The sequence below is a fragment of the Pteronotus mesoamericanus genome, unplaced genomic scaffold (genome assembly GCF_021234165.1).
Source record: "Pteronotus mesoamericanus isolate MK-2021 breed Mesoamerican mustached bat unplaced genomic scaffold, CSHL_Meso_final contig_171, whole genome shotgun sequence".
Classification (NCBI taxonomy): Eukaryota; Metazoa; Chordata; class Mammalia; order Chiroptera; family Mormoopidae; genus Pteronotus; species Pteronotus mesoamericanus.
Genome location: NW_026555070.1, coordinates 770,395 through 888,931, shown reverse-complemented (window position 1 = coordinate 888,931; position 118,537 = coordinate 770,395). Strand labels below are relative to the sequence as shown.

General features: G+C 45.5%; 2 protein-coding genes, 2 non-coding genes and 1 pseudogene across 5 annotated transcripts; 1 reads left to right on the top strand and 4 right to left on the bottom strand.

Annotated features, from left to right (window-relative positions):
- The first annotated feature begins 16,246 nt into the window (after positions 1 to 16,246).
- On the top strand, positions 16,247 to 16,605 carry LOC129064966 (60S ribosomal protein L36a-like; annotated as a pseudogene).
- An 8,609-nt stretch (positions 16,606 to 25,214) lies between these two features.
- On the bottom strand, positions 25,215 to 71,543 carry MAML1 (mastermind like transcriptional coactivator 1). Its single transcript, XM_054566272.1, has 5 exons — positions 71,179 to 71,543; positions 34,549 to 35,940; positions 31,964 to 32,203; positions 30,293 to 30,389; positions 25,215 to 28,594 (listed from the first exon to the last, which is right to left on the bottom strand). The coding sequence occupies exons 1-5, from the start codon at positions 71,491 to 71,493 to the stop codon at positions 27,627 to 27,629; spliced, it is 3,012 nt and encodes a 1,003-aa protein (XP_054422247.1). The 5' UTR covers positions 71,494 to 71,543; the 3' UTR covers positions 25,215 to 27,626.
- Positions 71,544 to 74,456: 2,913 nt separating this feature from the next.
- Positions 74,457 to 108,285, bottom strand: CANX (calnexin). Of its 2 annotated transcripts, none has more exons than XM_054566270.1 (15): positions 108,104 to 108,285; positions 91,419 to 91,595; positions 91,055 to 91,128; positions 90,544 to 90,602; positions 89,940 to 90,081; positions 88,876 to 88,957; positions 87,538 to 87,730; positions 85,446 to 85,635; positions 82,733 to 82,846; positions 82,282 to 82,438; positions 80,633 to 80,848; positions 79,854 to 79,973; positions 78,850 to 78,976; positions 78,589 to 78,668; positions 74,457 to 76,532 (listed from the first exon to the last, which is right to left on the bottom strand). In XM_054566270.1, exons 2-15 carry the CDS (start codon positions 91,590 to 91,592, stop codon positions 76,479 to 76,481), a joined length of 1,782 nt encoding a protein of 593 aa, XP_054422245.1. In that variant the 5' UTR covers positions 91,593 to 91,595; positions 108,104 to 108,285; the 3' UTR covers positions 74,457 to 76,478. The 2 variants fall into 2 exon arrangements, with proteins under 2 accessions (XP_054422245.1, XP_054422246.1); XM_054566271.1 differs by having other exon boundaries at positions 108,158 to 108,285.
- On the bottom strand, positions 84,094 to 84,223 carry LOC129065016 (small nucleolar RNA SNORA17). The gene has a single exon (XR_008528551.1). It is a non-coding gene; the product is annotated as a small nucleolar RNA SNORA17 (small nucleolar RNA).
- On the bottom strand, positions 103,898 to 104,001 carry LOC129065015 (U6 spliceosomal RNA). Its single transcript, XR_008528550.1, has one exon. It is a non-coding gene; the product is annotated as a U6 spliceosomal RNA (small nuclear RNA).
- Positions 108,286 to 118,537: the final 10,252 nt, after the last annotated feature.

The following is a 118,537-nucleotide window of genomic DNA, read 5'->3' as shown; positions in this document are numbered from 1 at the left end:
TAATTTGCATTTCTCTGATGATGAGTATGCTGAGCATCTTTTCACATGCCTGTGGGCCATCTGTATGTTCTATTTGAAAAGTGTCTATTCAGGTCCTTTGCCCATTTTTTAATTGGATTTTTTGTTTTGTTGGTATTGAGGGTTTTTTAAAAGATTTTATTTATGTATTTATTTTTAGAGAGAGGGGAAGGGAGGGAGAAAGAGAGGGAGAGAAACATCAATGTGTGAGAGAAACATTGATTGGTTGCCTCTTGCACACCCCTAACTGGGGACCTGGCCTGCAACCCAGGCATGAGCCCTGACTGGGAATCGAACCAGTGACCTCCTGGTTCTCAGGCTGGCGCTCAATCCACTGAACTACACCAGCCGGATCTGGTACTGAGTTTTATATGTTCTCTATAGATTTTGGATATTAACCCTTTCTCAGATATATCATTGGCAAATATGTTCTTTCATTCAGGGGGTTGTCTTTTTATTTTGTCGACAGTTTCCTTTGCTGTGAAAAACTTTTTAGTTTGATGTAGTCCCATTTGTTTATATTTTCTCTTAGGATTTTTATGGTTTTGAGTCTAACATTTAAGTCTTTAGTCCATTTTGAGTTTATTCTCATGTATGATGTGAAAAGGTGGTCTAGTTTCATTTTTTGAATGAATCTGTCCAATTTTTCCAATATTATTTACTAAGTGGAATATCTTTACCCCATTGTATGTTTTTTGCCTCCTTTGTCAAATGTCCATCAACCATAAGGTCCAGGTCTGTCCTTGGGCTCTCTGTTTCGTTCCATTGGTTTATATGTTTGCTTGTATGCCAGTGTCACGCTCTTTTGACTCCTCTGGCCTTACAGTATAGCCTCATATCAAATGATGTGATTCCTCCAATTTTGTTCTTCTTTCTCAACATTGCTCTGGCTATTCGGGGTATTTTGTGGTTCCATGTAAATTTTTGGAAGATTTGTTTTAGTTCTGTGAAATACACCACTGATATCTTGATAGGAATTGCGTTCAATCTCTAGATTACTTTGGGTAATATGGATATTGTAATGGTGTTAAATCCTATCCATGAATACGGTATATACTTCCACTTATTTGTATCTTTCTCAGTTTCTTTCTTCAGCGTCTTATAATTTTCTGAGTACAGGTCTTTAACATCCTTGGTTAAATCTGTTCCTAGATATTATATTTTTTCAAAGCAATTGTGAATGGGGTTGTCTTCTTAGTTTCCTTTCCTAATAGTTCACTATCAGTGTATAAAAATGCAGCTGATTTCTGGATATTTATTATGTATCCTGATACTTTACTGAATTCATTTATAAGTTCTAGCAGTTTTTTTATGGAATTTTAGGGTTTTCTATAAACAGTTTCATGTCATCTGCAAATAATAAAGTTTTACTTTTTTAAAATTTATTTTAGAGAAAGAGAGGAGTAGGGAGGGGGGAGAGAGGAGAGAGAGAGATCAGTTTGTTGTTCCGCCCATCTGTGCATTCATTAATTGATTCTTGTGTGTGCCCTGACCGAGGATCAAACCCACAACCTTGGCACATCAGCATGAGGCTCTGACTCCCAGAGCTACCTGGCCAGGGCTAACATTTTTATTTCTTCCTTTTCGATTTGGGTGCCTTTTATTTCTTCTCCTTGTCTGATTGCTGTGGCTAGGACTCCCAGTACTATGTGCAATAAGAGAGATGAAAGCAGACATTCGTTGCGTTGTTCCTGATCTTAAGGGAACACTTGTAGTTTTTGTCTGTTGCATATGATGTTGGCTGTGGGTTTGTCATATATGGCTTGTATTAGATTGAGGTCTGTTTCCTCTATTCCCACTTTTCTGAGAGTTTTTATCATAAATTGAATACTGGATTGTGTCAGTTGATTATGTCATCGATCTTTTGTACTTTTTTAGACTCTATTTCATTAATTTCTGCTCTGGTCTTTATTACTTTCTTTCTCCACTCACTTTAAGCTTTGTTTGTTGTTCTTCTTCTAGTTCCTTTAAGTGTAGAGTTAGATTATTTATTTGAGAATTTTCTTGTTTCTTGAGGTAAGCATGCAATGCTATCTATGAATTTCCTTCTTAATGACTGCCTTCTCTGTGTCCCATAGATTTTGGGTTGTTATGTTTTCATTTTCATTTGTTCCAAGATATCTTTTGATTTCTTCCTTGATCTCATTGTTTACCCATTCATTGTTTAGTAACATGTTAGTTAGCCTCCATGACTCTCTGTGTTTTTCAGGGGTTTTTTTCTTGGTATTGATTTCTAATTTTATACATTATGGTCAGAAAAGATGGTGGACATGGTTTCAACCTCCTTAAATTTATTGAGACTTGATTTTGTGTCCTAACATGCGGTCTATCCTAGAAAATGTTCCATGTGCACTTGAAAAGAATGCATATTCTGCTGCTTTGGGGTGAAATGCTCTGCAGATATCAGTTAGATCCATTTGATGTAGTCTTTCATTTAAGATCTCTGTCTCCTTGCTAATTTTGTCTGGAAGGGCTATCCTTGATGTCAGTGGGTTTAAAATCCCCAACTATGGCTATGTTACTGTCAGTCTCTCCTTTCTGTCCGTCAAGATTTGCTTTACATATTTAGGTGCTCCTATTTTAGGTGTGTAAGTGTTATATAAGGGTTATATCCTCTTGTTGGATATTACTTTGTTATTATGTAGCATCCTTCTTTGTCTCTTACTAGAGCCTATGGTTTAAAGTCTGTTTTTTCAGATATAAGTATTGGTACCCCAGCTTTATTTTCCTGTCCATTTGCATGAAATATCTTTTTCCATCCCTTTACTTTTAGTCTGTGCGTAGCGCATCCTGAGGTGGGTCTCTCATAGCCAGCATACATATGGGTCTTGTTTTCTTCTCTGTTCAGCTATCCCATGTATTTTGTTTGGAGAAGTTAGGCCATTTACATTTAAAGTGATTATTGATAGATACATATTTTTTGCCATTTTATTCTTTTAACTATGTTCCTCTTTTTTTCCTTTCTCTTCTTAAACTAGGCCCTTTGTCATTTCTTTTAATACTGATTTGGTGGTAACAGACTCCTTTAGCTTTTTCTTGTTTGGGAAGCTCTTTATTTCTCCTTAAATTTTGAATGACATCCTAGCTGGGTAAAGTAGTCTTAGTTGTAGGTCTTTGCTTTTTCATCATTTGGAATATTTCATGCCAGTCCCTTCTGGCATGGAATGTTTCTGTTGGAAAAAATCAGCTGACAGTCTTATAGGAGCTTCTTTGTAGGTAACTAACAGCCTTTCTCTTGTGGCTTTTAAGATTTTCTCTTTGTCTTTAATCTTTGCCACTTTAGTTATAATGTGTCTTGATGTGGGCTTCTTTGGGTCCATCTTGCCTGGGACTCTACGCTTTCTGGACTGGTTGTCTTTTTCCTTCACCAGGTCAGGGAAGTTTTCAGTCATTATTTCTTCAAATAGGTTCTCAATCCCTTGCTCTCTCTCTTCTCCTGGTACCCCTATGATGTGGATGTTGTTATGCTTCATGTTGTCCCAAATATTCCTTAAACTATCTTCATTGTAAAAAATTCTTTCTTCTGCTCCAATTGGGTGTTTTTTTCCTACCTTGTCTTCCAAATCACTGATTTAATTCTATGCTTCATCTAACCTACTGTTCATTCCTTCCCATGTATTATTTATTTCAGATACTGCATTATTCGTTTCTGAGTGGTTGTTTTTTATGGTTTCTACATTCATTTTCATGCTGTTGAACATTCTTACAGCCATTACTTTGAACCCTATACCTGATAAATTGTTTGCCTCCATTTCATTTAGCTCTTTTTCTGGAGATTTCTTCAGTTCTTTCATTTAGGGCCCATTTATTTGTCTCCCCAATTGTGGCTGCCTTTTTTGTGTTTGTTTCTATGTATTAGGTAGATCTGCTATGGTTTCCAGTCTTTGTGGGGTGGACTCATGTATTAGGTGTTCTGTGAGGTCCAGGGGCGCAGTCTCCTTGGTCACCTCAGCTGGTTTTCCAGGAATGTCCCTTGTGTGGGTTCTGTGGGCCCTCCTGTTGCAATTGAGTCTTTATTGCTATTGACCTGTTTCTACCTGGGATTGAGTCAATACCCTCAGGCTGGTTGACTGTGAGGCACAGCCCCAGCCATGGTGTGCGAGCTGCTGGGCAGGCACTGACCGCATGAAGCAGAATTTGCTTCAGCAGCGTTTGGTTCCTGCTAAGATCTCCCTTTGGCTATGCCACTTGTGATGCTTACCGGGCCTTGGTGTGATGTCTCAAGTTGCCTACTGGGTGTGTTCGTCTGGGGCATCCTGAGAGGGACTCTGGTGCAAGCCAATGTAAGATGCTGCCTGTGACTGGCCCTTGGCAACCTGTTGGAGCTACAAGTGATCCACAGTTTGTGGCTGCCTCTGCTTGGCCTGGGTGTGCACAGAAAGGACCAAACTGCACACCAAGGCTGGCTTTTGACAGCATTGGACCCGGGGACAGGTCAGCAAAAGTCACAAAGCACTCCAACTTGAGCCTCTGCCTGCTTCCACCTACAAGCTGCCTGTTAGACTCAGTCACTCACTAAATGAGCCTCTGGCTGTACTCAGGTTGCATGAGGTAGGTTCTCAGTGAGTCACCAGGTAGGGACGAGTGGTTTTCGCCAGGTTTACAGCTTCAAACTTGGTGTCAGTGCAGGGTCTGAGGCCACTCCACAAACATCGTCAGGTGCACCAAGTCTGGCTGATACCCGCTGGGCGTTCACACACCTTTGTGTTGGGGGTGTGTCTCAGGGAGTCATCAGGGGAAGGCCAGCAGACTTTATCAGATGCAAACAGACCAAGGTCTGGCCTATGAAGGGAGGGCTCTGCTCCAGTCAGGTGTGCGAGGGGAAAAGATGATCCCTGTTCTAGAGCCACGCAGCTCAGTCTGCCCCAGATTCTGCCAGGAGGAGCTGCAGCTGAGCAGGTCATGGCTCCCAGGAGTCAGGAGTGGAGCCAGTGGGTCTCCTGCGAGTCGGAGGAGGGGGGTGCGTGTCAGACTTTGGGGAAGGTGGGGGCTGGGGCTCCTGCCCCAGAGATACACTGCTCAGTCTGTCCTGATTCTGCCCCGACTACCGCAGGGCAGAACCACGAGGGCGGGTCTGCCTGAAGCCTGGAGGGGGGGTCTCGTGGTCCTCCCATATGGGGAAGCACCAGTCAGGTTCACAGGGAGATGGGGAAATGGCCCTGGCCCCAGAGCCACACACCCCAGTCACAGGCAGCCCCTGAGTCTCCCCGGACCCCCATACCCTGGCCTATGCAGTGGACTCCTTAGCAAGGTGTGAGGTCCCCAGTGTGGGTGGACAGGGAGCCCAGAGGGCCTAGCTATTGCCCTATCTCAGGCTGATGCCACGCAGAGGGGAGCACTCCACCCAAGACGGTTGGTGTCTATCCTGGCCAGGTGGTGCGGTTGGTTGGAGTGTTGTCCCGTAACCAAAAGGTTGTGGGTTTGATTCCTGGTCAGGGCACATAACTAGATGACAGGTTTGATCTCTGGTACAGGTGCATAGAGGAGGTAGCCGATCGATGTTTCTTTCTCACATTGATATTTCTCTCTCTTCCTTCCTCTCTCCCCTCATCTCTCTCTAAAAGCAATGACAAAATGTCCTCGGGTGAGGATAAAAAAAAAAAGGGCCCTGGCTGGTGTGGCTCAGTGGATTGAGCACTGGCCTGCAAACCAAAGGGTTACCAGTTCAATTCCCAGTCAGGGCACAGGCCTGGGTTGCGGGCCAGGCCCTCAATAGGGGGCGTGCGAGTGTGAGGGACTCTGTCCCTCAGAGTCCCCGATTTGCTGTGAATGAAATAACAAGTCATTCCAGACACCAATTGTCTGTCAAGGAAAGGGGTGGCGATTCCCTCTAGGGGTGAAGGGATGGAGGTGGAGCCCCAGCCCTTCTCTGAAGTGGCTTTTGCTGAGAATGATATGCCCAGGAGTATACAGCGTGCATGCAGAGCTCATCTACCAATGCCTACAGGCTATATTTACAGAAAACAGAGATCATAGATAACAATTGAAGGAGCACAGAGATTTGCCTCAGGTCAGAGTCTGTAAGACATGCTGACATCAGATGGTCGTTAAAGTGTGGCTCCTGAATTAGGGAATTCACTCTTTCTGTTTGGAGCTTAAACATCTGGTTTTTCCTTATAAGGGCAGTACAAAGCAGAAAAAGGTTCGGTGGATACAATGCATTTTTTTAGGCCAGATTTCCCATGGGAACCCTCGGAGTTAGCATCGGATCACGCCTGCCTCCAGCATTCCCAGTTTTCTGGTCGAGACTCACAGGCCCTTTCTCAAGGCCTGGCTCACGCGGGGCTACAATTCCCGATACCACACAAAGTGGTCCCCAACACGTGAGAGGCAACCACACGTTGATGTTTCTTTCCTCTTCTCCCTCCCTTCTCCTCTCTCTAAAAATTAAATAAATAAAATATTTTTTAAAAAAGAGAGAAAGGTGACCTGTGCAGTACGGAACAATGACTCAGCACTTGGGTCCTGGCGGCTGTCCTTTCAGGCCTTTCCCGAGAGCCTCACACCACAGACTGTCCTCAGACAGCTCTAGTGCCATCTGCCCTCCCTCCCCCAGAGCCCTGGATGATTGGCTGCAAGTGAGATTTTTGTGCATTGGCCCTTTAAGAGGGCACCTGTGTCTCTAGCAGACTACTCTCTCTCCCCTGGGGACAGAGACCCCACTACTCTTCACAGCCAGGTGTTAAGTAGGCACCTCTTCCTGGCTAAGGTGCTCTGGGTCAGAAGCCTGGATTGGGGTTAGGCCCCATGCCTTTCATGGGGAACCCCCCACAGCTGACTCATCCCTCCAGAACCTCAGCCACAGTTCATGGCAACGGGGCCAGCCCTTTTTGCATCTCTGCCTTTCCTGCCAGTCTCAATACGGCTTCTTCAGTAAATCCTTGGTTATAACACTCCTCTTCAGCTAGTCAGTGGCTTCCTCCTACTCCACTGCCATCTTCTCTGTCCATATAAATCTTAGAATCGGTTTGTTTATGTCCACAAAATAATTTGCAGGGATTTTTTTTTTTTTAACTGGAATTGCATTGAATTTATAGATCAAGTCAAGAAGAACTTACACCTTGATGATAATGGATACTTCCTATCCATGAACATGGAATGTCTCTCTGCTTATTTAGTTCTTGGATTTCTTTTATTAGATTTTAAGTATAGCTTTTTAGCAAGTTTTGAAACCGTTAATTGTGAGTACCCCAAGTTTGTTTTTCATGTTCAAGATTGTTTGGATTATTCTGAACTTCTTGAATCTCCATATAAATTTTAAGATCATCTTATTAATTTCTACAAAGAACCAGCTAGGATTTTGATAGGGATTGTGTTAGATTGTGTATTAATTTGGGGAGCATTGCTATCTCAACAATATTAAATATTCTGATCCAAGCACCTGAGGTGCCTTTCCACTTATCAGCTCATCTTTCATTTATGTCATAACAATGGTTTTTAGTTTTCAGAGTATAAGTTTTGCATTTTTTGTTATGTTTATTCTTAAACATTTTATACTTTTTGATACTATTGTAAATGGAAGGTTTTTCTCAATTTTATTCTCAGATGTATATAAAAATACAACACATTTTTTGTGAGCTGATTTTGCATCCTTCAAATGTACTGAACTTGTTTATCAGTTCTATTCATTTTTAACAGATTTCTTAGTATCTTCTATATAGATCATATCATCTGCAAATAGAGGTAGTTTTACTTTTTCCTTTGTATTCTTTTCATTTTTTGTCTAATCGCCCTAGCTAGAGCCTTCCGAAGTGGCAAAAGCCCTTGTCTTATTCCTGATCCTAGGGACATGGCATTCAGCTCTTCACCATTAAGCACGTTGTTAGTTCAGGTTTTCTAGATGACTTATATCAGGTTGAGAAAGGTCCCTTCTCATCCTAGTTGATTAACTGTTTTTATCATGAAAGGGTGTTGGATTTTTAAAATGCTTTTTGCACATCTATTGATATGATCATATGCTTTTCCTTTTATTCTACTATAATGGTGTATTACATCATGGATCTTTTCTTTTTAATATATTTATTGTTTTTATTTTTAAAAGATTTTTATTTATTTATTTTTAGAGAAAGGGAAAGGGTGGGAGAAAGAGGGGGAGAAACATCATTGTGAGAGAGAAACAGCAATTGCTTGCCTCCTGCATGTGTCCTGATTGGGATCAAACCCGAAACCCGGGTATGTGCCCTGAAAAGAATCAAATTGGTGGCAACATTTTGCTTTGCGGAATGACGCCTGACCAACTGAGCCGCACTGGTCAGGGCTGCTTGTTGACTTTGGAGAGAAAGGAAGAGGGAGAGAGAGAAAAAGAGACAGAAACATCGCTATGAGATAAACATCAATTGGTTGCCTCCCATGCACATCCTGACTGGGGATCAAACTTGCAGCCCAAGTATGTTCCCTGACCGGGAATCAAACCTCCCACCTTTCTTTTTTCTTTTTATTGTATTTATTTCCATTACCATTTATCTCCCTTATACCCTCCTCCCCACCACGATCACCACCATGTTGTCCATGTCCGTGAGTCCTTTCTCCTTTTTGCTTGATCCCTCCACCTCGTAATCGCCCCATAGGTGTCCTCCTGCTCTCCATCTAGGAGTCTGTCTATTTTGTTTGTTAGTTCAGTGTGTTCATTAGATTCCACATTTAAGTGAAATCACATGGTATTTGTCTTTCTCTGACTGGCTTGTTTTACTTAACATAATGTTCTCCAGGTCCATCCACACTGTTGCAAAGGATAAAATTTTCTCCCTTTTTACAGCTGAGTAGTGTCCCATTGTGTAAATGTCCCATAGTTGTTTTATCCACTCATCCACTGGTAGACACTTGGGCTGCTTCCGTACCTTGGCAAATGTAAATAATGTTGCAGTGAACTTAGGGGTGCTTATGTTCTTTCGAATTAGTGTTTTGGGTTCCTTTGGATATATTCCCAGAAGTGGGGTCGCTGGGTCAAAAGGCAGTTCCATTTTTAATTTTTTGAGGTATCTCCACACTGCTTCCCACGGTGGCTGCACCAGCCGGCCTTCCCATCAGCAGTGCACGAGGGCTCCCCTTTCTCCTCATCCTCGCACTTGGTGTTTGTCGATTTATTAGTGACAGCCATCCTGGCAGGTGTGAGGTGGTCTCTCATTGTGGTTTTAATTTGCATCTCTCTGATGATCAGTGATGTTGAGCATCTTTTCATATGTTTATTGGCAATTTGTATGTCCTCTTTGGAGAAGAGTCTATTCAGGTCCTTTGCCCATTTTTTAATTGGATTGTTTATTTTTTTAGTGTTGAATTCTATAAGTTCTCTATAAATTTTGGATATTAACCCCTTATCAGATGTATTTAGCGAATATGTTCTTCAAATCCTTGGATTGTCTACTTATTTTGTTGATGATTTCCTTTGCTGTGCAAAAACTTTTTGGTTTAATGTAGTCCCATTTGCTTATTTTTGCTTTGGTTTCCCTTGCCTGAGGGGGCACATCAGATAAAATATTGCTACAAGCAATGTCCGAGATTTTACTGCCTATGTTTTCTTCTAGGATTTTTATGGTTTAGGGTCTAACATTTAAGCCTTTAATCCATTTTGAATTTATTCTTGTGTGTGATGTAAGAAGGTGATCTAGTTTCATTTTTCTGCACGTATCTGTCCAATTTTCTAAGCACCATTTATTGAATACACTTCTTTAGCCCATTGTATATGTTTGCTTCCTCTCTCGGATATTAATTGACTATAAAGGTGTGGGTTTATTTCTGGGCTCTTTTATCTGTTCCATTGATCTATGTGTCTGTTATTATACCAGTACCATGTTATTTATTACTATGGCCTTATGGTATTGTTTGATATTAAGTAGTGTATTTCCGCCAACGTTGTTCTTCTTTCTCAGGATTGCTGTTGCTATGTGGGCCTTTTGTGATTCCATATAAATTTTTGAAATATTTGTTCTAGTTCTGTGAAATACATCATTTGAATCTTGATGGGAATTGCATTGAATGTATAGAGTGCTTTGATCAGCATGGACATTTTAATGATGTTCATTCTTCCTATCCATGAACATGGTATGTGCTTCCACTTACTTGTATCTTCTCCATACTTCTTCAGATTCTTTCTTCAGTGTCTTATTTTTCTGAGTACAGGTCTTTTACATCCTTGGTTAGATTTATTCCTAGATTTTGTGTGTGTGTGTGTGTGGCAATTGTGAATGGGATTCTTTTCTTAATTTCCCTTTCTGATAGTTCATTATTGGCATATAAAAATGCAACTGATTTCTGGATATTAATTTTGTATCTTGCTACTTTGCTGAATTAATATATTAGTTCTAGCAGTTTCTTGGTGGAATCTGTAGGGTTCTCTATGTACAGTATTATGTCATCTGCAAATAATGAGTTTTACTTCTTCCTTTCCAATTTGGATGCCTTTTATTTCTTCTTCTTCTCTGTTTGCTCTGGCTAGGACTTCCAGGACTATGTTGAATAAGAGAGATGAAAGCAGACATCCCTGTCTTTTTCCTAATCTTAAGGAGAATGCTTGTTGTTTTGCCCGTTAAGTATGATGTTGATAGTGGGTTTTTCGTATATGACCTTTATTATGTTTAGGTATGCTCCCTCTATTCCCACTTTGCGAGAGTTTTAATCATGGATGCTGGATTTTATCAAATGCTTTTTTTGCATCTATTAATATGATCATGTGGTTTTTATCCTTCATTTTGTTTATGTGGTGAATCACATTTATTGATTTGCAAATGTTGCCCCAACCTTGCATTCCTGGAGTAAAACCCACTTAATCATGGTGTATGATCTTTTAAATGTATTGCTGTATTTGGTTTGCCAATATGTTGTTGAGGATTTTAGCATCCCCAGCTTTTTTTTTTTTTTTTTTTTTTTTTTTTTGGTATGCAGGACAACACTCCAACCAATTGAGCCACGCTGGCCAGGGCATATCAATAGATTTTTTAATGTTAAACCAACCTTGCATTCATACTGTAATTCCCACTTGGTCATGGTGCATAATCCTTTTTAATGTTGCTGGATTTGGTTTTTTAGTAAATATTGAGGATTATTAATATTTTCCTTTAAATCTTTAAAATAAGCTTTTTATCACCACCATTAAAATAAAGTCGATATCTGCTTTTCATAAATAGAAAACAAGACAACATAATCAAATTCTGGCTAGATTTTCTTTTCTTGTTTTATTTTTAAATTTACTTTTATTTTTATTTTTAAATTTACTTTTAGAGAGAGGAGAAGGGAGGGAGAAAGAGAGAGAGAGAAACATCAATGTGTGAGAGATACAATGAGCAGTTGCCTCTCACATGCCCCCAACTGGGGACCTGGCCTACAACCCAGGCCTGTGCCCTGACTGGGAATTGAACTGGCAACCTTTTGTTTCCCAGGCTGGCGCTCAGTCCACGAAGGCACACCAGCCGGGCTGGCTAGATTTTCTTACTTGTCCTGGGCTTAAAGCCTATATGCTTTATCACCTCATCATTATTAAAAACAGAATAGATGGGACAATTTTTGCATCAATAAAGAATAATGGCTGTACTTTATTGAGACATCAAATATATGTCTACTTAAACTTTCCTGAATTTGTAATGATAGTTATGAACCTCACTGTATACCTTTGAAGGTTGCTAAAGGACTAACTCATCCTTTTGACAATTGAAAAATAAAGCTAAAGAAATCAGTATTTGTTTTGTATTCTTTTATGAGGTGATCAGTCATGTGTGGGCACCAGAGGAGACATAGGAGAAGCTCAGGGAAACAAAGTTTATTGTACTGACAGGTCCTGGAGACACAGGGCCACACGGGAAAGCACCAGGGCGGTCAGGCGGCAGAGGACAGGGTAAGAGGGAAAGTCCGGGCCGGAGGCCTCTAGTGGAGTTTCCGCAGGAGGTGCAAGGCAGGGCAGGGTCCCAGCTCAGGGTCGGCTGATTTAATAATTCCGGGGGGCTCTAACTATAGGGGTGATCTCTAGCTCCTGGCGCTTGCTGTGAGGTGATCACATCAGAGGGATCCTGCCTTCTCCCGTGTGCACGGCAGGTGGGGGCCATCTGGTGCTGGATTGGTTCGTCTGTGGAATTAAAGGCCCACGCTCAGCTCAACTTGCTGTCTCTCAGAATGGGCCAGCCCTAGGAGGGAAGGTCTGCGCTCAGCCAGAAAGGGCTTTTAAGATGTGAAAACATCATAATAAACAAATTTAAAATATATACATACATATGCACACAAGTGTATTTAAAATATATATACATACAATACAGCATTTATCCAGCTTTGCTTGTTCACACTGTATTGGAGGGTAATTAAATAGTAGATGTCGGGAAATTTTTTTCTTTATAGATGAATTCTAGATAATTTATGAACTAGGGATGAGCCTGTGGTGCATCATAGATCTAAATGATTAGCAGCTCCTAACACCCATAGTGGCCCGCTGAAGGGAAACTTTATGAGGCAGGGGACAGACTTTTAGCACCCGAACTCCTCATCAAACTGAGTTTTTCTGATTGTGGAACAGCCACGTGCTATGCTGCCTCGAGTGTTACGTCGTCTCCAGGGGCAGCTGAAGTGCCTCCCTCCCCCTCGGAGGTCTTGTGGATGGAACTTCCTGTGTGCTGGAAGCAAGTGGGACAGAAGGCACAAGAAAGCCCAGACAGTTCCAGAGTGTGGGTCCATCGGGGTCACTTGAAGACATCACCAACAAGGAAGTTCTTGGGCTCAGTGGTGCTGTGCTGTTGAGTCAGGTTACGCTTCCTCCTGGGCACCCCCCAGAGATCCTGCTTTGCAGAGAGAGTAGCTGAGGCTCAGAGGTAGAAAGTTTGTGCCCAAGGTCACAGGGCCTGGAAGCCAGGGCCGAGGGACTGCCACTCCCTGGCTACTCCCAAGAGCTGGGGCTAAGTCTGTTGCATTCAGATCCGAATGTCCTCAGTGCTGAGTGCGTCCCTGGCGCCCTGAGAATGAGTCAAGAACCAGTGAATGCCATAGCTCAGGGTCTTAACTGTGACAATATATCTTTTCTTGGCTAACCGCTAAGCTGTACTGGGTGACAACAGTAGACACGGATGCCCACCATAGGGACTTGCTTCTGTTGACCTGCTCCTGCTCCTTTTCCTTCTGCTTCTCCTCCTTCTGCTCCTCCTCTGTCGCTATTGGCTCCTGCTCCCCCTGCTCCTGCTCCTCCTCCTGCTCCCCCTCCTGCTCTTGCTCCTGCTCCCCCTCCTGCTCCCCCCCCTGCTCCTCCTCCTGCTCCCCCTCCTGCTCCTCCCCCTGCTGCTCCCTCTGCTCCTGCTCCCCCTCCTGTTCTTGCTCCTGCTCCCCCTCCTGCTCCTGCTCCTGCTCCTCCCCCTGCTCCTCCCCCTGCTCCCTGTCCTGCTCCCCCTCCTGCTCCCTCTCCTGCTCCTCCCCCTGTTCCTGCTCCTGCTCCTGCTCCCCCTCCTCCTCCTGCTCCCCCTCCTGCTTCTCCTCCTGCTCCTGCTCCTCCTGCTATAGAATATGTTATTTGAGCAGGTAACACAGGCTTAAAAATATGTGCAGCCATGGACTATGTTCTTTATGATTCTATCTGAAAAGAGGGTTAAAGCAGTTTGTTTTCACATGGGATGGGCACCATTACAAATTTAGTGTTGCCCCAGGACTCCTTGTTCCACCCTGTCAAATATAGTCTGGAGGAAACTCGACTGTCTGGACAGCCCCCAGCAGCACAATGGTCCGCTGCCCTGACGATGTCACGTGCACTAACATGATGAGCAGGAAGTGCCAAGCTCATCAGAGGACTTGGTAACACACACACCTCCACAGGGTCAGGGGCTTGTTCCCCTAGTGAGGCCACTGGTCAGTGGCATGTTAGACATCCCCTCAGAAGTAAATGCAGTTGACCCTCGAACAACTCAGTGGTTAAGGGGGCCAACCTGCTACACAATTTTAAAAAATCCATGTATAACTTTTGATTCCCCCCAAATGTAACTACTAATAATAGCCTACTGTTTAGCAGAAGCCTGACTGATAATATAATCAGTTGATTTACACATATTTTGTCACAGGTATTATATACTATATTCTTACAATAAAGTAATTTAGAGAAAAGAAGATGTCATTAAGAAAATCTTAAGACTACCTGTCAAGATGGAGGCAGAGGTAAATGCAGCGCTCAGGGCATCTGACAAACACATCGCACTTACAGCTGAATTGAGGAACCACCTTCGCTCAGGATCCCTGGAATCTTGCTTAACAGAGGTCCTACACCACATCAGAACTGGTAGATGGGGAGGAGATGGGGAGGAGATGTGGAACAGGCTGGTTCCACACCCACGCGTGGCAGTTAAAATTTGGAAGGGATGTCTCTGGTACAGAGGTCCCAAACCCCATCAGAACCCCCAGTCCAGGGTTCTAGTGGTGGGAAGAGAAGTCCTCACAACTTCTGGCTGTGAAGACCAGCAGGGATTGTGGCGGAGAGATGGGTGTTTGCTGGAGTCTCAGGTGCTCCTCTTAAAGGGCTCGAGCATGGCCTTTCTCAGACTCACTTGCTCAGAGCTCCGGCACTAAGGCAGCAGCTCGAAAGGTGCTAGGGATGCAAGGGGAGGAGCTGAATTGTCTGGTTCCAGGGTAAGGGACGGACAAGCGGCTTCCTGCCATACAAGATGCTGGCAGAGGCCATGGTTCCTTTGCGGAGCCCTCCTCCCGCAGAGCCGGCAGGCGGACACCACCTCTGGGTCTCCACCAACCTGGCTACCGTTGTTCCCCCCAACTCAGGGCCACCGAAATTTCCACTGCCTTTTCCATGCAAATGGCCTCTCTTGGCTTATGCTTCAGACTTTCCTAAAATCTCTCAAACAAGCAGCTTCTGGCCCCTGTGTCCCCCATACCACTTGGTACTTGGCCTCAGGCCCAGCACCGGCAGCAGCCGGCCTTGGTTCGCAGCTTGGCCTCTCCTGGGCATCTTTAAGCCCAGCACAGGCAGTAGCCGTCTGCAGACTGCTCTGTAGCTCATGCTAGATGGCCCCAGGCAGGGCACAGGTGGTGACTGACCTTGCACCTCCAGGGAGGTCCCAGAGCCAGCGCACCCAGCAGACAGCTTCGGACCGTGCAGGATTACGGCCCGGACACCTCCATGAGCGACGCTCTCAGGGAGCGGGCTCAGCAGGCACCAATGACGCCTGACGCAGGTCCTGCTCCATGGGGTGGGCCCTGCCCGGCAGCTCCTCTGCCGCAGTCACAACCGGCCCTCGCAGCCGATTGGCCTCGGGGTCCATCCGTCCTCGTGATGCGTCAACAGCAACTAAGGCTGTGATACAACAGCAACTAAGGCTGTGATACAACAGCCCACACAGAGGGTGCACCTGGAGCGCCTACCTCCGGGGACGGGGGGGCTGTGCCACTGGGCCCTACAGGAGACCTACCACAAAAGACCACTCTATCAAGTCCGGGAGGAGCAGAAGTTCTACCTAATACATAGACACAAACACAGGGAGGCTGCCAAAATGAGGAGACAGAGAAACATGGCCCAAATGAAAGAACAGAAGTAATCTTCAGAAAAAGAACTAAATGAAACGGAAACAAGCAAACTACCATATACAGCGTTCAAAACAGTGGTTATAAGGATGCTCAAGAAACACAGCAGAGAGTTTTACAGCATTAAAAAGGACATGGAAACCATAGAAAAGGAACAGTCAGAAATGAGGGATACACTAGCTGAAGGGAAGAATAAATTACAGTGAATCAACAGTACAGTAGATGAAGCGAAGAATCAAATCAGTGATATGGAATATAAGGAAGCAGAAAACACCCAATCAGAACAGCAAAGATAAAAAAGAATCCAGGTCCTAGCCAGGCAGCCCAGTTGGTCTGAGCATTGCCCCAATACACCAAGGTTGCAGGTTTGATCCCTGGTCAGAACACATACAAGGGTCAACCAGTGAATGCATAAATAAGTGGAACAACAAATTGATGTTCTCTCTCTCTCTTCCCCTCTTCCTCTCTCTCTCTCAAATCAATTTTAAAAAAATAATCCCCCAAAATGAGGATCTATAGGAGCCTCTGGGACCACTTCAAGCACACCAACGTCTGCATCATAGAGGTGCCTGAAGGAGAAGAGACACAGAGCATAAAATTGAAAACCTATTTGGAAAAAAAACAATGACAGAAAACTTCCATAACCTGGTGAAGGAAATAGACACACAAGTCCAGGAAAGGCAGAGCCTTTAACAAGATGAACCCAAAGAGACCCATTTCAAGACACATCATAATTAAAATGCAAAAGATTGAAGACAAAGAAAGAATCTTAAGGTGCTGTCGCAAATATGGTGAACGTCCCTAAAACCCACCGAACTTTTTGTAAGAAGTGTGGTCAGCATCCACCCAACAAAGAAACACAGTACAGGAAGGGCAAGGATTCTCTGTGCAGGGAAAGCAGCGTTACGACAGGAAGCAGAGTGGCTATGGAGGGCAGACTAAGCCAATTCTCTGCACAAAGGCTATAACTACAATACAAAGAGGATAGTGCTGAGGCTTGAATGTGCTGAGCCCAACCACAGATCTGAGCGAATGCTGGCTATTAAGAGACGTGAGCCTTTTGAACTCGGAGGAGGTAGGAAGAGAAAGACCCAAGTGATCTAGTTCTAAGTTTCTTTTTTTTTTTTTTTAATTATGTGACAATAAAATCTTGAGGATACGTTTGCTTAAAAAAGAAAAAGAAAAAAAAAAAGAATCTTAAAGGCACCAAAAGAAAAGAAATTTCCTGCAAGGGAGTTCCTATAAGACTGTCAACTGATTTCTCAAAAGAAACTTTGCAGGCCAGAAGGGATTGGCAAGAAATATTCAAAGTGATGAAAAGCAGGGACCTACAATCTAGATTACTCTACCCAGCAAGGCTGTCACTTAGAATTGAAGGACAGATAAAGAGCTTTCCAGATAAGAAAAAGGCTAAAGGAGTTCATCACCACCAAACCAGTATCACAAGAAATGTTAACGGTGTTCTTTAATAAGAAGAAAAAAATCAAAATATGAATAATAAATGGCAATCTATCAACAATTGCTTTAAATGAAAATGAATTAGATGTTCCAATGAAAAAACATACAGTGACTGAATGGATAACAAAACAAGACCCTCACGTATACTGTCTACAAGAGACTCCAGATTGAAAGGCCCACAGGTTGAAAGTAAAAAGATGGAAAAGATATGTCATGAAAATGGAAACAAAACAAAACAAAACAAAAAAACCTCGGGTACCAATATTTGCAGCAGACAACATAGACTTTAAAACAAAGGCTCTAACAGGAGACAAAGAAGGACCCAGCAACTCCACTTCGGAGTGTTTGTCCAAAGAAAGCCAAAACACTAAGTTGAGAAGACATATACAACTATATGTTCATTGCAGCGTTATTTACAATAGCCAAGATATGGAAGCAACCTAAGTGTCCATCCGTAGATGAGCAGATAAAAAAGAAGTGATGCATATATACAATGAAATATGATCCAGCCATAAAAAGAATGAAATCTTGCCCTCTGTAACAATGTGGATGGACCTAAACAGTTTTGTGCTGAGTGAAATAAGTCAGACAGAGAAAGAAAAACCCCAGATGATTTTGCTTATATGTGGAATTTAGAAAACAAAATAGACAAAAAAGCAGAACAGAGTCAGACTCATAGCTGCCCGGAGCCTTTTGAGAATTTCCAGGTGGGAGCGTGGCTGGGGGGACGGGTGAGGGAGGCGAAGGGACTCGGAAGGGCCGGCCGGGGGCTGCAGTGCGGCCCGGGGAGCCTGCGCTGTCAGAGGGTCCCGCGTTCATAAAGCGGTCGCTCTGTAGGTTGTACACATGTCTAATCACAGGGTTGTACACCTGAAACTAATGTAATACTTTATAGTTGACTGTATGTCAACTATAGTTTAAAAATAAAAATAAAATAAATCACAAGGAGGATAAAATACAGTTACAGTATTTATTGAAAAAAAAATGCATATAAGTGGACCCCCATGCAGTTCAAACCTGTGTTGCTCAAGGGTCAACTGTTCTGGTCATTGCAGTTTATACCTCCTACCACATCGAAATGAACACAAGGCTTGGTGGGCCTCTCTGGGTTTGGGATGCAGATTATTCCACACTTGAGGACCCTGCTATGACCAATTTATTAGATGTCACAGAAGACCACCAGCTGTGAGGGTGGCCCTGAGAAAGGGCTAGACTACAGGACAAGCCACCCTCCTGCTTGGTCCACAAGGTACAGCCGATACCGTGGTGCAGGAAGTATCTGTGCTGGAGACAGAGATGGAGGTGCTCCTGGTAAACCCCTACATGCACCCCATTGGGCCCCGGAGCAGGACTCTGCCTCGTCAGCAGAGAGTGTCTGTCACTCCAAAACAAAGCGAAGCTCGGCAACGGTCCACAGTCACGGGAACACCAAGTGGCAACGTGCTGGTTCTGTGGGACAAGTCACAGCAGCAGCCCCTCACATCTGGGAAGGGACGCTCAGCATCTACTGAGTGGGGTTCAGGGCACAAATCAGCACACGTGTCCCCCACTGCTCATTTGGCCACTGGCCAGAACCAGGCTGAGGAAGGGCTCTCTCTGACCGCAAGTTGGTGACTTCAGAACCCTTGTAGTGGCTTTCGATGCCCTGGATCTCTTAATTTTACTATAAGAACTTTATCCATGTTTTATCTCATGTCTTGTTTAGAAAGTTCTTTTCTACTCTGAGGTCATGAAGATGTTCTCCTCCATTATCTTATAAAAGCTTGATAACATCACACTTTGCATGTCTTTAATCCTCTTGGATTTGATTTGCTTAATGGTGTCAGGCTAGCGTTGCATTTTTTCCCCCAAAAAATTTTTTAAACATAATTTCAGACTTAAAACTTGCACGAAGAATCAGTCACCGTGCAGAAATCCCATTTAACACAACCCTCCTCCTTCCTGTCAGTCCACTGCCTTCCTTGCTCACTCAGCCCTTAGAACATCAGATTCCTGCTCAGCATCAGGCTGCCCTAAGGACAAGGCCTCAGGGCTGTGGACGCTGGAACAGAGTTTGGTCAAGCTAAAGATAACATCTTCAATTATGTTTCAGCCCCAGGCCCACGAAAGCGGGACAGCCCTACCCACCAGCCCGGGTGACGCCGCGGCGGACGTCAGGGCCCGACCCAGGATCGGCCGCCCCGCCCCGCCCCGCCCCAGCCGCGCAGTGGTGCGCAGGGCCCGCTCCCTCAGTCACCGCGACTCAGGATACTTCCCCCGCAGAGCTGGTCCCCTGCGGGCCGGCCGTGGGGAGCCGGGTCTCCGAGCTCTCACTCACCCGGGACTCCGGGCTGGGCGCCATTTCCTTAACACATCCGTACATTGTTGGCTGGGAACACTGGTTTGCATTTGAGTGGGCTCTGATTTGCAAAAGCAGACAGACCCCTAGTCCAGTAACAAATACAAAGAGATGCGCTATACACGTCACTCAGGTTCCTATCATTTTAGTATATTTGATTTATCCGTCTCTTCTCTCTCTCTCCGCGCACACCCACATTTCAACACGTCATTTTTCGGAGGCATTTGAGAGTAGACTTCCATGTGTAAGAACGTTTTCATATAGCTACAGCAAAATTAGCAAAATCAGGAAATCAGCATGAAGACAATACTATTACCTAATCATATACCTTATTCAGCCGCTGCCAATTGCCCCGATACCATCTTTATGGCGGAAAAAACCCCGGTTTGCGCACTGTGCTCCGTTGTCCAGCACTCAGCTCCCTCCAGTCTGCCCGGTGCACGAGCTCACACACCTGTCCTGGACTGGGCGTGCATGGCCGGTTACGCTGCTGGGGGCCATCGTTTGGCTCTATCAAGAACGAGGCTCCGGCAGACTGCGGTTTGTCTCCGCCGTGGGCGGCGTTGTCCGCAGGAAGGGTGCTGGGAGGAGCGGTTGCGATGGCTCCCACTTGGCCCATGGCGGGTTGTGCCCTGATCAATTCGGATTAACTGTTGGGCCAGGGAAATGGCCAGGAGGGCTGTGGACCCGGGGTCCCCCTGTGATCTGGGCCTGGGTCAGGCCCCCATTGACGGTGAGTCACTCTTACTCCTGTAACCTGACTGGGGAGCTGTGACAACAGGCACCCCTAGATACCAGTGCCAACTCAGGCCTTGTCTCCAAGCGCCCTGAAGCAGCAGAGGACGGCCTGAGGTCCCTGGGGGAGGGGCGGGAGAGCTTTCCTGCTACTTGCAGGCCTCCCCGCCTCGCAGGGCCCTCCTTGCCTTCGGCCCAGGGGTTCTGAGTCTGACAACAGCCTGCTGTCTGCAAAGGGGGCACTGTTTTGTGACTTTGCCTTGGGCAGCTTCCAGTGGCCATCGCCAAGGCCCCGTGCACAGCTGGTCCCTTCTGGTTGGGAGGAGAGGCCGGCCCCCTGCCGGCTGTGCACCCCCGCCCTGCCTGCCCGCTCCAGCTCGCTGTGGGCCTGGCCCTGTGGGCTGGCCTGCATTGCACAGCCAGGCCACGGCCCTTCCCCTGCAGGACTGGCTCCCCAGCGGCGGCTCTGGGTCGGGGATCAGCACAGTGGTTACACTGCCTGGAAGTAAACAAGGGCAGGTGGACCGGGCAAAGGGGAGCTGAACTGAGATGTGGTTGCACAGAGGCCTCAGGCAATCCCAGGGACCTCTGGAGAGGCCCCACGTCTCTTGCAGCCCCATACTGACCAGTCTCCAGATGTGGGCTGTCCCTGGGCACGGCAGCTGCCTTTCGCTGAAGGCCGGCCCCAGGAAGCCTCCGCTGTGAGCCAGCACAGCCGGCATTCTTGGCGTTTGGGGGAAGGAGCCCCTGGGCCTGCAGGGGCAGCTGGGCTCACGCTGCGTCTGTGACGGGACGGGGGCCCCGACAGCCCCGTTCTCCTGCACTAGTCGTCCTAGAGCGCCAGGAGCGGCACCGCGCGGGGCAGCGCAGGGCGGCGAACACAGGGCCAACGGGGCGGGGCCGGACAGCTTCGAAGGGGCGGAGGGGCGAGAGGGAGCTGCAGCTTAAGAAAAGCATCCTTTACTATGAGAACAAGTATCAAAAAAGAAGAAATGGCATAGGGGATGAGACTAATAATTTTGTTTGAAAAACTGAATCATTTTTTTCCTACATATCAGTATGAAAGGGTTGACAGGTTACCATGGCTGGTGTGGCTCAGTGGATTGAGCACCGGCCTGTTGTGACCTGAAAGGTCGCCGGTTTGATTCCCAGTCAGGGCACACGCCCGGGTTGTGGGCCAGGTCCCCCGTTGAGGGCGTGGGAGAGGCAAGCAATCGATGTCTCTCACATCTCTCACTCATATCTCACATCTCTCATCTCTCTCACATCAATGTTTCTCTCCCTCTCTTTCTCCCTTCCTCTCTCTCTCTAAAAAATAAATAAAATCTTTCTAAAAAAGAAAAGAAAGCGTTCTCAGGTCGAGAAATGAGGTTTTGTCCAACAACAAGAGACATGTTTTCCATGAACGCCTTGGTCGAGAACCAAATTGTTTGAGGTGGGAGACGTTCAAGAACCACGGTGTGACCGCTGGGGGCTGGGGCTCCCTGCGCCTCCAGCTCTGAGGGAGACATGATGGGAGGTGGCACGGTGGTTTCTGCAGCTCTTGACTTCGATGGCGACTGTGCGTGGCAGGGCTCTGCCATGCTAGTAGGAAAAGAAGCTGAGCACTTAGGGATGCAAAGAACAAGCCTAGACCCTAAGCACTGGTGGTGAGGGTCGGCTGTGTCCGCCGCGAGGAGGCCGCGCACATGGTGCGGCAAGAGCCCTCCTGCCTCGCCAGGAACACAGGCCCGCCTTCCTCCTGCAGCCTGGGGCAGCTCTGCGCTCCAGGTCCAGCAACAGATAGAGCCTGCTGCAGGGACTCCACGCGCGCCCTAACAGCTCCGTGTCCTCGCACAGCTGTCCCTGCTTCTCACCACGCTTCCGGGAGCACGTGCTCAGGGCAGCCCCCGGTGGGGCGGTCTGCAGCCTCGGCCACATTGGACTGAACGGAGAAACCAGCCCCTCAGGCCCCCAGGGCAGCTGCGTATTTACTATCTTGTGTTTTTGTAGCAGGCAGGTCACCCCTCAGAGACTGCATCCCAGGACATGAGGGGGTTGATCTGTGAGTGCTGTCCTTGCCACACAGGTTTCCACAGGAGGGGAGGGTCTGAGGCTGTTTTTCCAAAACTTCAAGAAGAGGCCTGCGTGCACCGACGAGTCTGCGGCCCACGTAATTGCAGCCACTTGGAGAGCAAATTATCTTTGAACTGTTAGCACGGCCAATCTGCAAAGCAGCAGGTGCATTGCCAGCTTGAAGACCAAAGGGGAGAGAGCCAGCCAGGCAGATGCACTCCACATGCTGTTTCCAACACTGCCCGCCCTCCGAGGTGCTGGCCGCAGCGCCTGCAGCTTCTGGCCGAGTTCAGCCACGAGCTGCCACGTTCACAGGCGGCCACCGCATTGCGTGTTTCCATGGCTCTACAGCCACTTTGCCACTTCCAGGTGCTCACCAGAGGACTGGCCTTCAGGCTGCCCCCCCATTTGTCAATTACAGTTGACATTCAATACTATTTTATATTACTTTCTGGTGTGCAGCTCGGTGTTCAGGCTGCCCTGTTGACAACGCTGCCAACGACACAGACAGGGACTTGGGCGGCTCCCAGGGCAGTGCCGCCCGCCCGGGAGGAGCGGGGCGGGGCGGGCCCGCTCCCCTGCTCTGGGCGGCAGTACGACGCCCCACGCCTGTAACACTGGCATCAGCAGCTGTTAACTTTGCTGTCTGAGCATCCCTTCCTCCTGCTAACAAGTAGGCCGCCCTTCCGTGGGGGAACTCGCGTCATCCACGTGGCTGGTTGACAGCTCTGCCCTCAGAGCTCCAGGTGGCTCCTTTCCAGTGAAATGTCTCCTTTAAGGCGCCTGCCCTGGCGACCGAACTGAACGTTGATCGGGCCTCCTCTCACCCTCGCTGCCCTCGCGCTGTCTTCTTGCTCTGCTTTGCTTTCTCCCAAGACTCACTGCTCTGAAGTCGCCTTGCTGACCCACTTGTGAGGGTCCTTCCCAAGAGACATGAACCCCAGGTAGAAGGCCCCCGCCTGGAGGCCACCACCTGGGCACAGCGGCCGCTCCATAAACGTGTGCCCAGTAAACTATGCCTGGCAGCACCCCCTCCCTCGCCCCCAACGCTTGGCTGGTGATCTGCGACAGACACAGGATGGTGGCAGAGCTTCGAGGTTGGGAACTGCTTGGCTTTTGCCACTCTGAGGCCAGCCGGCTCTGTGCCTCTTCATTATGGGAGTTGCGTGGTAACTTTACGAGCGAGTGGGCACAGGGTGTTGGGGGAGGTTTTATTAGCCAGGTTTCTTTTCTATTGGCTTGCAATACAAGAAGCCCAACAAAACCATCATTCCAAGTTTCTACGTTCCAAACCTTTACAAAACGCTTAAAATACGTGCGTGTATCTCATCAAGCGAAGTACCCGGCCAAGCCCCATGGCCACCGAGGCTGTCCCGCTTTCCGCAGTCAGTGTTGCTCTGACACTGCCAGGCCCGCCCCCGCCTCGCAGCTAGATGGCAAGCAAGAGTGGCTTCTCAGAACTGCGACTGCTGGGGTGGACAGGCGGCATGAACGTCTTACGGAACGTGATACCTTTTGCACAATTTCTTCCCACAGAGAGCTGTATTGCAGCCTGCCTCACCACACCACAGCCAGCAACGGGACGTCCTCCCCGCTAACCCGGCCAGCGAGTGATCTCACTTTTGTTCCAATTTGTACTTGTTCGCACTGGTGAGGGTGACCATCCCTGAGACACAGTATTACAATCAGGCCAATTAAAAATCACACAAAGGCCCCGGCGGGCATGGCTCAGTGGACTGGGCGCCGGCCTGCGAATCCAAAGCTCGTCGGTTCGGTTCCGGGTCAGGGCACAGGCCTGGGCCACAGACCAGGTCCCCAGTTGGGGGCGCGCGACGCACAACCACACAATGATGTCTCTCTTCCTCTCATTCTCCCTCTTTTCCCCTCTCTAAAAATAAATAAAATCTTTAAAAACAAAATAAAAATCATACCATGGCCTCTAAGTTTTCAAGTGAAAGGAAGCCTCTCATTTGAAATCAAAAGCCAAAAACACTTACACCAAGTGAGGAAGGCCTGTCGAAGCTGAGGCAGGCTGAGCTCCGGGCCTCTCAGGCCGGCCGGGCTGTGTGCTGAGAGCGGGGGGCTGTCGGGAAGTTTAAAGTGCTGCTCCAGTGGCCACAGAGCAAGGTGAAACCCTCACTGTTGATACGGAGAAAGTTTGTCATCTTCAGATAATCTTTACTTACTGATTTTACAGAAAGGAGAGGAAAGCGAGTGAAAGGGAGACAGAGAAATGTGGATTTGTTGTCGCATACATCTCTGCATTCATCGGCTGACCGTGCGTGCCCTGGCCTGGAGGGAACCCGCAAGCTTGGCCCATCCGGACGGTGCTCCAGCCCGCGGAGCACCCCGGCCAGGGCAGCGTTCGCGCTCTGCATGGAAGCGCAAACCAGCCACAACACTCCCCTGAGCCAAAGCCGAATCCAGAGAAGGCCCTGGCTCTTCGATTCTGTGAAGACTGAGTAAGGACGCTGGAGAGGTGGAAGCAGCAGGGTTGCAGGACTCCAGTTTTGAAAAAAGTTCTACTCTGAGTAAGTTGCTGTCACACAGCATCTCGTGCTACAGAGAAATTCATGAGGAAGAGGCACTCGATGCAGCAGAGGTCACTGTTGTCTTATTTTAAGGACTTGCCACCCTGATCCCTCAGTACCGAGACAAAACCTCCCCAAGCAAAAAAGATGCTGAAGCTGAGTTTGCATTTTTTAGCAACCTAGTGTTTAAATTTTTTTCTTTTGCAATAAACCTTTTTAAAATTAAGGTATGTACATAGTTTTAGACATAATGTGGCTGCACACTAAGACCATAGTGTAAACTTTTGTAAGTTTGTGAATATGGCTTTTATATGCGCGCGGAGACCCAGTGTGACTCTCTGCACACCTGCGGTATCTAGAAGGTGTGACTGTGAAACATTTGACTTCTCTGGTCCAACTTCCCCCACTGGAGGCCTGGGGACATGGACAAGCCCCAGGGAGGGAGCCCGAGGGCCCTGAGTGGTGTCAGCTCTGATTTCCTGTCACCCCCAGTGCCGCATCTCAGAAGAAAACCCATGACCAAGCCAAGCAGCTGCAGCCCACCCCCCGCCCTGCAGCGCGGCCTGGGAAGTCAGTCCACGGCAGTTTCTGTGCTAGCAAAATACTTTTATTTCATAATGATAAAACAGGGAAGTCAGGGGTTCTTTTTGGTGTATACCAGAGTTAAGGGAAGTAGAAGAATAAGGGGATTAATAGGATTTTTATGTACTTTGATGACAATAAAAAGTTAACAATACCAACTGTTTGCCATAAAACTTATCATAGCTCCACCAAACATATATAAAGGATCATAGTTTTAAAATCTATAAAAGTAAAAAATATACAGTCAGGAGCTCTAACGCTTACTCCATCTTTAATATAAAATTGTAAACATTTATTTACACAAAGCAAATGTGTGTAACAAAAGTCCCAGCACCCTTTTGAGTCATGGCTCCCGGCAGATGGGGGTCGCGCTGAAGTGGCGTTCCTTCCTCTGACCACCCCATCACCCGGGTCATACATAAAGCCACGGGCAGCTCCCTGGGGGGACCCCAAGCATCACATTTTATTGCTCTGACACGACAGCAGGCGAAAAGCCCGTCTGTCTGTCTAGGTGGCCCAGGACTAAGGGGGACTAAGGCGGGGGCAGCCTCCCCAAGAGGGAGGCAGGGTGCCCTGGGGACAGAGGTGAGCAACCGCCAGAGAGAGACCAGAGAGGGACAAGGGCCCGTCACTAGCGGTCAGCCCGCCTTTTTTGGTAGAAACCTGCTGAAGTCACCCTCCTCCCCTCCACACTGGGGAGCTCGCTCAAGAGGGCGGTGGCTTCACTGGCTCCAGGATTCACTCCCTTCCTCGAGAGCTAAACCCAGCATCCGGACAGGCAGGGAAGGAGGGCTGGGGGAATGGCTCTGAGAGAAGAGGGGCGAGGGCTGGGCCCTCACCAAGGCACTGTAGGTGCAGAGCGTCACCGACGCGTGTCCAGCCCCCCGTCCCTGCGCCCAAGCCACTCCGGCTGCCCGTGGGGCCCGTCTCCTCGGCTCAGCCCTTTCCACAGGACACTCCTTGAGTAGACCATGGTGGTCTCTCTTGAGACCACGCGCATCGGGGACCCTTTTCTTCCCACTGAGTGGGCAAGGGGCTCGCGCTGTGCTCGCCGTCCCGCTTCCTTCACACGGAGCGCTCGTGCCATCTTCCTCCTCCACAGACGGCCCCCAGGTAATACTTACGTTCTGTGGACTCTCAGCTTAGTTAAGTCCATTAATTCATAGACCTTAAAAAGAGAAATCCACCTGGATCTTTAAAAAGGATGTATTAGTGTTATAAAGCAATTCTCTTTAAAAAGTGCAAGTCATTTGACGTGGGAGTGGCAAGAGTAAAAACAAAGCCGAACCCTCCGTCTGGCCGGGCGTGCTACGGGCACGCCCTGCCAAACAGGGCGCCGGCTCCTCCTCCCTACGATGCGAGGTCTCCCTAGGGAGTTGTAATGAGTCATTCTTTCCCCCGCCCACTTAGTAAATCATTGCCCCAAAGAGGTTTTCCAGTCGGGCTGCAGAGTAAAAAAGGGGAGGCAGAAAAAAGGTCATCGGAAAAGACGGGGCGAAGGAAAGACCTTTGTGCACACCTGGCCGGTGCGCCCCTTCGAGCCCATCACACCCGCACTGTCAGCACAGCTCACTGCAGAGGGCGGGGACTCACAGCCAAAGGGGACCCAGGAACCCCAAATGCTCCATTTCCGCATTTAGCCTGGGGGCGGCCTGGGGCCTGCTACCTGCGCCTGGGCGGAGGGGCTCCTCCGCCAGCATCCTCGCAAGTGCCCGCCGGGAAGGACAGCATCCTGGAGGGAAGGCTGCTGGCCAGACCACGCCTGTCACCAGCTCTGCCGCCTTCATGGCACCCTGTGCCTTTCCCACTGCGCAGCCGCCACCAGCTGCACTGACGGAAAGGCTTTTCCAGTGACCTCCCTTTCTCCTGAAAGCTGACAGAGCCCAAATACAAAAGGCCCTTCAAGGAAGCCCTAGGTTCCCAATGCCACTTAATCAACTTAAACCACCACCTATCCTGCTTTAAAACCTTTTTAAAACTTAATCTTTTCTACACTACAGATTGCAAATAGTTCTGCTATATAAAGTTCCAACAAGAACCGCTCCCTGAAGTGGGGCATGTGGAGAAATCCTGGGTTAAGCCAACACGATGGCACAGGCGCTCACCAGCCGGACACTGTGGGGCTGCACTGTTTCACCTGTTGGCTTTTGGTCATTTGGACAGAAAACCACTTGTGAAACCCTGCCCGCTGTCCCCACAGCACGCGATGATGCCGGCAGATGGTCTGGGGCCAGCCTAACAGACCACACCGCTGGGCTGGAGCAGAGGCTCCGCAGGCCCCAGCCAGGTGGGACCTCAGCCCCGGGCTCTGCTCTGCCCACCCAGGACCTGGGCCGTGGGCTTTTGGTCCAAACAGTTTCTCATTGTTGAATATGAGAACAAAAATACAGGATGTAGGAACACTGAAAACACCACAAATCCTGCCATTATTGAGGCCCCAAAAGGTCATCCAAATCGTTCATCCACTCCTCCGAAGTCCTGTTCTTCAGCAAGGAGTCGATCAGGTCGGCGTCCCCAGCCATGCTGGCCAGCCCGCTGCTGCCTGGCTGCCCGCTGTAGGCAAAGGGCAGCTCCGGGCCTGAGGTCCGCACAGGGTAGGCTTGCGCGCAGTGCAGCCCTGCCCGGCCGCCCATGGGCGGGGCGGGGCTCTGGCTGAAGGCCCCCAGCTCAGGCCCGCCAGGGCTCAGGCCCGGCAAGCCCTGCTGCGGGGCTCCCTGGGGAGGTGCCGGGGCGGTGGCGCCGGTCCTCTGCTGCGCACTCACAGGAGGCAACATGGGCCCCACCGAGGCCGCCGAGCTCACGGGGGCCATGGGCCTGCTGGGCGCTGCCTGGGGGAACCGCGGGCCGGACATCTTCAGGTGGGCCTGCTGCACGTGGAAACTGGGGGCTGCAGTGAAGGGGCTGACGGCCGTGCCCCCTGGGGCCTGGCCACTCAGGTTGGGCATTCCCTGATGTTGCCAGGAGGGATTCTGGCCTCCCATGGCCGCTGGCACCCTCGGGACCTGTGGCTTAGTTAAACCAGAGTTCAGGGTCCCCTTATTGTGCTGTTGGGAGAGGCCAGAGTTCCCCAGAGAGTTCTGCCCATAGGCTGCTGAGACCGCGGGGTTCTGGCCCATGCCGGTCTGCCGAGGAGTGTGGGCGTGCCCGTTGGTGGCCTGTGATGGGGGCGGGGCGGCCATCTGGGCGATGCTGGAGGCCATGCCGTAGAGGCTGCCCTGGGAGCCTGGGAACTGGACCACAGCGCGGTCCTGCTGGCCTGAGTTGGAGGAGAGAGAGGACACGGAAGCGTGTCCCGGGCCCATCGGCATCAGAGTCCCGGCCGGAGGGAACCCTCGGGGACAGCTGGAGCTGGACGGGCCCAGGCTGCTCATGCCTGGCACTGCAGCGGAAGACCCTGGAAGACAGAGAAGATCCTGTCAATCAAGCTGGCACTTCTTGGCCACCACTCTGGAGACGCCTCCCAGAGCCGAGGCACAGCCGCCACCCTATGGGCACTGATGGCCGAATCGGAGCACTAGGCACCTCGCAGTCGGTGGGGCCCCAGACAAGGTGCTCCTGGGGCCCAGGGCAACCTGTCAGAGGAGAGGAAGACAGAGGCGGGGGCTGGGCAAAGCCCGCAGAGGGGCAACCAGTGGCCTTCACTGGTCCCCTTCCAAGGCACACCTACCTCTGCCTGTGCAGACCTGACGCTGGCGCTGGGCTCCACGGAGCCCACCCAGGGCTGTCTGCGGGGGTGCAGACGCCACATGCCACGGCAGGGCGGCAGCCAGGCCGGGCAGCAGGCTCGGGGGACAGGGAACGGAGGCACGAGGCCTGGGAGGCTTCAGAAAAATGGGGACAAACCCATCAGGATTAGAAGGGTAGAGGCCAAGCTGTTTAACAGTTTGGAGCAGCAGGATTCTGGATAGAGAAGAGTGTGTACAGAGTTATGAAAGGTGGTCCATGTGGGGGACTCGTGGCTGGGTGTGGGGAAAGCACTAGCTGGTCAGAGACAACACTGAAGAGCTGCCCCAGCCCGACCAGAAGGGCTGCCGCCCTCAGAGGGACCAGCCTGCGGCAGCCGTCACCACCGCTCAGTGCCGCCCTCGGAGGGGACTGCCCCGACTGCAACCCGTGGGAATCTGCGAGCGCCTGCTCTGTGGCGGGTGCTGTGCTGGGAAAACAGGGAGGCATCGGACCAGAGGCCCTGTGCCCAGGGAGCTGGCGCTCTGGGGCTCTGCCTCGAGCGGCGGCTGCAGGGTGGCAGCGCGGCGGAGCGAGTGTCTGCGGCAGCAGAGCCGCTGCCCAGGGCCGGCCTCAGCTGTGCGCTTTGTTTCTCCTCTCGCTCTCCCCACTGGCACTCACCTAACCACTGGGGTGAGGAAAAGAAACAGCCAATTCCCCTCCCACCGAGAGCCCACGGCAACATCAGAGGGGACGAGAGCAGGAGAGACAGCTGAGGCCCAGGCTTCGGAGACGCCCGCTGACTTCGGCCCCTCGGTCCTGGTCAGCACGCACACAGAACTCCCCCAAGGCCTCTTCCAGGGTGCACAGCTGTGGTCAGTTCCTCTGGGACACTTTACAGTGAGAGTCACTGACCAAGGAAAGGACAGGTTCTGAAGACGCTCCAGGAAGAGCCGACCACACTTTTCTGCACCCGTCAACTGGCACCTCTCTGTATTTCTGGAGCAGAAGCCCAAGCAATGGCCGCCAGATTCCTTCGCATGTCTGACACGTGACAGTTGAGACCCCTGAGTGCCTCCCGCCCTTTCTTGGCCAACTGTCCATGGCTGGTGCTGCCACCTGTGACAGCAAAGTGAGCAGACAGGAAGAAAAACAAAGAAGCAAAGGCCACTCGAAGGCAGGAAGTCTCTCCTTATCTGGAAACTGGGAGAGGTCATTTTGTTGAAGCAAAGAACCTTCTTAACAGTTACAGAAGCCATTTCCTGCTCATAGGATGGTGCAGCCAGAGACCCAGCCGACGCATGCAGCCAAAGCGGTCTGCCGCCACAGGCCTCTTGGGCGGGCCGAAGCATACAGCGGAGTGCCGCCGCCCGCACAGCACCCGCCGGCCCCCGCCCCCGCCCCCGCCCCCGCTGCGGGCGTCCCTCACCTGTGAACTGGCCGACTTGCTGTGGGAAGGTGCTCTGAGTCGGGTCTTGGTACTGGGGTGGTGGGCGGGTCAGATGGCGCTGAAACTGCTGCTTCTCCTTAAAATGCCAATAGAGCAAACACAGACCCACATAAGACAAACAAACAGAGCTGAAAGAAAACTGTCCAAGCTTGTTACTCATAGATGGGCTCCTGTGGACATAATGCTCACAATCTCTTTTTGGGGATTTTTAACAAAACATTATGAAGCAGAAGTATGAGCCAGAGTTAAGGAGCAATATTAAAAAAAGAAAAGTGGTGCATTGGTTTTTAAAAAATGGAGGGCAGCCCTGGCTGGTGGGGCTCAGTGGAGTGAGCGCCGGCCTGCGAACCAAAAGGTCGCCAGTTCGATTCCCAGTCAGGGCACATGCCTAGGTTGTGGGCCAGGTCCCCGGTAGGGGGCATGCAAGATGCAGCAGCCACACATTGATGTTTCTCTCCCTTGTGTTCTCCCTCCCTTCCCGTAAAAAAAAAAAAGAAAACGGGAGGGCAGATCAGGAAGGTGCAAATTAAAGCCACAACGATGTGCCGCTTCACACAGGACAGCTTGAATAAAGACAACAGGCGTGGCGAAGGCATGGAGAAACCAGCACCTCCATACACTTCTGTGGGCACGTAAAATGGCGCGGCTGTTTTGTAAAACAGCCTGTTTTTCATAAGGTTAAATGTAGGAGTTACCATATGATCCAGCAATTCCACCCGTAAAGAATTAAACACTCAGAAAATTAAAAACCTATGTCCACAAAAAGTTCAGGAAACAACCCAACTGTCTATCAACAGGTAAATGGAGAATTAAAATGTGACAGTCACACAACAGAATATTACTCAGCCATAAAAAGGAGGAAAGTACTGATACGCGCCACAACACGGCCGAACCTTGAATCTACTTACATGAAACGTTCACAAAAAGTAGGCAGGTGGATGCCTAGGCTTGGGAAGATGAGGGGAGTAACTTTTAATGGGTACAGGGCTCCTTTTTAGGTGTCACTTTAAATGGGGGAAACAATTCAAATGTCATGTATAAAGCTGTCATTTAAAAAAAGGCAGAACTGAAGCAGTAACATGGGTTTTAAAGTCACCATCAACCTGAACTGCTGGATGGCTAGTTCTCCTTTATGTCTTCAGGATGTGATTTAAAATCCTGCGAAGCCTTGTAACCTTGGTACCTGCACACCATACTTGGTGAGCGAGTGGGCGAACCGCAGCACTTAGGGGGGCTTGCTGGCCCTGTCCCTGCAAACCACAGTGCCTCAGGCAGGTCTCGGTGTCCCCGCCTCACACTCTGCCTGTCACGGACTCTGCACTTACAACCAAGCTGGGTCCCAAGTGAAATCGATGGACTGGGGAGCTTGGACATGGAAAAATGTCTCTAACACGTAGGGTTTCAGCCACAGACTGTCATCATTAGGCCTCATTAATCCTCATTAAGTGACATAAAGCTGCTTCTGACACGGGTCACCACTGTGAGAAACACCACTCCCAGAAAAGGGTTGAAAAGGGCAGAGCACTCTACTACCCACAAACATGGAATGAGTGCACAGTCACCTCGGGCCCAGGGGAGCACGTGGCCCTGCGGTGACCTGGAGGCACAGGGCGGGGGCCGGGGTGGCCATTCTCCCACCTTTCTCTTTACCTGCTCTGCCAGAAGGTGCTGCTGCCTTTGCAAGAACTGCTGTTGCTGCAAGTGCTTTTGCTGCTGCTCCCTCTGTTTCTGCTGATCCAAAAGCAACTGATGCTGCTTCATGACAGCTGCCTGCTGCTGGCTGCCGAGATAGGGGGCGCCGCTGGGAGTGCTGGCCACAGACGCGGTGGGCGGCTGGGTCCCCACGCTGGAGGCCTGGGCTGGCACAGGGACGTTGGAAGGGTTCTGTTCCTGGTAATACAGACAAGGGGGTCTGGAGTCAGGTGGGACAGGGAGAAGTCTGTAAGCCCTGACCAGAGCAGGTGAGCTCCACCCAGGGAGATCCGGGCTCCCTGCCCAGGCCGCCAAGTACAGCCGACCTCCAGGGCGGCACCGGACACCAACAGAGTGAGCACTCGCACATCCAGGTGCAGCGACAAACAGTTACAAGCAGCAGGCTGGCTTTGCTTCCTTCGATTTGCCAGTGGCAAAGGTGTGGTTTTACACTTAGGTTGACACATTTGCACCCAACAGCTTCTGGAGGCAACTGCAGCTTTTATGCCCTTGCTCCCTGGAATGCTTGAGTACGGAGAGCCCCAAGGAGCGCTCGGAGGGGCTCCGGGTGATGGAGACACACTACGTTCCGAGTGTGCAAGCCTTGAGTTCTTGGTGGCGGGGCTGTTCTTGAACCTCCTGAAATTGCTGTTTGCCCACTTGTGTACGGCAGTTTCCTGGGAGAGACTGCTTGCCTTTTGTCAGATCCTCATGCTCATATTTTCTATTAATACGTGCACCAAAGTGAGAGTCATGTCAAGGGTTACCACAATGTTACCGCAATATCATTACTTACATTTGAAAGAGGAAAATTTAACTCAAAGCAGGAAAAAGGCAAAAAGCAATTATCACTTAAACAAGTTCAACTTCTTAAGCTCCTCTGCGGTCCTTATTCATTTGTGTATTTAATCTTTACAGGAGTCTAATCGTAGAGCAGATTCTGATGTACCCCCTCACCCCATTTAGCAGCAGCTCATGGGCTACAGAGTGCTCTGTGAGGTGCAAAGTGCTCCTAAAATGGCAGTCGTCACTGGCCACTCTTAAGATGGTTTTTCGTGGCTGTGCAGCAGTTTAATGGTTGGCATAAGCGAAAGTTTCAACATTTACACATGCAGGCTTGCTCCTGTTGCAAGATGCTTAAAGTGCTTCCAGTTTGGGGGCATTAGATATAACCATGCAATGAGTATCCTACATATAACTTTCTCTTTTGGGGGCATTATTTCTTGCAGGGGTATAATGTGTCAATGCTTAAGAATATTTTTATGGCTTAGGAAAAACACATAATGCCAAAATTATGTTAAAAAAGCACTGTGCCCATTTATACACCTTTGCCACTACATGACTGTGTCAACTTCTTCATGCTATCACCAGCTACAAATACACGCAGGTACGCACAAAGGTATTCACCAAAGACTACTTAGAGTAGCAAAGACCAGGAGACAAGTTCCAATGGATCCAAAAAAAAAAAAAAAAAAAAGTACAGGACACATGGTGGAAGGAGCAAAGCAAGCACGCTGCGCACTCTCTCTGAGGAGGCCTGAGGTGTTCTGTTACCTCCTCAGGCCCAGCCATCGGGGGTCTCCCAGGGAGGAGGTATCTTAGACGCAGGGGAGCAGAGCAGCTATGTAAATCATGGCCACCTGCAGAGCCATGATTCTGCTAGGCTTGTGCATCACAACTAAAGAACCATGGGACTTAGATGTGTTGGAAGCAGCACTCACCTAGAAGGTTATAAGCTTACCAAAACTTAAGGTTTTGCCCTGGCTGGTGTGGCTCAGGGGACTGAGTGCCAAACTGTGAAGCAAAGGGTCGGCAGTTCGATTCCCAGTCAGGGCACATGCCTGGGTTGCAGGCCAGGTCTCTGTTAGGGGGCGTGCGAGAGGCAACCATACATTTATGTTTCTCTCTCTTTCTCCCTCCTTTCCCCTCTCTCTAAAAATAAATAAATAAAGTCTTTAAACAAATAAAACTTAAGGTATGTTTTTTAATGATTTTTGGGAGGAAGGAGGAGGGAGAGGGAGAGAGACACATTGATTTGTTGTTCCATGTACTTGTGCATTCATTGGTTGATTCTTATATGTACCCTGACAGAACATGGAACCCGCAACCTAGGGCCATTGAAACGATGCTATAACCAACTGAGCTCCCTGGCCAGGGCCTAAAACTTAAGGTATTTTGAACATAGAGATCTGAAAGGTGGTAAAAAAAAAAACAAAAACAAAAAAGGCAAAACTCTTAGGAAGCACAGTAAGTCTGATCTTTACCTACAAAATCCAGCCACAAATTACTTAAGTTGTGTGGCATGAACGAGATGTGAGACTAAGTGCAGGTGATTCCTCAAAAGCGTGTAAAAAAAAACCAAAGGAATTTTACCCTATTTTTGTTTAAGACTCAACCCAGGTTTGCTTGATCAATTTTCACTCCCAAGGAATCAAAGAACCACCACAGCTGCTCCCTCCCTCCCTCCCTCCCTTTGTTTCCCAGCCACGTGGGACCTGGTAACCAGAGGGGTGCAGAGTAAGAACACAAAGCCACAGGCTCACCTGGTTAGGAACCAGAGAAGGGAAGGGCATATTTCCTGGCTTTGGTTTCATCAGAAACAAGGAGTTCTGCTCGTTGCCCAGATGAGGCAGCTGCTGGGGGAGATATGTCATCAGGGCCGTCTTGCTCTGGCCCGCCCCAGGGCCACCTTGCCCACAGTCAGCTTTGTAATGAGAAAGGGGCTTGGTATTGCCATAGTCCAGCACAGACCCTTGGCTAGTCACGGTGCTCTGGCTCAAGTTACTTGGCGGCTGGTGACTCAGCAGGTTTACATGGCTGGGCTGGAGGTAGGGGCCTCCGGGATGAGGGGTGCTCTTATTCACACTGGGCATCATGAGTAGTTTGGAGTTGGTGAAGTCTTGTTTGTAGCCAGGGGGGCTGGCAGGCTTCTCCATGGCATAAGGAACATTCAAGGGGCTGTGGGAGGGGCCTGTCTGTTGCCAGGCGGACACCTGGCCTGGAGCCGGTGCTTGAGCAGCCTGCTGAGAATTCTGGAGCATCTGGTCGCGCTTCTGCTTGGCGGCGATCTGCTGGAGCTGGTGGGCGGAGGACAGCTTTGAGGCCCCTCCCGGGCCCTGGCTGGGCAGCGCCACGCTGGAGATGGCCCTCTGTGCATTCTGGGCCTGCGCTGACGCCGGCATCAGGCTGGGACTGGGGTTGTCTGCCCCGGGCTGACCAGAAGTGTGGAACAGAGGCTGAGAGCCCCCTAGGCTTGGGGAATCTGTGCTCACAGGCCCAGATGAAGGCCCCATAAAGGACCTCACTTGGGGAGAGCCTAACTGTTCTTGTTCAAAGGCTGCTGGAGAGAATTCTGTCTTAATATTAATGTCCTGGGCCAAGGGAGGCTGTGTGGCAGAGCCAGAAGACTCTGGGTCCTTCTTCTCTTCGAAGTCCTCAGTGAACAGGTCTTTCATGTCCTCATCGGGCACTGACCTGTTCAGCTCCTCAATGAGCTCCTTCCACTCCTGCTCGTTAAGGTTGAGGTCAGGCATGAGGTTGCTTTGGGACATGGAGCCTCCGGCCCCTGCGATCATGCACGGCAGGTCATCGACGGGCTCCTGCTTCAGCTCTTTACTCAGGCTCAGAGGGAACGACTCGCCGGGGTTGCCGCTTCCATTGAGGTGGAGGCTTGAGTCCGCCAGACACTTCTTGCTCACGGAGTCCAGCCCCAGGGGGTGCTTCCCGCTGGCTTGCAGGGCCTCTGCGCCAGGCTCGTCGGGCTGACTGAGGGGGGAGGCTGGAGGCAGACCGTTGGAAGAGACACCTACTCCCATGGGGGCCTCCCGGCGGGTCTTCTTGTGCCCAGAAAAGAGGTCTCCATAGCCATTCTGCTGGTCACCATTCTGAGGGGAGGCAGTGTTATCGAGACTCCTCTTCACCGTGTCATGGAGATGCTGAAAAACATGGAGAAGAGTGACTCGTGTGCTCAGTCCACTCTGGGAACAGCCCCATGTCCCCTCCCGGGTGGCCCCTCTCCACCTCAGGGCCTGTGACCTTGCCCGAGTCAGGACCACGGGCTCAGCTGCGGGAAAGCGATCCAGTCACAGCTGACGGGTCAGTCCCGGACTTCAGCGGGACGCAAGCCTGTGCTGTCGGTCAGTGTAAGGGTGTGCCCGAGAGGGGAGCCGAGGAGGAGGAGGCAGAGGGTACGGGCACGCTCTGAGGGCGTATGTGAGTCCTGGATCAAGCTGCGCCTGAGGTCAGCCCTGGCCCTCCGGCCTGGCCTTTTTACCCCTTCGTGTCCCCGCAAGCTTAGCTGGGCGGCTGCTGCTCTCAGCTGAGGGGCCCTGGCAGTGGTCGCCAGCACCAGGCCCCATCCTGTTGCCCCACCCCTTCTCTCCTGCTTTTGTCCCACTCTCTTCCTGCCAACTGTGAACATCCTGTCACCTGCGCACAGTCACCAACCTTTACAAGCCCCCTCCTTATCCAGACCATCGGACCACACAGTCAGATCTGTCTGTCTGCACTGATATTCTTGTTTCCTCTTGTCCTCAGCTAGGTTTGTTCAGCTGCCCTTATGGGAAGAGACTGCTCTGTGCCAGGGACAAGCGCTGGGGACTCCGAAGGCAAATAGGGCCGTCTCCTCTCCTCATGGGCTCCCAGGCTTCCAGGGTATGCACCACACAGGGACATGGCTACAGAGTAAGGCGAGTGGCTGACTTATGCAAGCAGTAGAGCAGCAAGCACCCTGAGCGTGCAAGGGCAGGGATTTCAGGAAGTGGGAGAGGAGGGGGGCAGGCACTGTCTGCCTACTGCTTCCCCAGCCCCATTTCTGGCCGTCAGGACAGGGCTCCTCCACTAACAGAGGTGCCGACGCTCAGCTTCTGACGCTGGCTGCTCGTTTCCTACGTTTACTCTTGTTATGAGGCTGGCAGTTGACAGACGTGAGCAGAGAAGGATGACAGCCAGGTGCAGAAGGTCACCTCACCAGGGCAGAAAACCCCGGTGCCCTGCAGCAGGCAAAGCCGGGAAACCCAGGACCCGGCTCCGAGGGCGGCCTTTTCCCCTGGCCCGTCTCTGCTCACGCTAGTGGTCAGGCACCCGCAGTGGAGGGACCGCGGCCGCGTGAGTGGCCCTGGCCCGACGCGCCCTCAGGCATTAACCCCTAGGGGTAACACCTAGGCCTCGGCTGCGTTCCAGCTCCTGGCAGAAGCCGGACAAAGTGAGGCCCTGGTGGCCTCAGGGCCAGGGGCACTGACTAAGGACCCCCTGCCCTGGCACCGACCCATCAGTGGAGACCACGACCCTGAAAGGACACACCTGGACAGCTGATGACTATTCTATTGAAATCGTCCCCTGGGACCTCCCCTCAAACCCCCACCCACTCTTAAAAGCCCTTAGGATGGAGGAGAACCCAGTATGTCTTTAAATCAATATCCGGGGACCTAAATTAGCTCAGAAAAACTTGGGAATGTTTGATTAATGGAACTGTAGGGTAGAGGTATAAGCGAAACACCAATCCTAGGACCCAGCTCAAGAACACTCTGCTTTTTGTGTCGGTTCCTCTGCTCTCTGCTTCCTGCTGCCACCTAGGGGTGAGAAGGGGAAAGAAACCACACTCCTAAAATGGACCCTTCCTATAAAAGACAGTAAATTCACACCCACTTCACCTGTCTGAAGGAAATCAAAATGAGTTGCAAGTTTTTCTTACATTTTTATTCTTTCTATTATAGTCTTGTTGGAAAATCATTTGTTCCTCAGTGTCAGGTCTGGGCTGTCTGTAAACCTGACCAGTGGTCCATTTTCCTATGGAGGAAGATGGACACCTAAAAGGTCAAGGGACTTACGAGTTGGCCAACTGTCCCCAACTAGAAACAGAACCCTTCTTGGCCCTAACATTTATAAAAGCTACCACGCTCTCTTTCAATATCCACATGCAAACAGATGCAGACAAGTTCCAAAGCAACAACTTATTTTTGCAGTAACCATTGTTTAGCCAAAGGAAAACAGCAAACTGGAATGACCGGGGTGGGCGTGGGGACTGCGAGACGTGGTGGTCGTGGCAGACGTTTAAACCCTGGGCATTGGCAGGGCACTGTAGAAAGAGCAATGTGAGCAAAGCCTAATCTCCAAGAGTTCACAAAAGAGATGGGGAAATGGCCTGAACAGGTAACATTAAGAACAAACACCGGCTGCCCTGAACACATGCACGTGCTTGCTGTCCGCGTACTGTACTTGTGGGTGCTCAGCTCTGGGGCCCTTGTCCTAACTACCAAGTGGCCTCGTGGTGCCAGGCTTCCGGGAGGCTGGAGCTCTGGGATAACACGACCAGTACCCGTTCCCTCCACAGGGGAGCTCTGCCGAGGGGCACTGCAGGCCTGATGCTCACCCGGCTGGTCTCGCGTGCACGTACCCTGTGGGCCCGACTCCCACCCTAGCCTGTGCCACCCACCACCTTCTCTTCTGGGAGAGGGGCCCCAAGATACCGAGGCTGCTCCCCATCGGGCTGGAGCTATCACACCTTCTGGACACCAAATCAGCATCCGGACACCCTGCTTGACCCTCCAGGCTTCCGTAACAGCCCCTCCACGCCCTCTGCCTTCCACCACCCACCACTGAAATTCCGGTGTGCTTTGTGGTCAAACTCCCCCAAATGACAACGCCCATACTCTTCCACCCCGCGTTAACACACAGAGGTGGCTGGTTAGGGCAGGGGGCTCTCTCATCAGCGCTCCTTGCCTGCGGTCAGCCACCTGGGGCACCACCCAGTGCTTCCTGCCCCTTCTCCCTGGGCATTCCCGTTCCCTCCTCCCCCCTCTGTCACCCTCCTATCAGTCCGACACGCTCCCCTGACCCCCAGAGCCAGCAAGTCAGTCCACCACAAGGTGGCTTCCATCCTCTGGAACAGTCAGGGTGACTGGACATTGAATGTGCGAGTAGAAGGAAGGGAGGGTTTGGGAGAACTGCTTTCTCCAAGGCCAGCAATGATCTTCATGCTGCTAAACACAGTCCACACTTTCAGTCTTTCCCTCTCTCTGTTCATCATCTGCCACTTAGTAATTCTCTGCATCTTTCATGCCCTTTCCTCATATTTCTTTTGCTCATTCTCTTTCTTTTCCACTTTCCTGGTTGTTTCTTCTCCATCTCCTTTTAGGTAGGTCTGCCCTTCAAATAAAGGTGCAGGGAATAAGAAGCATAAACAGAAGGTACAAAATACACAGCAGGAGATTAAGAATAGTATAGGAAATGGAGAAGCCAAAGGACTTCTACGTACTGCCCATGGACATGAACTCAGGGTGGGTCATGCGGGGGGCGGGGGGCAGGGCAGAAGGGAATAAAGGGGAAAGAAAAATGGGACAATTCTAATAGCGTAATCAATAAAATAGATACATTTAAAAACAAAAAGGATCAAGAGTCCTGTCCTGTCTTCACTCTGCACACACTCCCAGTGATCTCACCCACCCGAGCTCCTGTGTCCACACGGAACACCCAGAACAGCCCCCCACTGTGCTTGGGGCTCGCCCCCCCCCCCCCCCCCCGCCCCCTTCAGGTCCGCAAAGGTGCTAGGCTCATTCTGCCTCAAGGCCTTTCCACTTGCTCTTCTCTTTGCCCAGAACACTCTTCCCTCCTTATTTCCCAGGGTGGCCTGGCTCCCCAAAGTCATTCTCCCATCACCTACTCCTCCATTACAGTCACTCTCTACCCATCTCTTGTTAATTCCGCCACTGGAGGCGCTCATCGGAATGGGCACAGCTTTCCCCATCGCAATGAAAAGCAGAGACCCTGGTACCTAGAACAGTACCTCACACTCAGTAAATGTTTATGAATGAATGTGCTAACTCTGACTATCCACGTGTGCAAGCTCCAGGCTGTCTGTCCAACCACCTGCCTGGCGCGCTCTAATAGGGGGCACAGATTCCTGAGACTAAATCTGTCCAAACCCGAAGCAGCGTCTTCCCGGCTGTTCGCCTTGCCTCCGCTCCTGCCTCAGGGCAGGCCCCGTCTAACCACGCAGTCACACGGACCGGAAACCAGGGGCCCCTCCTGCCGCCCCCCGCCCCGCCCCGCCCCGCGAGCCCGCTCCCACTGAGCCCACCGCCTCGGCATTTCCTGACTCCGCACGCCGCCCCGCTTCCGCCAGCACCCGCGGGCTGGCCTGCATCAGTCTAGGCTCGTCTAAAGGAAGTCTTGCCGCAGCCCCAGCCTCACCCACGGTCTGCCCTGGGGTCCAGCGCACGTCTCACCCTGTCACCCTTTCCCGGCCGCCCTCCTGGCTCCGGCACGAGTGTGGCTCCCCGCCCACTCTGCAAGCGCGCCCACGCCGCACGCCGCAGGGCGGCTCACGGGCGCCCCTCCAACGTACAGGCCGCAATAAGTAAAATCGTAACTCTCTGAGGTAGCAGTGGTTAAATATTGGCAATTTCAACCGACCACCATGCTGGCTCTCCGCGCCCCCCCCCCCCCCCGTCCCCCAAGCTCTTCTAGCGCCCGGCACATACACTCGGGGTGCGTGGGTCGGAAAGACCCTCTTCAGGTAAAGCGGATCCACTTTGGTAACAGTCAAGGTTTCAATGATTTGAAGAAAAATCCTGGAAACCCACGTCAAGTAGCAACTTTGATTCAGAAAAAGATGTGAGCCAAGGGTGACAGGGACAAGTCCTGACTTCCCCGTGTGCCTCACAGGGCACGCGGCACCTGTAACCCCCGCTCCCTGCTGAGTTTCACAATCTTGGTCCGCCTCACAGGCCCCAAAGGGTAAGAGCCGCTGCTCCCGCTCCGCGGCAGACGGGAGCGGAGCAGGGGCTCCACGGGGTCTTCTGAGCACTGAGCGCTCCAGAGGCCCTGGGCAGGACCGGCTCCGAGGCCCACTGCCCTGCCCTCTCCGAGACAGATGGGCGTGAGGCTCCGACACATCCCACTTCCACCTGGGGAGCTGGAAGAGGAGTCTGGCATGAAACACCAACTGCAGAGAGTGAGTCAGAGTTTTAAACTCTAAGAAAAAAAGCACCTCCTCTGGTCGGCACAAAGAGCCCCATAAAGGAGACCTTACCAGAAAAACACGCTGTGCTATGAGAAAAACCCCCACACCAATGCCACCAATGTTTCTTTGTAAAATAATTAAAGAAAAAGGCACCCTTACCCTCACCGGTGAGGCTCAGTTGGTTGGGTGTCACCCCAGAAACCCAAAGGTCACCGGTTCGATTCCTAGTCAGGGTACATGCCTGGGATGCAGGTTTGGGACTGTGTAAGAGGCAACTAATCGATGCTTCTCACATGGATGTTTCTCTCCCTCTTTCTCCCTCCCTCTCTCTCTATAAATAAATAAAAACTTTATTAAAAAAGAAAACAAAGAGATCACCTATCTCAGAACTGTCTATAGTCTGCTACTGAAGAGTCCCATTTTTAAGACAGTGTTCACCGCGGCGGCTCGGCATCTGGAGGCCTAGGAGCAAAGCAGCAGAGAGGCCCGGGAGCACCGCTCCTCGGCAGGGCCGCCTCCGGGACGCGCTGAGGACCAGGGTCCTTAGAGCTGCGTCTTCCAGAAAACTTTAGTTTGGTACCTAGACATTTTACCATCACCTTTTACAACTTTTTGTTTTAAAAGAATTATAGATTGACTGGAAGTTGCAGAGAGAGTACAGAAAGATCCTGTTTCCCCTCACCCACCTTCCTCCAATGGCTGTTTTACATAATTACAGCACATTATCAACTGGGAAGGCCACGTGTGTCCCTGGGACACGTGGCTCTCACCTTTTTTGGATAGCAAGCTTGGCCACGTGTTTTATACAATGTAGTCTCTTCCTGTATGATTATAAAGCAGAAAGGAAAAATTTACATTTTATACTGAGAAACAAAATTGCTGCACAGATTGCTTCTCGTACTATTTTCTTTGCTATAGAAAAACCAGCTGGAGAGCCACCGGAGGTTCAGACGGTTGGGAGCACACAGGAAACGAAGCAGGCTCTCCACACACTGGCTGCGGCCCCAGACGCGCGCCTTCCAGGATCTGCGTTCTGGTTCTGGTTCTGAATGACGACCTGCACAATGACGACCCTGGGTCAGACGACCTGAAGCTCCACTTCGCGTTCAAGGCTCACAACACCATCCTGCTGGTATCAATGACTGCCCTAGACCAGGAGATGCCCTCGCGGGTTCAAGCAGTGCTCACCACCAAGGGCCTACTCTGTGGCCAGGCACTGCCCTATAGAGACTGTGCACAAAGTAACAGTACATTCAGCTACGCACTAGCTTTTTACTATGCTCTAAGCTGGGCAGCAGGCGGTGGGGATAAAAAGATAAATAAGACAGTCTGTTCCCAGGAGCTGGGATGTGGTGAAGCAGCTATGAAGGCCGGCCAGAGTGGTAATGGAAGCGAGAGAGGCCGGGCCCAAGGGCTAGGTGTTCGAGGAGGAGAGGAGTCATTCACAAGTGGGGAACACGTTCCAGGCTGAGAGGCAAAGGCAGGGATACACAAAAGAGCACCAAGCGGGAGTGGATGGAGGAAGGCCAGCAGAAAAAAATGCTGAATGTTTCTGAAGTGCAAAGGGCACCACAGGGAGTGTGGACAGAGAGCAAGGATGGGAATGGACTGTGACTTAATGGAAAATTTCAAAAAATACACAAAACAAGAGAGAACAGTATACTGAATCCTCATGCCCATTATTGAATTTTTTTTAATTAAAAATTTTTTTAAATTTATTGACTGGGGGGGAGAGAGCAAGGGAGTGAGAGCAAGAGCGAGAGCGTGCGCCAAAGAGCAAGCGCACCATCGATTTGTGGTCCCGCTTATTTATGTGCCCATTCATTGGGTGATTCCTGCATGTGCCCTGACCTGGGGCTGAACCTGCAACCTTGGGTTATTGGGACAATGCTCTCACCAGCTGAGCCACCTGAACTACCAGGGGTCTGCCCATCATCCAATTTAAACAACTATTAGTATTTCACCATTTTGTCTCATTTCTACCTTCCTATCCCCCGTCCTCAAAACTGTACTATTAAAAAAACAAATCCTAGCCCCGGCCAGCGTGGCTCAGTGGGTTGGAGCATCTTCTCATACACCAAAAGGCTGTGGGGCAATCCCTGGACAGGGCACAAACCTAGGCTGCAGGTTTGATCCCCAGTCCAAGTAGGTACAGGCAACCAATGGAGGTTTCTCTCCCATCGATGTTTCCCTCTCTCCCTTCCTCTCTCTAAAAGCAATGAAAAAATGTCCTCAGTGAGGATATCAATACATACATACATACAAACAAATCTTATGCATGATATCATTTAATCCACAAATATTTTAGTATGTATCTCTAAGAAGTAAGAACTCTAAAAAATATACATGTGAGTATAGGCCCTGGCTGGGTGGCTCAGGTGGTTAGAGCGTCGTCCCAATATACCAAGGTTGCGGGTTCAGTCCCCAGTCAGGGCACATGCAAGAAGCAATCAACAAATGCATAAACAGATGAAACAACAAATCAATGTTTCTCTATCTCTGAAATTAAAAAAAAAATGTTAAGCTTGCTGAAAGTTACCAGTGTTAGCGCCAATGATATTGACAAATATTTGAATGACTAAATTCCCACTCTTATTCTATATTTTTTATTTTAAAATATCACTTAATGTTAAGTAATTAAGCATATTTTCTCTCTTGAATAAAAAAAGGAACCTGCATTTAAAAAATTATACATGTGTGTATAACATCGCCACTATAACAATTAAAATATTAATAATTCTTTATTGTCACCACCTCAAACCCATTAGGAAGGCCACTATGAAGAACCAGAAAATAATAAACGTTGGCAAGGATGTGGAGAAATCGGAACCCTTCTACACTACAGGTGGAAAAGAAAATGGTACATCTGCTATGGAAGGGTATGGTGGTGGTTCCTCAAAAGTACAACAATAGATTTACCATATTATCTAGCAATTTAATTTCTAAAAAAAACAAACCTCCCATTTACAAAAGAGCTGAAAGCAGTCTCGGACAGATAGAGGGGTGGGTGAAAGTAGGTTTGGAGTTGTGAGTACATGAAACACAGTTCTTTCTTATATTATTAATTATTGTATTATTTATTATTATTAACCTACTTTTGCCCACTCCTGTATCTGTACAGACATATTCACAATAGTTAAAAGGTTGAAGTTAACTCCAGAGCCCAGCAGTAGATAAACAGACACACAAAATGCGGCTCATCCATTCAGCCTTAAAAAGAGACGCTGGCACCTGCTGCGACAGGGATGAACCCTGAGGACGTTAAGCTCAGTGAAATAAGCCAGTCACAAAAGGAGAAACACTGTGGGGTTCCAGTGCGGTGAGGTGCCTAGAGGAGTCTGACCCCCAGAGACAGAAACAGAAGGGTGGCCCCCGGGGCCGGAGGGGGCCGGGGAAGAGGAGTTAGGGTTTGGTGAGGACAGGGTCAGTTCTGGGACAGAGAGACGGAGACAGGCGGGGAGGCGGGGGGGCGGGGGGGGCGGTGGCGGCTGCACGGCACCGTGAACGGAGGAACACGAACTGTACACTTAACCATGGTTAAGACGGTACGTTTTACGTTATGTGTATTTTACAACTCAAAAAAATGTTTAATTCTTTATTATCCAATTTTACATCAGGGTTCTTGTCTCATACCCTACTCCTGGGCTAACTTAGGAATCACACCGTCTTTTCTTAAATGCCTCGGCCTGTATCATTAAAATGTAAAAATGCTTTTAAAAAAATAACCGCAGCACCATTATTTAATATTTTTTAAAAAGTCAAATTGTCATTAGAGTTGGTTTATTCACATCAAGATCCAACACATTATATATGGTTGACATACTCTTAAGACTCTTTTCAATATGTAACAATTCTCACTCCATATTTTCTCCATTGTTATTTATTTGTCCAAGACGGTCACCTGTCCTGTAGGATTTTCCACTTCCATCGCTGGAAGACTCAGTTTTTAAATCCTGTGTATTTCCGGTAAACTGGTAGATGCTTGATCAGATTCAGTTTTGTGTTTTTTTTAATGTAAATATTTATAAGTGATGTATATCGCTTGTCATTTTACTGGGATGTTAGCAGATGAGGTCAGGTTTGCATTTTTAATAGCTCTCTAGAGTAACTGTGTAGCAAATTGATTTCACGGAGGATGGCTCAGCCACCATGACCAAGTAGGAAAATGCAGAAATAGTTTGTGAAAGAGATGAGACCTGATGTGGATATGGGAAAAGATAATTTCAGAGGTAGGGTGGAAGGAAATTCAGCAGGTACTAGAGATGAGTTTTCTACTGGGGGTGTTTTGGCAGGGAAGGGGTGAGTTCAGCTGTATCCCTGAGGGGAGGACTGGGCCAGGCAGAGAACGTCCACGAGACGGTGAGGAAGACCAGCGGGGAGTTCAGCCGAGAGGCTGTCATCGGCAGCAGTGCAGGCCGCTGAGCCCAGAAGCAGACCCTCCGCTCAGCAAGGGCGAGAAGCCATCAAGGGGTGGGCAAACAGCCCATGAAGAAGATAGAGTGTGGGAGAGTGGTTGATTAAATATATCAGAAAGGTCCAGAATGATAAAGGCTAAATTGTCCGCTGGGCCTGGTAACGAAGGCCACTGGTGTTGCCCAGAGCAGTCCCAGAAGGCTCACTGGTGCAAAAACTCGACTGAGAAGTGACTGAGAGGCAACTGGACAGTACTGACGGTTTTTTCCGAAGTCTGGTTTCAAAAGGGAGATATAGACAGAAGTAGGTAAGTGGTTGTCTAGGGCTAGGAAGGGGCATATTGAGGGAGTGAGAGCTCAGGGATACAGGGTTTTCTTTCTGCGGTGATGAAAACATAAAGCTGATTGTGCTGATGGTCACACAACAGTGAACCAACTAAAACCTTTACATTGTATGCTTTAAATGGGTCAATTGTATGGTATGAAAATTATATCTCAGTGAAGCTGTTAATAAAAAGTTGGGGAGAGGCCACAACTGGGGCCCTAGTCTTGTGCGTGCACCACGAGGCCACCTGGCCTCCTACAGGAAGATTTCAGTAGAGCAAAGAGTGGACCTTCCCAGGAAAGGGTGGGGCCGCCAGTCTGAACCTGTCCTCTCCCCCATGGCTCCCCGGCCTCCTCTATGCAGCCTCTGGTCTGTTATACAGAAAGTGCTCCCGCGCACAAGCCGGGGAGTTCTGGGATGGCACTGGGCCAACTGGCCTGCCAGCCAGAGTGGCACCCCGTGGGTCCTGCCTGCTCCCTTCCTTCGGAGGTGTTGATCTTGCAGGGATATTGGATGAGAGGAGACCTTGTGTCCTATACAGAGGGGGATTCGAAATGTGCTGCCCATGGAAAATGTGCAAATATCAACATTACCCAGGTTTGCTGATCACTTCCACTAGTGTTGGCCCTTGATCGTTGGCTTTTTTAACAGACCATAATGTACCGAGAGAAGCCAATTACTAATCATAAGGAGAAAACTGATGACAAGAAGGAGCGCCAATGATGTGGGAGTGTGTGCCCGGGGGCAGAGGGGTGTCCTGGGTCCCTGTGAAGGAGCTCCGCTGCCACAAGGCTCTTTGAAACTTGGGCTCCTCATGGGGTGTGAGGCACATACTGGGAGTATAGACTCATGTACCTGTAGATCTGTCCCAGGCAAACCCAGGTACAGTTTTGGGCCTGAAGACATGTGAAAGCTGAGGAGCCACTTTAATCTTTTCCAAAATAAAGTCAGGAAAAACATGCTACACTTAGAAAAATGTAAGTTGAGACTTCCAGTCAAGATGGAGGCATAGGTAGATACATTTTGCCTCCTCGCAAAACAAAAAGGAAAACAAATTTAAAAACAAAAAACAACCAGAAATGCCAGAAAATCGAACTGTAAGGAAGTCTGACAACCCAGGAGCTAAAGGACAAACACTCATCCAGACCAGTAGGAGGGGCGGAGACGGGCAGCCGGGGCAGGGAGGACACGTGCACAGCAAGGCGGGAGCTGAAGGACTGGGTGAGCAAGACGGTGGAGGGCGGTCTCACATCTGTGCGCAGATCAACTGGGAGGAATAACAACAGAGCAAGACATACTGCGCAACCCACAGTTCCAGTGCAGGAAAAGCAAGCCTCAAAACCTCTGGCTGTAAAACCTGTGGAGGCTGCAGTGGCGGGAGAAACTTCCAGCCTCACAGGCGAGTTCACTGGAGAGACCCACAGGGACCCAGAACGTACACAAACTCACCCACTGGGGAATCAGCACCAGAAGGGCCCAATTTATTTGTGGGTAGCGGGGGAAGTGACTGAAAGTGGGGTGAGAGCTGGGCAAGCAGCATTGTTCCCTCTCTGGCCCCTCCCCCCCACACAGAGCTACAAGGCAGCGACCTGGGTTGCCCCGCTCTGAATACCCAAGGCTCTGCCCCTTACAACGTAACAGGTGCACTGAGACAAAGAAATATGGCCCAAATGAAAGAACAGGTCAAAACTCCAGAAAAAGAACTTAAGCAACGAAATGGCCAACCTATCAGATGCGGAGTTCAAAACACTAGTAATCTGGATGCTCACAGAAATGCTTGAATATGGTCATAAAACACAGGAAAAAGTGAAGGCTATGCACAGTGAAGGGAAGGAAACCGGGACTCAAATCAACAATTTGGAACAGAAAGAAGAAATAAACATTCAACTGAAACAGAATGAAGAAACAAGAATTCAAAAAAATGAGGAGAGGATTAGGAACTTCTGGGACAACTTTAAATGTTCCAGCATCCAAATCATAGGGGTGCCAGAAGGAGAAGAAGAAGAGCAAGAAATTGCAAACTTATTTGAAAAAATAATGAAGGAGAACTTCACCAACCTGATGAAGGAAATAGACTTCCAGGAGATCCAGGAAGCTCAGAGAGTCCCAGAGAAGTTGGAACCAAGGAAGCACACATTGTAATTACATTACCTAGGATTAATGATAAGGAGAGGATCTTAACAGCAGCAAGAGAAAAGGAGATAGTTACCTACAAAGGAGTTCCCATAAGGCTATCAGTTGATTTCTCAAAAGAAACCTTGCAGGCAAGAAGTATTCTAACTCATGAAAGCCAAGGACCTATATCCAAGATTACTCTGTCAAGCAAAGCTATCACTTAGAATGGAAGGGCAGATAAAGTGCTTCCCAGATAAGGTCAAGCTAAAGCCCTTACTATATGAAATGTTAAAAGGACTTATCTAAGAAATGGAAGATCAAAAACTATGAACAGTAAAGTGACAACAAACTCACAACTATCAACAACTGAAACTAAAAACAAAAACAAACTAAGCAAACAACTAGAACAGGAGTAGAATCACAGAAATGGAGATCAGAGGGGAGGGTTAATCCACGGAGAGCCGGAGGGGAGAATGGGGGAAAAGCTACAGGGAATAAGAAGCATAAATGGTAGGAACAAAATAGGCAGGGGGAGGTTAAGAATAGCATAGGAGATGGAAAAGGCCAAGAACTTGTATGTACGACCCATGGACACGAACTGTGGGGTGGGTGGGAATGCTGGGGGGAAAGGGTACAAGGTGGAGGAGAATGAAGAGGAGAAAAAAACTGGGACAACTGTAATAGCATAATCAATAAAATATACTTTTGAAAAATAAAAAATTAAAATAAAGGTTAAAAAAGAAAAGAAAAATGTAAGTTGGAAATCTGAAGTGATCTTAGTCTTTAGCCAGATGTTTGCACGTGACAGCAGCTGCCCAGGGATCAGGAGTCAATACAACTGCTTAAGTAGGTAAGGTGAGCCTTGGGGCTCTTTCTGTCCTGGTCATGATGACTCTACCCACCGAGGCTTTCTCCCCTCCTCAAACTAACTGTCACTTACTTCAGTATTTCCCCTCCCAGGGACATGTGCATTTTAGGGGCATATTTCTAAATCAAAGACTCTTAAATTTCTTTAAGATTCAAAGGAATGGTGACATTGCAAGCTTCTTAAGAGGCAGCATGGGAGATATTTCAAAGCAAAATAAAGCTAAAGGCAACCCTTCATTGTGTAACTTGTTAACACAACTCCCTCCTCCATCTTCCTCTGATTCCATTTTGGGTGAGAAAAAAGCAAGTGAGGGATCAAAGACTTGGAGTTATAAATCGTAACTGCCCTGGCCGGGTGGCTCAGTGGGCTGGAGCATTGTCTCATACAGCGAAAGGTCATCGGTTTGATTTCTGGTCAGGGCACGTGCTTAGGTTGTGGATTCAACCCCTGGTCGGGGTGTGTATGGGAGGCAACCAATTGATGTTTTTCTCTCACATCAACGTTTCTCTCTCTCTCTGTCTCCTCCTCCCTCCCCCCTCCCTCTCACTTTCCCTAAAATCAATAAACATATCCTTGGGTATGGGAAGAGTACCCAAGATCTTAGGAGGTTTGGATTTTTCCCCCCTTTTCCTAGCCTCCAAAGTGCTGGCCATTATAGGAGATGTCATGCCTTTGTCTCAACTGATCTTCTTGTGATGAACAACTGGACAGGAGGGAGAGGGATTAAGGGGTCAGGCCTTCATTCACTCCTTAGCTCTGGTCACCAGGTTAGCATCATTCCACTCTTCTTTCACAAAGCAGATGAAAGACCTGCAACCAGTTCGGATTTATTTAGAGATATACAGCAGTTAAAAAAATAGAGAGAGGGTGAGAAAGAGAAAGCACGCATGTGCAGAGCCAATGCAAATAGGATGGGGCTAATGCTCAGCAAAAATTCATTACAAGAGGAGATGAAATGACTTTCCATTACCCAAGCTACAGTGAAGTGGTCACATAGCATTTGAGAGTCACAGAATACGCTCTATTATGCCAACTAAACATATATTTTCTGTTAAAGCATATATTTTCCCTTAAAGTCTCTTAATCTTTCTGATCCCTCAATTTTTTTTTTTTTTTTTTTTTTGAAAGAGAGAGAAGTGGAAGGGCTCTTAGATAGAGGAACCAGAGGTAGAAAAAGGCAAGAGAAGTCACAATTCCCAGGTACACAGTGGGCGCCTAGGACGATGAAGGATGCTTACTTGCTTATACTTTTCCTTCCCCAAGTCCAAGTACTTTGCACAGGACCTGTGCACTCGGAACACTGATGCTTTGGTTAACTCCTAAGTAAAAGGAGAAAAAGAGCAGACGGGACAGGCCCGGGGGTTGAGCTTTGACTGGTTCCCTCCAGGGAGCACGACCCCTGCGCTTGGTTTCCTCCAAAGGGGTGTGCTCTGGAGACAGCTGTGTCTTGAACCTCAGTCTAAAAATAAAAGCCTACCCTTTTTCTTAACCCCCACCTCCCAAAAAGTGTGTGTGTGTGGAAGACACTGGTTGTTAGCCAAAGAGGGTCAAAGAAAAGGGGCACTTAAAGAACAGCAGATAACCACTAGCTGATTCCTCCAATTCTCTCTGGGAGCTTCTGCCACTGTCGTTCCATGAAGGCGGTCGGGCACCCACACGGCAATATGGAAAAGGTGTGCACGGCAACTGCCGAGAGCCTCAAGCCAGGATCCCCCGGCAGCCCTCGCCGGGGGTCCCTAGCCCAGCCTCCTCCGGCCCCTCCAATGTCCTTGTGCGTCCCTCGCCACCTTTCCCTCTGCTTTCCGCTCGCCTCTCTCTTCCTGGGCTCCTTCCTCCCCTCAGCTCTGACTCCTGTTCTCAGTACCTCCCATCTTTTAACCTCCCTCCTACTTTACAGAGCATTCTGCACAGTGGTAAAGCACGGCTAGACCAGGTTTGAATCTTGGTTCGGTTGCTTAATTGCTGTGTGCTCACAGGCAAATTACTAAACACATTGAGAAGCTCTGGTTCCTCATTTAAAAAAAGAGGAGGAGGGGAAGTAGATCCACTTCCTGGGTGGCTGGTGAGGCGCCTCTAACACATTCTTACTGTTAGGTAATCCTCTTTCTTCACCTCAGAGCTTTATCAAAAACGGGTCTCTACCTCGTCACACTTAACCAAGCTGACTTCCTCGTTCTTATATCCAAGGGGACACATATCAAACTTTATCTACTGGGTTGGCCAAAAAGTCCATTTAGTTTTTTCCATAAAATAAAAACACATTTTTCATTTCCAATAACTTTATTGATTTGGATATTTTGAGTATGTCAGCAGCCTCCTGCTTCTAGTGGGGAGAGGCCAGGGGAGCGCTGAACACCTCCCGATGCATAAGAGAACCCCACAGCAAACAATTATTTGTCCAAAATGTCAATAGTACCAAGAAACTTCACAAACCACTTCTGAAACACTCACTCAGTCACAGCACTTCTCCATACACTGCACAAACCTTTTTCTTGCATTTCAGTTGCGTTTTTACCTCTCTTGAAATAAGAGCCTAATATACCAAAAGTGTTGCTTATTTTCTCCCATCTTCAATATTAAAAAGGCCACACCAAAAAAACCCCACCAATTTGATGTTTTTTAAAAAATGCACACTTATATGACAGCCATCACAATACTAACAAAATTGTTTTGAATGAAGTTAGAAGACAACTAAGCACCACTAGAGCCACTGCATGGAAAAAGCTAGATGAACGTTTTGGCTCACCCAGTATTGACCCTTCTGAGGCCCTGAGCTCCCACTGCTCTAAACACGCTTCTCTGCTGCAAACAGTGCCTCCTTCCCTCCAGGACAACCCCACTGGGCTCCGGACCTCCTGCTGTCCCTTCTTGTGCCTGCGCCTTCAGGGATGAGGTCTGCGGGCCTTCACCCCTTCACTGCTGTCCGCACGCAGGCCTGGAGACACAGCCTGACAACCTGGTGCCAAGCGGGCACTTGAATGAACGCTGAGTGAGCACCCCCCAGATGGTCGTCTCTGTGCCCAGCCCGCTCTCCTGTGTCCTTGACTTGCGTGCAGGACTGTGAGCGGGAATCCCCACATGGCTGCCAAACAGGGGAACTCCACCTCAGGCCTGCGCCGGCCCGCCGTCCTTCCATGCTCTCTGACTCGGTGCGTGGCTCAATCCCTGTCCTCTCAGGTGACTGCACATTGAGTTCTGCTGGTTCTACCTTCTACATCTCTCTTCAAGCCACCTCTTAGTTCAACCTCCTCATTCTTTTTTTTTTTTTTAACATAGGTTACTGAAATAACTTCATGCTGATCTGTTGCTTTTCTCTCTGTTCTAACCCACCAGTTATGATGTTATCAGTGTGATCTCTATGAATCACATGTCTGAACTACTTAAAGTCCCTTCTTACTTGCCCATCACTTACTTAGTGGTGAAGCTCAAATTCCTTAACTGGGCACATAGGGGCCTGTTTGATCTGGTCACAACCAACTTCTCTGCTTAATACCCTAGTGTTCCCATAGGCCCTGCACTTAAACTGAACTCCTTTCAGAATTGCGAATATACCTCTAGCCTGGCAACCTCCTACTAGTCCTTTAAGATCCAGCTCAAACATCAACTCTGCTGTAACATTTTCCCCTCTGACCACTTAACTCACACCTAGTCAAGCTCCTTATTGCATTCCCAAGTGTTCTAACAAAACGTGGCATGGAGCACGTATGTCTCACATTCATGGTGAAGCACTGAAGTCACAGTGTAAATACTCCAGACCTGTTTCTCTGCATCACCCTCCCTCCCCCTGGGGACAAGAACCGACTTGCCGTCTTCATCCACTGTGCCAGGTCCAATGCTCAGCAGGGTCACAGGCACCCAAGGGCCAGTTCCAGAACTGACCCTCCCACCTTCCTCCTCACTCCCTTCCCGGCCAATCCAATGTCCTTCAGTTTCGCAGGCTCTCTCTGTGCCCAATAAAGAGGGCAGGCCTAGTTCATTTCATCTTCAGGACAACCCCACGGAGTTAGTGCTGTGCTATTAGCTCCAGCTTCAAGATCAAGACACTGAGGCTGAGAGAAGCTAAACAACATGGAAAGTGAGCACAAACCACAGTTTGAACACAGGTCTATTTCTTTCAAAGTCATTTCTCAAAGTCCAACTTTTGTGACTCCTTCAAATGCACCTCTTTGTCACCTCAAAATTTCCTACTGTATTTACTTTTCTTTCTCCCTTCTTGGAGAGGGAAACGTCTGTCTTTGTCTTTGCAAAGATTAATTCCCTTTGGCTTCACTTTCTTATTCCCTGTGGACCTGCCTCATCTGAGACTTCAAATTCTTCCCCTCCCCACCTCAAAAATAACTTCAATCTGTTTTGTTCTAGAGCAGTGGTTCTCAGTGTGTGGATCCAGACCAGCAGTACCAGCATTACCCAGTAACCTAGAAATCCACATTCTCAGGCAGTGTCACAGCCTACTGAGTTCGGAGCTTGGAGTGGGGCCCAGAAAACAGTTTTGACAGGCCTTGTAGGTGCAGTCACACTAAAAATAAACGAGTGAAGCTAATTTTAATATTTTATTTAACCTGACATATTATCACTTCAAATGTAAGTGATATAAAAAATAGAAGTATTTTATTTGCATTATTTCCCGGTACCAAGTTTTCAAAGTCCATGTATTTTGCACACTTTTGATACAATTCGGTTTGGACTAGGCATATTTCAAGCGCTTACAGCCTCTGTTGTTACCGGCTACTACACTGGACAGCGCAGCTCGGAAATCCGCCTGGGACTTAGGTTTCCGGGACAATGCCCTGCACAGGCCGCCTTGTGCTGCCAGCAGGATCCTCACCAGAGGCTCTTCCTCAGAGCCTGACCTGCCACATCAGAAAAACGGAACTGCAACACACCGGACTCCTTTGCACTAGACCTCCCTCACCTGAAGTCTTCAACCGTGCCCCTCCTTTCTCTTTCTCCCGAAGTCCTTCTCATGATCCTTTCCAGTGTGTTCAGTAAGAATCTACCAATGGTTCACTGAGCCGGCCAACCCGCCTGGGCCCTGGGATAAGAGCAGAGAACAAACCTGTCGCTCCCCTGGAGCCCACATTTTAGTCGGGTTTAGCTCCTGAGAAAATTAAGCATAGAAAGAAAGGGCATTTCTGGGCTCCTGACTTTAAACGCGGTGCTCAGGAAAGGCCCTGCAGAGAGGGAGCCATGTGCACCTGGGTCGGCAGGACACGAGAGTGCGCTGTGCCAGTGTCCAGGGCACAGGGTCCAGGCCAAGACAAGCGGGGGTGTGCCTGGGGGTGGGGGACTGGGGAGCATGGAGATAGTGCCAGAGGGGTGGGAGTGCTTGAATGCACAGGACCTGGGGGCCCAGGTGCAGGGTCGGACCCCCAAGGAGGTGGAGAATCTGTGTGGGGTCGGCGCAGAGGAGCGTGACCATCCTGGAGCGGGGCAGAGGGTGGATGGCGGGGGAGCGGGGGCAGGCAGGGAGGCAGGTAGGGGCCAGTGATCCAGGTGAGAAAAACGATGACCTAGACCTGAGCAGCAGCGTCACAGGCAGGAAAATGTGGCCAGTTCTGGGTGTGGGTTGAGGTCACAACTGCTGAGACTTGCTGGTGGGGTCTGGTCCAGGGTGTCTGAGAGACGACTCTCCCTGGCAGGCCGGTGTGTGAGCTGAGAGCAGTGGGTCACGGCAGGTGGCAGCAGAGAGGCCCTATGGAGGGGCCGTATGCGGGCTAAGGATGGAGGCGGGCAGAGAAGCAGATTTGCAGGGAGCACGTGGAGCTCTGTGGATGTACGCTGCATTCAGTAGCAGAGGGCACGCAGGACCCACCTAAATTCCCAGTTCCCCAGGGTGACTGCAGAGATTGCCACTGGCTTTCTGGGCCAGCCTCTGGTGTGGCACATGTAACAGCACGGTAGTGTCGGTACCCTTATCTGTCTCCGTCAGCTCCTAGGGCAAGGTCACTCCCTCAGTCACCTCCATCTTGTCAGCACCACCATGGAACTTGACTCGTCACCACTGTTCAGTAAGCAGACCCCTAAAAATTCTGCCCGTTGGCTGGGACTGGCTAGTATGCCAAACAAGAACATGCCATAGTTGACCAGGTCTTCTTGCAAAGGCTCATGCCTAATTAACAAAGGTAATCAGGATATCAAAACCAACAACAAAATAAACATTTAAAAAGAAATCTCCTAAGCCAATAAGAGTTATCATTTATGAGGCACCTATTCTCTGCTAGGCAGAGCAACTCTGCAAAGCAGGTGTAATCATCATTTTACAGGGAAGGAAACTTAAGCTTGGCGAGAGCAGAGTGAAGAGCATCAGTAGTAACTAGCTCAGAAGCAAATGTTAAGAGTGGGGGGGGGGGGTGTGCGTATAGTGAACATAGGAGAGATAGCGGCTCACATCTTAACCGCCCTTGAAGGAAGAGTAGAGAAGAGGGCAGGGAGCATGAGCTGCAAACACCCACCTGCAGTTTCACAGCCCCCACAGCGGCCAGCCGCCCGCCACACACCAGGCTGATACAGTGCACAGGGATACGTAAATCCTTAACTCTCCACTTAACTCATACAGGCTGCATGCGGGTGCTCAAACTGTGCTACAAAACCCAACTTCTGATACGGATTCTGTTTTCTCTAATAAAAACATTTAGGACAGAAGTATAAAAATGTTATACTCTCTTGACATGAAATGGACAACCTGCAGGGGAACAAGCAACGGTTCTGTGCGACACTAGCAGTGCACCTTAGGCAAAAGCCCAAAGAGGCTGTGGCTCGAGACCTCTGCAGGCTTGGAGCTAAGGTAGCTCCACATCTTGTGTCCCCCACCAAAAGTCAACAAGGCCCTGGCTGGTGTGGCTCAGTGGATTGAGTGCTGGCCTGCGAGCCAGAGGGTGGCCGCTTTGATTCCCAGTCAGGGCACGTGCCTGGGTTGTGAGTCAGGCTTCCACTAGGGGACACTCAAGAGGCAACCACACAATGATGTGTCGTCTCTCCCTCTCTTTCGCCCTCCCTTCCCCTCTAATAATAAATAAATAAAATCTTAAAAAAATAAGTCACCAATGAGGCCCACATAGCTAAATATAACTTCCCAGCAACCCAGCAACACCTACCTACAGGGACACTCCTGATCCAGCTCAGGAAACATAATTTCAAAAACCAGAAACTCTTGACTCATCCCTAACTCCTCCTCCTCTCCAAACTCCCCCTCAATCACCAAATCCTGTTCATTTTACCATCTCACATCTCTGGATTCTGGCCTTCTACTCTGTTCCCACACTGCCACTTACTAGCTCCTCCTGATCGTTTCTTGCTGAGACCAATAAAAGAGCATTTTAACTGGTCCCTCTGTTGCCAGCCCCTTCTACCACCTGTGCTCACCTTCAACCCACCCCCTGCACCACTGCAAAGATGACCTAAAGCACAAATGTGCATATGGTTCACCGTTATTTAAACCCTTTAACAGGCTCTCCAGAGTACCTAAAAAGATTCAGGCACAAGCTCCTTGCCATGGTATGTGCAAAGATCATTGTGCGTGGCTTGGCTGGGACAAGGGTGTGTGTGAGGGCGCTTCCGGACAAAACTAGCATTAGCATTGGCAGGCTGATGTGAGTGGGCCTCAGTGGTCAGCAGGGGACCTGAACAGAACAAAAGACCGGTAAGAGGAATAAAGCCCTCCTGCCTGCCTGTCCTGAGCTGGAATCTGTCTTCTCCTGCCTCCAGACCCAAACCGCAACATTAGCTCTGCCTGGGTCTCCATCGCTCCAATCCATCTGTCTCTCTCTATACAGCTGTCTCCTAATGGTTCTGTTTCTCTGGAGGACCCTGACCAGTACAGTATGCAAGGCTTTCACAATTTGACATGTTTATGCCTTTAGGCTCAACCCATCCTTCTCATATTACAATTTTCCTTTGCAATTAAGATTTTGTGTGTGTGTGCCCTCATTTGTGTGGCTCAGTTGGCTGGGTGTCATCCTGTGAACCAAAAGGACACCAGTTCGTTCCCAGTTAGAGCACATGCCTTAGTTGTGGGCCAGGTTGCCGGTTGGGGGCATATGAGCAGCAAGTAATGGATGATGGGTCTCTCTCTGTCTCTCTCTCTCTTTCTCCCTTTCTATACCCCTCTCTATAAACAAACAAACAAACAAATAAAATCTTAATGTTGTTGTAAAGGTATCTCATACATATGTAAGAGTGCAAAGAGAAATATCGAATGAACACTGTGTACCAACTGCTCAAGTTAAGAAGTAACACCACCAGCACTTTAGAACTCTGGTACTCTGTGTGGGCCCAGGACCAGAACTGGCATCACCTGGAAGGTTAAAAATGCCAAATCTCAGCCTCCCCAACCCATGCCTTAGAATCTGCATTTTAACAAGATCTCCAGGACATTCACAAACACACTAACTCTGAGAGGCTCTCCTTAGAAGCCCCTGCATTCACTCTCTTCACTCCACCACATGTAACTAATATTCTGATTTTGTGTTAAACTGCTTTTATTCATTGTTCCACCAGCCTCCTGTAATCGATCCCCAAACAGCGCTCTGCCTTAGTCTGGGAGGGAGACGGCCCCACTGCGCGTGCGCGCCCGCGGGACCAACGGGGGCTCCCGGAGGGAGAGGGGCGAGCGCGCCCGACTCGGGGGCGGGCCTGACTTCCGCTTCCCTGGGAGGCGACCAGGCCCCTCTGGGGACGTCTGAGCAAGGTCCCCAGGGGTCCTGGGGAACAGGGCTCTCCCGCTTCGGGCGCCTGGCAGGACTGCGGTGTGGACCAGGCGCCGGACGCGCAGCCGCGGGGTGGCCAGGGGGCGGGGCTGCTCTCCGGGCCCGGCTCCTGAGCCCACGTGGCCGCCCGCAGCTCTCGGGGCCCCGAGGACCCCTGCGCGCGCCCTCCCGAGAGTCTGGGCCAGGTTCTCCCGGGCGTCTGTCCTCGGGTTAGGAAGATGGCTCGATGGAATTGGGGGACTGGGTAGTGAGTCTGTTCCTGGGGTGACAGTGCACGGCTGTCATCCTGGGGTCCCTTTCACCACCTGCCAAGGGACCCCTTGTCACCTCTCGTGTTGGTCTCCTGCTTCCTGTCTCTGTCTTACTCTTTTTTGATTTATTCTTTCAATTTTGGTGGGGTACTTCTTGGAATAGCTTCTTGAGAAAGGGTATGTGACAGTTAAAATTTTTTAAATCATTAACCTCAAAAAATTATTTTATTCTATAACTTGTTCTGTATAGTTTGGCTAGGTATAGAATTGTAGGTTTGTAATCATTTTCCTTCAGAATTTTTAAGGCATTGTACTACCACCTTTTTACTTTCTGTGTTGCTGCTATGAAGTCCAAAGAAATTCTGATTCTTGATATGTGACCTAGTACCCTCCCGACCCTGGAAGCTTGTAAAATCTTTTAAACCCAGTGCCTAGGAACTGTATGACTGGGATGGGTCTATTTTCTTCCCCAGTGACAGGTACAACGTGCCCTTTTAATCTGGCAGCTCATTCCCCTCAGTTCTCAAACTACATTTTTAATCATTTTCTCCCTGTTTTCTCTCTTCCTGTAATTTCTATCATTCAGATGTTGGATCTCCTACACTGGTTCTCTGATTTTCTTTTCTATTTTTCATCCACTTTGTATTTTTTTTCCTTACTTTTTGGGAAAATTACTTATATTTCATATATATAGTTCACACATACGTTTCTTATTTTAAAAATATTTCCAAGATTTTGTTTTCGGAATGTCAAAAAAATTTTGTTCCATATATACGGTATATCCTTTTATCTCTCTCATCAATACCCAATTGGCTAAAGCAGGTCCTAAGTCCAAGCCCCAAATCAAGAGCTGGAGAAGTATATATTCTACATGCTATGAAGCTACAGCAAGGGTGTGGGTTTACAAATATGACCTAGAGAGAGAAGAACTGAGAGGTAACATTTAACTTAACCCCACACAGCTGAGGGATGTAACATTCCCATCAATAACAGTGATTCATTTTAGCAGTGATAAGAAATAAAAGTCAGGGGAGAGGTGGAACAGGAAAGAGGCAAGGAGATGTATAATTAAGAAGTGCTCCACGTAGCCCTGGCTGATATGGCTCAGTGGACTGAGTGCCAACCTGTGAACTAAAGGGTCATCAGTTCGATTCCCAGTCAGGGCACAGGCCTGAGTTGCGGGCAGGGTCCCCAGTAGGGGGCTGTGTGAGAGGCAATCACACATTGATGATTTTGTCCCTCCTTTCCTCACTCTCTAAATAAAATCTTTAAAAAAGAATTGCTCCACGTGAGTCTGATATATATGCCCTTCTGCCGCAGAGAGTGTCTTGAGTGAAAATAATACATTAACAAGAAATTTGTTTCTAAAAAACTTCTAATTTTTATGAAGTTCTTCCTCATATATGACCTCATTGACAGAATCTAAATGTCAGAGTTCAAAGGTAAAAAGCTTTGGCACTGGACTTTGATTTGAATTCTGGCCCTACCACTGAGATGCCAACCATGGCAAGTTAACCTATGAATCTTAGTGTCCTTACATGTAAAATTGGACAGAATCATATCTATCTTGTAACAGTGCTGTGAGGACTAAATGACATTATATTTAAAGAGTCTGGTCCTTAAAAATTTTCTTTTGACCTCACCAGCTGAGTTACTTTTATCAAAGCAGAACTGATTAGATGCCATGATCCCAGGACACGCACATCATATACAGTAGGTCCCCCCTTACTCATGGGGGATACATTTCAAAACCTCCAATGGATGTCTGAAACCACAGGTCGTGCAAAATCCTATACATTTTTTTTTTTTTTTTGGCCTGCAAATACACACCTGTGGTAAAGTTTAACTTATAAATTAGGCACAGTGATTAATAACTAATAGTAAAATACAACAATTATAACAGTACACTGTACAAGTTATAGGAATGTAGTCCCTCTAAATATCTTACTGTACTATACTCACTCTTCTTCTTGCGATGATGTGAGATGATACAGCGCCTACATGATGAGATGAAGGGAGCTGAATGAAGGCTACTATGTACATTCTGAGGCCACATCAGGAGGACCATCTGCTTTGGGTGACTACGGGTCCTCAAGCCATGACTATGTCAATGGCTGAATTTCAATTTAAAACTTATGAACTGTATATTTCTGGAATTTTCCACTTAATATTTTCAGACCACAGTTGACTATGGGTAACTGACACCATGGAAAGCAAAACCACAGGAACAAACGTGGATGAGGAGGAGAGTGCTATATACGTAGCAGAAGCAGCTGAAGGCAGAATCCCAAGACAGCTGCCCGAGCACACAGTCGATCACCTCCAGCCAGCTCCGGGATTCCTGCACAGAGAGGTCCTGACCTCATCAGCCAATCAGCAACACTCAGCGACTTTGCTTTCCTATAAGGGAAGAGACGGTCTGTGGCCTTCTGGCTTTAGAAGAACCACCCTATTCTTCCTCCCCTGAACCACAATTCTCATAGCCTGCACTGCGCTAGATTGGGTTACCTGCTTGAGATAAAATTTTTCCACTTAGTTTACAATCTTAGGTCTCTTAGAAATTTTTTCCCTTAACACCTTTTAAGGATGAGGAAGTTGAAGCAGAGAGAGTAAGTGTCATGCCTAAACCCATACAATTACTTTAAGACAAAACCATCACTGCACTTAGGTTTTTTGACTCCTGGACCATAATTAGCTTTATCCCATCTGCATGAGAATATTGAACTAACTTTCTTCTGTTCATTACCAGCACCCTTCTTCCCTGAGACACAAGGCCTACTTATTTTTGTTTAGATTAACAGACTTTATTCTAAACTATACAACAATAAAGGTATTATGTAGTGATAGAGGTACATAGATATAAACATTTTCCTTGTTTTATATGCATATTTAGGCAGAGAATCAGAATCTACCACCTCTTTCTTTGACTTTAAAATGACTCCAGTCTAATTTCATTGCCTTTATCAAGAAACCCTTAGGGTAGCTGAATGGGTAAGAAAACAAGACCCATACATACGCTGCTTGTAAGAGACTTCAGATCAGAAGACACACACAAACTGAATGTAAAGGAATGAAAAAAGGTATTTCATGCAAATACAAATTATTTTTTTTTAAAAGCTGAGGTAGCAATACTTATATTAGACAAAATAGACTTTAAAACAAAGGCTATAGCAAGAGACAAAGAAGGACCAGAAATCTCACTTCTGGATATTTATCCAAAGAAACCGAAAACACTAATTTGAAAGACCCAGGCATCCTTATAGTCATTGCAGCATTATTTACAATAGCTAAGATATGGAAGCAACCTATATGTCTATTGACAGACAAATGGACAAAGAAGATGTGGTGTACACACACACACACTCACCATGGAATGTTAGTTACTCAGCTATAAAAAAAAAAAATCTTGCCATTTGTGACAACATGGATGGACCCCAGGTCCTAAAGCGTATTATGCTAAGTAAAATAAGTCAGCATAAAGAAAAATACCACATGATTTGACTTATATTCGGAATCTAAAACAAACAAAACAACAAACAAAACAGAAACAACTCATAGATTCACAGAACAAATTGCTGGTTGCCAGATGGGAGGAGCGATGGGGAATGGGTGAAAAAGGGAAGGGATTAAGATGTATAAATTGGTATTTACAAAATAGTCACAGGGATATAAAGTACAGCATAGGGAATATAGGCAATAGTATTATAGTAACTATGTATGATGCCAGGTGGGTACTGGACTTGTTGGGGTGATCACCTTGTAGGTTACATGTTGTATACCTGCAATATAATACTGTATATCAACTATAATTGAATTTTTTTATGTTAAGAAAAGAAACATAATTGCTAGAAAATTTTCAGAGTATGTGGTTTGTAAAATTACAGTTTTTGTCTTTTTTAAATTTTTAAAATTTTAAAAAATTGTGGTCAAAACCCACATCATAAAATTTACCATCTTAACCTTTCTTACATGTACAGTACAATAGCGCAAACTGTATACTCATTGTTGTTCAACAAACCTCCAGAACTTTTTCATGTTGCAAAACTGAAGCTCGCCCTGGTTGGTGTGGTTCAGTGGATTGAGTGCCGGCCTGCAAACCAAAAGGTCACTGGTTCAATTCCCAGTCAGGGCACAGGCCTGGGTTATAGGCCATGTTCCCATTTGGGGAGGCACGAAAGGCAACTGATCGATGTTTCTCTCCCTCTTTCTGTCCCTCCCTTCACGCTTCTCTAAAAAATAAATAAAAGCTTAGAAACAAAAACAAAAACAAACCCTGAAGCTCTATACACATTAAATGATTCCCCCTTTCTCCTTCCCTCCAGTCCCTGGCAATTAGCTTTCTTCTTTGTTTCTAAGAGTTTTGACTATTTTAGGTATGTCCTGTAAGTACAATCATGCATACTTGTCTTTATGCAACTGGCTTATTTTACTTAGCATACTGTTCTCAAGGTTTATCCATGCTTTATCATATAACGTGATGCCTTCCTTTTTAAGGGTGAATAATATTCCACTGTGTGTATACACATTTTCTTTATCCATTCATCTGTTGATGGAAACTCAAGACTGTGTCCACCTCTTGGTGATGTGAACAAGACTGCAACGAACATAAGGGTACAACTCTGGGCTCACTGTTTTACCTCTACCACTTTTGAAATGATCCCGGCCTAAAAAACAGACAGCTTCGGACTCCCAACTCAGAGCTCCTTCTACAGTAACACTAACATACGCTTGCTGACTGCCAAATATGTGGCCAGGATGGTGCCAGACTTTGGTTTGCTCTCAGGCTGCACACAGGCTAATGGAGAGCAGGCAAGCACACCGACGACAGCTCAGTGTGGTGGTTCGGACAGAGTTTAAGTACCTGGCCCAGCATGAGGAGGGGCTCAGGGAAGGGGTCCGGGGGAGATGCTGACCCATGAGCTGATCTCGGAATGGGAAGGAGATGTCAGACGTTGTAAGACTGGGGAAGGGCATACATGTGAAAGACACTAAGAGAAATCAGGCTGTTTTCAAAGAACCGCATTCCAAGTCCTTTGGGCTTCATCCATGTGCCCGATGCCACCCAACGACATGCTCCTCCAAATGTTCACCCTGGACTAGTTTCTCCTGCCACTCAGCTGGGCAGAAGAGCTCTCCCCTGACTTTAAAGGCCCTGAGCACTCAGGTTGCCTAAGTTTGGCCTGTGAGTTACGATGCTTTGAATTCAGATATGCCACAGAGTGGGCAGCAGGAGTTATGATATTTTTCCAATTAAAAATATCCATCTTCTTGCTCTGACCAGTGTGGCTCAGTTAGTTGGGTGGTGTCCCACAAAGTGAAAGGTCACCACAACCATTCCTGGTCGGAGCACATGCCTGGGTGCTCGGGGACCGGGGCGGGGGGTGGGGGGACACGGGGAGGAGAGGCAACCAATCGATGTTTTTTCCCTCTCACATGATGTTTCTCTCCCTCTCTCCCTCCCTTCTCCTATTCTCTAAAAATAAATAATTAAATCTTCAAAAATCATACATACATACCTACCTACCTACCTCTCTCTTCTACCCTCAAACTAATGCAACAACGTACAGCTTTTTTGAAGGAACACCACCTGAGACAGCAGAGAGAACTTGGGTAAGAAATATGAAGGCCACGCGCCCTGTCTGATGGGCAACAAAACCCGTGACAAGGCTCCATTCTTCGAACACCTTCCCTTGGAACTCAGAGGCCCAGTGGCTGTCATGGGGATGTGTATTCCTACAGTTAAAAAATGAAGTTCAAACTTTTTCTGAGAGGAAACTGAGTCTGATTTGGCTAATTTGACAATGGAGACAAGACTGGTTTTGCCAGTTGGGTTATATAGCAGACATTTTCCGCATTAAACATGTTCTAGTAGCAGCTCTAAGGTTTTGATGAAAATATATCTAAATATGGAAATAAACAGTATTTTGATTTTCCCAACCAATTTTGGGTATATTAGGTTAAATGAGGTACCACTGTGTGAAAGAATAATAGGTAGAAGCAACTGATAAAATTTTTAAGTTTAAAAAAATCAATTCATAAGATTTGAACATTTTGTGTTATATTTCTTTATAATTGAGAAAGTGAATGACTAATGACTAGATTAATCATTTTATAAGTCACACAGTTTCTAATTCATTGCTTTTAATAAAATTAAAGGTGCACCTAACCAAGTTGTCAGCTAATTAGTAAATTAATTTTTGATGACATAACATGTAATTTTTGGAATACAACTCAAGTTTTGAAAAATCAAGTAACACTGCTATGAATTTCTTCGTTTCCTTTATATTTATTTATGTAAACAAGGGCTTATGGGGCTTTAATTTTAAAAAAAGAAATAAAATTGAGAACTATAATTTGATCAAGAAGTAATACTCATCCACACGTATGTGAACAAAATGAGGAAGGGGGAGCTTCATCCATCTCATTAAGGAAGGCATTTCTTTTTTTTCTTTTTCTTTTTTTATCCTCACTTGAAGACATGTTCATTTATTTTAAAGAGAGTAGAGGGGGCTCTTTCTCCCTCCCTTCCCCTCTCTAAAAATAAACAAACAAAATCTTTAAAAAAAGGAAAGAGAGGGGAGGGAGGAAGAGAGAGAGGATAGCAATATCAATGTGAGAGAGAAACGCCAATCAGTTGCCTAGATCAGGATCAGTTTCTGGTATGCACCCAGACGAGGAAATCAACTCACAACATAGGTATGTGCCCTGAATGAGAATCGAACCCACAGGTTACAGGACGATGCTCCAACCAACTGAGCCACACTGGCCAGAGAAGAATGCACTTCTAATTAACTTGCACTTTTTTGCTTAATAATTATAAAAATTTATAATGCATTCCTTCTGTTGTGTGCTAGTATAACTCAACTTATTGAAATAAACATTTGTAACATACACAGAACCTTATAAATGCTTGTGGGAGGCAACCAATTGATGTTTCCCTCACACACAGATGCTTTTCTCTCTTTAAAAAAAATTTTTTTTAAGGTTTGCATAGAGCTTTATGTCAAAGTAATTTGAAGTTTTTAATGTCCATTTTTATACTTTTTTTGTTTAGAAAGAATATACTAGAATTATCAAACAAAAAGACTTGCACCCTGGCTGGTGTGGCTCAGTGGACTGAGTGCCGGACTGAAAACGACAGGGTCGGCGGTTTGATTCCTTGTCAGGGCACGTGCCTGGATTGCCTGCCGGACCCCCAGTGGTGGGGGGGCGGGGGCAAGAGGCAACCACACATTGATGTTTCTCTCCTTTCTCCTTCCCTTCCCCTCCCTTCTGTCTAAAAATAAATAAATAAAATCTTAAAAAAAAAAAAAAAAAAAAAAAGGACTTGCAAGCATTCAGTATGTTAGTATAAAACTATGGGGGACCAGTGTAAAAGGAATGCAAGTTCCAGGAAAAAAAGGAATGATTTTAAATTTCTGTTAAAGAAAAGCATTCATTAAATGACTGATGAGCCCTGGCTGGTGTGGCTCAGTGGACTGAGCATCGGACTGTGAAGCAGAGGGTCGCTGGTTCGGTTCTCAGTCAAGGCACATGCCTGGGTTGCGGGCCGGATCCCCGGAGGGGGGCGTGTGAGAAGCAACCACATGTTGCTGTTTCTCTCCTTCCCTTCCCCTCTCTCTAAATATAAATAAACAAAATCTTTTTTAAAAAATGACTGATGAAAGCAAATTGTTAAGTTATTCGGATTTCACTGGCTAGATTTTAAAAAATGATGTAACTTTTATTTTTAAATGTTAGTATTTATAATTATTTGAAAGTTACATCCCTTGCAACTATAAACAGCATTTTCCCCATTTTATTTTCTCTTTTTAAAATAGCTGATTAACATTAAATTAAATATATGTAGCATTTTGTAAGGCTGTGTGTTACATAAATTTCTTATTTCATATATTTCATTTAATAAGTTCAGTTATGGTGGGTTGGTATACAATTGAGCAGCACAACAAATACATTATAATTTTTAATAAGCTTAAAAACTTAGGATGAAAAACTTTGGATGTCAACATAAAAATGTGTGAGGCAGTTCATAATGCTTCAAGATTATTTAGTCCAAAAATCCAAAATCAAAAATATGGCTTTTCATTACTTGATACCCACCTTTCCAGCTTTACCATCTAGCCTCTGGCACTTTAAGCCCCAAATTCAAAGCACTACTCACTGCCACAATTTTGTGCTTTTGCTTTGTTTCCCAGAGAGCTCAGAGACCTACTACATGCCCCTTGCTAAGAGCTCAGGTCCCCATGCATATTAGTACATTAAAGGCTTGGAAATGTCCTAAATAAAGGAAACTGTTTAAGTTGTTTATTCCAACGTCTTCTAAATTTGTTCAACTCTAGGACTCTTAATACAGCCCCTAAAATTAGAGTTCCCTGGAACACCTTTTGGGAAAAGCATCTGGCAAAATATTAAGACCCATTTTAAAAGCCATAACTTTTTTTTTAAAAAGATTTTATTTATTTAGAGAGAGGGCAACGGAGGGAGAAAGGGTGCGAGACATCAGCATATGAGAGATACAGAGATTGGTTGCCTCTCTCACGCCCATGGGGATCTGAACCACAACCCAGGCATGTGCCCTGACTGGTAACTGAACCAGTGACCTTTCTGTTCACAGGCCAGCACTCAATCTACTGAGCCACACCAGCCAGGGCTAAAAGCCAAATCTTTAAAGCTTTCCAAACTTCACCCAAAGAGGCACCCCCACCCAATATTCCCACAGGCTTTGAAGTCCTCAACATGGTTTTGCAATGACCCAATTTCTACCTCCTTCCCATTAGGCTGCTGACACAGCTCCTGTACCATCCCAGCAGGAGCTCCATGGTGGCTGAACACGTGACCAACTAAAAGCTGGAAGTTCAAGGAAGGACTCGGCAATTCCCAGGTCTCTATGTAGGATGCCTGGGTTCAGAAAAAAACACTCCAAAGGAAGGAAAGATTGGCAGGAAAAAGGGAGAGCCTATTTTGGGCATGTGGGAAATCAAAGCAGGAATGCCCAGGAGACAGCTGGAGTGTGGACCTGAACTTCCAAGAGAGCCCTGGAGACTCTCGTTACTATAGGTGACAGCTGAGGCCGTGAAGGAGTCGATGACATTACCCCGGAAAAGAAGGCTGAGGGAAAAAAGTAGAGTATGTAGTTGCTGGGGAAAATTAATTCGGAATTTCCCTCGACTCTCGCTCGCTCTTTCCCCTCCAATCCATCTGGTCCTGACAAGTCAGGCGCCTCTGCCCTCAGGAGCTGTCCAGGGCCTGCCTCCCCTTCACCCCGCTGCCGCCGCCAGCCCCCGTGGAGCACCAGAAAGACCTTTCAAAACTAAATCGGATCACATCATGTGTCTGCTTAGATCCTGCTACTGCCCCCACTGCACCGGACCTGATCCTCGCAGACCACCGCCCCCCTCCCCCGCCGCTGCCTGCTGGCCACACTGACCTCTTCTCTGCTCTTCATGCGAGCTCAGAAGGTTCCTGCTTCAGAGACCGTGCTGATGGGTCTACCTGGAAGGTTCGCAGACTCTCCGCTGACTGGTAACCTCCTGTTACTCTAAAGCTGCTACTCTAAATCACTCAGCATCACACTTCCCTTCTCATTATCCTTAGCATTTATTACAACTAAAAATTCATCTTTAAAATTACTGACCTCTTCCCCCTTGGGAACAGAGTTTTAATGTGTCCTGTTCACTGCTGTATTTCTAGTGCCTAAAATATGCTCTGACCCACAGTAGGCACTCAAATATTTGTTGCATGATTTTTAACAGCAGGAAGGAGACTGAGAAAAAACAGAAAGCTGGAAGGAAAATCAGAAGAGGGTGGAAGCTAACAGAAGAGTCTTAAGAAGGAGGAAGTCAAGAAGAATGATGACTAAGAAGCCACTAAATTTGGCAACTCCATCTTTGGTGTCCTTTAAAGAGGCAACTTCAGAAAAGTAGAAGAGGTAGAAGGCAAATCACAATGGGCTCATGAGTAAGTGGGAAATTCGGTGAAAAGGGCAAAGGGAAGGAAGAAGATGAAATACTATTTTGAGGGTGAGAAAAGACAAAAGAAAGAATATCTGCTTGTGCTTTTGAGCTGAAGGGAAAGATGTAGTGGAAAGAGGAATACTGAAGACAAAGAAGAAAAGGTGCTAGGACGAGGTCCCAGGCATTATGGGAAGAGATGGGTTCCTCAAGCCACATTAGTCATCTTTTCTCTAAAACTAACCCACATGACTACAGTACAGTGTCTGTTTCATGTTCAGAAATGCCTACTCCCTGGAAATAATTTGTTATTTGCATAATTCTTACATACTTTTAGTCTATAAAATCATTATTAAAAATCTACACATCTTTCCTAACTCTTAGAAGGTCAGGTACACATTGGTGTGTGGAGTGTTTTGGCGTCAAGAGCCATGCGGTAATAAGCAGTGTCCTCTCAGGTGGTTCAGAAAACAAGTTTTAGAGTGGGGATGAGGGGAAGAGGGGGAGGGGAGAGGAGAAGGGAGGGGAAGAGGAGAAGAAGGGGAGAGGGAGGAAGGAGAGAGGGGGAGAGAGGAAAGAATGAGGGAAGAGGAAAAGGAGAAGAGAAAGGAAGAGGGGGAGGGAGGGAAGGGAAAGAGAGGGAAGGCGGGAGAGAAGGAGACAAAGGGGGGAGAGGGAGGGAGGACAAAGATGGGGGAGACACGGAGCGGAGCGGGGAAGCAGAGCGAGGGAGAGGGAGAGAGAAAAAGGGAGAGAGGGAGAGAAGTGGAGGGAGGAGAGGGGGCTGGTATGCAAGCAAATAGAAAGCAAACGGTACACTGGTCACAGTGGGTAGAATGTAAGTGAAGAATACGTAGATGTTCTCTGTAATATTTGTGAAGGTTTGGCTGTTCTATATTATGTACAAATAAAAATTTTGCACATCTAAGTTAAGAAGGGAAGGCAGCTTCCAGGAAACTGAAAATTTGGCATGCAACTGTCCAATTTCTATGCAGACTATCGCAACTGCTCGAAGGAGCAGGCAGCAAAAGAACCACCGTGGATAAAGGGACAAGGCATAAACCCTGAGCGTTTTAAGTTATTAAAATGTTCAAGCTATTGTAAAAGACTATTTTTATTACAAAATGAGTATTTCCGTAAAGTGAGCACATAACTGTAATCTAGCATTCCTACCGAGAGGTCCACCCCCGCTATTACACTGTGTGAGAGCACACAGCACAACGAACCCCTAAGGAGGGCGCCCCTGGACACCTAGGTGGAGTGGAACCCGTGTTTCCGTCCCACCTTTAACAGAGTGGATAGTGTGGTGAAGACTCTGCTGTGGTGGGATCGCCCAGGAGGGAGAGAACCTGCAGGTGAACTCTGCGAGTGAATCCGATTCCTGCTCAGCGGTACAGACGGCTTTGTGGGCGGTGGCTGGGGCTGCGGAAGAGCGGCCTAACGGGGCTGCGGTACAACTGGGAAATAAGGGGAACGTTCCTTACGTAAGGGGTATTAATTAGATTGAATACGTTTTTCAATTATCAAAAATAGCAATAATGGAGAGGCACCTTCTCCTCTACCCAAGCCCAAACCCTACCCAGGTAGGGACTCTTGCCCCCTGAAGGGGCGGCTGACACAGAAAGCACTGCTGTTTTCTTAGCGACACTGACCCTCCCATGGCTGTCATCCCTGTCCGACCCTCCTCCTTCGGCCTAGGGCTTCGCTAGACCCCCCTGGACACTGACGTGAACGGGGCCCTCTTTCTAGTAGGGAGAGAAGGATACTTCCATGTTGAAGTTTAAACTCGTGAAATCCATGGCTCAAGGTTGAATGGGGTAAGACATCAGCACAGCACAGCACATCTGATTCGGCTCCGACACCCAAAGAAATAGCTGACAAGCTATGTTCAAGTTCTAACACATTGAGAATCAATTTATCCTCAAAGGACAAGCCAAATTTCTCTCCAGGCCAGTAATTCAGGACTAAAAATATCATGTAGGGTCTAAACTCTCACTCTCTTTAAACAAACTCAATCATCACTAATATACTTTCTCCAAAGGGTGTTTTAGGTGACTATCTGCATGTAAATTAAGATTTTTAGGAGCTTTACTTACTTATATTGGAAGGAGCCCCCGCCCCCCACTCTTCAAGTCTTCTCTTAAAACAAGAGTTGTTAGTAAAGGCATCATGAAATTAAGCCATTTCACTTTTTGAGGTTAGCACATAGGAGGATAATTACTAAGTATTAACAAGTTTGAGATCCAACACTCAACAAACCTGTGCTGAGAGCCTCGGTCATGGAAGGAATGCCGAGTCCGACCCCATCCTGCCTCCCGGGGCTACCAGTCTAGTTGGAAAGACGTGGTCAAAGTCGTATGTGACTACATGCTAAAAATAAACAGCATAGACAAGTTTCCTCAATGTTCTGACAAAGACGGTTCTGATAGCTGTGGGCTAGTGTAGTCAGAAACTCGCCTCAAGGGGAGGAAAGATGAGCTACATGTGAAGGATGGCAGGGTTCTGAAAGGTTGGAGGAAGGTCCTTTCCTTGTGTGAAAATGTTTTTACTTCCATAATCATTTCTTTTGAACCTTATAAGAATCCTAGAGAATAAAAAGCTAAACGTATCTGCAGTTTCCAGATGAGAAAAGTGAGGACCAGAAGATTTGACTAGTCAATAAGCAATAATCAATGAAACATCTGGCACCCCAGACTAGTGGGAGAGAATACAGGAAATAAGTCAACCAGATGACAGGACCTGTGGGGGACCCAGCATTTAGAGACGGAAAGAGGGGCCAAATGCCTGAAGTCTAGTTAGGGATGGGCCACAGCCCAGGCGAAAGGTAAGAAAGGCACGCATTGAAAAATGTACAGAACAAATTAGATTGGTAATAGTTGTTTTAAACTTTACATTACCAAGAAAACAACAACAACAAAACGCCCTTTGTTCTCTCCCTTTCATAAATCAGTTTCAGGAAAGAAAACCTCTAACCAACATATCCCCCAAGTAGCTACTGAGAACCCAAAGGGCATAATAATTTACTAACAAAATCTCTAATATCATCAGAAATTTTAAATAGGCTTATAAATGAAAACTAGGATTGTCCACAATATTGCTGGAATCACAAGTTCACAAATTTCAGGGCTGACTATACAATTCAAAGGTTTCCGAAAATTTCGGATGTTTCCATTCAGAACAGTTAGATTTGATCAAATGAAGGCTGACCGATTTCCATACGTAAGCATGAACCAGCAAACAGCGAGAACCCAATAAACATCTGCAGGATAAATGAGGCCACTGTCACGGGCTTTCTAAGGCTAGTGTGTTTAAGGAAAGTTCTCAAAATTTCGGAATCAAGTCTGGAAGGAAAACCTTTCAGCTGCTGTTCACCAGCCTTCCCAACCAGCGCCTTAATGTAAGGTCTTTACAGTCCTGTTTTCCTACACTAATGCCACTACACCACTTGCCGCAGGTGACAACCGCTCAGTCCCTGCCAGGCTCGCCCGCACGGAGCCAGGCCCAGGGAACTGGAGGCACCCGGTGGTCTCGGAGCGCCGCGGGCGGCGCCAGGGGCAGTGTCTCCACTCCCCGCGCCCTACTCACCGCGACGGGGCGGCCGTGCTCCGGGCCGTCGGCGGCGTCGAGGCGCGGGGCCGGGGCTGGCGGCGGGGCGGCGGCCGGGGCGGGCGGCTGCCGGTGCTTGCCGGCGCGCTTGGCCTTGGCCTGGATACAGCGCTGGTGCAGGGCGAAGGTGTGCTGGCGCTCGAGCTCCAGGCGCTCGGGCGACACGGCCTCGTAGCGGGCCTCGCAGGTACTGTGGTGGCGCCGGCACAGCTCGATGCGCCGGCGGAGGCGCTCCATGACCGCACTGTGCCGCGGCAGCGCAAACTCCGCCATGGGGCAGGTGGGCAGCACCATGGGCCGCGGGCGGCACGGGCCGGGCCCGGGGCAAGCCTTTCAGGCCGGCTGGAACTGCGGGCTCCGCTCCCCGCCGGGGGCCGGCTGCCTCACGGCCGCGCCATAGCCCCGCGAGCTGCGGAGCGGGCTTGCGCGCGGCGGCGGGTCTTCCTGCGGCCCCGCTCGGCCCGACCCCGGCCGGCGCTCGCTGCCCACCTCAGACCTCGGCCTGGCCCCGCCGCCCCGGGCCCATTGTTTTCCGTGCCGCCGTCGCCGCCATCTTAAAATTGTTTTCAGGGCTCTCGGAAGAGGGCGGGACCCCCGGCAGGCGACCCCGGCGTCACGGCTGATGAGCAGGGACTGCGGCCAATCAGGATAGGAACAGCGGGCCGCCCGAGGGGCGGGGGCAAGCACGCCGGAGGCGCAGCGGGGCTCCCGAGCGGAGTTTAAAAGGAACTCTCAAGTAAGGGGCGGGCCTCCGTCCGGGGCACCCAGCCAAGTGTGACGGACGGGATCCCGCCCTGAACACCGCCCCCAACGTGCAGGCCCTTCCGGGTCCGCGGTGGAGAGCTGGTCAGTAAGTGCACCGGCCGGCACCACGGCGCTTCACCACTCTCGTCTTCGGCAGCATTTCTTAAGTTGGCTCAGATAAACTCAAAAGTAGCCACGCTTTTTTAGAGTCAGCTGTTTTTCTTCGACCTCATTCCTTACATCCAGCCTCTTAGTTGGTCAGAGTTTCACGAGTCAACTGAGAAAGATTCCCTCCTGCACCGTTCTGAATCGTTTGGGCCGTCAATTCCACTTTTATATAAAAATTTTCAAAACTTCAGGTACTACTTACAAAAAAATAAGAGCCCTAGCACACGTGAGGAGGAGGATCTGGGGAGAGTCTAGCTCTCTTAGTGGGGACGAGAACCGCAAAGGATGACGCTTCACTCAAAACCGGGGAGTTCGGCTTGCAAGCTTCGCATTTAAAAGATGCGTGTTGCTTACTGGATTGAGGCCTGCAAACCAAAGGGCCGCCGGTTCAATTCCCATGCCTGGGTTGCGGGGCAGGTCCCCAGTAGGGAGCCTGCGAGAGACAGCCACACATTGATGTTTTTCTCCCTCTCCCCGTCTTCCCCTCTAAAAATAAAAGATGGTCTTTTTAGGTAAAATTGAGCCAGTGAATCCAACCAAAGGCAATTACGCTCCAGTGTTATAACTAGCAGTCAAATGGGGAGGGAGACTAGGAAAAAAAAAAATACAGGAACGATGAGTTAACAATCAAACTATATAGTTTGTGTTGGGCCAAGAGATCTACCTTCATTGCCAGAAAGTTAAAAAGGAGGTGCCAGGAGGCTGAACGTTGCTAGGCACCATCACTGTAGCTCAAATAGTTGGTACAGCAACCTCTTACTAGGACCCATGACAATGTTTTATTTTAAAAATAAAAAATGAGGATTTACTAAAATAGTGTTTTTATACAAATGCAGTGAAAATTTACAAGTGGCCTACCAAGGCACAAGTGCTTAGAGCTCACAAATGCCGTAATACGGGTCCTGCTTCTTACGAGTCTTTTAACATACAAACTTTACACCAGGATTATTTTGATAGGAAAAAGAATAGTAATGTACGTACTACATTTTGTCTATTTCTCTTCCGGAAGCAGGCCAAAAGTCACTAGCACATTTAAAAAAGGGTTTTGGCTTAACTTTCAAAAACATCCCTGAAATATATATGAACATGTAAACATGAAGTATGGTTCTAAACAAAAATTTTTCTAATAAAAATTTAAAAGTTCAATGATTCCCATAAGTTTTAAAGAAAATTATCTATAAATTACCCCTCCCTTTCTCAACTGTCATCCCTCTCATACAACAGAAAGTACTGAACCCCAGTGAACCCCAATCCTGCATGAAAGGAGGCAAAACTTCCATTGAATTGACTGGACCAAATCCACATGGTGAGAGAAAGTACAGTTGGCCTTCAGTATCAGAGGATTCCATTCTCAAACTCAATCAATCACCAAGGATGGAAAATATTTGGAAAAAAGTGCCATCACTGCTGACATGTGCTATATAGATAGGCCAGTGATTTTCAACCTGTGCGCTGCAGGGGTTTTTAAAACATACATTACTACTTAGTCAGGGGCGCTGGCCTCTTTTCCCTTAGATTGCCCCAAAAAATGACAACAGCCAACACAATAATAGTTTTCAGATGTGAATGTATCGAAATTATACTTTTTGGTCAGATTGGGAAAAACATATTTTTTGGTATGCTCCAGAAATTTAGTAGTTTATGTGTGGCGTGAGATAAAAAGGTTGAAAATCTTGAGTTAGGCCCATGATGGTTGCTGGTTCCATCTGTACTATGTACAGACTTTTTTGTTGTATTTCCTAAACAATACAGCTTAACAACTATTTAAATAGCATTTACATTGTACTACATATAAGTTATCTAAAGATAAAAGTATATGAGAGATTGTGTGTGGGTTATATGCAAATACTATGCATCATTTTATATAAGGCATCTGAACATCTTTGGATTCTGGTATCTTTGGGGGTCGTGGAACCCGTAATTCCTGTGGATTTCAAGGGAGTATAATTATTCCATCGTTCATAGTAGTTTCTATATATTAGCAAACTCTCGTGTAGTGGCCGATTAAAGAAAAATTAACCCACTTTGAAACAGTAAAACACACAAATTAAAGGTTATTATGAAGAAGTTCAGTCAAAAAGCAGATGCTTGACACAGGGTTTTAATGTAATACCATTTAGTAATGTGACAATTTGCGAGAAGTGGAAAGTATTTTGTGGACAAGAGAAACTGAAGAACACATCTGATGGAGTGGGCATTTTACAACAGGAGACAACCAGCACGTAAACTCAATGCAAGTGCCTTTTAAAGAGCCGAGAACTGCAGCTGTTCATTCATTAATGTATCAGACATTTAATTAAGAGGTTGCACCTTGAACAAAATGAAAAAGAAAACCAAGAAAAGGCTTGTTTTGTTTTGGACAAACTTTGCTAAATAACCCTGGAAAGGCAAAGGAACTCTGATTTACACTTGTCATTCCACAGCTCAGCCGGAAGAAACTGTGAGGCATGAAATACCAATGGAGAGTGAAGATGGCAGTTTCTGGCAATACAATGATCCCACACATTTACTTCAAGGAGAAACCTGCAGACGTATTTTCAGGTCTTGCTAAGTAACTGTTTATTCACACTCAGTACATCTGGGAAAGTCTGCTACATAGCTAAGGTCACTGTGACCACAGAACAACAGATGAAAAGAATAAAGCATTGAACAGCAAGAAAAATGCATCCCACCCTCATAAGAATTTAAGTGAACCAGCAAAAAAAAATGAAGATAAACAAAATAAACAGATACAGCCTTAATCTTTTACAAATATATTTCCTCCCCAATATCTACCCAATATAAACACTCTGGAGTGTTTATATTTTCAGTGCAAGGAACAGTATCATCGGTACATCTGAAACACCTCTGAAGAAAGCATACAGCTTAAAGAACATCTGATTCTGAATACACTTCAGTGTGTTGTAGTAATGAGATCACTCCACTGTTACGAGGGAGAGGCTCTGATAGCACCCGTCTGCATTCCGTATGAAAAAACAAACCTACCATCACTTAAAAAAAATCTTTCTATAAGCCACATACTAAAAAAAAATTTATTTTTAACAGGACTGTTTTATCATGTAATTTAAGATGCAACTATTACATGAACTTCAAATGAAAACGTAAAAGGTTTATTAGCAGCTACAAAAATCAGGTAACTCATGCTCTATGCCACTCCTCCCATCAGTACTTTTAGCCTGTGTTCAATGACAGTTAATTCTGAACTGGCTCGCCTCTGGATTAGACTTCTACAGCCTTCACACAGAGTAAAAGAAATGGAAAAAAATAAAAGATAGTATTCTATCCTGTACTTTGACCCTGGAAATGTGTGGGTCCGTTTAAAAAAAGAAACACACATAATCACAATAAAGCTTAACACTATGCAGAGCTTATAAGCATGTTCAGCAATGAACAGCAAGCTGTGCTGTGAAGAAAACGCAGGGCAGAGCAGAGCGCTAGGCATCTGGGGCAACGGGGAGGGAAAACAAGTGCCAACGCAGTGGAAGACGGGATGAAAATACCTGCCTCGACCCTCAAGCTCGTATGTCCTAGTAGCGGTCCTTACACAGTCATCTGCTCAAGAAGGTGGCAGCCCAGATACTCCTGGTGTGTAGAGTACCAAGGCCTGGATGCTGTATTATGCCACCTCCTCCACTAACTGCAAAGCTGTCCGTGAACTAAGCTGTTCCAAGGGCGTAAGAACACACACACTTTATGGTCAACCAACATCAAGTGAGAAGTTTTTTCTTTTTATATGTGCGTTTTTAATACAATTTTAAAAGAATCTTTATATAAATTTGGGCTTCCATAAATCCCTCTTCTCAATTTCCTTAGGAGGAACTGGGCAATGGAAGCAAGTAACACAAGATTATAACCACAAACAACTGCACATCAAACATGATCATCACTTTTAGGGGACAGAGACACTCGAATGTTTTGTAATATCAACTTAAGCAAAATCGGTTGTAAAAACTGCAATTCATCCCTCTAGCATTTCTAAAAGTTGGTGTTATTTCTGCATGGACACATTAATATATTAAATTAGGCCAAGATTTTAAAGATTGGCAAAGTTCTATGACTCTATTTTTTTTTTTTAAAAAAAAGATGTTTAACAACAAAAAAATACAAGTTAGTAGCTTCATGTTACATTTCACGACCATTATGTTAAATGCTTTCTTTCTACATAACAGGTCCTTTTTGTCACAACTGCGATTATTTACTGCTGGATGTTTAACATTACACGGGCTAGTGTTCGACTGAAACTGCTGAAGGTGACATCTGGAGGTTTTCTGAGTTTCCACGGAAGGTGTGCCAGGTCCTCTCCTAGGACCCCATTTGCAGGAGAAGGGGAGGGAGAGGAAATCACAGATCAAGTTCTTAAGATAATTTCACTCTCTTCGAGGCTTTCTGTTTCTTGGTGATCTGTTCAAAATTTCATCCTCCTGTTGGTTGAAAAAACAAGAAACTCATTATAATTAGCATATTAAGAAAAGTAAAAGTTCACCAAGTTTTCAAGATCTACCAGGCTGAGGGTAACCCATCTGAGCAAAAAGCAAGGGAAGAAAAATGAATGTGCCAAAAACTGTTTTAGAGATGGTGGCATTATGTGTTTTAATATACCCTATATTGCCATGTAAAACTGTACACCCATGTTTTTGGCTCAAACTTGCAGGGGGGGAAAAAATCTTTCCTTTTAATTCAATTTTTTATTTATACATAAAACCGATTATTATAGTCCAGGTTATTATTTTGCATATGGATATCCTTATTGCTTTCTAGAATTACACTTTTAATGAATAAGCATAAATAAAAGAAGTTAAAACATTTACAGATATTGAGTTAGCACTACCCATGTTTAATGCTCATCCTTCTCTTTCCCTCAAAACTTTGGGCAAAAAAGTACACTTTATACATAGCAAAATATGGTAGTCTTTTTTGTTTTCTTTCTGTAAAATGCACTTCTCTCAATCTAACCCATAAACAATTTCTTTTAAAAGGACCAGACACAATACTTTCACATGTTACCTTGCTTAATCCTAAGTAATCTACTGGCCTATGGACACATTAATCTCACTTTGAGGCTGAGAAGGATGGACTTCATAGGCACTGAAGACTATTCAAGCTAAATCCCAACATGACACTCAAGACAAGCAGCCTGATTCTCTTCCTATTCTACACAGAGACTTCTAACTGTATGAGGGGGCCTGGGGAATATAAAAAGTATGAGACTGGCCCCTACCTGAAAGAACTCTACATTTTAGTTGAGAAAGAATATATCCATTGAAAATATAAGCAGCATTGATCAGCAGGAGGGCGGAGTAGTGGGAGCTGGAAATGGACACTGGGTAGAGCTTTCCAGGAAGAAACAGTGAAACAGAAAAGAGCCTGGAAAGGAGCGGTTGGCAGAAAGGTGTCTCCTTCCCTCATACCTCGTGTCTAATCCACCAGCACACCCAGGACCAGAAGCCCACATCCTTCTTTCCTATCTCCCTCCTCAGGACCACCTCAGCTTGCCTGCATTATCACAGTAGCCTCCTAACCAGTCTCCTGGCTCTCCCTGGTCTGTACAAAATACAGCTGCTGAAGTAATCAGAATGAGACATTGCTTTGCCCCAAAGCCCGCGATGGCTGCCCACGTCACTGGAAGGAAAAGCCAAGCCCATATAAATAGCCTAGGCAACCCCACCTAGTCTGGAGCCTTCCCTCACTCTACGGTTCACTCTACTGGCCTTCCAGACAACCACTTTAGGCCCCTGAACTGGCTGTGCTCTGCCAGAGCGATCTTCCCACAGACGTCTCCAGGGAAAAGTCCATTTTCTCTTCAAGGCTTCACTCAAATGTCACCTCTCCAATGCAACGCACCCACCCCACCTCTAGCACTTTTGATATCCTGTCGTATCCTACTTTTATTGTTCTTGGCCTATTGCTTTCTAATATTCATCCATTTACTTCCTTATAATGTCTACTGCTTATTGTACCTTTCTTCCCATTAGAAATTAAGCGCCCCAAAGGCAGGTTATCTTTTTGTCTTGTTCACTGACTACGCCTGGCATATAATGGGGCACCCAACACATGTTTACTGAACAAATAAATGAATCTTTGAGCAACAGGGACAAAAATTTTAGAACGCAGTGATTTGTGCAAGAAATACTTTTGAAGAGCACAGTGAAGAGAGGTGGATGGAGAGAGAGAACTGTAAAATAAAAACGCGCAGTTGCTGCCAACCTTAGAAAGCGTTTCATTAGTTTTTCCCTACAACCTTCTTATTCCCAAAACCATGTCCATCACAGAAAAACACTTCTGAGATTCAGGTGTAATTTGAAGTTATAACATGCTGACCTGTATTTCTAAGAATTTCATTTTTATAAAACTGGCTTTAACAGAATTTTTACAGGCACAGCCATTGAAAATTACCCTATGAAAATATTGCCTCTGCTAAAATGTACTTTTCAACTTAGAAGCTTAAAATACAAAGTGTGCCCCCCCCCCTTCTGCTACCTCTGCTTTAGGTTTCCGCTCTTCATCCTCTTGGCTGACAGCGTCACCATCTTCTTCAGCATCACTTTTTTGCTTCTCTTCTGAGACACAAGTCAAATTAAAACAACTCAGCAAACCTTACACTTGTATTGGGTAATTAGATAATTAGCATTAGAATATACCTCGAGCGTCTAAAACAATCTTTACAGTTAACTTGCTTATAAGGGTTTGAACATCTTGGGGTCTTGGCTGAAAGCAGGTATTCTGGAATCTACTTCTTACCAAGTTTCTCTTCACCCTCCTCCTCCTCATCTCCCTTGTCCCTTTCTTCTTCCTTCTCTTCTTCTTCCTCCTTCACATCTGGCTGAGGAGCATCAGTCTTCTTGTATTCCACAGGACCGGACTGCTTCTGAAATATTCCCCCACAGTGCCACCATTTTGTTTCTGTTTTATGTAGTACGTTATCACATAATTACTGAATGCCTATGAGCAAAGTTCTGTACCAGGCTCTATACTAGGGCAGATACACAGAATTGAGTAAGATGTACTCCTGCCCCAGAAGCCTTCTCTTGGGTGAGTGTGTGGAGTTCAAGGCAGAAGGAACAGTGCACACAAAGGGGTCAGGCAGAACCGAGCAGCTGACACAGTCACGGAGACTGAGGCGCACTGGCAAGCAGTGGCAGGGGCAAGGCTGGGAAGGGCATTTTAGGGATCATGTTACAGAACACCTTGACTGCGAGGTGAAGCAGAATCTTTACTTAGTGTAAGTAGAGAGCCAAAACAAAATTTTCTTTTCTTTATGACTGCATGTAACAAAGGCTGAACAAGAAAAACCTAAAATAAGGCTGTATTACCTCACATGTATTTGTGGTGGGGCAGGGTAGGGATGCTGGGGAGGAATGGGTGATGAGAAATCAAAGACTGGATTATAAAATGTATGCACAGAAACAGGTATGTCGCGAGGAAAAGCTGGTTTATGCAGATGGCCAGGTTTATGTCCGAGTTTTCTGTTGTTGTTTCCCTCCCTGCCCTAGAAAACTTCTGCCAAATATTAAGGAGAGTAGCTTATATACTACTAGAAACAAAGGGGCAGCAAACGCTACTCCGTATGTGGGCACAGTACGTGGCCACTGAGAGGAGTGAATGACGGTTCAGGGGTCAGCATCTAATGTGGCCTGGTCACTACTGAGCTGCTACAAAGAAAATCTCAGGCAATACATCTTATTTTTTAACATCATTAGAGTTCTTTCTAAAAGTGACTCAAAATAACAAACCAATCCTCATACCTTTCCTGAACAGCAGAAGAGGATTACGAGGAACACAGGCAGTGCTACAGTCAAAACGTAGACCACCCAGAGCCACGGGCGCTCCTCAGCTGCCTCCAGCATCTGCCCCACTACACCTGGCTGAAAAACAAGACAGGACTGATTTCACATTCTGGCTTTTGACAGCAAATACAGGCAGTACTGTTCCACTGCTCAGTGACCGCATGGCACTACTCGGGCTCCACCTTTTCCAAAGGGTTCAAGCCAAAATGTTCACATAGCAAAAAAATAAAGGAAATAGGAGAAACTCTCCAATTTTCCTATTCTCCACATCTAGGTGATTTTCCTTTCACAGGTACAAAAGCTGGCTTCTTAGTTACCAGCAAAAGACAATTTCAGGAATCAGAGAATGAAAAATTTCTTGATCGTAATGTCTCTGGCTCTCCGATTCTCAGCTCGGCCATGTGACCAACTGTTTGAAAATTCTGCATATTGGGTGAACCAAGAACATTTAAGAGTACATTAAAATATACCCTGAATGGCAAATTTTGTTGAACTTTCAAAACAAGAACAATTTTTAAAAACCCAACACATAACACAGATGCTAAAGCCACTGCATTAAAACTAATGCAATCAAGTCCAAAACTCCAGTATTGTCTTTAGTAGGCATAAGATCACTTTTTATGCCAATATCCCCAAATAAGGGAAAAGACAAACCTAGACGACAGGTTTTTGCAAAAGCAGCTATTAGTTTCATCTAATTGCAAAAATAAGCGCACAAGAAACAAGCCAGCACAAACCTCAGCTGCCCCATCAGCAGCTTTCTTCAGACCCCATCCATCATTGGCCCAATCATCAACTACTCTTCGATCGCTACAAATGATGAAGTTGTCAAAAAAAATGTCCGAGGTCATGGACCACAGTTCCAAACCAATAGCACTAAAAGGAGTCATTTTAAAAGGTTCCAAATCTTCAAAGAAATCTGGATTTGGTATTTTCTGGGGTTTCCAGATTCCCTAGAGAGAAATATTAAAAAAAAAAAAATCATTTCAGATAATAAACATAAATTTATGCTGATCCTAAATAAGAATTAAGATGAATTCTGCATGATAAATGAATTTAAGTGCTGACTTTGTGAAACTTAATTGAGTAACAGGAAGCAAACAATAAATGCTATTGATGTTTTACACTCTGCCTTGAAGGTGTCTGAACTCCAACTACTTTCAATTTCTAATATCCATGACCTTGATCCAAACCAACATCTCACAGTGCCTGGCACTTTCCAAAGGCCTCCATTCTTACCAACTAGTCTGTTAGCAGGAGAGGGAGCCTATATGGTACCAACTTCTTTAGTGGTGATTTAAAATGTAAATGATCTGTGCATTGGCTGGTGTGGCTTAGTGGATTGTGTGTTGGCCTGTGAACTGCAAGGTCACCAGTTCCAGTCCTAGTCAAGTCACATACCTGCACTGTGGAGCAGGTCCCTGGTCGGGGGCCTGCAAGAGGCAACATCTCTCACACATTGATATTTCCTCTTGCTCTCTTTCTCCCTCCCTCCCCCTCTTTCTAAAGGTAAAAAAATAAAATCTTTAAAATAAAAATAAAATGTAAATGATCTTCAACCAGCAATTCCACTTCTAAGTAACTGCCTACAGAAATAGTTACTACATACACTCAGACATACACAAGGATGATTACTGCACCAAGGATTCAAAAAAACAAAAAAAAAGGCAATTCACCTAAGAGGCCATCAACCCAACAGCCGAAGTGCAGTTTTTTAAAGAATTTTTCACGAATCTTATTTTACTTTAGTTTTTGACTGCACAATCAAAAATACATTTAAAAACAGAGAAGTAGCATATAGCCACAGTGTATGCATTAGACATAGACCCACATTTCACCCCAAGTGTGACAAAAAGGAAATTGACAATTATAAATAATTTAACTAGGATAAACAAAAGCGAGATCAGGGTCTGAGTGATTATAGGCCCATAATGAATGTGAGGCTTCAGCAACATCACTACCTGTATTTTTAGCATCCCATTTGAACCTCACAGTCTTTTCCCAGTTGGTGATACTGAGGTCCCGCAAGGAGCTGGCTTGTGGTCGGAGAGCCAATCCCAGCCCAGTCCTGTCCCATCCTGCCTCACGCATGGCCAGCCTGTGTCCTGCAGCTACAGCACCTCTGCCACGTGAGAGCAGGACACCCAAACTCAAGTTTTCCACTGGTCTTTGGTTTTTAAACAAAGACACAAAGCAATTATGAAAGCTCTTCTTTCTAGTTTGTAGGTTTTTCTTTTCCACACTAAACATGTAAGCTCTCTCAGCTTATGACGGTTACTTTGTAATTCAGTAATTTGGAAACAGTGATCAATCTGGCAGCCTCACTGTACAGACAACTTCTACCTGAACACAACCAGGTTGATGAGGTGCGTCAGGAGGCACACACCTGGTAGTTTGGGTTGTCAATCATGGGGGGCTTCCATTTGCCCTTATAATTAGGGTTGTCAATCATAGGTCGCTGCCAGACACCACAGCCAGGGGCTGCCTCACACTTGGGGTTTGCAATCTGAGGAGCCTCCCATTCTCCATCCATATCTTCATCCCTGTGGAAACACAAATTACAAGCGGGTTCTGTGATGAAGGACTGCGAGTTGCCGTCCCAGGGCCCCCCTGACATCCCGTAGGAATGCTTTCAGTGTCATGCTATAGAGCGCTGTGTTGTATCTGCATTTCTGAGAACCAGTTTCTCAGGATAGGGGCATTAAAAGAAGGACACACAAAAATAGTTAAATCTGCTGAGCCCTACACTCTAAGTTTGGGCACCGGGCTGTCTTTACATGTAAGCTTTTAACTCAATAAAAAAGCAGGTAATTTAAAAAGTTAACTACAGCTCCTACCAATCCTCTGGCTTTTCTGCATCTGGATCAGCTACATATTCAGGCTCATCATCTAACCAGCCTTCAGGCTTTGTGGCTTCTTCATCAGGAATCTTAGCAGGGGCATCTTCATCCCTTAAATACAAAAGAAAAAGCCAGTTATGACAACAATGATCAGAGAATCACAATGCAGACCCACTTTGTGAATCTGAAACAGGGCAAGATAAAAATATTTAGGTGTTAATCTCAAAATTTAAAATTCTTCCTAGAAATTATTTGCAAATCATGTGTTTGATAAGGGCCTAGTATCCAGAATATATAAAGAACTCTTGCTCTGACTGGTGTGGCTCAGTGGGTTGAGTGCCAGACTGTGAACCAAAAGGTCTTGCTGATTTGAATCCTGGTCAGGGCACATGCCTGGGTTTCAGGCCGGTCCACAGTTGGAGGAGTGTGAGAGGCAGCTAATCCATTCTTCTTTCCCTTTCTCCCTCCCTTTCCCTCTTTCTAAAAAATAAAAATAAAAATCTTAAAAAACAACAACAAAAAAACTCTTATGACTTAGTAATAAAAGGACAACCCAATTAAAAAACCAGTAAAGAATTTGAACAGATATGCAAATGACCAATAAGTATAAGAAGAGATGTTCAACATCATTAGCCATCAGGGAAATGCAAACAAAAACTGCACTAAGATACCACTTCCCAACCACTAGGATGGCTAATATTTAAAAAAAAAAAAAAAAAAAAGGAAGACAAAAACAAGTGTTGGCTCAAGAATGTGGGGAAAAAGAAACTCTCATACATTGCTGGTGGGAAAGCAAAATGGTGCAGCACTTTGGAAGAGAGTTTGGCAATTCCTCAAAAAGTTAAAACACAGAGTTACCATATGGCCCAGCAATTCCACTCCTAAGTATAGATCCTAGAGAAATGAAAATTTATATCCACCCAAAAACCTATACCAGAATGTTCATAGACGCATTAGTCATAATCACAGCTGAGAATGGGAAACAACTTCAATGTCAATCAACAGGATGGAGAAATAAAATTGGTATTATCTATACAATGGAACATTATTCAGCCCTAAAAAGAAACGAAGCACTGACACATATGTCAACATGGATGAATCTTGACATTATAGTATGTGAAAGCCAGCCAGCCACAAAACATCACGTATTTTATTCTATGTCCAGAATGGGCAAAGCCATAGAGAGAGAAAGTTGGGAATGTAGAAACAGAGAGTAACTGCTTAGTTGGGGGTGTAGGGGGGTGTGGTTCGGGGGGTGCTAAAAATCCTCTGGAGTAGACACATCTTCTGATGGCTGTACAACAGTGGTAAATGTACTAAACCACTAAGGTGGGCTTTTTTTTTTTTTTTCTTGGCCAAGTGTCAGACTAGCAATCATCCAGATGTTCACAGCCACAACACTGGGCACAGACGAGCCTCTCTTTTCTTTGCCACCTGATGACATAGATGTGACATGGCAGCCACATCTGCAACACCTCTAGGGGCCGTTATATTGTACAATTTAAAAGGACAGATTTTAGTGTGTTAATTGTAACTCAAACAGCAACTGCTAAAATAAAAGTTCATCAGGGAGTACCTTTCCAAGTCTCACGTAGTTGCTGAAAGATGGTGCCACTTTAGCCGGTAAGCAAATACATCATATATCCTTGGTCACATGCTTATTCTTTGAACTACACTAGTTTTAAATTAATTGTGTGAGAATGTGAACTTGCCTAACATTCAGCTGACCCTCTTAGGCAGGACATTCTCCTTCCCCAAAATAAAATAGCTAGTTAGGGAATATGATACTGAACAAGGCTGAGTCCAAATCTAGTGTTCACCAAACACACAAATAAACTTGGCATTTACACCACTACAGCACAAGAGTCCAGGAACCCATACTTTAATTTAAGGGAGGAAAAACACCAACTGCAATGTCACTGCTAAGCTTAAGGGGATACTTTTACAAATGGAAGATCAGTTGTACTGTTTCTCCCTGTTCACTTTCTGACATTTCCAAAAGCCAGTTTTAGGATGCACCCTACACAAAAAGCCAGGCACACTCACTTCCCCTCACCTGTACTGAGCTCACTTCTGCTCCTCTACCTCCGCATGTGATATGCTGCTTCAACCACAACGACCACGTCCGTCTTCCCCACTCAGTTCATTCCCACCCCTGCGTCAAGTCGCAGTGAGACGGGCACTGCTCCAAGAAACCGCCCCCGCAGTAGGTACACCTGGCGCTCTGGTCACCCGGTAACACTTTCCATAAGGCCACTCACCACACGCATGCCAACTTCGTTTACCTGGGGAACTGGAGCCGTGTGCGCAGCTCACGTTCTTGTGGATAACTAGGTATCCTACTGCCCAAAACAGAGCAGAGATCTCTTGAGTTTTATTTAAATTAGATAAAGATTATTTTTCAAATTAGAATTTAAAATCTCAGGACTCAGGCTTTCAATGTGAATTCATACAAGCAGTTGAAAGGCCAGGCTGAGAGGCCTGAGGCTCTGCCATACATCCACTGTGCCAGCACAGGCAGGCTCGCCGCCGCAGGCAGCCTCAGGTGGCCTCAGGTCTGGGGGCTGGTGGAGGCCGCCCGATGGTCTGCAGGGCCCCCTTTCAGCTGCCAGAGTTCAGATTTTTCCTACCATGTGAACTGCATCACAGATTATTAAAGTTATCACATCTAAACTAACATTCATTGGATCAACTGCACTGAAAGACTCACCAGTCATCTGGCTTGACAGCATCGGGATCTGGTATTTTTGGTCTTTCATCCCAATCCTCGGGTTTCCGGTCTTCTGGGTCCTCAATTTCACGTGAAGGATTTACAGGAGGAGTCATGTCATTTAGTAGATTTCCACTGTTCACAAGAGATTGGTCCACTAGTATTTCAAAACTATTATCTGGATTCAAGACTGAAAAAAAGTAAATGAAATTTTAAAAAGTTATTTTAACCACTCATTCCTAAACTCTCTTTACTACAACACAAAAGACTGTGTTTCTAACAGAAAGCAGAAGCGTGAAGTAAAGGCCTCAGGCAATGAGGTCAGAATGTGGTCTTGGAGCCCTAGGCAAGTCAATCTTAATTTCCTTACCTGTAAATTATAAAGCTAGTTCCTCAGAATTTTAGGAATTAAAACAGATGATAGGTGAAATTTAAATGAACACAAGACTTCATTTATGTATACTTTAAAATAATTTTTAAGGTAAAACTAATACAATATTGGTCTGACACAAAGGGTTACACACCAGTGCAGGCAAATTAGCTTATTTTTTTAATAACTACCCCCAGTAAGGATCCATTTCCTCATTTTTTTGAGTTGGCATTACTACTGTTACCAAAATTTCAAACTACACCAACTTTTTATTTATTAAACCATAAGCCTATGCATGGTTGTACCTTTGGAGTCCAATGGAGAATTTAAAAAAAAACAATTTTAAATCCAGAAAGCCATCTTCAGTGTGATTAAGCTATAGCCTGGGTCCCACATGTCTGACTGGCCGCTGTGTAACGGCACACCCGGGAGACTGTGGGAGATGACAGAGTGCTGTCCCACGGGTCTCAGTATAAGTGAGTGAGCAGTGCTGTCAAAGATACTTACACTCATGGAAAGATTCCGGCACTTCTGTGACGTTAAAGAGCAAGTGCAATACAAGATATTTGACTTTCAATAAAAAAATTATGTGATTAGACACATGTTTATTCACAAATGGCCAAATACATATCACGGCGTTATTTCAGATAATTTTGAATATCTTTTTTATGTTTATTTCTATCTCCTGAATTTCTATGCTGAATATGTATTATTTTTGCTATCAAGAAAATAGGTTACTATATTCTTTAAGAAAAGAAGCATGTGGCCCTGGCCGGGTGGCTCAGTTGGTTAGAGCGTCATCCTATGCACCAAAAAAAGGCTGTGGGTTCAATCCCCAGTCAAGGTAAATACCTAGGCTAAGGGTTCAATCCTTGGTTACAGTGCATACGGGAGACAGCTGACTGATGTTTCTCTCTCTTATCGATGTTTTTGTTTTTCTACCCCCCAACCCCCAAAAGCAACAAACAAATCCTGCAGTGAAGATTAAAAAAAAAAAAGGGGGGGGGGTATGTGTATATGTAATCTCAGCAGGAAAAGCTTTAATAAAATAAAAATCCCATTCTACTGTCCAAATGATTAAATTCAACTGTCCACATGTTGAAGCATCCAAGCAGACTTCAACAAAAAGATAATTTAAAAAACATGCCCTGGCTAGTGTAGCTCAGTAGACTAAGCAATGGCCTATGAACCAGAAGGTTCAGGTTCGATTCGCAGTCAGGGCACATGCCTGGGCTGCAGGCCAGGTCCCCTGTTGGGGGAGTGTACGAGGCAACAGATCCATGTATCGCTTACACATCGAAGTTTCTCTCCTTTTCTTTCTCCTTCCCTTCTCCTCGCTCTAAAAGTAAGTAAAATCTTAAAAAAAAACAAAACAACCAAAAAAATACTATGCATGTATTTCTACTATATGTTCTATTACTTAACATTTTTTCAACAAGAAAATAAACAAAGGGTGGAAATGAGGGCCTCAGCCAAGAAGCTCTGGATGGGACAAAAGCTTATTCTCGAAATTGCTTCAAACTCCAATTCTCAATTCAAACAATGGAAGAGAAGCTTCTTTTTGTGCCGAGACATTAAGTCCATTTCACCACTAAGATATTAGGTTAACAGAGACTCTTATTTGCAGGTTTAGGTCTTCTCTATGTGTGCAATCTTTACGTTAAATGCATAATAAATCTGTAGTGCCATAAAACCCCTCCCAAAATTAATGATTTTTCTTACTTAATGTATAAAGATGTGTTTTCTTATCAGTAAAATAGGTCTTCAGATCTGCATCTGGCCTCTTCGCATGCTTTTCTTCGTATATACCCGTTTTTGGGTTTTTGTGGCGGAAGATGAAGTGCAATTTATAGTCCTCTCCACATTTATCTGGACCAAACATTATTGTGTAAGGGGTCTTGTCGTGGAACTGGTCCTTCAGAAACAAAAATGGGTTATATTAAGTAAATTAAAAAGCAACTTTTCAAAAGTGTGGTATTTCCCCTTATGATATCCCAAATAAATTACTGTCACATTAAAAGGAAAGCTGAGCCCTAGCTGGTGTGGCTCAGTAGACTGAGTGCCGACTCGATTCCCATCAGAGCGCAGACCTGGGAAGTAGGCCAGGTCCACTCCCCAGTTGGGGGAGTGCAAGGGGCAACCCATCAATGTATCTCTAGCACATCTTTGTTTCTCTCCCTCTCTTTCTCCCTCCCTTCCTCTCTCTAAAAAATAAATGAATCTTAAAAAAAAAAAAAAAAAAGAAAAAAAAAAAGAAAGCTGATTCTATGACAGCATGGATGAACCTAGAGGTATTATGCTAAGTGAAATTAAGTCAGACAAAGACCTATCATATCATTTCAGTTACATGTGGACTCTAAAGAACAAAAAGGAATGAAACAGAAAGACTCACGGATACAGAGAACAAACTGATGGTTGCCAGATGGGAGGGGGGTTGAGGAGCTGGGTGATAAAGGTGAAGGGATTAAGTACAAATTGGCAAGTTATAGGGTAGTCACAGGGATGTAAAGTACAGCACAGGGAATGTAACAACTATGTTTGGTGTCAGCTGGGTACTAGATTTATCAGGAGGATTCACTTTCTAAGTTACATAAATGCCTAACTACTACGTTGTAAACCCGAAACTAATAAAATACTGCATGCCAACTGTAATTGAAAAATTTTTTGAAGAGAAAAGATGATTAGTTTATGAGGTTTGTATAGATCATAGTGAGAAGGAATAAACAGATTTTATCAGGAAATTTTACATGAGAATATTATGGAAATGCTTAAAAAACAAAGGAATGCATATATCTAGTTACTGTTTCTTTCATAAAACAAAAAAAGCAAGTTTGCTAAAACTAAAAATCACCGTGAACAGTAACCAGGAATAGACAAAACTGTTTTGAAATTCACATTTCAAATAAAAAGCACGGAAATGTAAAAATCAATATTCCCAACCTTCCAAAATGTTTCAACAGCAGAATAGGCCTTTATTGTTACAGACCTTACAAAATTTTCTTTCCTTTTTTCTGAGGTACTTATAATTATGGATGGCCATGTAAAATAGGAGGTACCTACCAAGTTGAGTTCTGGGGTTTTGGAAAGCAGTTTCACATAGGCACCACCACATTCTATTCCATTTTGGAAATTAACCTCATACCTAATTTTAGAGAGAAAAGCAGAAAATCACATGGCAGTCTAAAAGATCAAATTTCTTATTTATTACCCCTTTCCCCATCCTGGTCTCATGTTTTATCATAGGTTGTAAGCTTATCCTTAGGAAAGATTCCATTTTCTAATTTCTTTTGAATGACTTCCAAATCACCCTAAAATAAATACGTAAAATGAAATAAAAGCTTAAGGCAAAAATCCCAGTAAATATTGGGTTGGCCAGAAAGTTCGTTTAGTTTTTTCCATACGATGAGTCTAATAGTGCTTAGTTGTCTTTAACTTCATTCAAAACAGTTTTGTTAGATTGTCGGTGTGCATTTTAAAAAAAACTTATCAAAACTGGTGAATTTTTGTGCAGGGATTTTAATATTTAAGATGGAAGAAGATATGCAACATTTTTGGCATATTATGTTTTATTATTTCAAGAAAGGTGGAGACACAGCTGAAACACACAAAAAAGTGTGCAGTATGTAGAGAAGGTGCTGTGACTGATCAAACACGTGAAAAGTGGTTTGCAAGGTTTCCTGGTACTGTTGACATTTTGGCCAAATCTTTACTGTGGGGCTGTCTTACGCATTAGATGTTCAGCAGCATCCCAGCCTCTTCCCCCTAGAGGCCAATAGTGGGAGACAGCTGACCTACTCAAAACATCCAAATCAATTAAGTTGTTGGTAAAAATGAAAAATGCAACTTTTATTTTACAAGAAAAAAACAAACTCTTTGGCCAACCCAATACTTTTTGCAAAATCCAGAAGTTCACTTGCTATCAGGAGGAAGAATACCCAGTTTCTTTCAAAATAATTTATTGGGAAAGAAAATAACATTAGCTTATAGGATGTTTAAATACACTAAAAAATCCCTACTGTAATGCACAGTATTTCTAATTTTTTAAAGTAGAGTAATAGTTTCATAGTGTGTCTTTTGAGGTTTCCCTTCCTAGAAAGTTTCTATCAAAGAAGTGTTTCACTTACTGAACAATAAGAGGCTTAGTATCAAACAGGAAGGGCTTGTTGAGTTTAGCAGAGATGGCATGATGCTTGGCCCGAGACATCAATACAAGTCCTTTGTCGCCTGGAAGCTTTGTTTCCTTCATTTCATCTACCTCCCATTTTCCTATAAGACACACAAAATCCCACACCTTAACTATACCTTTGGAGGTCCTTTAAATGGTAGCACACAACTCCAAGGTGTACCAGTCTATCATACTGACGTATTTTAACATACTCCATTTTCCTATGAGAGCTGGCCTATTAGTATTATACACACATATATTTGACAAATATTAGGATATGGTTTTTTAAAACCTGTAGTATATTCACTTTACCAATGCTTTAAAAAGATCTTCCATTTCCAACACACAACACAGTAAGTGATAAATTACCTTTCTATTTTATGGTGTAAAACAAACAGGTCTAACCCTATAAAATATAATGGAACACACGAAGACAGCAAAACTTCTAAAAAAGAATCTTAAAAATGCGTACATACTCCTTTTAAACTAGTCTTAGGAAATGCCATGGAAACACCACCTCAAATCTCAATCTGCTGTTACACTTAAATCAAATGCACTCTTACCATCATATTTGGCAATTTCATCATCAGTGTCGTCCTTCTTGGCTTTGGACAAAATCCACCTGTAATTAAGACAAACCCCCACATTAAGGTCCAAATGATAGTTGACCTGGGAAAAGAAACAATGTAAATACTAATAAAAGCAGGATCCATCCGGCTCCTCCTAGCCTACTTCACCACTCTATTTTTAAATGTCACATAAGTAGTGGTAATATCAATATTCAGTTCACAAACCTGTAAGAAAAAGTACCAAACCCATGACATAATTCCACTTTTTTTAAGACTCAAGAGAAAAAAATTTTTCCTCAAATAACAAAATATAGGGTGGGAAGAGGAGAGCAGAATGGAAGCGAATAATGGAAGGTTCTAAAAGACTGTTTTCCCAAATGGGCGTGAACACTGGGGATATAAAACAGTCATCACCATTTCACCGTATAAGATGCCACCCTGAAAGGAATCCACTACTCCACTAATTACATGTTTGCCTCTAAGTTTTCCCCTAAGAAACACTTACCCTGACAGAGTTCCTCTGTCAAAGGAATCAGCAAAATATACTTCCCCTGTTGGAACTGGAGCTTTGTAGGTGACCTGAGTCAAATATAAAAATGAATTAAGAACTGAAATTTCAACAACATTCCTTTTCTTAGTAGGATTTATTCTCTTGGTTTGCTTTCAATTACCACAAAATTTTCCTAGCTAGCCCTTGAATTCAATCCATATATTGTAATTTATCTTTAGCAAGATATAACAAAGGCTGCCAGATATATCAGCAAGTTTTTTAGCAGATGAGCTTTCCCTTTGAAAAGTATCCAAATTTACATTCTTCCTTTAGTTACCTCAAGAAGTAAAACAAGTAAGATTCAAAGACCACTCCAAACCTTTGGAGATGGAGGAGCACTGGTCTCTGGCTTCGGTTTTGAGTCTTCTACCTCTTCAATGACATCATCAAGGTCGTCCTCAATATCAACCACGTCCTCATCATGGCCCTCATGAGCCCGAATGACAGCAGCGCCAAGGACCAGCAGCACACAAAGCAACCACTTCTCTTCCATGATCTACATATAAAAAAAGTGAAGTAAGTTAAATGTATCGCCTCCTTTAAAAAATTTCGTAAAGATGACTAACTTCTTTCATTTAAAATGAAGGCCTTCAAATCAGAACTAAAAGGAACTGTACAGTATTTCATTTTACACATAAAGAAAGGCCAGAGTATCAAGGGTTTTCCTAGGGTAAGTTTAAAAGATTCAATTTCAAGAAAATTTCAAAATAAAATTCAACTATAAACAATTGTCCTAAAAACCAAAAACCAAAAAAATTAATTGTCCTTATATCATGTTGAATATCACATTAGCTACACAGAGCTAGAAAGTTCAAATACAATTTCATATTAACCTCTCGCATTTGTAAAAAGCGTGAAAAAGGAGAAAAGCCCCTTTTGTGTATTAATTTACGAGTACTGATTAAAACATTACAACGAAATGATAACAGAGGAATTAACTAGATTCACATTATATACTTAACATCGCCCTAGCCAGCATGGCTCAGTTGGTTGGAGCATCATCCCATGAACCGAAAGGGCAAAGATTAGATCCCCATCAGGGTACATACCTAGGTTGCAGGTTTGGTTGCTGCTGAAGCAATGGGTCAATGTTTCTCTCACAATTGATGTTTCTCTTTCTCTCCCTTTCTCCCTCCCTTCCCCTCTCTCTAAAAATCATTGAGCATGTCCTCAGGTGAGGATAAAATAAATACACATACTTAATTCAAAGATCATCAAGTGTAAGTAGTTTTAAATCAGTGTCTGAAGACTCAACCAAAAAAATATTAAACCAAGGCCCAGATACTTTTATCTCTTTATTTTCTAAACACTTAAATGCCTTGTGTATTGCATTAGACTGCAAGTGGGTCCTCCTTCCAAAGACCACAGATCCAAAGCTATAAAAACTGAGCCCCATGGTGCATACGGAAGGCAACTAACTGATGAATATTTCTCTCTCACATCCGTGTCTCTCTCCCCCGACTTTCCTCTCTCCAAACATATCCTCAGGTGAGGATTAAAAACAACAACAACAACAACAAAACTGAGCCACATGGATGCAAAAAAATGATTGGGTAATACGTAGTAGAGTTTCAATTCTGCAGGACAAAAAGAGTTCTAGAAATAGATGGAAGTGATGAATGCACAATAATGTGAATGTACTTAATATGCCACTAAACTGTACACTTAGTAACAGCTAAGACTGCACATCTTTTATGTATTCATCACAATAAAAAAGAAAACTGAACTTAATATTTTTGGTCTCTAGTTTACAGTGGAGACCGTTATTTCTCAGGCAAAATCCAAAACAAAAACAAAGAAAGAAACTGAAGGTGTTCCTTCATAACGTTCAATGGCCCCAACTCACAACTATGGCAGCATAAGACCAATTAAGTGTCTACAAAAAAATGTATATGAAGTTATTCTAGCACTGAATTTACTGTCAAATTCCTTTTTAACTCTAATCCTTTGAACTGAGTAAATTAGACCTAGACTTTGATGTATCATCTGGTGGTGCTTCTTTTATTTAACATGTCTCAGGCCCTGGCTGGTGTGGCTCAGTGGACTGAGTGCCAGCCTGCGAACCAAAGAGTCATCAGTTCGATTCCCAGTCAGGGTACCCGCGTGGGTTGTGGGCCAGGTCCCCAGTGGGGGATGAGAGAGAGGCAACCTATCCCTGTATCTAATGCACATCGATGTTTCCTTCCGTCTCTTCTCTAAAAATAAATAAAATCTTTTAAAAAAGGAAAAAGACTAAGTCCACTGGATGCCTAAATGCTGAGCAAAAAATAAATACACACAAAAAATAAATGTGTTAAATAAAGCTGTCTATAACCTTTCCTAGGACTAGTATTAGTTTTTAAGATTTTTAAAAATTTATTTCTTTTTAGAGAGGGGAAGGGAGGGAGAAAGAGGACAGAAATATCGATGTGAGAGGGAAACATCACTGGGTTGCCTCTGGCATGTGCCCTGACCAGGAACCAAGGCCACAAACCCACGCATAAGCACTGACCAGGAATCGAACAGGTGACCTTTCACTTTGCAAGACTATGCCCAACCACATTAGTTTTTAGAAGAAACTTTCAATGTCAACCTTCTGCTATGGTTTCTAATACACTTAAAAAATATTAGTAATTTTTTATTCACTAGAAAGACCTCAAATCTGCTATGAAAATAATATACATGGCCTAGCAATATGGCTTTTTTTAAATTTACAACTACAAGGGGTTCTCTAAAACCACACAGACTGACTGAACACTTTTATGTAAATCAACATTATGCAAGTCCCAGGTTCACTCTTGGACAAACAATGCTGTAATAATGGTTGCATTCCCAAGGATGAGCTACAAAACTGAATTAGCCCAAAACAGAGTTTAAACAATATATCGTTACAACTTTTTAAAAGTAAAATGTGGTAAGACCAGTAGTATTTGAACAAACCACAAAACTAATGGATTAATTAGGACTAAGTATTGAAACTGGAACACTGTTGCTCAAAGAAAAGGTAGTTGGGGAGATGGTCCAGCAGGCTAACTCCTTAATAAAGGTAGGGCTGATTTTCTTCCAGCGATTTTTAATTATTTTTAATCATGTTCCCCTAAAATTCATATACTGAAGCCATAACTTGTGATGTGACTATATGTGGAGGTAGGACCTTCAAGGAAATAATTAAGTATAAAAGAGACCAGAGAGGTGGGGTGCTGGCGTCCGCATACGAGTGCTCCTGCAGGCGCGAGTCCACATAAGGACACAGTGAAACGGCTGCTCTCTGCTAGTCAAGGAGAAAAACCTTGACAGAAAACAACCCTGGGAGACCTTGACCTTGGACTTACAGCCTCTAGAACTGTGAGAAAATGAATCTCTAGTGCTTGAATCTCTATTGTTAAATCTGCCATTCTGAATATGGCAACATGAGCAGACTAATACAACTGTCCTTAGGTTTTTAAGTATAGTACTTAAATGTTTTAGTACAGTGCTTCTCAAACAAATGGGAAAATAGCCTGCTGGGCCTTGTCCCAGGTAAGTCTGGGCTGGGACCCAAGCCCAAATTTCAGCTTCATAAGGAGTTCCAGGGGGATGCTGAGGCTGCTGGCTCAGGAACCACATGCTGAGAACTAGTGCTTAGGGTTTATGAATAATCCATTTGTACGATTTTCCCGTTTATAAAGCATTTTCACATACATTTTTCATGTAAGCCTTCCATGAGGTATTACTGGTTTTTTTTACACATTAAGAACTTAGTGAAATTAAAATACCCTACTCCTTATCACAACTAGTAACTGAAATCGAAGACTCCAAATCCTGTATTACTATTACATCAGATTGAATGTCACTAGTGTATAGGTGAATACTGAGGAGGTATGACAGAGGTGCAAGACAGGCAGACGAGGCAGGAAGAGCACGTAACCAGCGATCTGGAATGGGGGGGTTCAGGTAGGGTTTAGTGACAGAGGGTACAACTGCCCACCACCTAAGCCTAGCTCTGTGGACCAAGAAACCTGGGAGAAAGAAGGCATCCACCTGAGGGAGTCAGAATGGCCTCATTTAAAGGAAACCAGTTTTCAGTCCTGGCTGGTGTGGCTCAGTGGACTGAGCGCTGGCCTGCAAACCAAAGGGTCACCTGTTTGATTCCCAGTCAGGGCACATGCCTTGGTCACAGGCCAGGTCCCCAGTGGGGGGTGTGCAAGAGACAACCACACACTGATGTTTCTCTCCTTCTTTCTCCTTTCCTCCCCCTCTCTAAAAATAAATAAATAAATAAATAAATAAAATCTTGAGGGGGGAAAAAAAGGAAGCCCTGTCAGGAATAACACAGGAAGTCTCCAGCAAACTCAGGAAATGCACTTTTCTCCCACCACCATTTCCCCTACACCCTGCATTGCAGACCTATTTTTCTTTTACTTAAAGAGAAGTGGGCAAGCACTCATCTGTTCCTTCCACATCATTCAGAGGGATGTGTCAGCTGTGAGGAACCCCTGGCAAACCATGACAGAGTGGCTCTCATAGACATGCACTTAGAGGCCTTAGCCATGTTGGCTTTACATATACTGTTTTAACAACTGGAATTTGCCGGTACTCCCAAGAAAATGCTGGTGAACAGGTCTAGTTCCAAGAACGACTATTAAGCCATCTTAAATGTTCCAAATGTTGTTAGTGACCTGTCTACACTTACAATTGAAGACTACATTTTAAGGTGCTCTTAATTCTCTGCTTTGTTACTGAAAATCTGCCATTATCAAAAAACAAAATCTTCCCTCATTTCAGTCCTTTTACCCACAGTCCTTATATCAAATAGAGTCCTTTAAGAGGTAGCACTTACTGAGTAGGTATGTAAAAAGGATACTGCACTGTTATGCTACTAGAAAAAAAAAAAACAGAAAATGTAGCTGATTGTAGGTTTGACAATAAGCTTTTTAATACAACATAAAAAGCAAGATACATGAAAGAAAAAATTAGACTTTATTAAAACTAAAAACATCAACTTTGCTAAAGACACGTAGGAGAATTAAATGACAAATCAGACTAGGAGAAAACATTTGCAAAATATTATCTGATAAAATAAAAAACCAAACCATCCACTTAAAAAAATGGGCAGACACCCTCACTAGTGTGCCTCAGCAGAATGAGCGTCAGCCTGCAAACGGAACCAAAAGGTCGCTAGTTCGATTCCAGTCAGGGCACAGGCCTGGGTTGTGGGCCAGGTCCCCAGTTGGAGGCGTGTGAGAGGCAACCCAATCAATGTATCTCTCATACACTGACGTTTCTTTCCCTTTCTCCCTCCCTTCCCCTCTCACTAGAAGTTAATAAAATCTTTTTTAAAAAATGGGCAAAGGCTCTGAACAGAGACTTCATCAAAGAGGCTATTCAGATGGCAAATAAGCATATGAAACAGTTTTCAACATCATTTACCATTACAATAACTACAAATTAAAATGAGGTACCATGATATACCTGTTAGAATAGCTAAATTTAAAAAAAAAAAAAAAACTGGCAAGGATGTGAAGCAAGAGAAACTCTCATTTTGTTGCTAGTGAAAGTGCAAAATAGTACAGCCACTTTGGAAGATAGTTTGGCAATTTCTTACAAAGCCAAACCTAGTCTTGCCATATGATTCAGTAATCATGCTCCTAGGTTGTTACCTCACTGATCTGAAAGCTTACAAATGTACAAAAACTTGCGTGCAAATGTTTATAGCAGCTTTATCCATAATCACCCAAAACTTGAAGAATAAATCCCAGTGTTCAATAGGTCAATAAACAAACAAACTACAACACCCACACAATGGAATATTGTTCAGCAATGAAAAGAAATGAGCTACCAAGCCACAAAGAGACTTAGATGAATTTTAAATACATATTGCTAAGTGGAAGAAGCAAATTTGAAAAGGCAACATGCTGTATAATTCCAATTATATGACATTTATATGTAAAATGTCATATAAAACTTGCCTGAAAAAGGCAAGTTTTACATACAGTAAAAAGATGAGAGGTTTGCGGGGCTGGGGGTCAGACTGACTAGGTAAGCACAGCGAAACTATACTCTATGCTATATATGGATACATGACACTATGCATTTGTCAAAACCTGTAAAACTTCACAGTACAAAAAGCAAATCGTAATGTATGAAAAATTTCAGAAATCATCTAGGCAGTTGAGTGAGCCAATGATAGCAAGCAGGATGTAATGAAACAATCTAATGTATTATAGATGTATGAAACAACTTCATTCAAGAGGATGGAGAAAAAGGCACTGAGCAAAGTCACTTTGGAAGTGATTGCAGTCACTTCCTAGTGAAACTAGTAAAACTAGACCTTACAGAAGCACTCTTCTTAGTTGGTAAACTGTTTCTCACAGGTATGCAGACTGACAATCCTGATGCCACTGTATATGTATACTGGAACTGAACAATGAAGTAAAGGGCTGGTGGATGGTGGCAGCCACTGTAAAGCTGGTTACGGGAATTTACAGAGAAGCAAGGGAAAGGGGCCAGGATAATCCACAGGGTAATGGGCAGAAGTGGAGATATCAGTATGATCTCATGTTTAGCTAATATACAGAGGTTCCATACAGAAATATTTATAGTTAGGTGTAAACATACCACTTAATCTACACACGTGTTATTTCCTTGTTCTGTCAGCTGAGAAGGCCTGAAGAAACTACACCCCAGTAACAATAAATACACCTCATACTAACCTTGGTTTCTAGTATCTCCAAAAGGAAATGGCTCCTTGAAGAAATGACTGATTCTAGTGTAAGAACAGAAAACACACAAGACGAGCCAGGAGCACGTTGTAGTGCGAGAAGGGAAAGATGTGTTCAAAACAGAAAACAAAAACACAACACCCACAGCGATGGGGGTTGTTTGAAGGGGGCACAACAAAGAGCTCTCAAAGGCCAGAGCTGGAACAGCAGGCGCAACAAAATGTTATTAGACTATGCCAAAAGTGTAAAATAAATGCCCCATGAACCTATACTGATAAAAATGGACTGAGTAAGTAAATAAATGGGAGAGAAGAGACAGACTTCCCATGCACAAACATCCCAAGTAATTTTTGTAGGTAACTCCATCCTCAAGGAGGTGGAGTGTAACTCCCCTCTCTGTAAGCGTGGGCTGAACACAGCAACTTCCTTCCCAACAGGCCAGACATATGGAAAGGGGGAAGAATAGATTAACTTTACACTGGAGAAACCTGGCAAACACACCTCAGCAAGGTGATCAAGGTCAGCATCAACAGATAGGTCATGTTGATAGGTGCCCCTGCCACAACATGATGTACTTTAACCTCTGTGGTCCTCCTCCCGAAAAATCCGTATCCCCCTTCTAATCATGAGAAAAACATCAAGCAAGTCCCAACAGAGGGACATCCTACAAAATAACCTGACCAGCAGTCCTCAAAAACGTCAAAGGCATCAAAAACAAGGAAAGCCTAAAAACTTGTTGTAGCCAAGAGGAGCCTAAGGAGACATGACTAAAGTTAATGTGAGTCCTAGAAAAGGACAGTGGGTAAAAGCAAAGGAAATCTGAATTAAATGTGGACTTCAGTTAATAGTTATGTACCAGTGTTGGTTCATTAATTATAATGTACTATACTGATATAAGTTGTTAATAGCAGAAACTAGGTGTGGATGATATGGGAATGCTCTGTATTCTCTTTATAATTTGTATATTTAACTGTCCTAAAATTAGTTTAATTTTTAAAAAAAGGATGTTCCACAGTTATGCCTCAAATGGTTGATCTTCCTAACCCTCCAAAAAAAATCCTGGAGCTGAAATATTGAAAACTAGTCTTAACTGTCCTTTTTGAAAAGAAACCAAGATCCAGAAATTAGTTACTAGTTATTGGTTATTAGTTATCAGGATGAGAAGCCAAGTTTCCTATTTCCCACTACAAAGTACCCTACTTGGTATTCTGTACTGTGTTTTTCTTAAAGACATAAAATTATTTTCTACATATTTTAACGTTTAAGAGGATTTCATAAACTTGTCCCTTTTGAACTCTTCATTTGTCTTCACATCTATAGAACCATAATCACAGAGTGTACTTCTCTGTTGTCACACGCTGTTTTTAAAATTATCAATAGGAAATATATAACAAGTAGCTCAAAAATAAAGCAATAACGCTTAAAAAAAAAAAAAAAAGAAGAAGAAGAACAGAAAAAGCGTAAGTCCCTCCCAACTTCCCCCTGAGCCACAGAGCAGGTGGTCCCTAGCTAGATTAGGAATGGTCAGGAACAAAGGTGAATAAAGAAACAATCTTTAGCCCTGGCTGGTGTGGCTGAATGGACTGAGTGTTGGCCTGCGAACGGCCACTGGTTCGATTCCTGGTCAGAGCACATGCCTGGCTTGCAGGCCGGCCCTCAGTTGGGGGCGTGCAAGAGGCAACCAGTCAATGTTTCTCTCCCTCTTTTTCTCCCTCCCTCCCCTCTCTCTAAAAATGAATAAAACCTTTACTTTAAAAGAAAAAAAAAAAGAAAAGACCTTTAGACTGAATGGGACTTTCCTGTAGTGAGACACATTTGCCACATTTCCTATCTCTTCTATTTCACAGTCAATGCTCACTAAAATAAATTAGCTCCTCTACAGGCAAAGTTTCTTGCATTCCTGAATGCCACCGCAGTTCCCCTCAGACTTTTGTTGTTTGAAAGCAGAAAAATGAAGCACTTCATTTTCTGGTTTTCTTTTAGGAGCCATTTTCTCTCATAATTTTTAACGTTTGCAAGATTATTTCTTGACACGCTACAGCAGAGCCACTTTGCGCTAAGATGCAAATGCTGGGTTGATGTATCACTCATATAACTAGGTGTCTCAGTGCTATATAACTCTCTCATAATGGGCCCATTTAAATCATTGTCTCTGCCAAATCACAAGTTACTGTACTACAGACATGGACCTCCAGGAGAACCAGCAATTAAAAATCAAAACCAAGCACACAACAGTTACTAAGGTGTTGAATTATAATCTTGTATACCTGAAAATTATGTAATGTTATTAACCAATGTTACCCAAAGAAAGTTAACTTTAAAAAAACAATTATATTTGAATAAAACATGGACATTAGTTAATGATGTTACAATACTGATTCATTAATTGTACAAAATGGGTAATATGAGACATTAATACAGAGGAAACTGAATGTTATGGGAATATATGGGAATTCCATGTACTGGCTTCGTAAATTTTAATCTCACAACCCAGACATGTGCCCTGACCAGGAATCGAACCAGCGACCATTCACAGGCCAACACTCAGTCCACCAAGCCACACCAGCCAGGGCTGAAGATTGTTTCTTTATTCACCTTTGTTCCTGACCATTCCTAATCTAGGGACCACCTACTCTGTGGCTTGGGGGAAGTTGGGAGGGACGTACGCTGTTTCACCCACCACTAATTTTTCTGTAAATTAGAACTCTTCAAAAATAAAAAAGTTTTTTAATGTATTAAAAAAACAAACTACAAACATGATCTTTTAATATCTATAAGTCTGAGGTGGACAACTTTTCTCAAAAATGCCCTTAAGTTATAAGCAAATGTGAGTTTTGTGTGACTGTCTTATGATATCCCTTATGTAAGCAAAGACTAAGTCAATAAAACCAATTCTATGGGGGCCAACCTTCAACTACCAATTACTACTGATCTAGAACTTGACCTAAAGATAAAACTAGAAATGAACAGTCTGCATGTCCTTCAAATACTCATTCATAAATCTCTCAACTGGGCTTTTGATAAAAGCTGGGTGGCAGGTTCAAGACTGTCTTCTGGAGTAAAAGGAGAAAATCCATCTGAAGTCCCATAGCGTTTGCTGACAGTTCAATTCAATGTCATAAGCATCAACTAGGTATCAATCATCTTCCTAAAAATTGGTCTCTAACATGCAGAAGCTTAATCTAGATAGGGTATACATAAAGTCTGGGGAAAAAAATTTTTATGGATTAAAGGTGACCTTAATCTATATGACTGTAGTTATTTGCCCATGTTTTCATATATTATGCACAGACTGTATTATTAGTTCTATAAATCAAGGTTTTTTTGCAGGGGTGGGGGTTATGGTTAATATAAAAATAAACTCATTATAACCTATTTTTTAGCAATCTAACTTACAAAAAATGCACATAAGTTAGGTAGTACTACGTAAGACTCTCGCTAGTATTTTCCTTCTGTAAAAAACAATGACAAAAAAGTAAAAATTTCAAAAATGAGTAACTGACATAGATAAAACTGCACAAAACTATGTACACACAAGGGCATGTAATACCTGGTAAAATCTGAGTCTTGTCTATAGAGTGTACCAATAACTTCCTGCTTTTGCTATTGTACTATAGTTATGTAAAATGCCACCTTTGGAGGGAAGCTGGGTGACAGTCACAGGGACCTCTCTGGACTATTTTTGCAACTTCGTGTGGGTCTGCAATTATTTCAAAATTAACAGCTTTTTAAATATGTGTACACACACACACACATACACACACACACACACACACACACACACACACAATTAGTTCATTGAAGGCGGTTCTTTAAACTTAATCAAAGTTGTCTAGAAACTGGCTTTAAACTGACCTGGTCTTCTAAAGCAAAAACTACAAAAGAAGACTCAGAAATGTAAAATAGATTAGAAATCTGAACTTGAGGTAAAGTCTTTCTCCTTTCCTTTCAGTTAATTAGGGCTTTGTTTTTAGTAATCAGATATAATTATCTACCTATATCCAAGTCAGAGAATCTCTATCCTCTGGGATCACATGGAAAAATGTACACAAAACCAAGAAACAGGAGCCAATTACACACATATTTATAATAAACATTTCTGGCTAGCTTCCCAATTTCCCAAGGACAGAGCAAAAAGCTCAGCTCTCAGAATCTCAGGGTTAGGAGGATTCGAAGTTTCCTATTTTAAAACTGATGATTCACAAAGTTAATTCCTCATACACATGCAGTACAGTGGTGGTATAACCTGTCCCATCAGAGAACCTTGGGTTCCAGACTCTTGTGCTCCTCTGTAGCCTTGCTCAGCTTACTGAACTTCTAGGAAATCTTCTGTCCCTATGTTACAGATGTGGGTAAAAGCACTACTAACTCAAAGGCTTGTTGTGAAAATATAAATATATAATACAGTCTATCAGAATCCAGTGCTTTATAGGTATACCCAAATGGTTTGTTATTTGATATACCAAGTACAACCAGTTATTACATTTTCAACTCTCATACTGGACCAAAAGGTCTAATTTGCCTGCCTACGCCACCAACACATTTCCACAAAGCTGAATGTTACATAACAAGAAAAACTTGTTTTTCTCCAATTATAGTAATATAATTTCTTCTGTAACACACTTCCTTGCAGTGCTGCATATACAATCTTAACATTTGGATATGAAAATGTCCATGTTTGTCTGATTTTTTCTCCCTATCACCAGTTGTTTTTTTTATGAATTTGCCAAAAAATTTCTTTTTAAGATTTAATTTATTTTTAGAGAGAAGGTAAGGCAGGGAGAGAAACATCAGCGTGTGGCTGCCTCTTGAGTGCTCCTTTCTGGGTACCTGGCCCACAACCCAGGCATGCACCATTTGATTTTGCAGGCCAGCGCTCAGTCCACTGAGTCACACCATCTGGGGCCAAATTTTATTTTTGGTTAACGATAATTCTGTTCTCAGCATACATTCTTTAAAAAGTCCGTATTATTTTACTATACACATTTAATGACTGCATGAGACTATGAACACAAAATATTCTAATTAACAGAAACACGTTCTGCATAAAATTTTAGCAAATTCAGACTATTTAGATCAACTTTAGGTATGGGCAAACACTAAAGAAATATTCAATTTGCCACCTTTCAAAGGCAGGAACTTCACCCTTACTGAGGGGACCTATTAAAGAAAAAAAGAATTCTATTAAATATCTTTAGCCCTGGCTGGTAGGGCTCAGTGGATTGACTGCTGGCCTGAGAACTATAAGGGTCACTGGTTAGATTCCCCACATGGGCATATGCCTGGGTTACAGGCCAGGTGATACAAAAGGCAACCAATCAGTATTTCTCACTCACATCGATGTTTCTCTTTTTCCTTCCCTTCCTCTCTCTATAAAATGTTTTTAAAATTTTTTTAGAAGGTCTTTAAAACAAATGAAGACTCAAATTATTTGAGGTTATTAAATTTCAGTTTTTACACTTTATCTTTTCAAGTTAGGTCTACTTTTGTAACTATTATCCTGAGATACTGGTCTACAGTTTTCTTGTGAAGTGTTTGCCTGGCTTTGGTATCAGGGTAATGCTGGCCTCATAGAGTGAGTTGGGAAGTGTTCTCCCCTTTTCTATTTTGGGAAAAAATTTGTGTAGAATTGGTGTTTTCTTTCCTAAGTAGTTGGTAGAATTACCAGTGAAGCCATTTGGTACTGGGCTTTTCTTTGTGGGACTTTGTTTCTCAAAATAAATTAGGGACTTTCAACTCTTAATTCCTTTAACCCAGAAGAAATTAAAGAGAGGATCACAAATCCCAGGTAAGGGATTTCTTTGTCCCTAAATCAGATTGAGTAAGTTCTTTTCTATTCCTGATTTGCTGAGTGTCTCTATCATGAAAGGGTACTGAATTTTGTCAAATTCTGTCTACTGAGATGATCATGTGGTTTTTGTCCTTTATTAATGTGGTATATAACATTTATTACTGTATGTTGAACCAACCTTGCATTCACAGGAAAAATCCCCATTTGTCCTGATGAATAAATCCTTTTTATACATTGCTGGATTCTATTTGCTAGTACTGAGTATTTTTGCATGTTTTCAGAAGAGATTCTAGTCTGTGGTTTCCATTTCTTGTACATTTTCCTTAAAAAAATATGGAACACTTCACATATTTGTGTCATTCTTGTACAGGGACCTGCTACTGTTCTCTGTGTCACTCTGATTTTAGTATATATGGTGCTGAAGCGAGCACTCTTATATACTGTTTGTCTGGTTTTGGTCACAGGGTTTCATAAAATGAAAAATGGTCTCTCCTCTTCTATTTGTTTGGAAGAGTTTGTTAAGAATTGGTGTTAATTATCCCATTAAGTATTTAGTAGAATTTACCAGTGAAGCTATTTGGTTCTAAGGCTTTCTTTATGGACTTAGTCTCTTAAAAGCAATTAGTAAAGTCCAACTCTAATTCCTTTAATTTATGAGAACTTTGAAAGAGAAACAGAAGAAATGACCTAGCTAATGTTATTGGTTGTTTTTAAAAAGGTGATTTTTAAAGATTTTTTTTTTTGGTGGGGGGAAGAGGGAGAAAGAAAAACATTGATCGGTTGCATCTTGAATATGTGCACGCCCTCACCGGGGAACCCACAATCTAGGCATGTGCTCTGACCAGGAACTGAACCAGCGACCTTTTGCTTTGTGGGACGACGCCTAACCAAGGCACACCAGTCAGGGCTTAAAAAAGGTGATTTTTAAAAAGGCAATGTGTAATAAAAGCTGAAGCAGTCTTTCATGTAGCCTATTTATTCATCTTTCAATTTAAATTTTAAGTCTTACTAGGTTTAGATATGTTAGATTGTCTCATTTAATCCTCACAAGAACTCCAGGATGTTCTATCATTCCCATTTGACACAGCATGAATTTAAGAGAAGTTATACAAACTGTCCAAGGTCACAGTTAGACACATACAGTAGTGTTTATGAGCAGGAACTCAGAAGTCATAATCCCTCATCAACTACTTAATAACTTGGCATATTGGGTGAATTATTCAGGTCAGGGCCTCAGATTCACCTATAAAATGAGAATAACACTACTTTCTAGGGTTGTTGTAGAAACACCTGTAAACTTCTTAAAACGATGTCTGGCTTACAGTATGTGCTCAACATCAGCAGTGAGTCCTATTACTAGTTGTTGCCCAGTGCCACCTGTTCAAGTTTTAGTGGTTTTAAAACTCCTGAGTTTTAAAGCAAGTAAGAAAGTCTCGGATTGGAAAGGAAGCAGTCACAGATAAACCATTTTACTTTCTTGTGTACCTTCTGATTTTACTACTGATTTTATCTAGACAAAAAACAAAAGCACTTAAAGGGGGGGAAAACTAAATAAAATCCAACATGGTCTTTATTATAAATGCTCATCCATTTAAAAATGGATCCAGGGTGGTGAACACACAATACAATACACAGATGACATATTATAGAATGTACACCTGAAACCTATATAATTTTATTAACCAATATCACCCAATAAATGCAATAAAAATAAATGAATGAAATAATAACAGATTCATACTGCCTTTATAGTTTTGAATTGTTTTTCATTGACTAGAACATTAGAATCAATTTTGCCACAGCACCTTCTTTTTTGCTATGAACTACATAGGTTTAAGATGTTACTGTTCAAAATGTATTGGTAAGAATTCTTAATCCTTTTTTTTTAAAAAAATCTCCAAAAGAAAAAACCCCTCAAAATTAACCCTAACCAGAGTGGCTCAGTTGGTTCAGCATCATCCTGTAGAGCGAAGGGTTGCTGGTTTGATTCCCGGTCAGGAACCGGCCAGGTTGCAGGCCAGTCCCCAGTTGACCTGTGTGCGGGAGGCAACCCATCAATGTTTCTCTCACATCGATGTTTTCCTCCCCCTCTCTTCCTCCCTCTCCCTATAAATAAATAAAATGTAAAAAAGAAAAAGAAAAAAGAAAAAAAACAAACAAACCCTCCAAACTCCTGGACATGTACAACAGTGTGATGACTGCAAGGGAGAGAGGAGTGAGTAGAAGTGGAAGAGAGTATGGACGGGTGGGGGGAGGGGATACAACAGAAATAAATGTTAAAATAAATAATGCCCTGGCTGGTGTGGCTCAATGGACTGAGCGCCGGCATGTGAACCAAGAGAAGTCAGAGGTTTGATTCTCCATTGGGGCACGTGCCTGGGTTGTACACCAAGTCCCCAGTTGGGAGCCAACGAGGGGCAACAGATTCGTGTCTCTCTCGCACAATGATGTTTCTCTCCCTCTCTTTCTCTCTCCCATCCTCTCTCTCTAAAAGTAAATCAATAAAACTTTAAAAAATAAAAATATAATCTCCAAAAAAAATTTTCACAGCTAAGCTTGATTTAAATTAAGCTCAGTTAAGCTTAATTTAAAAGTGCATACGGTGGTGCAGTTAACAAAGCATTCAACCAGCACTTCCATAACAAAGTTCTACAGTAAACTATATAGATTACAACTATGCTCCCAGTTTTATTTTTCCCTAGTTGTGGTTATGAGCTGTCAATTTTACTTGCACAGTTCATTACACTATTATTTTACCATCCTATTTGTCCCTCCCAATAGCCCCCTGGATAAGGTATACAAGAGAATTCTCATTTCCATTTCAAAGATGTGGAAAGCGAAGTGGTCCCCAAGCTAGTTGCCTGCATTGGTGTTTACCAAATTTCCCTTCACCCCCTTACACTATTTGCAGGGCAAAGCGAACTCTAACTAAAAAGACGCAATAGCCAGATTGCCCAAACTACAGCACCGACTTCTGTCAAAACGTTCGCCCCCAGGGTCCTTGTAAGATAATGGGTGAGCTGGCACTGCTGCGTTAAGATAGCATGGTGGGAGGGGATGCTGCGCCCATTTTCAGACAGGTCAGAAAACCCGTGTGCTGCAGGACCCGTGCGCGCCCACCCACAGCTCCCCGCGGACTCGGGCGGATCCCGCGCCAGCGGGCCCGCCGCGCCCGGGCTGGAGCCGGGAGCCCTCCCCCAGGGCTCCTCACGCCCGCGCTAGTGTCAGGACAGCGAGCGGACTACAAGGCAGGGATGCTGCGCACGGTCCTCGCACACTGCTGGAAAAAACACTACGATACACAGTGCAATCTCTTTTAGAGATCAATACAACTTTTCTTTAAAATTAAAAAAAAAGCTTCATTAAAAAGTCAAGCAAAATGTTCCATTTCTAAAGAGATTCCTAAGAGTTCACCTTTGCCCTCGGCTCCGCCGAACGTCCCTCAACCCCCATTCCCTCGCGCCCAGCCCAGCGTGACCTCCTGGCCCCGGAAACAGGAGCGACCGGCCCCGAGCGTGGGGTGCCGGTCGCGGCGGGGCACCAGAGCATTCAGCCTGCAATTCATTGCGATCATTTCTTATCGTGCAGTTCAGATGTATCAGGCTGCCCTGTCCCATTTTATACACACCTCAACCTAATTCTGATAACTCCATCAGGTGCTATACCCATTATTAGGGGAGAACTGGAGGACCCAGAAGGTACGCCGGCGGCCCAAGTTCACAGTTCACACAGCAACAAATGGCGGATGAAGGCCGCGAACCACGGCCTTCACCGTAACCAAACCCAACCTTAACACCGAAAATGCCGAGCCCTCCACTACAACCCCAACGGATGGTAAAACCGGCCGCGTGACCTTGGGCCAGTCGCGGAGCAGCGGCCCGCCCACGGCGAGCTCGAGCGCCTTCCTGCCTTCCACGCCCGGAGAATTTCCGACGGGATTCCTCCCCGCCTCAGAACAGGTGAACATGTTAAGACCGAAGTTTTTCAATCACGGCGCGTTCTAGCACATTCTGCATCCTCTTCAGGGTGCTAGATGCCAGGCAGTCCTCGCTTTGCGGTTCCCTTTTCAAATACCGAACCCGTAAGGCTAATCCTAAAAATTCCCTCGACCCGGTATCCCCTTTCCCCACTCCTAGGGCATCGACTAGGCCCGGTTCCACTCCAGGCCTTTACCCGGTTTACTGCGGTCCACCTCGCGGCTGCCCGAGCAGCCAGCAAGAGGCCTCAGAAAACTCGAGAAGCAAAGCCACAGGCAGCGCTGCCTTTTCCTGAGGTCAACGGAGCGAGGCTCTAGGGCACCTGCCACGCCTCCCGACCCCAGCGGCGCGGCCTGGGCTAGGCTCCCCACCCGGGGCAGTCCAGGGTCGGGCCTCGCCCCTCACGCCCCGCGCGTGGGCCAGCGCCTGACCCCTCGAAACCCAGCCTGACCCCCTTGGCTCCGGAGCCGTCCGACCCCGCGGCCGCGGCGCCATGCACCCAGGCCCCTGGGGTCCTCACAGGCCCGAAGAAAAACGCAGGCCTCCCCCGTCTCACCTCGAGCCTTCAGGGGACCGCCGGTGGCGCCCTGGCCTCCCCCCGCCCGCACACCTGGCGCCTCGTTGCAGGGGAGACAGCGGCTGATGAAGCCCGACCGTCACGTGCCACAGAACCAAGAGGCCTAGGCTACCGCTGCCGCCCCGCGAGCTATCGAGCGCCGCCGCACGAAGTCCGGCCCTGCCTCCGCCCCTTGCTCGTGAGTAGCTACGGCCAGCGTAACGTCCCGCCCCCCCACGCCAGTTCCAGAATGCGGTTGGTCAATGTGGTCATCGCTCTAATCACCTTCCCATACGCCCCCTAGGGCTATTCTTCGTGGAGCGTGGGGATTGGCTGGGAGTGAGGCAGGAAGTACTTGTTGGTTGGGCGGGAGCAGACGAGGCGGGCCGCAGCGGATAGGGAACCTCAGGCGCGCGCACCCTAGGGCGGGGCCGGCGCGGCCGGCGCCGCCGGCGCCTCAGCACTTTTTTGACCTAGTGCCTTAATGGGCGGGTTGCCGGGCGTTTCATCCCAGCTCCTGGGGTTTTGAGCCCCATGTTGAGCCTTGGATTTTGAACCCTGGCCGGAGACCCTGCATCCTGTTCCCTTCGTTGTGAGGGCAAATGGCAAGCGGTAGAAGGGGTGGGAGGTCCGGCGTGCCATTGCGAAGCGCCAGTTCCGCTGGCTGCGAATGCTGGTCCCGGACAGGACGCTAGCAGAACCGGTACGGGCTCGCTCCGCCGAGCCCGGAGTCGCCTGCGCAACGCTGTGTAACCACCCGTTACCGTTCGTGCAGAGTCGCCGCCCTGGGCCTGCGGCTGCGACTTTACCCAATGTAAACTAGAGGTCAAAATACTGTAATCCAAGGTTTCTTTAACTTTCATTTTGTAATGCATGCTGAAGTAAGGTTAGACAAAAGGTCACAGAGACACGCTGACGACAGGAGTGAAAGAAAAGGATGGTGCCATGGAAAAAGAGTGCAAACACACCACTACTTTAAACCGACTTTTAGCACATCTTCAGTTTTCAACATGCCGAGAACCTCAGAAAATGGAAGTAGCCTAAGGTTTTCTTAGACCTTCATAGGTCCTGCTCTGTCTTCCATTTGCTTGTATACCCAAAGGCTGACTCCTGGGGTAGGAAAAATTAGAATCATTAGATGGCTCGCCTATTCGAGGACCAGCTTTATTCCCCCCTGCCACCTGGAGGGGGAAAAAGGAGTCCGAGTTTGGTATTTGCATATCCAACAATCAGTCCCAAAATTTGTGTACGGGAATTTTGCTTCTCTGTTTACCTGGAAAAGTGGATATTTAACGTACAGTAATATTCTGGTTGGCACACGTTCCAAACAATGTGCTTAAAACGTAGTGACAGCCCCGTTGGTGTGGCTCAGTGGATTGGGCCGTTATCCCGCAAGCGAAGGGGTTACCAGTTTGGTTCCGTGTAGCGGCACAGGCCTCGGTTGCAGGTGGGGTCCTGTACATCGATGTTTCTCTCCCTCTCTTTCTTCCTCCCTCCCCCTCTCTCTGTAAAAATAAATAAATAAAATCTTTTTTAAAAATGTAGTTACAGGAAATGCCTATGTGAGCAAAAGAACTATTGCAGCAAAAAAGGTATATGCTATGATATGGAGTAGTACTTGACTGAATTTAGTGACGTTTTGAATTGAGAGGAGCTGCTTTAATCTAAAATGGACAGAGAAAGAGGTGAGACTTGAGCTGGACCTGGTAGGATATGCAGGATTTCTACAGATGGAGAGTTGCAGGAAGGCTTATTTAAATGAGGGAACATGAGTATCAGTGTGTTTGGCGACGCCATGTATGGTGGTGGTTGGGCTGGAGAGAGGTGCTCATGAAACTGACGGCAAGGAGCTCCAGAGTTGGGTTAGGGGCAGGCCTAGAAGACCTAGCCAAGCAGTTTGTACGGTGCTAGTTTACATGTTAGATTTGGGTCACAATTTAGAAGTTTATGAAACATTATTTTAATACTATTCTAGAGAGGCCTGAAAGACAGAATAGCAGTTATAAGGCCCATTAGGAAGCCACTTTTTGCAGGTGATTAAAGGGAAGGATTAGGAATGCCAGATATATGGAAACAAAAGTATTGAATGTCAATGCTGAAAAATGGTCAGTTGGACTCAGGCTAAGGAAAGAGGAGCCAAAGCCAACACTAACAGTGTGAGCCTGGGTGACGAGGTGACGAGCACCCCAACGGAGGGAATTCCAGGTAGGCTGATCCTGGGAATCCTGGCTCTGGGCCCAAGGCAGAGCAGGACTGGAGAAACTGCTGAAGATCCTGCTAGGGATTTTCCAACTAAAGCATAATGTCCTTCAAAGGAGGAAGCCAAGGAAACCCGAGGAGATTTCCTTTTTTTTTTTTCTTTTTAACAATTTGAAAGCAATCACTGTTTATTAACTGACCAAATCTCAGAAATAATCACGGTAGACACCTCAGTTCATCCTTCTAATAAGCCTGTCAATCTGGTCCCTCCTGGAGAAGAGGATGTACAGGCAGTAGAAATTTGAAGGTTTTCCAGCAGAGTGGATCTCATGAATCAGGTCCTCCATGCAGATGACGCTATATTTACCATATGATTGAACAATCTAAGTGGTATCTGTCAGGGCAATATTCACTTGTCGATGTTGCCATAACCACCCTTGCAGATCCATTTATTTCTGACTTCAGGTTGGGGTACCCCAAGCACTATGTGGTCCCACAATTCCCAGCATGTTAACTGAAGCTTTGTTGAGCTAACAAAGGTTCCGTTGAAGAATCAGCAAAGGCAAAGAAGCTTCAACATCTTTCAGACCTTTTTGGCTCACACTTGATGCCTGAGGCTCCCTTTAGGGTTCTGCATAAAAGATGCCCACATTTCTCGCCATCCTCACCATTCAAATTTGGTTCTGTCCATCTGCTTATATTCCTGCCACAGTGCTTTGCTTTTCATAGACAAGTTTCTTCCTTGCCTCTTGAAAAATCTTTTGGGTAAACGTTTTTATCAGGCACTTGACTTTAGCTCTGTGAAATTCCTCCTCTTAAGGGTTAGCCTTTATGTTCTACCCCTTCCATTGTTGCAGTTTGAAAAAGGCATGAGAAATTTTCTCGGTAATTCAAAAGATACTGTGAGGTATCAGAGTATTTCATTAAAAGTACTAATCAGCCCTGGCTGCATCAGCCTATAAACCAAAAAGTCAGCCATTTGATTCCCAGCCAGGGCACATGCCTGAGTTGCAGGCCAGGTCCCCGGTGGGAGGCCACCCAAGAGGCAACCACACGTTGATGTTTCTCTCCCTTTCACCCTCCCTTATCCTCTGTCTAAAAATAATAAAATATAAAATATATATATACCAGTATGTATATGTATGTGTGTGTGTGTGTGTGTGTGTATAAAATGATGTGTATTGCAGCCTTGTTTGTAGTATGCAAATCATAGAAACAACCTAACCTACTGTGACCCCAAACAGGATCTGGTCACTTGGGAGGTATCAATGAAAAGAACACTCCAAGTGGATTTTGTTAGTGGGAACTTTACTGCATGCCAGCAAGCAAGGAGTGCACCAGGGGTCATTCCCTGAACTGTGTCTCCTTGAGAACAAAAGAGCACATGGTATTATAGGGTCAGTTGCTTACTTCATAAGTTACTTCATGTTGAGGTATGTTTGGGGTGAGCATGCACAGTTACCGAGCATGACTATACATACATTGCCTATATAGAAAATGGCAGATAAGCCATGCCTTGGCCAAAGATTTTAGTATTATAATGAGGGTATAATCACAACAATGCATCAAAGTGTCCTCTGGTAAGTTTCAAATTACTTAGGGTGGTTTTCGAGCTGTTTTATCTTTACCTCCCTGCCCTGAAGGGAAACATCTAGGGCAGCCAGGTTGTTTGAAATCAATCAATTGAACAAGCTTAGCAAATGTTTAGGTAATTGCAAAGGCTTTCTCCTAGTTCTTAACCCTTTTCTACCAGCTAGGTAGGCTACACTACCATCAGAGAGAATTGGTTAAATAAAATAAAAGTCATCCATGTAATGGTTCTGCCCCATTGGAAAGCATGCAGTAATGGCCTGCTTGTGCTGCTATAAAACAACTGCCAAGATTTAGAGTTATGTGAAAAAAAGTATGTTTCCTTTCATGTTGCAAAGGGAGATTATCATAAATAGAAACTTGGACAAACAAGTTTTCTGGAAAGATGCATGAGAAATTGCTAAGAGTGGTTGATGCTAAAGAAGGGGCTGAGGTTTGGAAATAGACTTTTTATAACGTATATTATTTTTTTCAATAAATCAAGTTTCTTCGTGCTTAGTTTTCAAAAAAGATAGTATATTTAAAACCTACTGTAAACAAAATTATTCACCAATTTGTCTTTCCTATCTAGCTGATTCTTTTTTTAGAGTAAATTTATTGATTTTTGTAAAGAAAGGAAGGGGAGAGAGGAACAGTGGTTTGCTGTTCCACTTATTCATGCATTCACTGGTTCACTTCGTCTGTGCCTCAACCTCAGCGTCTTTGGACGATGCTCTAACCAACTGAGGTATCCAGCCAGGGCCTCCAGCTGCTTCTTAGAAGTTAACTTGCCTCCACGCCCCCCACAAAATTGCCCTGATCCTTGCTCATTCCCACCCTCCTTTGCTAGAAGGAGAAAGTGTGCACAGTCAGAGGGAGCACCCTATGTTCCCATCCAGCCCTTTCTTATTGGTTAGGCCCGTAATGGTCGTTTCTCTGTACCCACACTGATGTGGCCTTGTCAAATCAAACTGATAGGCAAAAGGGGAAAAAAAGTATGTAATTATGTTTCTTTTACTACAATTTTTTTAAGATTTTTAAAATTTATTTTAGAGAAAAGGGAAAGGAAAAAGAGAGGAAGAGAAATATCTACGTGCAAGGGATACATTGATCAGTTGCCTCTTGCACACCCCAAACTGGGGACCTGCCCCACAACCCAGGCATGTGCCCTGACCAGGAATCAAACTGGTGACCTTTTACTTTGCAGGCCAGCACTCACTTCACTCAGCCACACCAGCCACGGCATGTTATTTTTGACATTTGCAAACCATATGTATTTCTTCCTTTGTGAATTGTCTATTCATGTCATGTGTCCATTTTTGTATTACAGGTTTTGTCTTTTTCACATTATTTTTAAGAAAACTTAATGTATTAGGATTATCTACGAAATCATTTTTCCCCAGTCTAAGAACTTTTTGCTTGGGGTCATTTTTGGTTATAAGGAACAGAAACACATTGAAACAAGCTCAAGGAAAGCACAGAGGGCTTTCAAAGAACCTGGGGAGGGGAAAAGGAATCCTGCCTGGCCTCGTGGCGCTGGGCGCGGGCATGCGGATTGCTTCCCCTGGCTTTCAGAGCGCCCTGGCCTGGTGCGCGGGCTCCATCCTCCTCCCTTCCTCATTGGGCACCGCCACTCCCTACCCTTTGATAAGGTAGGGCATGCCCGCCAGCTCCTTGCCTAATTGGAGGCCTCCACATAGGACTAAGGTGTCCCCAAACCCCTGTGGCTGGGGAACCTCCTCCCGACTACTGGAAGGCAGTCGGCCGTCTGTTCACTGTGTCTCCTGCTTGAGGTCCCCCACAGCGCCCCATCCTCTGGCTCTAGTCTGCTCTCCTGGACTGCACCTCAGCCACTGTCACAGGACTTCCCTGCACTCGTCCTGGATTTAGATGTCCTGCTCCTCAACCCCACATTTTAGAAATTCAGCTTTCTTGGACAGTTCCATGATTTGGGTAATGCAAAGTACATAACCATGTAATTATTACGTAATGAAGATACGGAACGTTTTCATGACCCCAAAAGTTCTTTCTTTTCCTGTGACACCATATATGTGTTGTCTTCTGACACAATTTTTATCAATTCAATTAAATCCAGACACTGTTAACCTAAAATTAAAAAGCCAAAATGAGCGGCAACAAGTATTTATTTGAGATAAAAGAATTGCAATTCAGAAAGCACAGATTCAGGCAGAATCCAAAATAGTGTTCTGATTTCAGAGTGAAGGCAAGGGGATTTTATGAAAAGAGGGAAGAATAATTATAAGAAAAGAAGAGAGACTTCCTCTAGGTGCTGACAAGCTGAGCTGCTCTTTGCTCTCCATGATGGGTTACTGATCCTGTCCTCAGAAAAAGCGTCCATAACCACCCATCCTTGTGGTCAGGACATCTGCTGCTTTTACACAGAAGAGTTTTTAAGACACTGTTGGTTGGGCCCAGCCCAAAACCCCAAAGTTTCATGGAGCAAGATGAGCAAAGCAGTGCCACTGGGATGGCGGTTCCAACTCCACTCTGTTACAGCTGCGTGTCGTTTTTCACACCGTCTACCCAGAGTCAGTGTCAGGTTCCAAAGGTTTAAGGACTCAGTCCTATAAGACTGCTCCCACTCCAGGTGCGGGCTGCACATGGGGTGCCGAGGCTACCCACATGTTGGCATCTAGGGACCCACGAATGACCTCCTCATTTGCACAAACACAAGTGTGAAAATAGGGGTTCATTATGACTAATAAAAGACACTCCTGCCCTGGCGGGTGTGGCTCAGTGGATTGAGCGCCAGCCTGTAAACCAAAGAGTCGCCGGTTCAATTCCCAGTCAGGGCACAGGCCTGGGTTGCAGGCCAGGTCCCAAGCAGGGGGTGCATGAAATGCAACCACACATTGATGGCTCTCTCCCTCTCTTTCTCCCTCCCTTCCCCTCTCTGAAAATCAATAAATACAATCTTAAAAAAAAAAAAAAAAAAAAGACACTGCTTCACTCAGGAAATTCCAAGGATTTGTCCTGTGCCAGGACCAAGGACAAAGACCCAATGTACTTTTACTATGCCACAGTTCCCTCATACCCTTCCCAGTCCATCGCCACCAGCAGCCTCAGGCAAAAACTCATCTGCTTTGTTACGGCAGAAAAGGCTGATCTTTTCTAGAGTTTCATATAAATGGAATCATATAGTATGGTTAGAGAGAAAACCACAGGCCCAGAATGTCATCGCTCACGCTCAAAGCCCATGACACCAAACCTGGACTTAATACCTGAGCTAAGTGCAGTTTCCACCTCGCCCGGAAACATAATTTTAGTCACGAGTATGGAATTTTCTGGTCAAGAACCAGTAAAGTGATGTCACATAGACATTCACCACCCTCCCCATAGAAAGAAGAGGCATTCTGCATAGTAAAAACTCTTCCCCCTAAGAAATGATGTCTTGGTGCCAAAATAATCCTTTTTTTCCCCCCTCTAACTCCCTCACCCCACCCTCCTTCCTATAAAACCCTCCCATTTTGTACAACTCCTTGAAGTGTCCTGTGAGTCACTAGATATGATGCTATGGAGAGGGGCAGCTTTGCAGTTTATTTTATATATTAGAATCAAAGGAGGAGGTGTAAAGAGAGTTACACGAAATCCACTGGTGGAAAATTAAGGGGGTGGGAGAAAGCAAAGCGGGGGGAATCAATGGGGCTGGATAAAAAGAAAAAAAGAGACACACACTTCTTTTATTTTTTTTTAAGTTTTATTTATTGATTATAGAGAAAGGGAGAGAGAGAGAGAGAAAGAGAGAGAAATATTATGTATTCTTTGGTTGATTCTTGTATGTGCCCTGACGGGAGTGGAATCCACAAAACCCTGGGGTATCAGGCCATGCTCTAAGTAACCAAGCTGCCTGAGGCGCCCAGCCAGGGCGGGCACACACACAGGATGGCCCACAGGGACAGCTAACAGTGTGAGTTCTGTGGTCTCCTGTGCTGGTGGGAGGTTTTGCCCTGAGGGGTCTGGAGAGGAGATTACTCTATTTCCTTTTCTTTTTTTAAGATTTTATTTATTTTTATTTTTAATATATATTTTACTGATTATGCTACTACAATTGTCCCAGTTTTTCCTCCCCTTTACTCCCCTGCACCCTGAACCAGCCCTCCACCCAGCATTTCTCCCACCCCCCCTTAGTTCATGCCCATGGGTCACACATATAAGTTCTTCGGCTTCTCCACTTCCTAAACTATTCTTGACCTCCCCCTGTCTATTTTGTACCTACAATTTATGCTGCTTATTCCCTGTACCTTTTCCCTATTCTTCCCACGCCATCTCCCCTCTGTTTTACTGTTCATAGTTTTTGATCTTCTTTTTCTTAGATAAGCCCCTTTAACATTTCATATAATAAGGGCTTGGTGATGATGAACCCCTTTAACATGACCTTGTCTGGGAAGCACTTTATCTGCCCTTCCATTCTAAATGGTAGTTTTGCTGGACAGAGTCATCTTGGATGTAGGTCCTTGGCTTTCATGACTTCAAATACTTCTTGCCAGCCCCTTCTTGCCTGCAAGTTTTCTTTTGAGAAATCAGCTGATAGTCTTATGGGAACTCCTTTATAAGTAACTGCCTCCTTTTCTCTTGCTGCTTTTAAGATCCTCTCCTTATCTTTAATCCTGGGTAACATAATTATAATGTGCCTTGGTGTGTGCTTCCTTGGGTCCAACTTCTCTGGGACTCTCTGAGCTTCCTGGATCTCCTGGAAGTCTATTTCCTTTGCCAGATGGGGAAGTTCTCCTTCATTATTTTTTCAAATAAGTTTTCGATTTCTTGCTCTTCCTCTTCCCCTTCTGGCACCCCTACGATTTGAATGCTGGAACATTTAAAGTTGTCCCAGATGCTCCTCATTTTTTTAAAATTCTTGTTTCTTCATTCTGTTCTGGCTGAATGTTTATCTCTTCCTTTGGCTCCAAATTGTTGATTTGAGTCCCAGTTTCCTTCCCTTCACTGTTGGTTCCCTGTATATTTTTCATTTCACTTTGTGTAGCCTTCACTTATTCCTCCATTTTGCAACCATACTCAACCATTTTTGTGAGCATCCAGATTACCAGTGTTTTGAACTCTGCATCTGATAGGTTGGCCATCTCCTCAGTGCTTAGGCCCCCAGGGAGAGGGCCAGGGCGCCCTGGGACAGGTTCACCCTGAGAGACAGGCCCAAAGAGGGGCCTGTGCCTTGGGAGGGGTCGTGATTCTGGGGGCCTCTAGTGCTGTTGCTGGCCCTTGCTCAGGTATTGTTAGGTGACTGAGAATCTTTGTGGAGTTGCCTGAGGAAAAGTTTCTGCTAGGGCAGGAAGTGATGCTGTAGGGAGATCCACTGCACTGGCTTGTCTGGAGAGGTGCATGCATAGGCTGGTTTTCCCCAGAGGCTCGTTCAGACGCTGGAGACCTCACAATGAACGGGGGGATCGTGCCTCCCAGGCCCGCGAGGCCCTGACAGTCAGCCTCGCATCGGTGCTAAGGCGGCCGAGATGAGCGTCCGTTGGCCCTTCGAAATTAATATCTCCACACACAGGGAAGTCTGGTATAAAATTAGGCAGAATGAATGGGAAAAAAATTATTGGAGACTGTCTCAGAACTTACAAAGGCCTTCTCCCCTAAACTAAAATGAAACTCTGTAAAAGCATTTAGATACATGGATCAACCGTTGATGTCATTTAGGTGTCAACCCAGTTCTCTGAGGTATTGGAAATGGCTGTCCTTATTTTTAAAGGGGGAAGGTCATGTGGGAACAGACTTGTCAAGGACAGATAAAACTGTAAAAAGGCCTCCAAAACCAAATTTGGATCCAATTACTGTCTGTCGGTGTGAGCCCATATACATATGTTGTAAATGTGAAATAATTTTCTACCTCTGGATAGTATTTTGTTAAAATCAACTTAAAGGCAAGAGCTTGTAAAAATGGAGGATGCTAAAATTCTCAGGCCCTGGCCGGGTAGCTCAGTTAGTTAGAACATTGTCCCAATATGCCAAGGCTGCAGGTTCGATCCTCAGTCAGGGCACATATAAGAATTAACCAGCCCTGGCTTGTGTGGCTCAGTGGTTTGAGTGCCAGCCTGCGAACCAAAGGGTCACCAGTTTGATTCCCAGTCGGGGCATGTGCCTGGGTTGTGGGCCAGGTCCCCAGTAGAGGGCGCGCAAGAGGTAACCTCACATTGATGTTTCCCTCTCTTCTTCCCTTCCCCTCTCTAAATAAATAAATACAATATTTTTAAAAAACAACCAATGAATGCATGAATAAGTGGAACAACAAATTGATGTTTCTCTCTTTCTCCCTTCCTCTATCGCTAAAATCAATAAAAATTTGAAAAAGGAAACTGCACATGATAATAAATAAATAAATAAAATTCTGAGAAATATAGAAACCAAGTCAAATACTTTTCAAGTTCAAGTGATCTAAGATTAACCCATAGTAAATAAAAGCTAAATGAAACCAACTAACTTAAGTTTGTTGGTTTAAGTAAAACAGGTATGTCTTTATTTTACCTGGGTTTACAAAAATAAGTCAATATTAATAATTGGCTGTTATGTTTGTAAAAAATGTTTCTAGGGGTTATAAGATGTTGAAGCTAAAGAATGCTAATTGATTATTTCTTAGTTTCCACTAGACATTGAGGTTTTAAGGGTTAAATCTCAATATACATAAAAGAAAATGTC

Coding starts and splice junctions, on each gene's coding strand:
- MAML1 (XM_054566272.1), bottom strand. CDS start 71,493: ATGGTGCTGCCCACCTGCCCCATGGCGGAGTTTGCGCTGCCGCGGCAC. Junction 35,941..71,178: donor AGCACGGCCGCCCCGTCGCG/GTGAGTAGGGCG, acceptor CATGTTTTTCAG/CATCTCCATGACACGGTGAA. Junction 32,204..34,548: donor CTTCTCTGGTTCCTAACCAG/GTGAGCCTGTGG, acceptor CTGTATTACCAG/GAACAGAACCCTTCCAACGT.
- CANX (XM_054566270.1), bottom strand. CDS start 91,592: ATGGAAGAGAAGTGGTTGCTTTGTGTGCTGCTGGTCCTTGGCGCTGCT. Junction 82,439..82,732: donor GCAGAAAAGCCAGAGGATTG/GTAGGAGCTGTA, acceptor GTGTTTCCACAG/GGATGAAGATATGGATGGAG. Junction 78,977..79,853: donor TCTTCTGCTGTTCAGGAAAG/GTATGAGGATTG, acceptor GGAATATTTCAG/AAGCAGTCCGGTCCTGTGGA.